This window comes from Drosophila elegans, unplaced genomic scaffold (genome assembly GCF_018152505.1).
Source record: "Drosophila elegans isolate 14027-0461.03 unplaced genomic scaffold, ASM1815250v1 contig_208, whole genome shotgun sequence".
Classification (NCBI taxonomy): Eukaryota; Metazoa; Arthropoda; class Insecta; order Diptera; family Drosophilidae; genus Drosophila; species Drosophila elegans.
The window spans coordinates 24,051,725-24,158,721 of NW_024545578.1; the positions used below are offsets into that span (position 1 = coordinate 24,051,725).

The 106,997-nt window shown below is 40.2% G+C and overlaps 13 protein-coding genes and 1 pseudogene across 15 annotated transcripts; 6 read left to right on the forward strand and 8 right to left on the reverse strand.

Moving 5' to 3' along the window:
• Window positions 1–11,327: 11,327 nt before the first annotated feature.
• On the reverse strand, window positions 11,328–15,913 carry LOC108143263 (zinc finger protein OZF). Of its 2 annotated transcripts, XM_017267576.2 has the most exons (5): window positions 15,709–15,913; window positions 15,552–15,641; window positions 13,263–14,053; window positions 12,600–12,995; window positions 11,328–12,540 (listed from the first exon to the last, which is right to left on the reverse strand). In XM_017267576.2, the coding sequence occupies exons 3-5, from the start codon at window positions 13,836–13,838 to the stop codon at window positions 11,944–11,946; spliced, it is 1,569 nt and encodes a 522-aa protein (XP_017123065.1). In that variant the 5' UTR covers window positions 13,839–14,053; window positions 15,552–15,641; window positions 15,709–15,913; the 3' UTR covers window positions 11,328–11,943. The 2 variants fall into 2 exon arrangements, with proteins under 2 accessions (XP_017123065.1, XP_041564075.1); XM_041708141.1 differs by having other exon boundaries at window positions 15,552–15,913.
• A 418-nt stretch (window positions 15,914–16,331) lies between these two features.
• LOC108143278 (DNA-directed RNA polymerases I, II, and III subunit RPABC3) lies at window positions 16,332–17,103 on the forward strand. Its single transcript, XM_017267594.2, has 2 exons — window positions 16,332–16,518; window positions 16,585–17,103. The coding sequence occupies exon 2, from the start codon at window positions 16,590–16,592 to the stop codon at window positions 17,037–17,039; it is 450 nt and encodes a 149-aa protein (XP_017123083.1). The 5' UTR covers window positions 16,332–16,518; window positions 16,585–16,589; the 3' UTR covers window positions 17,040–17,103.
• LOC108143277 (extensin) lies at window positions 17,070–17,934 on the reverse strand. Its single transcript, XM_017267593.2, has one exon. The coding sequence runs from the start codon at window positions 17,893–17,895 to the stop codon at window positions 17,155–17,157; it is 741 nt and encodes a 246-aa protein (XP_017123082.1). The 5' UTR covers window positions 17,896–17,934; the 3' UTR covers window positions 17,070–17,154.
• A 617-nt stretch (window positions 17,935–18,551) lies between these two features.
• LOC108143161 (mucin-7) lies at window positions 18,552–19,440 on the reverse strand. Its single transcript, XM_017267408.2, has one exon. The coding sequence runs from the start codon at window positions 19,405–19,407 to the stop codon at window positions 18,799–18,801; it is 609 nt and encodes a 202-aa protein (XP_017122897.1). The 5' UTR covers window positions 19,408–19,440; the 3' UTR covers window positions 18,552–18,798.
• A 1,186-nt stretch (window positions 19,441–20,626) lies between these two features.
• On the reverse strand, window positions 20,627–21,511 carry LOC108143163 (fibrous sheath CABYR-binding protein). Its single transcript, XM_017267409.2, has one exon. The coding sequence runs from the start codon at window positions 21,467–21,469 to the stop codon at window positions 20,945–20,947; it is 525 nt and encodes a 174-aa protein (XP_017122898.1). The 5' UTR covers window positions 21,470–21,511; the 3' UTR covers window positions 20,627–20,944.
• A 736-nt stretch (window positions 21,512–22,247) lies between these two features.
• LOC108143157 (titin) lies at window positions 22,248–22,859 on the forward strand. The gene has a single exon (XM_017267404.2). The coding sequence runs from the start codon at window positions 22,284–22,286 to the stop codon at window positions 22,857–22,859; it is 576 nt and encodes a 191-aa protein (XP_017122893.1). The 5' UTR covers window positions 22,248–22,283.
• Window positions 22,860–25,914: 3,055 nt separating this feature from the next.
• LOC108143273 lies at window positions 25,915–26,670 on the reverse strand. The gene has a single exon (XM_017267588.2). The coding sequence runs from the start codon at window positions 26,602–26,604 to the stop codon at window positions 26,002–26,004; it is 603 nt and encodes a 200-aa protein (XP_017123077.1). The 5' UTR covers window positions 26,605–26,670; the 3' UTR covers window positions 25,915–26,001.
• A 1,147-nt stretch (window positions 26,671–27,817) lies between these two features.
• LOC108143147 lies at window positions 27,818–28,842 on the reverse strand. The gene is made up of 2 exons (XM_017267393.2): window positions 28,261–28,842; window positions 27,818–27,974 (listed from the first exon to the last, which is right to left on the reverse strand). Exon 1 carries the CDS (start codon window positions 28,774–28,776, stop codon window positions 28,273–28,275), a length of 504 nt encoding a protein of 167 aa, XP_017122882.1. The 5' UTR covers window positions 28,777–28,842; the 3' UTR covers window positions 27,818–27,974; window positions 28,261–28,272.
• Window positions 28,843–30,406: 1,564 nt separating this feature from the next.
• Window positions 30,407–31,317, forward strand: LOC108143148. Its single transcript, XM_017267395.2, has one exon. It carries the CDS (start codon window positions 30,487–30,489, stop codon window positions 31,237–31,239), a length of 753 nt encoding a protein of 250 aa, XP_017122884.1. The 5' UTR covers window positions 30,407–30,486; the 3' UTR covers window positions 31,240–31,317.
• Window positions 31,318–32,571: 1,254 nt separating this feature from the next.
• Window positions 32,572–33,591, reverse strand: LOC108143158 (nucleolin). Its single transcript, XM_017267405.2, has one exon. It carries the CDS (start codon window positions 33,552–33,554, stop codon window positions 32,739–32,741), a length of 816 nt encoding a protein of 271 aa, XP_017122894.1. The 5' UTR covers window positions 33,555–33,591; the 3' UTR covers window positions 32,572–32,738.
• Window positions 33,592–35,418: 1,827 nt separating this feature from the next.
• On the reverse strand, window positions 35,419–59,092 carry LOC108143247 (beta-1-syntrophin). 2 transcript variants are annotated; one of them, XM_017267553.2, is made up of 8 exons: window positions 58,680–59,092; window positions 48,755–49,062; window positions 47,661–48,145; window positions 39,384–39,593; window positions 38,243–38,541; window positions 37,183–37,377; window positions 36,754–37,122; window positions 35,419–36,682 (listed from the first exon to the last, which is right to left on the reverse strand). In XM_017267553.2, the coding sequence occupies exons 2-8, from the start codon at window positions 48,994–48,996 to the stop codon at window positions 36,599–36,601; spliced, it is 1,884 nt and encodes a 627-aa protein (XP_017123042.1). In that variant the 5' UTR covers window positions 48,997–49,062; window positions 58,680–59,092; the 3' UTR covers window positions 35,419–36,598. The 2 variants fall into 2 exon arrangements, with proteins under 2 accessions (XP_017123042.1, XP_017123041.1); XM_017267552.2 differs by having other exon boundaries at window positions 38,237–38,541.
• On the forward strand, window positions 43,384–44,943 carry LOC108143248 (fibrous sheath CABYR-binding protein). The gene has a single exon (XM_017267554.2). It carries the CDS (start codon window positions 44,071–44,073, stop codon window positions 44,941–44,943), a length of 873 nt encoding a protein of 290 aa, XP_017123043.1. The 5' UTR covers window positions 43,384–44,070.
• Window positions 50,426–59,257, forward strand: LOC108143129. The gene is given in 3 exon segments (XM_017267369.2): window positions 50,426–50,554; window positions 58,938–59,042; window positions 59,045–59,257. Coding segments are annotated over 3 exon segments (447 nt in total).
• Window positions 59,258–63,371: 4,114 nt separating this feature from the next.
• LOC108143128 lies at window positions 63,372–67,483 on the forward strand (annotated as a pseudogene).
• Window positions 67,484–106,997: the final 39,514 nt, after the last annotated feature.

The window sequence follows — 106,997 nt, forward strand, 5'->3', positions numbered from 1 at the left end:
AATCAAATAAAAAATAATAATAATATATAATGCCTCCCTTGTTTTTTGGCAAATGTAACGATTTGGATAATGTAGTTTGATCTTGAATCTCGATTTTTAAAACGAGCACTACTTTTAATGGGCAGAATATGCTGATCAGAATACTTCATAGTACATATTCTAAGCAAGGCCGATAAAGCTTACATATATTGTCAAGAAATAATTAATTTAGATTATTTTGATAACTTGCCGATGTTATTTCTGAATCCACTCTCGCTGGCAGTGCCTGCAGCACGTTGTTGTCGTCGTCTCGTTAGCGTGGCGCGATTGCTGGCCGCGATTGGAAATTGGCAACTGGCAACTGGCAACTGGCAACCGGCAACAGCCAATGGCCAAGAGCAGAAGCAGAAGCAGCAGCAGCAGCAGCAATATCCGAAGTCAACTTCTCTTTTGGTCTAGTCCTAAGGGCCGATCGATAAGAATCATAGTCAGGCTCGGGCTCTACGTCTCCGGCGTCCCATGGAACTGGCCCATCCCTCGGCTAGGAGTCCGGCTAAATTAGTGAACGCCGCTTTTAATTCCTATCAGCCTTATCGCCACGGCCGCATCTTAAATGAGGTCAATTATCAGCCAAAAGTGCAAGTTGTTGGCCAGCCGCAGTCTGCGAGGGGATTGGCTCCGAGGAACCCCTTCCTCCGCGGTCTTCTTCCCAGATGAGCTGTCTATCTGCCTCATAAAGTTGAGTTTCACTTTCGATCGCTGCGGCATGGCGAGAGTAATAGAAACTGCACATTAAACGCAACACGTGCCACGCTTCATGGGAGCAACAGCAGAAAATGCAACTACTGCAACTACTGCAACAACCTCCTCCTTGGCTGCACTTTGCAATAAATCACAAAAAAGGCCCGCTCTGTCCGTAATTAGCGCAGGGAAAAAGCGCAGCAACAACACCATCAAATATCGCACAATGAACACTGCTTACTGAAAAGCAAAGAAAGCATGACGAGGCACTGAGAATACACTGAGCATTAGGTGAAGGCAAATATAAGGGCGATAAGCAATCGATCCCCCCAGATTTAAAAAAAAAAAACATTTTATAATATTTCGGTTTAAACATACTGTGTTAGGACTATAAATTTTACATAATTTTTACTCTACTGTGATTTGGGATTCGAAAAAAAATCTCTTGCGAGTCACATTACTTAACAATTTTATTCACTGCGGTAATGTTTTTATATTTCGTTAGGCTATTACTTAATAATTGTTTTGATTTTGTTTTGTTAAATTTAAATTGTTCATCCTATATAACCAATTCTCCAATTTACTTTTATATTTCAGCTCAAGCTAATTGCAAACAAATAATTGGTATATATTCAAATTAACCTGTAAATCCAATGGCTCTATTTTCCGAGTGTAAAGTGGAAAAATGGTAGCCTTATATTCGCGCGCTTGCACTTGCCGCAGAATAGACTGCAATTTGTGCAAGCAATGGAGCAGCAACTCGGCCAGTTTCATTAAAAATATTTTGGGTTGAATAACAATAGTAATAATGCAAAGTGCAACGCAGAGTGCCGAGCTTAAAACCAAAACCATAACAGAAAAAGTGAAATTTTCCAGCAGCATCGAAGGCACCAGCATCAAAAGCTGCTGCAATCATCTTTGGAAAATTTTTGCTTTTGTCTAAATTGCAAATGAGCCGCAGCCCGAAGACAAAACCTAGGTTTCAGAGACCAGGTAAAAGTCTACTTCCTCTCGGGCGGATCTCATCGAATGCGGATCTCTATCGGAGCCAAATTCAAGCGACTAGGCTAGGAAGTTGGCATATTTCCATTATGCGATTTTTAACCAAGTACTGCAACAAATCAAAAATCCGACAGCCTCGACAGTAAGTTAAGTTAACTTTAGCTTAAAGTAAGAACCTTTTTGCCGGTATGGTAAAGTGTAACTACAAGAACAAAAAACCAATTAAGTTTTATGATCGTCTTCCTTTACGTGCCGTGGGCTTTTAACTCCGACCATCTCCCCCCACGTGGAACATCTCATTTGCGGGAATTATTTATGTGGTCCTGCTGCTCAGACCCTCTCAAGTCTCAGGTTCCTCCATCTGGGATCCACCCCTTGCATGGTCATGCCATTGACAACTTGCACAAATGTTGACCTTTAATTACGACAGCCAACAGCCAACAGCAGCCACAACTTGTTCTGGCTGGCCACTGTTTGCATAACTACGCACATAACAACGACGACTCGGGGTACGAAAAGCCTTTTTATATTGTACACTATATCCAGTATATCCACACACATGCATAAAAAAAAAGGAGGCAGCATCCACAAAACGGAGACGACGACAACTGCAATTTGTCCAGCTGCAGTGGATGACATGTCCCGGGATTGGACTCTGGCGGGGAGGAAGGAAGTCGCCAGAGACACACGCATGCCGGGTTGAAGATGAGCAGTCCTTGGGATCACTGTGAATGCCCCACAGTCACTGGCGTTGAATTGCGGATAACTTATGGATTAACGCGATTAATTCAATTCAATTCAAATTCAATTCGAAAACTAATACCATACTAACAAATTCTGAAAATGAGTAAACACGATCTTAATTCAAAGAAAACCAATTCGGATTTAAACATCTTTGGGATTAAGATTGAGATTCACTTAACTTAAAAATATGAATTTCAGACTTAAATAGAGATTTTATCTGGTTTCATCTGTTTTTTTTTCTTTAGCAATGTACAAGATTCGAAAGACGATTTACAGTCATTCAGAAATAAACAAAGTCAATTAAATTAAATTAATAATTCGATTAAGAGTATATAACAGATAAAAGGAAGCGTTTTCTACCCAACATATTATATTCTTGGTCAGAAATACTAGCCAAGCCTATAAAAGCCAGTAATTTTCGATTTAACATGCAACATTTTGTCAAGTCACTCTGAGACCTGGTGGAGTGGTGGTTATAATGTAACTCGGTCAATATCTATCAACTTACCAAAAATTATTCAAATCTAACCATTATTTTAAAAGTAACTGGCGATTCTTCTTTTTTTTCATTAAAACCAATTTATAATAACTTAAGGCACCTTTTCTCATTTTTAGGATAGATTAAAAATAGTTTTTCATTTTTTCTTTTGGCTTCGAGCCTGCCATGACAACAACAAAAAGTCCTGAAGTATTTTAATTTTTACTTTTATACCGTCGTTCTAGACAAAGTGTTGTCGGATTTCCGATAATTTTTCTTAATTTTGTACGTATTTTTGTCGTTGTTAACTAATAATTGGACGCATAGAAAATCCTTTAAAAATTCAAGATTTTAAACTAGACTACTGATCGCTTTTTTCCATTTAAGTTTATTGAAGCTGAAATTGGTTCTCAAGTCATTAATTCAATCATCTTTTCTTAACAAGCAAGTCTTAAATTATTAAGTATCAATAAATTTTGGCGGAACACAACGTTAATATAACTTAAGTAAACGCTTAATTAGGTCAAAAGAATCGCCGACTTCCGCCCAAGATATTGGGATCTGAGAGTTTTTAAGCGATGCGTGTGAAAACATACATTAAACATATATTTTACTAACTTTTCCTTTGCGAAATCACTTGAAACCTGTGCGCATCGACCGCCATCACTGGCATGCATATGTAGCATCGGACTTCTGCCTCTTGCTGCGGACTGGGTGACAAGTGCTTAGTGTCAGCACCTTGGTTAGCATGTGGTGCCCCAGCGCCTCGACTCCCCGACCGATGACAATTTTTGTTTTGGCAAGGGGCTTGGGGATCGGGGAGATCGGCTTACACATTAATTATCACTTTTGTTGCTGGTAGCTGCGACTGCTTTTGCCTCGAGTAGGATGAGTAGGAAATCCCAGCGCTGACATTAGAGGGCGACAGCACTTAGTTCGTTGCCAGAGTCTTTTGTTTTTGTTTTTATTTTTATTTGTATTTGCCACTTTTTCCTGCAGCTGTGCCCTCCGCTGTTTGCCCAAGTGATAAATGAGCTGATGAAAGCCCAGCAAGGGGGTGGGGATGCACTGATTTATGCTCTGCAGATCGGGCCTGCAGAATAATCGATAATAATCGATAGCAACACCCACTTGGAGTGGGAAGATAAACGAACCGGGCCCGACACTCGAGCCCTGCCACATATGAAAATTAAATTATAAAATGCCTTACAAGTGGGGCGGTGGCCCTGGAGTATCCTTCCATTCTCAACCCTCCAGTGTCCGGACGGCCATAAAATTGCCCAGGTCCGAGGCCCATGCACAGGCAAAAGGACAGCCAGCAGACGAGGGTGGACATGCGATTTCCTTGACATTTAATGCAATCCAACTGCAGATGCAGACGCCAAATGGGGCGGCGACCCAACTCCCCAGACCCCCCCGCCCCTCCTGTGGCCACCCCTCCTGCTGCTGCTGCTGCCACGCCCCACTCATGTTGCTCCGGCGTCCCGGCTGAACACCCCGTCCCCCGTAGCCGCCTTTCCAAGTCCCCCGTGCCCTCACCCCGGACCAAAGCAAATAGCCTGCGGGCAGATTTTGTCTTTGCGCGCAAGTGCAGCATGTATCAATTATAGTAGGCTACATGCTAACAACAATAACTACACCAGCCTCAGCAGGATCCAGCACAGCAGCACCACAACAGTTTCAGCATGAACAACGACACTAAAGTTTTAGAGGCGATTAAAGTTTGGATGCATCTTTGGTGTCGACAAGGCAGTTTACTCTTGTTCAGGGGAGTCCCAGAAACCTCTTGCAACAAGTTCTAGTTTAAATCTCGATCTCTCAGCAACCTCTTCAACTCTCAGTGAGCCAATTAAAAAATATAGAAATCTTGAAAAGCAGACAGACTTTTAAGGATTTATGTAAACTTTTGCCAAAAAACTTCAGTGATTTATGTAACACCCTTTATGTCTAGCAAGTGTGACAAAAAGGACTTTTGAGATAAAAATGGAAAAGGTAATGAGTGTGTTAAACAATTCTAAAGCTAAACTTTTTGAACGACCAACTTTTTTAACGATATTAATTGTCCTTTCTGCCATTAAAAACTATGGCTAACCATAATAATTTATACCTTTTCTTACACATTTAATATATGTAGGTGCCATGCAATTAGGCTGTTTTCAAGAGCGACCACGGGGCGTAAATGATATTAAAGACTATGGCTATCGCTGATTGAAAATTTAAGCACCCTTTTATACTCCTTCTCTCCTTTAAGCGTGTTCTTAAGTCAATAGATAATCCAAATAGAATGATATCGTGTTTTGAAAAATATTCAAAGTTGGCCCAAGCCTTTCAAGATCAAGAATCAAATTTAATCTCACTTACAACATGAACATTTGCTGCCTCTTGCAATTACCCAGGCAATACTCTGATATGGGCCAGGCGCCAAAACAGCATCCTGTGCTATTTCAACTCCAATCCCCGGGACAGAGACAAAAATTCGGACCGACTCCAAGTGCCCCTTAAGGCGGTCGAACCCAGATTCAGCCAGATCCACACCAGACCGGGCCAGAAAACTGAACCTAATGGGCAGGCAGCGAAACAAAAAAACAAAAAACAAAAAAGGCCTTGCTTACGTTGCTGTGGTTCTAGCCAGGCTTTGCCGCAGTCCTGCATAAAACATGATTAATTCCTGGCCGGGTAATTTATGTAGGCACATAATTCACAGCGGGACACATTTCGCTAGAGAGTTCAGGCCATGGCCCGGCCGAATGCGGTCGCCACTTAAATGCACCACTAAAAATAGCACATGCACACACTCAGGCGAGTGCGAGTGTCGATCATATGCTTACTATATGCTAAAAATAAAAGGCCATGGCCAGCCGAGTCGGGCCGAAACCAAAGCCGAAACCAAAGCCAAAACCAAAGCCAAAACCAAAGCCAAAACCAAAACCAAGCCTTGTGGCGACGACGGCATCGTTGCTCACATTTGATTTAAATTGAAGCCAAAGCCGGAGAATAGGTCCGGACCGAAGTCAAGATCTGGGCTATATGTATGGTCTCTGACCGCGGAGCTGACAATATCATTAAATATTTATGACGTCGCAGCTGAGCACGGCCAGAGCCTAATCCCTAATTAACTCTGTGCGCTCAGTCTGCGTACTTAGCTGGAAAAACTGTCAAGTTCGTTGCCTAAGTCTTTTGTTTTTGTCCCCTCCGAATGGTACGCCATAAGAAATTTCAAATATTCTACCTAATTCATATCGAGCTTATATCTTTTGAATTTCCTGGGAACAAGCTTAGCGTTCGATTTCGCATAGAGTAGCAGGCCCTAAGTGAGTCGTAAGTTGTGGCTCCCTTCCTGGAGCTGCCGGTATTGGCAGCTTGACATGATTACGATGCAACCCACTGCAATGCTATTTGTTATCTTTATGCGCTGCCTGCTGTCACTCGGGGCGCACTTCCTCCTCGATGGCGATGCAGAATTGAGCATGAATTGAGCCTTTGCATGCGCCAGTGACAAACGATGATGCTTCCGTGCTCATCTCTCCATCGGATCTGCCCAATCCCCCCGTCGAAGACCCATCCAGATTGGCATAAATTCTGGGCAACATGCGAGGAGGCTGAAGGGGGCGATTTGTGCCACAGCCCGCTGGCTTTCATTTCTAATTTTTGCATTTGGTCCATGGCTACCGATCGGCCTGGAGTCGCGATCCCTGGCCGGCGATGTTTTAGCGCATTTTATTGCTTTATTTGAGAGTTTGGCATTGCAACGCTTGTCAATTTTACAACTTTATAGAGGAGAGCTCTTATCGTTTGCATATTTATGCATGATCTCCGTTCGATAGCCGGCACATAGCCTCCCCGCACCACCAGCCCAATCCGATTCTTATGCCGATTCCCGATCCTATTCCCGGGGCCATTGGCCATGTCTCTTAATATTTTTGACATATTGGCCAGAACCGAGTCAGAGCCAGAGCCAGAGCTAGAGCCAGAGCCTTGGCCATAAGTCTGGGCCCTGGCCGAGAAGCCTCTTATTGTTGTCCGCTCCTTCCACAGAAATTTTCACAGAAAGGAAACGGCAACAACAACGAGAACAATCTCAAAGAAACCCAGCTCGAGTCGCCTTGAGTCCGCTTTCAGTGTCTGCGTTGCCTTTTCGCATTTGAATTGCAAATCCTATTATGACTTGTGAAATTATAATTTTTCTAGTTGCCTGACTGAGGTCCCCTGCCTCTCCCCGCTTCCCGCTCCCTGCTCCCCCATATCCGTGGGTAGGTTCAAGTCCAGGGCCCATGTCCATGTCCAGTCATAACCGCAGAAGGTTCAATAGCATGAATTATGCATATGCAGACGGTTTCTTTTGGTTTCGTTTCGTTTCGTTTCGGGAAAATCACAAGCACACGCATCCACATGCACTTAGTTATGATAACGTTGCACATTTCTGACTTCTCAGACTCCTAGACAGAAACAGAGACGCAGCCTCAGACTCGAGCTCTTCATATTTGTTTTGGCCAGCAATAACGCCCCAAAAGAACAGCATCCGCAGCAAACACTGAAAGAAATCTTCGACCGATTTACCTTAAGGTGAGCCAAATGTAGTTAAAATTTTACATTAGACACAATTTGAAATTTGTAAGAATATAACATACCAAATTATGAAATTTTGTATGAAAGTGATAATGTGAATTATGTCGACAATATCCACAAAGAAACTTAACGAAAATATGTAAAAAACTCCCGCAATTAAGTGGCTTTTAAGGGTCAGAGCTATATTTTTAAAGCTTACGAACCATTACGGATCCTCAATTCTGTCACACAGGTTTCTAAAAAGTTTTTTTTATTGCTCAATGAATTCCAGGAAAGTATCCTGCTGAGTAATCAATAAAACTTATTATGCAAAACTCTTTATTTTTCGTAGAAATAAAAATTTAATTTCTGTCTGAAAAATGTTTTGATTTATTAACGAATTGCGTTATGAACATTACATTAGTACTGAAAATTCTATAGAGTGGCCATATCGTTTATTATTTTATAATGCTATAAAGGTTTCCATTTAGCAAGTTTAATGTACATCTTAAAGTAAGAGGCTATAAATTTCAATAAAGAAAAAAATTATCATAACTATATTTTTATGTTCGGAAAAGTTTTTTCGCTTTAACGTTATAATAATAATAAAAATAAATATTCATGGCAATCGCCTTGTTAACTTACAAATTGGTGACCCTCATTTCTCCCAGTGCCGAGCGTATGCTTTATGCGTAGCAGCTGCTGGCAGCATAGATGGAGATGGAGTTGGAGATGGAGACGACTCTGACGACGCCCCCTCTTTTGGGCTGCTACCGCAAAACTCGGGCCGCAGCTCTTTTGGCCTTAACTCGGACTGAAGCTCGGACTGAAGATGCAACTGGTGCTGGTGCTGGTGGTGCTGTTGCTGGTGCTGATGCTGATTCTGGGCTGCTTTACTGCAGCAGGCTTTGCTGACAGAACAAAGAAGTCGTCCATTTGTAATTGTTGTTCCTGATGCTGTTTGGCTGTTTTCGTTGCTGTTGCAATAAGGGCAGCACAGACGTGGCCAAGGATTACCGAAGCAACGCACATCCCCGTACCTACACCCATACCCATACCCATACCCATAGCCGAACCCAAACCCGAACCCAAGCCCATACCCATACCCAAACCCAGAGCCAGGGCTATATACAACCATCTGTAGACTCGTACATTTGTTAAGGCAGTCAGACTGCACAGGCTTGCATATCTTTTATGACTTTTGACTTGACTTTGACTTTGCCTCCCCGGCCAGGTGAAGTTGAATGACCCCAATGACTTGGCTTCGTTCGGCTAGGGTCCAAAAAATCCGTGGTCAAGGCTGACCAGTTAAAGGTTACAGGGTCTGGAAAAAAAAACCCATCGCGTTTTCATAAATATGTAGAATATTTTTTTAAAACGCGCAACCATTAAAAGTTAATCTAATTTCGAAATGATGAGCATTCCCAGGCAATTATGGAAATCTACTCTGCAAGCCATTGGCTAGATGGCGTGGGCTAGCTACTGCAATTTAGTTGGGCAGTCCACGACTACAGTACAAATTAGATGTCAGTGAACAACTCAACTTGAACTTGTCTTGGGCATAGGTTCGTATTGAAGACTGTGCCTCGAACCGGCATGACATTACCCCAATGCCAGCGTAAATTTGCAAATTAGCCGCAGACAACAAAAGAATTATATATGCATTATATAATGCCAAACAAGCTAACGCAAGTGCCCAGAGTCGGAGCCTAGGCCAAAGTCGAATCAATTTGTTGCAGTCCAGGTCTCCAAGGTAAAACGGAAATGGGACCTGGTCCTCAGAGGCACTCGTAGCGGGCAAGCAGCCCTCTGTGTTCTCATCATTAACATTGTCCCGGTCAAATCCAGGTATGCAGATGAGGCTAAGCCCCCAACGAGACCCGGCCAACAGGCGAAACATGCGTACTTACGTCTCTGACTATTTGTTTCACGAATTCGCGGCGCATTTTACTCGGAAAATAAACAAGGGGCTTTAAATTAAGTTTGATGAATTTGAGATACCCTTTCGATAAACATGGGTTCTTAAGAAAAAATTAAAAAAAAAAGAAATATCTGACGTTCCTAAAAATAGTCTGATTTGTAAAATGTTGTTAGCCAAAATCAAAGGTTTTCTAATTATTAGAAATTATTTATCCACTTAAAACACTTTCACAAGCAACAGCATATTCCTCCTGTAGCCAAGTGAATAAGTTTTCATGCCTATCCAATGGCCTAGGTGTGCCTGGTCTCTAACCAGCAGAGGCATTCTGTCCGTCGGTCCAAACAAGGCAAAAGGCATGTCCATCCTTCCTATCGTAACAAGAGCAATTTGTTCTAATGCGCCATGGCAGCGGCAGCTGCTGGAGATGGCGAGGCTGAAGGAGCTGGAGTGCCTGACTTGCAGTTGCGCCGGGTGGCGTGGAGGAGCCAGAAGATGTGGATGTGGCAGTGGCAGTGGCAGTGGCAGTGGGAGCAGCAGTAACCGAGTTAGCTGAGATTGCAAAAAGGGCAGCCACTGAACACGCAATGGCCAGAACAAATGTAGACATTAAGCTGCTGCCCAGGCCAAGGGATCGCATAGGATCGGGAGGAATGGGATGCGATGGGATGGGAGATTGGCGGTGATTGCAACTGCAGCTTCAGGTGACAGACACGCAATGGCCGGGTCCAGAGAAAAATCCCAGCCTGGGCCTGGTTATCATAAAATCATAACTATATTTGATACATAAAATTTTACATACATCTGCCGGCCAAACAAATAGCACCCCCACAAACCGATTCATTTCGGTTGACACTAACGGTCGCGTCAATAAATTCGCTGGCGAAATTTCATTAATTGCCTGCGGTGGGTGGAAGGTGGTGGTGGTGGTGGTGGTCTGGAGGTAGGTGGCGCGGGCAGGTGCCACAACGCCTGCTGATGCCACCGCAGCCCGGGTTCGATGCTTAGTTCGCATGCAGCGCGCTGTTTGCCATAAAAAATATTTGCCGCCTTAATGTGAGTGGCTTATAAATTTGTGCACAAGCCCAGCCATTTATGGCCATCGGGCAGGGACCCATGGGGCACTTGCACCTAACTGTTTATGTGGTTAGATGCCTGCCTGTTTGGGTGTGTCTGGGTGTTTGTGTGTGGCTCGATGCTTTTTTGGCTGCATTCAAATATGGAATGCAGCATCCAGTCGGACATGGCTTGGAATTCTTCAGATGAGCCTCTAAGGTCAGGATCGCCCCAGCCCATTCATTGGCATCGAAAATGATTGACAAACATCACACAAGAGCTACAACTCCTCAAATGTATTTAAATCAGTTCAATTTACTATGCTTACTTACATAGCCAGGGTGCAAAGACAATAACATTTTCTTCTATTTTTTTCTAAAATTATTTATTATAAAATCTGAAAAGATTTGACACCCGCTGTTCAACGGTAACATAAACCTGGTTTTGTTTAATTATATTAGGTGAGAAATTTCATTGTCCATTTGTTTCTAAACAATTATAATCTAAAACTGTAGTCGAAAAGGTTCCTTCGTTAAATTATATAAAACTGACAATTGCAAAATTAACATCCGAAACTCCTAAAACGAATCTTAGCTACGAAATTCAAATGTTACAATAACAAACATTAATATTTTAATATTTGACACGACCCAGCAAAATATTCAAAATTCGTACACTAATTATCTCATTTCTTTGGGATTTCAGTAGTATCCACCGCCAAACACTCGGTAAGAATCGCCTTAAACAAGATTGCCTTTTTCAAGTTATACCACCAGAAATTAAAATTGCAACGAAAATCCTCATGGCGCATTAGAAAAATAAAACAAGTTTCCGCCTTCGGCAATGGAAATCAAATACAAAGCATAGTTGTTTATGGGTTTTAATTTATTCCATTACTTGAGGTGCGTATTTTGATTTACATTTCATTTATTTGGTTGTACACTTTGGATTTGCACTCTTTACACATTTTCTTGTACATTTTCGAGTAAGCCAAAGGAAAAAAGGTTAGGAAAGACAAACGGCAACTAAATGCATTAAGCTTATTCGTTAATATGCATGGCCACATTGATTTAAATTATACTTGAGCTGATAGATAATTCTTTTGCTCTGGCAAGACTTAATATAAATAACATATTTGTGGGGCTTAATCCGATCGTGTTAAACTTATTATTATATAAATTATTGCATCGAAATTCGTTCTTAAGTCTAAACTCCTTCAATAGGAAATTGAGATATACAAACTAACACATTCATTTTTTATATAACTTTCTTTTTGGTAGCAGCAAAATATGGACTAAAGTAAGGTAAGTCATCAAAATGATCAGTACTACAAAGTATGTTTCTTTGGGTTAAATTATTTGGTTGGGTTTCGTTCTGCAACTTTGGGTAACTAAACACTAAACTAAATGGCAAGAACTAGTTCTACAAATCCTCTTCTATGGCACAATTGCATTTTGCGTTGGCTAGCAACTCCTGAATTCTACTTCTGCTTCATATACATGGTGGCAATCTTGTCGAGAATCGTGTCGATGGACAGCAGTTCTTCGTTGAATTTCTTCATTGTAGGTGCAGGCACAATCCACTTGAGGAACTCCTCCACATTCAGCCGCAGTCTGGCCAAAGGCGTCAGCTTGGCGTCATCGTGCGTGGTTCGCTGAGCCAGCTTTAGGGATGCAATGATCACATTGTCGATCAGACGCTTCTCGTAACCCAACTGGCGCAGCTTCTGGGCCGAGCTAATCTTCTTCAGTACCACGGCCATGTTGAATCGAATGGTGGACAGGACGACAACATCTTCAGACTGACTTCCCGATGACTCGTCTCCTCCTGCAGGACACTTGGCACAATGCTCAGCATGCGCCTGCAGTTCAACCTTGACCTTGAAAAACTCGTGGCAGCCCTCGCACATGTACGGCTTCTGCTGTTTGTGTATCTTCTTCATGTGGTTCTTTAGATGCGCCAGCTGGGAGAAAGCCACCTCGTCCTCGCACAGCTGGCAGCGAAAGGGTTTTTCGCCCGTGTGCTTGCGGATGTGCAGCTTTAGTACGCTCGAATGGGCAAAGGTCTGGTGGCAAATCTATCGGGGAGAGAGTTATAAGCTATAGCTGCTCCCAAGCAAATCCCCATGCAACTCACTCTACACTGGTAGGGCCGTTCGCCCGTGTGCATCCGCATGTGGACATTGTACTGGCTCTTCTGGGTGAAATACGTGTTGCACACCTCGCACACGTGCGTCTTCACGGCTGCGTGTTTCTGCATGTGCGTGGCCAGATCCTCGTCTGGTTCGATCGTCTTGTGGCAGAACTCGCACTCGAACTGCGTCAGCTTGTGGTGCTCCTGGTTGATGTGGGCTCGCAGGGCCAGCTCGTTGGCAAACTGGCTCTCACAGATTCCGCACCGGTGCTCCATGCCCTGTTCGTGTCGCTCCATGTGCACCCGCAGATTGGCGTTGGTCGAGAAGCTGGCCGAGCACCTGGTGCAGTTGAACTGCTGGATGCTCGTCTTGTGGTGCGAAACCATGTGCTGCTGTAGCTGGAATTGGATTTTTTTTTTTAAATTACAAAGGGAGTAACTTGGTTCTTAATTAATATGTAAGAGGTTTTCTATAATTAAAAGAAAGAAATTTATTAATTTAATGTAAAAGGCGGAATATTTTTTATTTGTTTGTAACTAAATCAAACTCTTAAACAGCTTTTAAGATGACAATACTTTTATGGAAACAATCCAAAAAAAAAAAACAAAAGTTATAATCAAAATTATAAAAATGCCTACAAAATATATACCTTTTTTGATACTAACCTGACCACCCCGGGCAAATTTTTTGTCACATAGGGCGCACGGATACGGCTTCTCGCCCGAGTGCAGACGCATATGAAGGCGCAGGCGCTCCTTGAGGGCGAAAGTCTTGGGGCACTGCGAGCAGGAGAACTGCTTCCGGTGCTCATGGGCGGTGGTGATGTGGTTCTTGAGGTTCACCGCCTGGCGGTAGCTCTTGCCGCAATCCTTGCATTTGTGCGGCCGTTCGTCCGAGTGGATGAGCATGTGACGCTGCAGATCGGTCTTGCCGCCGAACTCCTTGGAGCAGTGGCTGCAGACATGGTGCTTCCGCTTCACTGACTCCCCCTTGCGGGCGGACTTCTTCGGCGGCGGTTGCACGTAGTCGGAATCCTTTGAGTCCTGCTCGGCACCGTCCTCCTCCTCCACCTCCGTACAGGCATCCCGCTGGCTGGCGAGGCTGCTCTTCCGCCGCTTGATCGTTAGGGCAGGGCCTGGAGAAGATTCCCTCGCCGCCGGCGGCGAGGATAGCGAGATGCCGCTGTCCGTGAGCAGGGAGACCGCATCCTCCTTGGACACACTGCGACGGCTGCGTACCATTGGTTTGTTTTTGTTGTTATTATTCACTTTGTGTGACTATGTATGTTTTTTGGGGACCTCTTCCTGGGGGACACCGGCACCAGCTGCGATTCGCTTTACTTCTAGGGTTAATGTTCTGTTCTACGTATTTTATGATTTTCTGATTTTTTGGTTTTTTGTTTTACTACTTTTAGGATAGTTCCCATACACCTTTGGTTTGGATTAGTTTAGATGGGCTGCAAAAGAGTTAAGAACTGTTTAATTGCTCCACTCGCAATGCGCCACGTTCCGTAGCAGGCGGAGAATCAAAAACACAGACAGAAATAGTAACAGTAGGTGAGGCCGAAACAGAAACAAAAAGAGAAACAGCAACGAAACAGAACAGAACCTCCAGCTGTGTCAATAGTGATAAGACCTATGCACAGAGAAAATATCACCAAAATTGTCTATTAAATTCGGATATTGCAAATCGAAAAATTCTCGACACAACACGTTATCAACACTGTGCTTTAAGTAAACTGCATATTTGCAATATGTGACCATATGATAAGTTTCTTGTTATTTTGGAAAAATGCGCATCTAAGCGTAAAAATAAATTAATGTATTAAAAGTGTAAAAGATTATCATATCACTTAAAAAACTTTACTAAAGAAAATAAAAAAAATACATAACATATGATTTTTATTTCATCACGTATTATTGTTATTGTTTTATATCAACAAGTTATCTGTAAGAGTGCGTGTGAAAGTGATCACCCGTTTTTTTACTGTGTAGAAGCTAGGAGCTGCCTTTGCTTTGAATTTGATCGCTTTATCATTTGGCATTTCCAGCGAACGCAAGCTTCCACAAATTTTCCCAGTTTGTTGTCTTAATCTTTTGTTTGAGCGGGAAGGAGATGGAGCTAGCGACTGATAAGATCCCATAAAGGCAACCACTGATAAGCAATCCGGCTGTACGATAAGGCAACACACTCACAAACACACAAGCACCTACCCGAGGAGCTATAGATAGATATATAGAGATATGTACAGCAGTGCAACCTGAGCGATCCGGAGTCGTCTGTTCTCCGAGGCAGCGGAGTTTCCAATGAAAAGCGAGCACAAAGAAAATGCAACTGGAAGAGAGCCGATGACCCTGGACTACGACGAACATCTGGCAAACAGATTGGGAACCCTCCGAGCCCTCCGAGCCCAGCCCACCCCCTCGGCCCTGAAGCAGGGTTAATGGTTCATTAGAGCCGCACCCGCAGAAGCTGAAAACTAAAACTCACTTAAACAACACAACAGCCGTCGACCAAACTGTTGAAAAAGCGAATTAAAGCTAGAATCCGGAGCTGGGAATCGAAACTGAAAGAGAACGGGGCAAAAAGCACGAACGGCAGCGAAAATCAGACACAAAAAGCGAAAATAAAGAAGTGAATACATAACAGCAGTTTTGTAATGCAAAATAGGCGGGGTAATGGCTGGCAGGGGGAGGGGGGGCTGGAGTGGGTGTGGGCGTTAAGGCGTTAGGGGGTTGAAGAGAGGGGAGGGGTCCGTTGAAGTCTTTCGTATTGGGTACACAAAACTCGACGAGTTCACAGTTTTCGGGGTCTTGCAACCGATTGTTAGTAATTAATGCCAGCACCGCAACAAAGTTACATACGATCTTAACAGTCTATACATACAGATGCTACACATTGGACATAGAAGTCCCACAATTCCATCACCGAAAACATTTAACGCGTGAACTTACCCTCGCAATCATCGGGAATCCCGTAAAGCCTTCGATCCGCGGGAACCACTCATCATCCCAAATTGGACACACCTTGATTTCCTCTACATTCTGCAGCCAGGAACGAATTGGGTTTATTTGTTTATAATTTCAACGCCCCCTCGTTATGGGTACATACTTTTTGCATACCGCTAGCATGCAGTTTGCCTAGGTTTTCTGGGGTGAATCCATCGTACTATTCAAGATTTATTCTGAGTACCCCATAGGTTTACCTATCCAAGTTCCTCGGTGTTTTATTTAACCAAATAAATAACAGTTTACGGTGGTTTTTTCGTTGTTGTTCTTAATCTTAGGGATGTGTATTCGCCCAGTGATGGTCACACCTATAACTCTTTTTCTGCACGGCTAGAGATGGGAGCGTGATGCGGAATCGCTAATTACAGGTGAGAACGGGAGTAAAACAACATATATAAACATTTTTTTAGTTTTCGAAGCATATTGACGAGCTTATTAGTAAGGAAAAATGTAAAGATGAGCTTATCTTCGTTATTCCTGAACCTTCAAAAAAAAAGAAGAACACAAGAACATTATATATAGTTTATAAATCTCTCATAACTTTTGGAGTCACACTCATGCACCGATGTCTTATTATTTTTCCACATTTTTAGTTTTTTTATTTTATAACGGTTTTAATTGTTAAGCTATGAATGAGTTTTAACGATATATTACACGTGCAATATTTTGCTGAACGGGACCACTTTTGTTGACACCTTTGCGACTGTGTGGCAACGCCAAGTGCCGCTATGTGGATCTGGCATCACTGATTCTGAAACACGCGCAAGCTAAATATTTAAGACATGGAAAATTGTAGTTAACAAAGGTTTATATTAAAATATTCTGCTTAAATAAACCTTACTAACTTACACGTTAACCCGCACTACCTCCATTGAAAGGATTTACCAAACATAGAGGACAAAACCGACACAAGGTAAAGTGTGCGTTTTTGGCACTCCTCTGAACGGATTCCACAACAATCACAATCTATTATTTGCAGCTAACATGGCTGGAGTACTCTTCGAGGACATATTTAACGTGAAGGACATGGATCCGGAGGGCAAGAAGTTCGACCGTGTGTCCCGCCTGCACTGCGAGTCCGAGTCCTTCAAGATGGACCTCATCCTGGACATCAACTCGTGGCTGTATCCCATGGAGCTGGGCGACAAGTTCCGCCTGGTTCTGGCCACCACGCTGCGCGAGGACGGCTGTCCGGATAGCGGCGAATACAACCCCATGGAGCACGAGGGTACGCGGGCGGACAGCTTCGAGTACGTGATGTATGGCAAGATCTACCGGATCGAAGGCGACGAGGCGCACAACGAGGCCTCCCGGCTCTCCGCCTATGTGTCCTTCGGCGGCCTGCTGATGCGACTGCAAGGAGACGCCAACAATCTGCACGGCTTCGAGGTAGACCAGCACATGTACCTGCTGATGAAGCGGCTGGCCTTCTGAGTTTCTTATCTACTTATTTCCGTTCGCAAATTAGACATAAACAACAAACTTTATTTACAACGTATGTATAACATTGGTGCACTCTGCTCTGGGTCAGAATGGTGAATGGTGTGCTCTAGTGCCTGGACGGGCGTCTCAATGGTGCATTCACTATCAGGCGAGATGGCTGCGGGCGGAAGGGAATGCGGCGATCCACGAAGGGCAAAGCCAGCGGAGTCGATTGAAACACGGGAGTTCCTTTGATCGCATTCACAATCTTGGCGGGAGTGGGACGTGGACGAGCCGTGAGCTTGGCAGGGCGACGCTGCGGAGTTTGTAGAACTGGACGCAGCGGCCGGAATGCAGACAGACGGTTCAGGAGCGGTAGAACATACTGGGCTTGTGGTGGCAGCGGCAGACTGGCCAAATTTATAATAGCTGCACTTTGTGGCAAGGAGTTCGAGCTATCATCATTGGCTGGCTGATCTGGGGGTCCGTAGGTCTGATCGGGAGGACCGTATGTCTGATCGGGAGGACCGTATGTCTGATCGGGAGGACCGTATGTCTGATCCGGTGGTCCGTAAACCTCGGCTGGCTCTTCCACCACCGCAGGCGGTCCGTAAGTTTCCGCTGGAGGTCCATAAGTTTCATCAGGTTGAGGGAATTCCACCGCCTCCTCCGTGGGCAGCTCGAATGGCGGATCCGGCACCAGTCCAGCTGGAGGATACGGTGCCAGCTCCTGCCTCTGCAGGATCAGGGGCAGGGATCTACCCCGCGCGGGTCCTGGGAACCTCAGATGATTCGCTTCAACTCCATTCAGGCAGAGAATGGAACAAAAAGCGAGGCCGACGAGAGAACCAATTGGATAACCAAACATTTTGATGTGCTAGCGTGAACTGCTGCATGGTGTGGCATAGTGGCGCCTATAAATACCCACTAGGGATGGCCTTGGGGACTGCCCAATGAATTGGCCCAAAGAAACCACGAGGCCGATGACTTTTAAGGCAGGTCCCCAATATTACGTGCCCATTGCGGTGATGACTAAAGCTGGTGTAAGCGCTGCATGTTATGAAAACGTAGTTAGATTTCGGTGTTATTTTATATTTAAATAACAAATTAATTATTTATAAATATACATTTTTTTCGTATTACCACTAACCATACAATATGTTGTATGGTTAGTGGTATTACTAAGATTAAGGTAAACGGTTTCCTTCTACAGCTGAAAACAGTAGATTTCGATCTCATCAAGTCTTCCAAAGCTTTTCTAAGTGAATAATTTCATATTTGTTATGCTATGAAAAACTACTATCAACACCTGAACAAAAAGTTTTCCATCAACAAACTTTGACTACATGTTTAACTACTATTGTTTAAATATTTAAGAACATTTTAAAATTTTTGTTCTCTCATATAATTTAATTTTTTTTATATTTCTTAAAAAAATATAAAATGTACTTTACAAAAATGGTTGTGTCAAAAATTTTTTTTCGAGGAAATACAATATTTTAATATTTCTTTAACAACAATTCATTTGCAGTCAATAAATATAAAACGGTAGATTTATTTGAGTATATGTATTTCTAGAATGTTATTGTAATGGAAAAAATGGGATTTTTAATTATTTCAATTTGTAGTCTCTAATAATTGATTAACAAAATGTATTATTTCGGTAACATTAAATAATTTGACAATGCTTGTCTTAACGATTTAATTGTGAGCTTTAAGTCGCCAAATAATAAATTCTAGTCTTTTGATTTCTAGAAACACTATTTGAAGTCTACCAACTTCTACGCAGGATCAGTCGCTGGGGAACGGGCTGTCGGTAACGCCGTCCTTGAGGGAATCGCTGGTAGAGGCGGGCGTTCTGGGCAGGCTGAGGCTGATCCAGACTGCTGGCCACGACGATCACTGTGCCATCCTCATCCACCACCAACTGGGGCACATCCTCCTCAGCGTCCGCATCTGCGGGCTGCAGCTTGGCACCATCCACTGACTCTTCCTCAGTTTCGGGAATATCATCGGTCTCGATGGGATTCTCGGGCTGTGGCTCCGGCTCGGATTCGGGCACTGGCACGGAATCGGCCTCAGGTGGTCCATAAGTGTTGTCTGGTGGTCCGTAGGTGTTATCCGGGGGTCCATAGGTGTTATCCGGGGGTCCATAGGTGTTATCCGGTGGCAGGTATGTGTTCTCCGGCTTGGCGGTCGAGCTGGGCAGATCGAAGGGAACACTGGGCGTGATACCCGCCTCTGGATAACCCGTGGGCGAAGGACTTGGTGGAGCCTCCTCCTGACGGGCTGAAAATCTCCGGCGGAGAGGTTCTGCTGAACTCAGAGCCAGCAGGCTCAGGACAAGAATAGCAATTGATGCAGAGCTGGGTTTGAACATTTTCGCGGTTGTAGGGCTTCTGTTCTGATTTCCCAATTCGACTTGGCTTATTTATAGTCCCAAGCAACCGGATCGAGTTTTGCTATAATTTATGCTCGTCACTTTCAGTTTTTAGGCTCTTGTTCCCGGTAAAGCTTTGATTATGTTGCGCTGATCGGCGCTGATGTGCCCGATACGTGACCTTTTTTCGAAATTAAATGGCCAATGCTATGATTTCGAATATGCTTCCCCTTCCCTTCCATGGGATCATTCATTAACACTCGATTTGGGCTTTGGGGTCGCTGTGAACATTTGAGATTGTTTGTTCTTGGATCTTGGGTTCTTGGCAGTTCATAATTTCGTTTGACAAGTTTTGTATTCATGTGAAACAAAATAGGCTATGAAAAATCAATTGAGCTTGCAGTTTAATAGACACGTTCCATCCATAAGCATATTCATAGCTAAATTCAGGGTCTTTGAAATTAAAGATGTGCCAAGTGCTAAAAATATTATTTAATAATTGTTCGTCTTTTGCTGTTTGACCATTTTTAACGTATATTAATATTAAAATACTTTAAGAAGAACCTCCTATCTATATGATTTAATTTACAAGTTATAATTGATGTCGATTTGAAACCTCATACACTGATATAAAAATGGAATAGTAGAAATAAATATCTGACTATTGAATTCAAAATTGTACACTTAATATTTAAATTAAATATTAAATCATAATAATGATTTAAAATTAAATACTTTTATTAATGCTGAAAATATAAGTTTTGAAATAGTTGCTATTTGATTTAAATACATTTTATTCAATCTAAATGTGGTTTAGATTTAAATACAATTTTCAGATATTAAAATCAATTCCAAAAATATTTAAATGAATTTTTTTTTTGAAAAATTTTATTTTTTTAAATAACTAAAAATCGCAATTAATGAAAATCAAAGGGGAAATATTTTAATTTAGTACAAAATATTTGGATTCACAAAGTTTTTTTTTCAGCAATATACTAAAAAAAAGGCTTAAACTAAATTAAATATTTTTACAAAATATAATATTATTGTCATAGATTTTGCGGAGTAATACCACTTATTTGGTTGGTATTCTTTTTTATTTGTTTCATTTACAAATTTTTTTACTGCACTAAACATGTAAACATTACATCCAGGGTCTTGTGGATGGGCAATGGTAGAGAAATAATGGCGTTGTGCAGAATCGTGAGACGGTACGGTCTTGATTTTAGTCTACATGATTTATTTCTTATTCTTGCATAGTGCAATAAGTTTCACGTGAATCGTAGTGCTATTTATTGTGACATTTTATAGTAAAAGTGTTTATTGAAAAAGTCAAATATTATTGTTATCAGCTTCAACTGCAAAGCCAGTTTACCAACTTTTACCAACCCTCCTCATTACTAGTTAGTCTCTACATAAAAACTGATCTTTTAATATATTTAACAACAAATCGATTATTTATTTAGCAACAGATTTAAATATGTGTATCCTAATGTTTCGATTCCATCCATATGTTAACAAAGGCGATGGACCCACTTTAGATGGTATAGACCAGCACTGGTCGGGAGCGAATGATCTGGGCGGATCGCAACTTCTCCGGAACGGGACGGCGGCTGCGGAGGCGTCCATTACGGGGCTGGATCAGACTTGCGGGAACGGGCTCGGCAGCATCCAGAGGGGCCTGCTCAACAGGGACATCGTCAGCTGGGGGTCCATAGGTGTTATCAGGCTCGGCAGGAGGTCCATAGGTGTTGTCCGGGGGTCCGTAGGTGTTGTCCGGCTCAGCTGGCGGTCCGTAGGTCAGGTCAGGCTGAGCTTCGGTCTCCGTGGGCAGGTCGAAGGGCACTTCCGGAGTCACTCCGGCCGGCGGATAGGGAGCCGAGGCCGGAGTGGGCGCAATATCCACAGCGGGATCGGCCGGAGCAGCCTGGTCCTCTGGAACTTGCTCTTGTCTAGCAAACTGCAGCCGAGAGGATCGGCCACGGAACCGTGCAGGTTCCGCCAGAGAAACGGCAGCAACGGCTGCGATCAGGAGCAGGGAGCTGGTGAACTTGTAGGCCATGTTGAGCTGGTGTGGAACTGTCTTAGAATGTTGTCAGCAACTGGAAGCCGCGGCACTTTTATACACCGAAGTTTTTTGGCCACTCATATTTGGCACACCGAGGGACACCCTTTCGATGGCCTATGGACGTGACAATATTTAGTCAAGGGCCCATGTCTTAGCCATAACCATAGGCCGTCAATTATAACCCAGGGGTACTTAACTTTGACACTTAACTTGGCCCCACAGCGCATAAGCAATGGGGTGGACATGTCGAAGCCAAGCGCTATCAATAAAATGTATGTATGCATATAAGAAACACCGAAATACTTATTAAGCTATCTGGTTTAGATATTAATCTCTAAAAATTGTATGTCATTTACAAAATTGTATCATGTTCTATTTTTGTATTCCCTTTTTAATACATTGAAAATGTGTTTTAGCTTAAAGAAATTTGGTCAGAGAAAGCAAGTGTGAAATGTTTTCTATTTAATTAAAAAAAAAAACTATATAAAATTGTGAGTTAATAATACAGTATATAAAACTAAATGTGCTTTTTGTCTAAGGTCCACCCAAATAGGCATATCGAAAACTAGTGCTAGAGTTTAGACAACACTTTAAATTCCACTCCACTGTGCGGCGCCTGCTTGACATACGCATTGATGGCTTTCAAATCGCGTCGCTCTGCTTAAAATGCACGGCGTCGTGGGGCAGGCTAGAATCGCTGACCACTGTCCGCCGATCGGCAGGGCCACCACCATCGGTGTTTTGTGGGTATAAAAGTTAAAGCTCCATATACGACAGCTAACATAACACCACTGCAAGTCCCACGATCATGGCACGTCATCAGCTTCTCAGTTCGCTCCCTCTTCTGCTGGCCATCTGGGCCGTGTCTTGTACGGCACAGGCTCCACTCCGGCGGACTCAGCGCCTGCGTCCGGTGGCATTCGCCCGGCAGGAGGTGGCTCCCACACCCTATCCCTCGGCTGCCGAACTGAAGCCTGCCGCCGAACAGCCCGCTCTGACCTACGGACCTCCCGAGGATGTGGATACGGACGCCTTGCCGTCGGAGCAGGAGCCGCCGGTAGACAACTTTGAGCCCAGCCCAGAGACCGAAGAGGTGGACACCGAGGAGGGCTCCCTGGAGGCTACCACGCCATCCTCCGCTCCCGCTCGCCTGCGCAGCCGCCAGAGATTGGCCAAGCTGCAGCTGGCCAAGCCCAAGCGCCTGCGCCAACGCATCGCTCGCCTGGAGGAGCTGCCCGTGGATGAAGTAGTGGCTCCAGTGTCTCCAGTGGCTCCTGTGGCCCAGATTCCCGCAGTTCCCACGCCCCAGTTCTACTACGTCGGAGCGGGACAGCAGCCCTACTACCTGGCCTACAACGCTGCTCCACAGCAATTTGGCTGGTAGACAATAGTTAAATGTTTTTCATTTGTCCACTTTTCTGTTTGAACTTGTTTTTGTCGTTGAAAATATATATTTGGTAATAGAAAATTGTATATTAATTTTTAAACCATTGCAAGGGGAATTGTAAATACACTTAAGTGAAGGAGACATTTCCGACCCAATACAGGGTTCTTAATCAGCAACATTATGGTCTATGAGAGTCGTTTTAGCCATGTCCGACTGTCCGTCTGTCTTTTTATACGCAAGCTTAAAACTGAGAGTTTAAAGCCATCTGGATAAAACATTCCCAAAACTCTTTATTTTACAGCAGGTAATATAAAAGTCGGAAACAGACCGATCGGAAGTCCGTAATTTTTAAAAATAAAACCTCGCTGTTAAGGTAACACTACTGCACTGTTCAAAATTCAACAACAAAATACGCGGTATCGTATGTTACAGTCAATAATGAATAAATAAATTTGAATTAATCTCCCAGAAAATATATTTGCTCATCTAAATGTGTCCGCTTTCAAGTGCTGTATTTTGCAAACCTCTAACCGCTTTGCTCATTTGAGGACAACGCTTAAAGTTTTCTACAAACCACCAACCTATTGCAACTCATTGGCCATAACAATAGCTTTGGCAATACCCATTGTGGGGCACCAACTCCTTTTCAGACTCCTTTGCATATCCGCCCTCACATGTGAACTGCTTTGGCAACGTTTGAAGGGTTTCTTGTTCTCGTCTTAGTGCATATTTTGCCAGGTCTTTTGTGAAACTTTCTTTCCTTTCAATGCATATGTAATGCCTTCCTTTTATTTTAAACTGAAGTGGCTGGCTCACGATTTTAATGATTTGCTAAGCCATTTTTAGAGAACTATTTTTAAAAGGACCATGCTGTTAAAATATCTAAATACCGCCAAAACATATCGACATATTTATTATGTTCATATATTTGGGCAACTATGAAGGACTATATTTATTTTATTATTATTATTTGAATATAGACAAAAGGGACAGTCAAATTTGTCCAATCTTTCTACATAAAAACAATTTTGTTTTTTTTTATGATTGGCCTTGGGTTTAACCTTAAACCTAAACCTTTACCTTTACCTAAACTTAACCTTTACCAAAATAGTGCAAAACGACTATATCCTAGAGCTTATTTTTTTCAAATTTGACAAAGCTGTTTACAGAATAATTTTAAGTTTTTCTTTCCAGAAATTGGTTTAAGTTTTTTTTTCAGTTGTGCCCTTTTGTTGTAAAGTCCATATAAACTATTGTTTGATCACCCTTAGAATCCACAGGATAGGGTGTTAAAACAGAATTTTCAGCTTCGATGGCTTATTTTAGAAGCCTAGACAAGATGAAAACTATTTTTGAGGAAGCCGTGGTATATTCAGTGTACACCATATTTATGTCAAGCATTGAAATTTAGTTATACCTTTATTAAACAAATCAGTTATTCTTAACAAACTGCTACTGCATAGTTTTCGGCTGCAAAAGTTTTGGAATTGATAACTGAGCTCAACTTAATCGAGTTGACTTTCTAACGCCCAACGCAATTTTTTTGAGTTACATCAGAAGGTTGTGAGCCTCAGAATAAAAACAAAAAAAACTAAGTTTATACCTATTTTAATTTATTAAAGCCGCAATTCTGATATAATAAATAAGTATTACATCTATAAGTATATATTTAAATACATAGTATTTAATATATTTTTCCGGCTGTCTCTAAGGAAGCTTTAAGTTGTAGTCGTCCGACTTTAATAATATTAAAACCGTATTTCTGTGGTAGTAAACCTCTACCACTGTGTCTCTTTCATTGCGATGCTAACTTTTGACTGAAATTATAACGCTATATGCAAACATTGCCGGTGGCATTTAAAAAATTACGATTATAATAATTGTTTTGATAAGCTCAAAAATTCCAATGACGCACAAAGAACTATTAAAAGTTGGACGCGACCAGTATTTCGGTGTCAAATTATGTCCGAATGGTCTCAAAAGTAGGGTAAACTCAAATTTTTTGAATTACGACAAAAAATATTCAAGTACGAATCATTCAATCCCAAAGTTCTACATTTAAGAATGAACGTTATCAGTCCAAGAAGGTACGAAAGTTATTGGTTTGACTACGAAAAATTCTTTATGCAAGTATAAAAGTTTCTTAATTTAAGTTGTTCAAGTGAACAAGTGTTTAAACATTACACACAAAACTCGTCTAAATCATTGCTTCTTGTTATTTGTGTACAGCTTGATAGACATCGGGCAAAGTCTCATTTGATTAATTGTAAAATGAGCTCTCAGTTTTTAATAGTGCGAAGTTATGATGTTTACTTTTTTTTCCTATGCAAGGTGATTAACTCTTAGAAAAAAGTGATTCCAGCGAAAATATATATAATTTTTTTTACCTTAAACAAATATGCCAAAACTCTGAAATAACATTATTTTAAAAGGCGGAAAGAAGGACGGATCGTCGTGATGCTGAATCCAAATATTTAAGAACCTCAAAAGACAAAATGTCCAAAATTACCAAAATGGTTAAAAAAATAGGAAGAAATTCAATTTCTACGAAATCGATTTATAACATTTTATTATGTACTAAAATTGACAAACCATTTCCAATGTGTCAATATTACCTTAAATGAAGGAATATTGATTAAATGTTAATAATTTGGTAGTCATAAACTATGATACCAAATCGACATTTTGGATCCATAATCCATAATTTAGAACTAAAATTGTAGTTAATTTGCTCATTTTTGGGCTTACTACATGGGAAATAGTCCCCTCTTATTCTGGGTATAGTTACTAAGTCTGAAACGCTTCCATTCGATTTCTCTAGAGTGCTCTGATCATGTCGCGATCATTTATAGCAAGTGCAGCTCGTTTTCAAATTATATTGCTTTAAATATCCCCTCTCAATTGATTAACTAAAACTGAAAGCTCTATAGGCATCGGACAAAGGCTAAGATTAATTTGATTATCATGTTTTCATTAAGTAAGTCAATAATAATAAATCAAGCTTATCAATACTGAGTTCATATTTCTTGTCAGGGTTATGTCAAGACATACACTCGTTAAAATATAATGTATTCTTTATAAAAACAAATAAATAATTTCACATTAATGTAAGGACTAATCTAAGCGAAGATTGATGTTTTTAACCGCGGAAGAAAGAACCCCGCGTCTCCAAAGCGCCCACATTAGGCCTGGAACTATTCCGATGGGCTTCTATGGCCTGGTAGTTTATGAACCAGAAGGGCTGGTTTTCGACGGGCAGCGTGCTCAAGTAGTTAACCCACTCCCGATCACCATGGGCATCGACGGGGAGCTCGCTGAGAACGGGGGCCACTGTGGTGGTGGAACTAGTGGTCGTGGAACCAATGGTCGTGGAACCAGTGGTCGTGGAACTAGCGGTTGGGTTTGTGGAATCAGGTGCACCAAATCGGTTGGCCACTGTTGGAGAACCCTCCAAATCGGTGGTACTAATGGGTAGCACCAGGGGAACTCCAACTGGCGGTTTCTGGGGTGTTCCGTAGGGTAGATTAATCAGAGCAGGCTTCTGTGAACTCTCCTCTCCGAATCTGGTAGCTATAGACACTCCGGTTATATTCTCCACAGCTGTGTTTTGAGTTGCGTGGTATTTGTCCTTCTGGCTCAGTCCACCTGGTGGTCTCAAACCCGCAAAAGAGGGTCTCTGGGCCTGGATGGTTTCCAAAAGAGTCATGGTGATGATAGCCGCAGCACAAATAAATTTGAACATTTTTGCAAAGCGAATTTCACTTTTTCTATACGAATTTCACTCGCGATGTTAACTGGTCTGATCTTCTGCGACAACTGAGAAGAGACAGCTTATAAGATTATTTAAATAAGTTTCTCTCTCTGCTCGATCATTGCTTTTCTTTGTGTCCGATGACAAAGTACACAGAAAAAAATGTGTAATATTTAATTATCAATTCAATGATTTACATATTATAAATTTCTGACTTGGTATTAAATTTAATTTGTCAAAGTGCTAAAATAATTATTTTGATTATTAAAATTGAAAAATTCTAATTAAGAAACATTTAAAATGTTATTTTTTTTTTTTTTGCCAATCAATTTTGATGAAATGCTTGATTAAATGCTTGGATCTTTCATATACCGCTTTTTAATTCGTGGGAACTTTGTGGTCATTGTTTTTATTCAAAGAACTGCAGTTCTCCCTTAACATTAGGCATTTTTAAACTTCCAAACCTTGTTAATACACTAACTTTCGAGCTGTAAAACTACTTGAATTTTAGTGACAATGGGAATATAAAATTGAGTTGTATTAGTAGCCCTCTAACAGTTTTACTTACCTTCGCACACTTTTAAACTTATTGTGTATTTACATATATTATTAATTTGAATAATTTGACAATTAATGAATAATGTAATTGGTTAATCATATGCATTGAAATTCTATGCATTCATAACCATATTATCTTAGAATAGAAATTTCCACTTAATTATTTATAAAACTTAGGAAATATGTTTTAAATTTCTACGCCGATTTGTCACTGCCAGTTTAATGTTAAGTATTGCGAGTACCAAAATGAACAAATTCGAGAAAAAGTTTATAGTTTCTTACAATATAAACTTCTCAGTTCTAAAAATAAACATTTTTTTTTTAAATTTATTAACAAAACTTATGAAATATGTTTTAAATTGCATTTTTTTTTACTTTGAGCCGAGGAGTAAGAGTATTTCATATTCGCAAGTATGATCCAGACAGGTTAATTTGCGGTTTGGGCAATCCCAGAAGCTTTTGCATCGTCATCGCATTGTGAAGCGTGCGTCCTAAAAACCGGTTTCTGGTATTCCCCTTTACCCACGCTCCCCATATAAGCCATCTTGATCGAATTCGCAAGAAACTTTGTTTTTGGGCGCGTCTAGTGAGTTTGTTTACGTTTCAAAGTGACTCACAGCCTGCCAGAAAAAGAACGTTCTCAATGTCTATCTCAAAACATGATTTATTTGCTTCAGAATTTAATCGGGAAAGGTTTTCGTGAGTGTGTCTGTGTGTTCAGGTGGGAAAAATGTGCGCGTGTGTATTTATGTCGACATCGTGACTCCGTTGAATCGTCATGGGTTTTTGTTTTGAGTCGGCTACTGAAATACGAAAACAAACAATTAGTAAATATTGCAAGTTTTTGTTTAATTTCCCTTTTAAAAAGTTGGTCTAGATTTCAAAGATCTGCAAATCATAATTATTTTAAAAATCTAAAGAGTTATACTAAATACAATAAAAAAAAAAAAAATTACAGCAGCCTTGCTTCACAAAAAATTGTTAATAAATTGTAAATTAATTTAATCTTTTATAATCTAATCAGTAAGACAGACATTTTTTCTTGACCTATCACTTTTCTCGGCGTGTTGATTTTATATAATCACTTACTTGGCATTTCGTCTAGAAACGTCGCACGGTGGAGCGGGCAGCGCTCAACTTGGCCGGACGGGCGGCAGCGGAAGCAGCTCGACGATAGGAAACTGGCTGGGCGATTCTCCGGTAATTGGCCGCCCGCCTGGCAGCCACCAAGCGAGCCTGCTGCTCGGCCGGAATGTCGGCGGCGGCGGGCAGATCGTTTCCGGTCACGTCCGGAGGGCCGTAGACCTCGTCGGGAACGCTGTTGGGCGCGGCATCGGGCGGTCCGTAAACGGCGTCTGGAGTGGGTTCGGCGGCCGAAGGAGCTGCCGCCTCATCGAAGGGCACTTCCGGCTTCAGCTCGTCCGCCGAGGGATAGGGCGTCACGGCATCCGGCGATGCTCCTCCGTCTGCGGGAGCCAGCTCCTGGCGAGCGGAATACCGCGAGCGTCCGCGGCTCAAACGCTGCGAATAGCGCTGCTGCTGGGCCTCGGAAAGGGCCAAAAAGGCTAGAGCCGCCACCACGAGGACAACTTGGATTTTGGCCATTTTGGAGTTGATGTGATGGAAGTGTAGCTGCGGGAAGACTGAACCAGCGACTGATGATTTGGGGAGGTTCCCTGGGCGCTTTTATAGGTAGGACTTGGATGGGCAGCTGTTTAGTGTGCGCTGCGTGGACCCAATGTAGGCATCCTTTTTTGGACCTATGCTCTGACGTCGGCACTCTGCTTTAGTCTCGGTGCCCACGATCGGCGGTGTCTGCGGCGTCTTTATGCGCCTCCGACGTGACCAGAAAGAACTAGCAGATGCAGAAGTCCGCGGTTCCGCCAGCAATCAGTCCAAAATCGGGGAGAGTGCTCCACCTCGATGGGTCCAATCGCTCAACATTTAAACGCTCTTAATGTGACAGCAGATGGAATTATTGGTTGGTCGTAAATTTATCGTGAAGTTAAAGGATATTGGGATCTTGGAATTTGAGAAATTTGGTTTCGAGAATAACTTAATTCAACCAATCCTATTTTATCAGCGGACATTGGATTATATTTAAACTTCTTTAATACCAACCTGCAACTGCCAACGTAAAATTTCCACTTACAAAGATTTCGAGTAGGAGAACATTGTTGTTCTTGAAATTCATTCAAATTTACGTTTGTTTTAAGTCGATTGCCATTTGCTAAGTTTTAGGAGATTTTGACCTTTTATGTAACATGAATAATAACATGTCCAAATCATTTTTAGGTAAAATCCATGTATCAACGGTTTTTAAAAAAGTGTACATATTTATGTTATTTATGTGAACAAAGACATACTTGGCTTCTAAGCTTCTTATAAATTATTTTATAAGCACACAAGTTTGCCAAAGCTAACATTTGATTTAAATTTGCTAGTTATTTTAGAAAAAAATTCAAAAGGAAGTACGTTAACATTTTGAATGCAAAGTATTTTCTTAAGTTTTAATTTTAATCAAATTTAAAAATATTTATTGTTAACAAATTTATTACACATTTTTTTAACAGCAGTTATTTTATATTCATTTTTGAAGTGTGTAAAGCTATTTGAACATTATAATTTTTGTAACTTGTAACAAAATACGTAAATAAGCTTGGAAATACATAAACTAATCCAAACGATTAAGCTCCCATTAATATAATCCATTATCTCGCACCTGTTAACTATATTAAATCACCATAAGTTCGTTTCATGTAATGACGTGACTCAAAACAATCGTTTGACGAATGGGCCTTTTGACCTTGGTGTTCACCTCAACGCCGAATCGTTGATCGCATAAATATCGATTATAAGCGTTTAATCAAAAATTCTAACACTCAAACTGACAATTCCAGCATAATGCAATTGACAATAGTGGTCGATGTCGACTTGGCTTCGTTTTCGCTTTCAATTGGTTGGGAATTGGGCTGCGTGTCACGTACGAAACGCATTTAATTTTCACAGAACATGGCGAATCGGACGTGGACATCGGACAGTGTGGCAGTTGGGAAGCGGCGGCAGTGTGGGCGATATGGCGGATGAGTCGCCGGCGGACGTGGTTTTGCGGGCGGAGACCAGAAACAAACAAAAACCTATGCAAAATAAATCATTAAGTGTGCGCCTAATCGATGTCGCGTCGATATAGAAGCTTCATGTCTATATTCCCGTCTATATTCCGACTCTCGCTTTCGAGAACTTTATATAAAAGTGTCGCCCCCAATCGAGGCTGGAATCAGTTGGGTCTAAATTCGGGCCGATCGAGAGTTCAGCATGCAGTGTGTTCTACCCATTATCCTGTGCCTGTGGGCCTTCAGTCCCGCCGAGATCGAAGCGCGTCAGATCAGGATTAATCGCTATGCACTCAGTGTGCAGGAGGATCAGGCGGTGGAGGTCAAGGCAGCTCCCTATCCGGCGGCGGGCTACAGGCCACAAGGTCGCTCCTTCTGGCTACCAGGCGAAGTGGAAGTCGAGGTCCAGGAGGTGCCCATTGAAGGATCTGGTTTGGAGGCCGATCAGCTGGCCTCCACAACCGAGCTGCCTCTGGAGGAGCTACCGACCAGCACTACGGATTCACCTGCGGACTGGAGCACCACCCCCAACTGGGATGTCGTGGACACCACCACCTCGGTTCCTCTGGCAGTGAACTCCCGTGCAAGTCGTGCCTTTGAGAAGGCTCCCTACCCGCCAGCCGGGTACCGACCAAGTCGCGCCTTCCGTTTGCCCACCGAGCAGAACCTGGAGGAGCAGCAGCAGATCCTGGCCAGCAATGCGACCGATAGCAATGCCGATCATCCGGTCTGTGGGGTCAGCACGGATCCCCTGAAGCCCACGCCGCAACCAGGATCCAAGGATGAGCCCGATGCGGAGAATGTCGTCTTCACCGCCAACGTGGGACCCGCCGTTTTCGTGGCCCGATCGCCGTCCTCCATTCCGGTGGCCATTCCCCTGCGATCGCAGCCTCTGGTGCAGGCTCCGAGATCCCGGGGATTCGCGTACTCAACGCATGTGGAGCAGAGGTGGTGAGGAGAACTTCTTGTTAACAGTTCAGTATTTTTAGTTACTTTGGAATGTAAACCAATAAATGTTTGTAATTGTTATTTACTTAAAGACAATTCATTTTTTCGGGATACTTAATGTTAAATGTGTAGCAGTTTAGAGTGAGAAACAAATAAATATATAGATAAGCCAATATTTCCCCTCTTAACGCAACTTTGGCGGTTTTCTATAACTTGACAGGTAAGATTTTAGAAGTTTTTATACTTGTACAAATTATAGCATCATCACTCGGTTTATTTTCATCGACCGGAAGTTCTGGCACGTTCCAAACTTTGTTTGTCTAACGTCATTGAATGTTTTGTTAAATGTTGTTTTTTTGTTCCCTATTGAATGAGGAGTAGCGTCAGGCAACAAACTGTTTTCTATCAAATTGTGACTGTTTCTGGCTTCTAGAGACAGCCGGAGAGTTCCTCTTCCAGGCATGCGAATTAAATTTGACGTGCGGATGTGCAAAGTTTTAACCGTGGAACGTGCGTGGCATGCGGAAAGGCGAGGAGGAGCTTAGACTTGCCACCAGCTTAGACTTCCCCATATTCGTGGGGATTCAATTTGAATAACGAGTATGCCATCTGGGTGGAGGAGGCGGATGGTAAGTCTGCCGGAGACCATTGAACCTGCCTTAAGCTGGGAAGGACTTGTTGAGCGGGTGGCGTTTAGAAGGGAGGGATGGATCAGAACGGCATTAAATTGAAGCGAATGTTAACACAAAGTAACATAATTATGAAACGATTTGTTTTTGTCAAAACCAATTTTAAATGGAAACAATTGAAACTGCTTTAAAAACCGAATGCCTAAAATATTCTTCCACCAAACTTTTATAATGAAATTCTAAGCCTGCTTTTTGTTTCTTTTTTGAGAAACAAATGAACAGTTTTTCTTAACAGATGCAAAATTAAACCTAATATAAAAAACATTTATTTGAGTTTAAAAAAAAATACCACATAAGTTTATTCTTAAGATATGAATTAACAAATTAATGTAACAATTAATGTATTAATTAAAACTCATAATTATTAATTCCATTAAGGAGTTTAATCAAACCACACAAATCTTGTTCCCTGAAAAAAAAAATTATAAGCTAATAATTCGTTCAACAAATATTACAAAAATCTTGGAACAATAAGGTTCCTTAAAATTGCGATCAAATAAGTCGAATATAAATTTTAAGATTTTACACAACTATTCTTTTCTATTACAAAAAATATTTATTCAATTTTCAGTTCAAAACGTAAAATTGTTAATATTAACTTTCGGGTATTAAATAATAGTTTTTCTTCCAAATAATTTCTTCCAGGTATATTTATGGTTTTATTCATTTATTCGTTAAAGGCTATTAAAAAGCCATTTGGGAAGTTAATTCAAGAAGTAACAAAGGTCGTAAAAAGAGTCAAGAAACAGCTTTAACAGAGTCCGAGGACAACCGCACCGGGTTAATTGATTCGTCCGGGCACGCCTCCTTGGCCGAGTCACCGCAAATTGTGCACGTAATTGACAATCAAAGGATCATCGAGGCTGGTGGGCACGATTTCCACGGAGTGCACCACGGGCTGCAAGTGGACGTCGCTGTCGATGTGCGTGAAGCTGGCCAGCTGCAGGTCCAAATCGTCGTGGCCGCCGTCCACATTCACATCCACATCCACCAGCACGTACTCGGCCTCCGGCTCCACAAGTGCCAGCTCCACGGCCGCATTGTTGTCGCCGGGCACCTGCGGCTGCTCGGCAATGGAGACCGTCTCGTTGGCATTGTCCTGCGAGAGGGATATGGCCACAGTCGGGGGCGGGGAGTCCGCTCCTGCCGGGGTGGCATCGACGGCAAACAGTTTGGTCGTGGCCGGAGTTGTGCTGCTCTCTGCGGTTGGACTTTCTGGGGAGAGCTCCTCCCGCTGCTCATCGCTTTCCTTTGGCTGTTCAGTTGTGGTTGGCTCGCCATCGGCCTTGCTGTCCTCCCCCTCGTCGTCCTGCTCCTCCAACTGCCGCTCCACTTCGTGGCTTCGCTTGGGCGGAGTACTAAGCAGCAGGAGCTTTCCGGACTTCTCTTGGACTGCGTCGCCATCCTCATATAGAGTTCCCGGGGCGGGATCAATCAGAATGCTGGCCTCCTCATCGCGACTCAAAGCCGGAGCCGCCAGAGTGGTGGACTCCTCGGTGGTGAACTCCCCCTCTCGATCCGCAATAACCACACTGGTGGTCATTTCCGGAATCTCGGGATCCGCTTCGGGACGGATAACAGCCGCCTGGACCAAAGCCAGGCAGAGCAGGGCGCAACCGAATCCTTTCCACATGTTCGCTGGTCAATTTGCTGACGATTTGATGGCTATTCGCTCCAGACGGGCGTATTTATACGAATGGTTTCCACCCATTCGGGAGCTGTCATAATTTCAGCCCTGAGCATTTAATTTGACGCGAAACTTCCGCAAACGGCCCAAACCGGAAATGTAATTCCCCCAGCCTGTGGGTGTGAGTGTCTGTTTGAGGGTGTTGTGTGAGTCTGTGGCGGCATTGAAGGAGGCCAGAAAGACCTGGGTCGTTACACCTTGGGCCCCACACAGCCCCACACAGCCCCACACTGCCCCCATTGACCGCAACGATGGCCAGAGTGCCAACCCCAAAAAGTCACTTTACATTTTCGCCTTTACCACCGCCACACATACTAGATCGCAATACAGTGATGCTCGAAATAATGGGGCTTGTTATTTGATAAGCAAAGAACAATATTTTTTTTAAATAATCAAGAAAGCACTTTAGAGTGTATTTAATCCCTTATTAAAAATCATTAAAAATCATTAAAAAAATGATGATTTGTAGCCATTGTTTGAAAATTTTAAATTTTATAAATCTGTTCAGAAGTGAACAAATTATATAGCCAATAACTTTAAGGGCTCCTGAATAGTTGAGTTAAATGAGACAGTAAATTAAAAACAGTTACAAAACCGTTGCAATCCAGCTGTTGGGATGGTGCCCAATTCCATAATAAACTTGTGCTGCGTGGGCATAGCTAGAATCTACATGTTAAGACCCAAATCTCTAGCTTCTATAGTTTCAAAAATATCGACGTCCATACGTCCATAGAGACGGACATGGATAGATCAACTTGGGAAGTGATCCTGATCAAGAATATTACTGTGTTTAGCATCTTTTATGCAATACAGTCGATTGTCCCAACTTAATGTACATGCCTGGCACCTCTGCTAGTATTATTAATTAAGCTGATTATTAGCCATATTACCTTCGCCAAATCGAGTAGAAAAGTAGTTAACAATAAAGCGGAGTGAAAACGAAATTGATAAATGACATTATAAGGAAGAGAATAATTTAATTTCAATTGTTTACTATTAAGTTCGGTGTTGTCACCATTTCACGCATTAGGTTTAAATTAATAGTCAACTTTCGTGCGAAATGGTGTTTATAAATACATGTATTTTCCCATTTCATGAAATGGCTATCGCATAAACACAGTATATACTTTCATAATTTTCAACGAATACAATATAAACTTTTCCTCAGCGTAAAGTGGGTGTAAAAACCAAGTCTTCTGTAAATGTCTTTCTTTTATTAAAAAAGTAGTAAATAATATTTTTAACGTCCGCCACTATTTTCTTGACCTCAACTATATGTGCGTTTAAGGTGTTGGTGCGTATCTGTGTGTGAGCTTGTATAGTTTTGTCGGTTTAACTTTGTGATGAGCAAAGTTAGTGGCTTGACCGTGCCAGCTGTTGGTCATGCTGGTCACGTTCTTCGGGTGACTTTGTTTTCGTCTTAAATGGGAAATGATAAAATTGAAAATAAATTCATATAAACACACATACTCACAGGAAATAAATGTGTCTTGGGGGCAACAACAATATCAACAGGCTACAAGTTCATTGATTGCTCGCTGACCCAGAGAATATTTGCAGGCACAAAATGCACAACAGTCGTTGAAAGGCTTAACTTGGAGTAAATGCATTTGTGCGAAGTTTAATTGGATTTTTGAGGTTTCTCTTTGGAAAAATAAGGTCAACATGACAATATCTTTGATTTTAAGCCATGCTGGATTTAAGGACCGCAATAATCCAACTAAAAACATCTTAAAGTAAGATAAATTTCTTCCCATTAAACACTTTTTTTCTCACCACATGCTTAATTTTAAATACAAAACGACTTCAATTGATGGTATAGTATTTATATGTATAAGTTTATTATCGAAGATTCAACACTACTTATGTTAAAAATATTGTACGTCTTATGCTTTGTTTTTTCTTATTGATTTTTGTCATTACTTGTGTTACTTTTGTTGTTCTTCTTTTTTGTCGATTTTGTCTATAACGAAATTTCTAATTTCATAAAATGAGTATGTGTCCTGTTATATGTAGATATAAATGTATAATAATTGCATATGATCGATGGCTTGTACATGAAGAGTGGGGAGAAATTGCGAAATGGCCTGGATATACTCGTATCTTTTAGGTAACTATATGTTTTAATATAGAGTTTTAGTTTGGGGCCTAGTCCCCGATCGATATCGATGCCACTGAGTGGGCATCCGAGATATGTGTGCTTCGTTTAGATACAAGATTCAAGATACAATTAGTTAAGTACAATTATGATAATTATTGTTCAACGTTTATGCAAATGTTGTTGAGTTCATAGAAATAGATTTCGTTTTTTCGATTTCGCTTTAGATGGTAACCTGTGTAAATTACTCGTATAAAATGAATTTACGTCTACTTACAAGTTAAATAAAGTTGTTCTGTTTTGTCTTACTTGTCTTTACTTTCTGTTTTTGGTTTGTGCTTCGTGGTTTTTTTGTTTTTTTTTTTCAAAAATCTACTTTTGTTTTTTGCCTTCATGTTCCAGCTAGACCTACCCAACTAATCCATTTCCATAGCCATCAGGAAGCGCGAAATGCTCACTCATCTACCACTATCTAATCCCTTCTTTGCTAAATTAACTAAGCCTTACTTTGGTAGGACTTGCATTTATAAATGCTAATATTTTAGGCAAAACAGAAGTTACAATTTCAAAACAACTCGAAGTATTTTGTGGTTAGCTTTTAGGCTGTTGTACAAATTAATTGTTAAATATATAAAAAAGCAATTAATTAAAAGTTCCTAATAAAATAGGCGTTAATTGACAGAGCTAGCAAATGGTTAAATGGTTATGAAGAAAACATTTCAGACTAAGAGTCTGAAAACCAAATAAATAATAATACTTTTTCGAGCAACCATTCGGATTGGAACAATCTTATAACAAATTAAATTGCACATTAGTTTTGAACAAATATCAACATCCATTATACCTAAAACATCAACAACTATTAGATTGTCCCCTCCGATCCAGCCTCGTCCTAGGCAATGTTATGAACTTTTGCCGACAGGCAGTTGTGCACCACAAAAACCACCGGCTTGGGACAGCACTCCATGTCAAGTTCCTGCAAGCAAGACAGCATAGTTCAGTTGAGTGAATCTCCCCTTCTGAGGGGGGTATTGCTTTTTGACTTACAATCTCTCCATCATCGCCAAAGTCCAGATACAACATCCTGGTGCCATCGTCCGCGGAGCCCTTCAGCTTGTCGAAGGCGAACTGCCAGAGCTGCGTTTTGGAGGTGGCCACCGTCGGAGTGGTCGGAGCGAATCCACCGCAGTCGTACAGAAAGAAGCCGCGATTTATGTGCACAACCAATTGACACTGCCGGCCTTGGAACAGGCAGCGGAAGGAGAACTCCCTCTGGTAGTTGACCGCCTGATGGGAGCCCTGGACGAGGAACCTGGCCCAGGCGGCCATGTCCCGGTGCGTCTCCGAGCGCAGCCAATAGACGAGAACGCCGCGGGCGGTACCGCAGCGGACGCAGAACACCGTGGTCTGCTGACCCTGCCAAAGGATACAATGCATTAAGTATTAGCTTAACTTCGAGCCCAGTGCTCAGCTCACGTTCAGCGAGGAATTGTTGCCGGCTCCCGCCAGACGCGTCGTGGCCAGGGCGTAGATCTCCAACGGACGACTCCAGGCCTCCACCGACCAGGGAGCACTCTCGTATATCCGGAACTCCCGCTCCGTCACCGCCACAAAAATGGGCAGCCACTTGTCGCTCTCGTCCGAGCTTTCCGAACTGGAACGTCCGCTGGGCTGTGGATCAGAGAAATACCAAATGTTCTTTAGAAATGCATTTTTTGCAAATTAATTCCAGGGATTTTAAATAAAGAAAATTTCTTTAATACTTTGAAAACAAATTAGTTCATCATACATTTTTTAAGATTTTTTTACATAACGGAGTTATCTAAGTTTATATAAAAAACTTAAATTCAAATCACATAAATCATCGATTTAATTAGAAACAAGTATATTAGCATAGGCCGCAAAGGAATGAAAGATACTTTTTAGTAGCATGACTTTTAAGAAAGGGCTCCCTACAAAAAAAGGCACAGATCGACAGACTTGGTTAGCTCCATTTAGTTATACTAAACTTTTTTAAGTGGCTGCATAAGTTCTGCTGTTAAGTAAAAAAAAGTTATTTGGTACTTGCAGCAAAAATTCGAAATCCTGGCTTGCAGATGCGTTTAACATTATTTGTTCTTATCACTTTTAAAAATGTACTTAGATTATTTAAGCGACAATGGGACGCTTCATTAGTTTGAATTTGCTACTGTACTTTTTTGATAATAATCCCACACGAGGATGTTCCTTGTTTTCGAGTATGATATGAAGGAGTGTTCCAAAGATCCCAAACAAAATCGGGTATAAGGAGCTTGTCAGTATTCAGGTGATTTTATAAGTAACTTTTTCGTTTTACAAGCTCCTAACATTCCTAAAATGGGAAACGATATTTAACGAAGCAAAAGAAGTGGATTTTTTTCGATTTTTCCTATAAATGTATTCAAAGTTTCATCCAGCATTGAAGTTATTAAAATTTAAGTTTCGATAATTGTTGTGGTTGAGAGTATTTAATAAACTAGTAATCATTGCTGGGGGTGTTGGGTCAACTTACACTTACCAGCTCGCCGGCCACGCCGCTGTTCGAAGTGCCGCTGCCGCCGCTGGCCGCTCCGCCACCGGCGCTGCCGGAGCTCCCGCCGCCGCCGCCGCTCATGCGCTTGCTCAGCCAGCCGATGTGCTTCAGTTCGCCGATGAGGTTGGTCAGCGCCCGATTGGCCTCGGCCAGCGCCCGCTGCGTGCTGCTGCCCATCGCCGAGTGGAGGGCATTGAACCAGACCAGGGCCTCCGCCGAGTCCGCCGCCCGCAGGATGCAGGAGTGCACTCCGTCCGGCGAGTGCAGCTCGAAGCACCGATTCTCTGGGGGCGCAAGACAGATTAGGAACTTTGGTTATTAATTAGCAGAGATTCACGAAGGGAGATTATTACAATCTCTACACGGTAAGTGGTACTTACAAACTAAGTACCATGATACCATTCCATAGTCAGTGATAAGTAATTGACTTACATCTCACATTCTTTGTGTACAAGTTTAACAATATATTTGAGTTTAAACTAGCTGTCGACAAAATGCTCAGCAGCAAAGACTAACAGAAATTAATATTTTGGAAAAAAAAACATTAATGATAAAAAAATTATCACTAAAGTCGGCTGTCGACTCGGACTTTTAAGCTGTGAGCAGGTGACTACTTATATATAGCCGCTATGATAGTTCGATCATACCGAGTAGCGTACCGATACATTTTTAAAATTATATTTTTCGACACGCTGCAATAGAAAATGCCTGTGTAGACAAAAGCTTAAATTCTTTGTTGAAGCGGGACAAAAGGAGAACATTTTAAAAAGTGTATTTCTCTGGTGTAATGCTTGAACATTTTTCGTTAATTACTAAAAAACAATTAAAGAAAATGAATCCTACACGCAGTTAAAAGTATTGCAAAAAAACTATAAAACATAACGTTAATTTTTTTGTTTAAGACATTTTCACAAGTAAAGGTTGTCAGTTACGTTTCATTGGTTATACCATTTAAGAAAATGCGATGCCAAATTACACCACAAGTGTAATATGAAGTCAAAAGCTTAGTGGCTTCCGCCAAATTAAAAACGTTTATTTTCTGAGTGCATTGATTTAATTTAAACGGCTTAATCAAGTGAAACTAATTATCGGGTTGATTCTAATTTTTCCGAATCGAATCACTTACCCGGGTCGATGTACTTAAGATTCCTGGCCAGATGCGTCAGCTGCAGCGGTATATATCGCGTATCCGCCCGGGGTGTCGTTTTCGGAGCGGGCGGCGAGGTGGGTACGCCCGGGCCCAGCGGACAGAGAAATGCCCGCTGGAGCTCCCAGCCCACCTCCGAGATGATGCTCGCCTTCCGAAAGTAGGGCGTCACTTCGCGTAGGAATTTAACTGCAAGAAACACGGGCAGAAACAAACCAGAGATAAAAACACCAGTGCAAATCAAACGATATCGCATGAATATGGATGCAGGTCGGGAAAGTGGGGTTGCTGGTATCGTCAGCATAACACTCGCAAATACAGCACATACAGCATTCAATCAGTTGGATTTTAAGCCTGCTTAGTTTAAACGTTTTTGCTGTTGCTTTTGCTGCTGCGGCAGTCTTGGCAAGCGCTGCGGCATAAATTCATTAGAGTTTCCGCTCCATTTTTATTCGATTTGCACACCCTAAGTCGCACGACTAGCGTCAAACTCCTAGGAACAGTGGGCATGTTTTTAAAACTAAGGGCTTAATACAATTTTTCGTTTCCCTAGAGCGTTTAACTATTATTATGGATTTATAAAGTGTATTTTAAATGGTAATCGATCGAAAGTTTTATTCAAGAATAAGGCTTTAAAAAAAAGGGAATCTGGAAATTAGATTAAACTTTTTGGTATTAATTTAATACCCAAACAACTTGTTGAAAACCCTAGGCTGATTAGACTCCTATTTACGTAAACCCATTGAAGTTGTAAGTCAATTTGGTATATGATTTTTGTATTAGCATAGATATCTCAGCAAACCACTGTGCCTGCCACTAGTATGCAAATGGAGCTGAGGATGCCAGTTGCCCTGCCTCCGAGGGAAAAGGAGTGTTTTCCAAGTCTCCCCACTCCGAGTCGTATATCTAACTGGCAAGTCCCACACCCTTTCAACCAAAGCTGGGCCCACTTGATATGCTCAGGATTCCGCCCACAACATTTGCACAATTTCCGTTTGCTGTTGTCGTTGTCGTTGCTGTTCCTGTTTGTGTTGTTGTTGTTGTTGTTACTACCGTCGTCGTCGCATGGCGTTCGAGTGATTTGGAAATTCAATTTTCACACTTAATGCCATCGGGCGACGCTTGCCGGCGGTTTGTCCGACTCAATTCGTGTGTTTAGCTCAACTAATTAGAGCGGACGGCCACACGGCGGATGGGTGATGCGATGGCAGGCGTCCACCCCCTTGCTAATTGCTTGCCATTTACGAGCTCTGGAAGGTGGAAGCCGCCAGGGCACTCCAGCCCAGCTCCCGGTCTTTAACTCCTCCGCCTCCTGAAGTTCTGCAAACATTTGCATTCACAAATATGCAACCGACGACAAACAAACTGGCAAACAAGCCGGGCAACTAAAAATAAAAAAATGTTGCATAGCGGCAGGCGCAAAGTGTGATGAAGCTTTCGAGGAAAAGGGGTTTGGACTGATGGAGGGGGAGGGGGTTGGTATTTTTCGGAGTGGACTGCAGAGCAAACTAAACCAGAATACGACAAACGAGAAACGAGAAACGCAACTGGCAGCGGCAAAAGTTTAGGTGCAACAGCAAAAACAACAATAACAACGGTAATAAGTTGTGCAAATTTTAGCATTTCAGTGTAAATAAAGTTGCCCGTTCCATGAGTGTTTGTGTGTGTGTGTTTGTGCTGAAAAACCATTCCAGAAAAACAAACAAGTTAGGGAAAAGTTGGCTGAAAAACCACCGCAGGCCACAATTGTTAGCTGCTTAAGTATGAATATTTTGCGCTTACATTTTTCAAATAAATATGGAATTACAAACAATCCACTGAAGATTAAAGTCAAGAATTTGCTTAGTGCTGCCAACATGTGGGTTAAATCAACAGACCACGAAATGTTGAGAAAAGCAATTTGTTAGACGCTTTTAAACACTTTTGTTTAGCAAAAACCTCCTGAAATGTATTTATTTGTTGAACTTGTTTGATCGTTGTAAGCTTTTAAGTAAAGTTCACTACTGTACTTTTTAGTTTGGCACCCAGAAAAATAAGTTTTATACATACAGAGCTAATACTTACTATAACATTCAATGCTTTCACATAAATAACGCAATTAAAATCACAAATAACGATTAATTAATTAATTAAATTTGCGTCGTGTGAACAAATACCCAGAAAAATTTCACAAATCCCCTTAACACGCCACTAAATGCATTGATTGCCCAAAGACCCTTGCTATTCTTCTCAAGCCCTAAAGTAAAGTTTAAGTGTTCTTTTTATTTAATTTAATTTAAGCCCCTTGCATTTTGTTTTACACAGCTCTATGAGATCATCCTTACGGTAGTAATATTGCTTAAAACGCATTCATTTGACTCCGCTCTCTGGCTTTTTGCACTTCCCACATTACCCCACCTATTTCAGAGTCGGGCCAAAAAACTTTTTTACACCTTTGCCGACAAAAGGAAATCCTGCAAATCCGGCAATCCTGCCACCCCAGAGCATAAATCAAGAAGGCAAGCCGTATAGTGGGCGTGGCCGGTCGGAATATGATATCAACAGCAGGCGGCATTCGGAATTCGGCAAATCGTGCGTTAAAACAAACTTTGCGCAAAACTTTTGCGAGCAGAATCTCACGCGCTCCTGGGAGGAAGTGGGCAGGTTGGTTAAGTAGGAGCCACTGGGGTGGTGCTGGGGGGCTGGAGGGTAAGTGGACCGTTCGGTGGGTCCACAAATGTGTGCCAAGCTGTAAAAACCAATGCTAATGGACTTCTGGGAGGCTTCTGCAAAGCCAACTGTCGTCGCCTCCGTCGCCTCCGTCGCCATCTCGGAAATCTGCCGCTGACATTTGGCAGTCGGAGCTGGGAATCCAGTTGCAGAGCCACCGCTCGCCCGCCCGCACTCTTGGCTTCTTGGCTTATTTAAATTACAATGAGACGGCTGCCTACGCGCAAATACTTTGGGCCAAAGTTGTGCGCACAGCGGCCAGCGGAGCTTGGCAAACAACTTGGCCAACTTGTAAATTGAAGTTCGAATCAAGAGGTGGGCCGAAGTCCGGAGTCCGGAGTCCGGAGTCATTGGGCAGAAATGGGGCAGGATAGTTGTGAGCCGTTAAGCATGTCGCCGCCCATTCATGGCTAAAGGCTTTTGAAATTGTGATTACATTTGCGCCACTTTGCGTGCCTATAGATCTGGGGCACTTTAATTTAATGAACACACCGCTGAAATTATGAAACGACCGCAAACCGAAAGCCGAAAATCGAAATGCTCCCTCAATAACATAGCGAGCAGTGAATGCGCAAATCTGGAGCTCACGGAGCGGGGTAAGTTGGCTAATTGATTGGATTGGTTTATTAAGAGGAATGTGGGACTTGTAATCAAATAAACATATAAATTCAAATGAGATTAAATATATAAGAATGTGGGAGGCTAACAACTTAATAATAAAGTTTAAAACGTATTTTTGCAGTGATTATTATCATTTTAAATATTTTTGGGAATTTCTTTTCACTTAGTGCTAGCAAAAACAATCGGTAGCACTATTGTTACTACTACTATTGGGCTCACTATCAATACTATCACTCTATAAAAATATATTAATATTTGCAGTATATTGCGGTGTATTTCTGGAAACTTGTTGCAATTTTCCACCCTCAGGTGACAATGCATTTCCAAAAAGTTCGAGCAGAATCAAGTTGGGCTAAGAAGTTACAAAAAACGTAGTGAGACAGTGACAGGCAAAGCGTCATATGACAATTTCATTTCTAAAGTAGATGTAAATATAAATTCGCAATTGTTAAGCAGCGTCAAGTAGAACAAACTAAGAGTTTGGATTTGTTCTTATTGATATTTCGTTCTTTTTCTTCTTTCCTGAAGCTCAACCATTTTCGATAATATCGATAGTTTCGATAGAAACACCATCGATAGCCAAAACTGTCGATAAAACAAATATTTTAAATATTTTTGATTGATTGATAAATTGATTTTGTTACTTGGTTAAATAAAACTCGTATTTAAAGGTGGCGAAACAAAATTTCAAAAGGTTGACAAATTGAATTTTCTGCAAATGCTAAGCAGAGTACAAAAGTCTCGCAGCTGTGCCGAAATTCTCCAAAAATAGTTTACCCGCTGTAATTGGCTCGCAATAATATATTTTGGCCCAGAAAAGGCGGCGAAATGGATCAGCAGCAACTCAACATGGACATGTGCTGGCCCAAAATTAAATGCGACTCAGACTCGCTGACTTGAGCTGGGATTGTGGAGCTCTGTGGCTGCGTGGCATGCGAGGCACGTTGACGACGATGACGTGAGTCTTGGAGGGCTTGGAGCCCGAGATGGAACTCAAGTTTTGCGGGATGGGGTGGGCCGGTCGTTGATATTAAAGCGCCATTAACATTGAGCTTGATGGCTGCTTTGATGGGCCACGATACGTTTTTAAATGCGCGAATATTGTCAGTTGTCCCATACATTCAGATTCGGATTCGGATTCGGATTCGAATTCGGATTCGCACTGTGCATCTGGGATCGAGTGAGTTATCATAACCCCCCAGCGCAGGCGACCTTGCGACCGTTACTGAATTCTGATGGGAGAATCGGCTGCATGGAGTCGCAAACTTGGCATAAATAGCGGAGCACCCACAGCAGCCGGGCACAAACCGTTAGCATTCGTCCAGCAACCAACAACATGAAGAGCCACCCCATCCTGATCCTGGCCACATGCCTCCTGGCCCTCTGCGCCGTCTCCGCCATGCCGCAGTGGCGCCATGTGAAGAGTCAGCGCCAGGTGGAGTACTCCTCCACGCCCTACCCGGCAGCCGGTTTCCGCCCCCGAGTGCCCTTCAACCTGCCCGGCGAGCTGCAGCCCAAACTCGAGACGGAGCCCCTGACCACCACCAGCACCAGCACCACGACTCCCAGCGAGGTGCAGCCCCTGGAGAGCACCGAACCCCTGAGCACTACCGAGCAGCAGGAGTCGGAAACGGAACCAGAAGCGGAAGTGGAAGCGGACTTGGAGCTGTCCGTCCGGACGCCCGCCAACACCTACGGAGCGCCCGAAGAGCAGAACCCGCTGGAGCCCGACACCGTGGAGGTGGTGGCCCAAGAGCCGGCCCGTGACTTTCAGCCACCCTCACTTGAGTCCGTCGAGGACTTTGCCGCCGCCGGCACTGTTGCTGCTGGCAGCGAGCAGCCTGTTGCTGATGTCCCTGCCCTGGGCCAAGCGGACTCCCAGGACTCCCAGGAGAGTGAGCCGGAGCTGATTGCGGAGGCGGAGGCGGAGGTCAAGGCCGTGACCCCGGCAGGAACCTACGGACCACCCGCCGCCACGTACGGAGTGCCCGAGCTGAGCGAGCCCGAGAACGAGCTGGATCTGGAGGAGTCGCAGGTGGAGCTGGTGGACGAGGAGGCGGCGGCGGAGGAGGCGCTGACCAACGAGCTGGCCAGCGGTCGGCTCATCCTGCTGCCCCTGGGCGCCAGGGGAGCTCGGTTCGGACGCCTCGTCCTGGCCGTGGAGCAACCACGTCAGCGCTTGAGGAGCGAACGCCTGAGAAGGATCTAAGTGTTCACCTGTCCAAAAGTGGAGATTATTTGACCCAAAATATACGTACTTAACGGAACATTTTATGCGTTTGTGGGCAGCTCTTTTTGCTATGAGAAAGAAGTGGGAATAGGTAAGCAAATGTATATCGACCCATAAACTCGGACTTTATGAAAGGTGTTTTACTCGAATTCCATTTGCACAAATCGAAATGTCGATTTTAATGTTTCTGTATCAAGCTGCCACAACCTTTTAGATGCACCCAGAAAAAAATATGGACTAAAAGCGCAAAAAATTGACTTAAAATAAGGTTATATGGACTAAAATTTGGCTCAAGGTAATGACAGATTTAAATTAAGCCCTAAAATTACTCCAAAACAATATCTGAATTTAATATAATGTACACTTTAAAGCAATGGACTTAAACTCTTAAAGCCACTTCAGCCCTTAAATCTAGCAGTTTGGATTCTCTGAGTGAAAACTTAAATTGTATTCATTTTAAAGGGAAACCAACAAATGGGATGCTTACATTAAGTAAATTAGTCACTGTGGACGGCAGTAAACGTAGTGATGACTTGTACTTTTAGAGTGTGAGGATGAAACTACTAATATGTAGTTGTTACTTGTTAAAAGTGAATTTATTTAGTCGAATGTGTTATCATTTTTCGACACAAATTTTTGATATCAGAAATTTCAGTCACGACTTTTTACTCACTAGAGTTTAGAAATATTTCAACATTAAGGCGTTGAAGATTTGTGAAATAGATTATAAATAAAAAACTAGTCTGCTTGTGAGTTAATTAAATGTGAGTTGAATAATCTCTATAGAGATCCTAAAGCGATTGCTAAGTTGTAGCAGCTGCTGTCCAGGAAACGTGTATGTCAAGGAAATGAAATTGGCTGCGTCAAAGGGGGATTGCCCGACCCATCCTTATTCCCATCATTTCGCAGAGGAAGTTGTTTCGGCACAATTGTCGGGCACGGTTCATTGCATTGTTTATGCCAAATGGCTTGGCTTGTGATTGGGTCACGCCCACAGGATGCACATGTGGGTGTGTCGGTGTCAGTGTGTGTGTGTGTGTGTGTGTGTGCGCAAGGACATCCACCCATACATCGCCTAATTGATGCTTACTATTGTTTATTGTGTTTTGTGCGAGGAGCCGGGCAAAGCAAAGCAAAGCAAAGTCAAGCAGAACTGAATGGAGAAGCACAGGAAACGAGACTCCAACTTTGCCCGACCATTCTGATTAGGCATTGTCCTGGCTGTGTGTCTGTGATTATGATTACGATGATGATGTGCTGGTGTGATTATGTACTTGGGTTCTTATTAGATCAGGCCTTGCACTCGTATACCAATTTTTAAAGTGCGTGCGAGAATATTTGCTTATGCAGTGTATTCTCGCAGACAACTATTGTTCACTGAACCGTTCACGAGTTGAGATTAAATGGAATGCAAATTATGGAAGAGCCTTTAATACAGGAATGCCTTTAAACGTTGTTGAACATGCTTCAAATGACATTGATGGTAGAATAATAATGATAAATATCTTATATATATTTAAGGTGGATTATTATTTTCGTTTACCAGTTTCATCACCTATAACCTTTTATTTATTTATGTCTTTCACCTTTTGCTTGTCAGCTAGTCAAGCAGTCCCAACATTCCGTCCTTCCTCAACCTGAATCATTTTCGCTTTTTGCCACTCAACGCCAGTGGGTGGGTGCACCACCCACAAGAGGCGACTGTGTATTTTTGGGCCATTTGATCAAATGGAAAGAAAACTTTTCTCATTACTCATTGCCAAGCCGGGGCAAACAAACCAGGCAACGAACCAACCAACCAACCATCCAGCCATCCAGCCATCCAACCAACCTGCCAACAAACCAGCGCAACTAACGGCAGTCAACAGCTAACAGTCAACATCAAGCGGCGGGCCAAAGGGGGGATTTCACCCCAAAAGGGGGGCTGGATGCTGGGGATTTGTAACAGGACCCAGCTGCAACTGTGGCAATAGCAGTCGCAGTGGCTGCGGCAGTAACTCGCATGTTTTGCTGAGTAATCCCACGTATGTATTTGCACTAAAACCCTCTGTTCCGCCTTTCCAGCTCGCTACTCCACCACCACCGTGGGACGGATGCCACAACAACGGGACAAAAAAGAATCCCCTCTGTCGGTCAATTAATCACGGTTGAACAAGTTTGCAAAAGATTATCTGTGCAGTTATGGGGATGTGCGAGGAGGAAGGAATCAAAGACACAATTTATCACAAAAACAAGCTGCAGATAAAAAATGTTTCAAATTTATAGTTGCCAGGAGGGGATCTGGAGTTTGAGATGGATATTATTGCTCACGATTGGGGACTGCGTTTAAAACTTTTATTTTATATCGATGTTTTCAAATCGAATTTTTCATGCAGTGAGCAGAGAGTAACTTGGAACGGACATTCATTCAAATCATTTTTTATATATATGCAACTTACGTTGCCCCTACTTTTAGCAGTGCTCACAGAACTGTTTTGCCTTTTTTTTTTTAAGCCGAAACTTCGCTAATCCATCCCACTGTGCCCAACTGTTCGCGATGGCACTCATAGTTTACTTGTTAGTTTGACTCGCGTTTTTTAAGCTCTTCCCTTTTTCAGCACTCCACCTTTCCCATTCCGTGTGGGCGAAATGTTTTACGCAAATAACAATTTGACATGCTGGCCAGAGAGTAACGAATGTATCGTCGGCGCACTTACCTTCCAGATCCACCACCCGACCGGACCGCTTGAGGGCCCGCACCGCCTCGTCGTGGGTGGCGTCCCGCAGCTCCTCCCCGTTGACCGTCAGGATGGCGTCGCCCACGTAGAGGCCCTTGGCCTGGTCGGCGGCCATGCCCCGGAAGATCTTCGAGATGAGGATGGGCATCCGGTTCTCGCGACCGCCCTTTATGGAGATGCCCAGGCCGTTGTTGTCCGACTTGATGATCCGCACGTGCCGCTTCTGGTTGGCCACATGGTCAGGTACGTCGCACATATCCATGCCGCCCCCGTCGCCGGCATTGTTGTTGTTGTTCAGGCAGAGGTCGCGGTCGCCGTTGTCGTTGCTAGTGGAGCCGTCCAGCTCCGTGTCCTGAATGTTCATCCCCTGGAGCGAAGCGGAAGTTGGCAGGGTGCCGTTCTGGCCAGTCCCACCAGAGCCACCTCCGCCGGCGCCACCGCCTCCTCCGCCACTGTGATTGCTCCTGTGGGAAAAATGAGTGTTTGAATAGCTACGAGTTTTTCTTCTTTGAAATTGGTAGGATTATCGGTCTATGTTAGTGCATTCAATGATACTATTTTTTTTACAAAAGTTATATATTCATTTAAAATCTGAATACTACAGTTTTTAAGACTTTTGTTTTACAGCCCACCCTCTAGCTAGTTATTAAACGAACTATAGTCTGTTATAAAATAGATGCTTGCATTCCCTTTGATAAATGCACAGCAACCTGGGATATACAGAATTTTCAATATAAATAACATGAACCAACAGGCTTGCACTTTTCAAATTTTAGTATGTAGGGAGTGGTATTTCTATTGACTCTGGGGGGGAAAGAAATCCCTTCCAACCAAATTCCAACCGTAAGCCATACAAATGCTGTAAGACCAAGCTCCATTCCAAAATTCATATAAGTTCGGTTGAAGTTTGGCTATTGTGACTGACTTGTTGTGCTGGGCTTGTTAAAATATATAAATAAATGTGATAAATTACCATGTAATAGGTCTACAAAAACACTAATTTTATAAGGTCTAAAAACTAAAGGAAGTCCATGGGAATTAAGTGTGCTTTCATAATTTTCCCCACAGCTTACCCCAAGGTTCCGTTCAGGGTGGTTGATTGGCCATCGTTGGATGGTTGTGACGCCTCGCAGGACTCGTCAAGACTGACGGCCAGAAAGTCCGTTTCCAGTGTGACTAGGACGCGGTACCAGGCGCCGCGCACCCGCGTCTCCATGTTCCCGCACCGCAATCCCGAGGGCGACGGGGAGTGCTGCTGCGGAATGGGCTGCTGGGCTGCCGGCGGGGTCCGCCCCAGACTTGAGGATTCCACCATGATTCTTCTCTGACTTCGATTGCACGATGCTGATATGTGGCTCTACATGGCATCCGCCAGAAAAGGCTGAAAAGATAAATGAAAAATTCGAATTTTAATTTCAATATTCATTGCGTGAGCTTAACTAGCAGCTTATAATATGTGAATTTTTGATTATGCCTGATATTTTAAATAACTGGTGATTTTTGTGGCATTCAAAAATAAACAAGAGACAACTCTGTAGTCAACTATTAGATACCCGTTTCTCCGCCAACAAACTTCAAAATATCAATATATTCCCCCTAAAAACAATCGAAGTTTAGGTGGCGCCATCTTTCAACTGCATAGCCAACACTAGAAGCTTAGAGCGCGCAGCACCCAGAGCGGCGGCAGAGCAGCGGCAGAGCAGCGGCAGAGTAGCGGTAGAGCAGCGGCAGAGTAGCGGTAGAGCAGCGGCAGCGCAGTGGCAGAGTAGCGGTAGAGCAGCGGCATAGCAGCGGCAGAGCAGCGGTAGAGGACTTAATATCCATAAAATTTCTAAAATAATAGCTCGATTTTGAACATTTTTGTGTCTACCGATAGATATAAGCGAAGCAGTCACACAGAGTCCAATAGCGACGGTCTAACATGTCTCAGAGTGAAACGTTTCCTTCTACCTGTAACATACTTTTCAACGAATACAATATACCCTTTTACTCTACAAGTAACGGGTATAAACGAGCAGCAAATCATTATTTGCTGGATGCAAAATTCATTAATTCTCTGTGTGCGATAAAATAAAAGCTCGGCCTAATTTATTGGTATTTGAGCAATAATTAACAATGTGACAGTAGAGCGGATGTTAGGTCTTATTGAACTAATTGCTTAGATAAGCGAATAAATTTTTACTGCAATCGAATGCATGGAAACGTTTTGCACAAGTGAATTACTTTTTCCGCAACCAGTTTGGTCATTAAGATAAAATCAAAGTGTGGCAGCCAACGATTTGCAATTGATTCTCAATAGTATCTCCAGTTAGACATGCAGATGACACAGACTGGAGGGAATTGCTGGCAATAAGCGGATATCAAATTAAATGTCCGGCATGCGGATGACACACAGAGACAGAAATGCGTAGCGGAAGGCAGGACATTTGTCATTGTTTTGCCAGGCCAGGATTTATTGCATTCTCCGACAAGCCAAGAAGCAGTGCTGTGGGGTCGCCTGGGCGGCAATGCCAAAAGCCGTGGCATTTGGGGCACACATCCCCCCACAGCCCACCACATCCGGCCACATCCTTCCACTCACATCCTTCCACATCCTTGGCAGCCGTAGTGCAACAGTTCTCCGCTCGGAGCTCTGCAATTACGCATCTTGTCGCCGCCGCGGGACTTTTTCTATGATTTTCTATTTGACAAGTTGCCACTCTCCGAGGAGCAGAACTCCTGACTCCGGGAACAGGGGTCTCCCAATGCCTCCCAGTTGCCGGGGCTTGGGCACGGGCATGGGCATCCAATTCGATTTCGTGCTCACGCTCTCAACCGGAAAAGGACTGCTTCAGTCAGACACATCCTGTTTCTGCGACTCTGATTGCGCCTGTGTGAGTGCCGTTTGTATGTACATTTCCGCTACGATTCAGCAGGAAGTAATTTTGCCGCTGCTGCTGCTTCTTTTCGCAACGTGGCTGCCGTCACCAAGTCTGTTTACTTTGCAATTTATTGTGCAACATTTGTAATTATTATTGCAATGCCGCAGCTCAAGGCCCCCTCCGAAGACTTGGCAAAAATTTATAAAAAACTTTTCCAAGTGTGTGACTGCTTGAGACGAAGGACGAATGCGCTGGCAACGTTGTCATCAACACGCTCATAATTGTATGTAAACACACCCAAACAAACACAAGGCATTCGCCTTCACATTTAAGGGCGAAGAACGAGGGCTGTCTCGTGACTCTGGGAACTTTTAAAAATGCATGAGAAAAATGGGTTTAAATAATGCATATCTAGAAAAGAGATTCAAAGTGTTATCAATCAATATCAAACAAAAATCGTAAGAATCTTTCGTAAATTCCTGTCATAAGAGACTAAGGCATTATCCTGCGCATTTATTAAGTTTATTTTCCTGCTAAACCCAACTTAACTAAATTTAACGTCTACGAATACAGACAAGGATATCTAAATCATTTAGCAGTGACTAATTTTTAGTTTTCCAGGTGTAGGTGGGTCATCAAAGAGTACTAATATTCTCTAAAAATACAATTATTTTATTATTGAATAAAAAATATAATATGCAGAAAGAATGTATATATTTTCGTGTCCGAACATTCAATTCAAATGATATGAAAACATGCGTTAAAAAAACAATGGCCAATTAAATCTTTATAAAATTAGAAAAAAAATTCCCCAAATTATTCCCATGACGCAGTAGCTTTTGTTTTCAAGTAAATATAGTATCTTTACATTGTTCTCTGGTTCCAATTGGAACAAAAACAAATCATATGAAAATGTTAGTCAAAGTCCAATTGTACTTCATTGTGCTTAACTTATTTGCATACTGCTAAAAAACTACATATATTTGTGGGTAAATGATAATAAATATTTGATAAATTGCGAAAAAGTTAGTTGTGAAAGCCTTTGCAAAATAGCCCCAATCAACGAAAACTCTCGTAAAATAAATGGGAAATGTTGCTGGCGTCTCGCTGACTTCGCCAAAAGAGATTTGGACGGTTTGTAGGGCTGTGTATGTGTATCACGCCCCCTTGGAACACCCCGGCAATTGCCGCCCCCTCCACCCCCCGCTCCGTCATCGCCTAATAAGCGCCGGACGTCGCTTGTCGTCAGCGTCTCTGCCGTTTTTCATGCTGCGCTTTGGCTAATTTAATGCCGGGCGGTCATAAATTATGAGCCCGAAAGTAGGCAGCGCGAAAATCGGAAAAACGGACAAAAAATGGCACACAAATGCTGGGAAGTGGCAGCAGCTGCTGCAACGAGTACATATACATTCGCATTCACATGGAAGTTGCATTCAGCTCGAACAAAATTTTTTCGCGCTTTCACGTAATAACTTTTTTTTGGCGCCGCTTTAAGGCCTTTCTTTTTTGCCCGATTTTTTTTCGCTTACTCTTTGTTTTTTGTGCCAATTTTTTTAATGCAAACTTGGTGATGGGTGAAAAGGAGGTCCTTTGTATCGATATATAAAGCAGCAGCGGCAGCAGCAGCAGCAGCAGCAGCAGCCCAATGCGGAATTGCTATAAATACGTAAAGCGTTTTTCCTAGGAGTCCTGCCTTTGCCAAGCGGAAATATATTACCCTGCGTGTGTCTGTGTGTGCGGAATTGCGTAAGTGTGGGGCTTGTGGCGGCGCCATCAAAAAGTCATAAAATCATAATTTGTAAACGAGAATTTATTTCGAAAAATATTTATGGCTGGCTCCGGCTCCGGCTTCGTTTTGCAGCCACAGCAGCTCCATGGAATTTGCGCTATTCGCTCCGACCTGCGGATGTGTGGGTGCGTATCTATGCGAGTGTGCAAATGTTGCTTCATTAGAGCGAGTGGCAACAACTGGTGCCCTCACCCTTGCCATCGCATTGTTTCCCCACATTAATTTAATCCGCAACCTTTTCCCACCTCGGCCCTGTATTTAATTCTCTTTATCTGAACCAGTTCAGGTTCCTGCATTTTAATGGAAATGTATGCAAAAATGCTGCGCCAGTTGATGGCGGTAAAGTCTCTTATACGTTTAATGGAATCTTGATCGTTATCGGCGAAATTGACAACGATATATTGCGGATGGATGGCGGTGAAAGAAGGCCAGGACAGGCTGAATCTGAATGGTCGTTTCAATTGCGGAACGCTCTTTTTATTGCATACTTTGGGGCTCTCGGGGAAATAGAGTGAGTAGGAGTCGTAAAAAGTGCCCAGGTGAAAATCGTTTAATGTTAATGGGAAAATCAATTTGAAGGAATTGAAAATAAAAAATAGAACGAATGTCTTTTTTTCTAAATAATATATTTAAGCGTTAGTTCAAGATGAGAAAGGTATAAATATAAAAAGTACATATATTTAATTTCCCTTTAAGCCTTATACTTCTGGAGAAGAAAAGTTCAACTTGAAAATATTGAAAAAAGGCTAGGCTATATATATTAAAAAAACGCGAAAACCTCACTGCTGGTTATTTAACTTTATTTAAGCCAATTCATCGTCGTCAGCAAGGTCCCATTTTTCCGCCAGTCTCGTTTTTTTTCTTATTTCGCCCCACATCCGGCTTAGCTTCGATTAAGGTAGAACCCCACTAGGGAACACATGTCTTGCCGCTTGGCCTTGACACCGCCTTGAGCTCTTGGCCCACTTGGTGCCCACCTCTCGACCTCCTCAACCTCCTGGCCTCTGATGCCATCGAAGCCTCTTAATCATTCTTAACAATGCCGCCACACGTTGGGCGGGCATTAAGCTCTCATCCCGCTCAACTGGTGGAAATCGATACGCATTTACGTACATATATTCCGGAATATCTACATATAAATTGCGCACTAATGATCTTTAAATACACATAATACCCAGGACATGCCGCACACACAAAGAGCAGCAGCCACTCGTTTTGTGGGCAGGGAAAAGGGAGGAGATTCCATCGATGCCCCCAGTTGGATTAGTCATTTGGTTACCAGAGTTTTGCCTGTTGTGTTAGCTATTTTTGTAATGTGAGAACTCAACTGAAAGTAAAATAACCTTATAAGCTTAGCAGAACCGCGTTGGCACTAGTCAGAGTTAGAGTTTTGTAAAACAAGTTAAACAAATTCAGAAAAACGATAATGAAAGGATTGACACCGAATTTCTTTAACAGTTTCCTTTTTAACGTACAGAATTTCAAGGACTTTTAATTAAAATATATATTAATATATGATTGATAGAAATTCGTAACTAAATAATTTTAATTTGTGTAAACATTTTAAAGTCTTACTCTCACCCGCTTTACTTAGCTTTTATCGTTTTAGTCTCTGTCCAAGGACTGTGATAAACCTTACTTACTTAGTTATTCTATTTACATCACGTGTCGTATGTGTTATTTTAACAAAATCTTGTAACCACCGCGCAACAATTAAAACTGAAAGGAAATCGACTTTAAAAAAAAAAGTAAACTAGCTACTGCAAACCGAACCCTTGCTTTTGCAAAAATTAAATATTCCTGAAAATAATTAATTTTCAATTTATATGCGTATATGTTTAAAAACATTGAATCTATGGTGATTTTCAGCTCAATTATTCGATCGTTTCTATGGCAGCTTTATGATATCGTTTTCCAATTTTAATAAAATTCGAAGCGTATATCTGAACTATCAAATTATTACTATGGTCAAAAGAATTTAAAAGAAAAATTCAAAAATACAGAAGTCAATTTTTTTTAAATTTATTATTTCCATATTTTTATTGTTTCCATGGTATGAAATAGTCGTCCGTTTTTAATGATACTTAACCGGTAGTTCTGAAATATTTAACCAATGCTATTTCTTAAAGTTATAATGTTTTTTCATTTATTTTTCCGACTGTTCCTATGGGACCTACATATATGCTATAGGAGTCCGATTCGGCTTATATACTACCTCAAATAGAAAGACATCTTTCATGCAGATAGCTTTAAAAGTGAGAGACTAGTTTGCGAAGAAACGGACGGTCAGACGGACATGGCTAGATCGACTGAAATTATAATACCCTCTGCAAGGGTTTAAAAAAGACATTACCAATATACTTAAGTGACATTTCCATTATTAGCTCACTAGCCGGTGAGTGTAAACTTAATTATCCCATACCATTTAAAGGATGGTATTTAGTGTTAACCACACAGAAAAATTCTGACGTTCAGTAATTAAAAGAAAATGTTAGTTACTTTTTGGCCGATTTATTTTGGTAGATTCTCATTTTAAGAAAATATACTTGAAAAAATCACTTAAGTACTCAATTTGAGTTTTTTCGTTCTTGAAAATTTATACTCAAACTGAGTAAATTGAACTCAAACTGAGTGCAATATACTTGTTTATTTTCTCTGTGCAGTGACCCTCAAACCTACATCTATTTATATCATTTTACTATCGCTTATTTGTGCCCCAGTGTAAACGCGGCTTTCACAGTTGGCTTGGCCTCCTGCTGTTGGTATGCCAATTCATGTGTGTCGCCGTGTGTGTGGGATTTGGATAGATATTTCACGTGCTCACCGCAAAGCCGCCGCAGCGACCGATAAAAGCCAAAACAAACCTCTGAGATTTGCTTATTAGCACACCCGCCCACACGGCCAAAAGCACTCCTGACCCTCCCCTCTCACCGCGCCCAGTGTCACAACATAGCCTGACTCTGTCTGACAAATTATTCAGCATTGATTAATTATGAAAATGCGTTTATATTGATTGTCGTGTGTGGGTTCGAGAGGCTTATGTGAAGGGTTGCGTGTGTATCGGCTCTCGGGGTGTGGGAGTTATGGTCACAGTTCTGGTGTTTGCCCAATTTCAATCCCAAAAACCACTTGCATGCCTGCTCATGTATATTAGTTGACATTCTGTGGCGGTCTATGGCAAAACAATTGACAAGAGCTGGTCGGCCTCATTTGCTTGATTTTGCACTTGAGCTAAGCTTTATACAATCTGTATTTCTAAGTGCAGAAAGACGACAAGTTTATTAATTATTATTTATTAGGTATTGCAGTGCCTGCAAAAACAAAGTGATTCGAATGTTAAGAATGTTAAATCTGTAATCAACATCTTAAACTGTATTTTCGAATTTGGGGTTAATCAAAATAGAAATCAAAATAGCGTGTCTGTTACAATTGTCTTTTCAACAATCATATTTATTTTAATTAACCGATTGATGGAACTGACAAGTTAACATTCCTTGAATTATGGGATTTTTATATGTCCCAGTTTTAGGAATTTTTTAAAGTATTTATTGAATTGATTTTTGTTGACCATCGTTAAAAATGGCAAAAAAAACTTAAATTATAGTTATTTGCATAGAATTAAATTAGGAAAGATTAATATTATGTAGTCAATTATATAAAATAATAATAATTCCACCACTAGAAATGCGTTAAAATTAGTTGAGGGAACTTTGTAGATAGACAATAAAATAATACAAAATTAGCATAGGCTGATAGTCCTACATAATGTTTAGCACATTCCGGGAAAGGTTATATGCAAATGTGTTTTACTATCAATTCTCGGATAAACAACAACCAATTATTAAATCAACCAAAGCTATCGTTGTCAAACGCCATTAAAATCAAATCAAGATACGAGACCCAATTATTTTTGTCACTGCCCCAGGCAAGCTGTCAAGAATCCAGGGGCTAATGAGGCCCACAGATTTCGAGCAGTGCAGACCGACTTGGGGATTATTATGTATTGCCGTTGGCAAACACTCAACGCCGCAGTGCAAGCATGTAAATGAGACGTTCGGCTTGAAGGGGGTTGCAGGTGATGTGGGATGGAATGGGATGGGATGGGATGGGTGGGAGATGAAAGGTGTGCGGAGTGTCTGTAATCACCGAAGGCGGCTAACAGCAGGTGGCCGGAGACAAAAGTCAAACGACTGGCTGAGGGGGTCGGAAAACGGAAGGGGCAGGGGGAGGGCTTACGATGCTTTTCTCCACTTATTAATTGCCAGTGTCTTGGCATAATTTCCACTCATTTGTCTGTTGAATGCAAGTGGCTGAAGCATTGTTCTCCGAGCATGGAATCTCCTCACTTACGGAAAGAAACGGCAACGGAGTGAGCCCTTTCGACAGGCATATATCCACAGAGAGAAAAGGTGTTAATGAAACTTATAAAAATGTATATACGGTGAACAGGAAATTAAAAAAATCACGATTGAATCAGTTTTTTTCACAAAAATACACACTAGATAAACATGCTGTTTAATTAAACAATAATAAAAAGTGCCTACATGTGTTTTGGTTGTGCATATTATGGATTGAAAATTACCGAAATACATTGATAGTTGTAGTTAAAAAACAAAAATGAAAGGTTTTCGAGGGATCGAGTAAATTTTATCTTAACTAAAATTTATATTAGGGTCAAAACATATGTATATCTGAAAGGAACATTCTTCTACATTTGTAACCGTGTATTGTCATGTCTTTGCATGAAATGCAAAATGTGATGATGCAGCTTCATTAAGTGCAATTTAAGTGCGATATTTTCTCGACGTCATCGTCGCCTCTCAGTCGCTTCGGTGAGCTGTTGAAAGGCGCGATGGATGACAAAAGGTAGCGGAAACAAATGGAACAAGAGCCGGGCCAAGAAAGGAACTGAGCAGCCGAGGAGCAAAGGAGCCGTTGAGCAGGAGTACGAAGTGGAAATACTCTAATGCAAGTAATTGCACGTCGCTCTGATTAAGTAAGCGCAATTTGGTTTCTTTCCCTTTTAGAGCTGGCAGCAGAATGTTAAGCCAGAAAGCGGATTACGCTTTTCTAAAAACGTAATTTGTACGCTAAATATGAAAGTGATATGGGAAAGAGGGTAAACTTTGGAGTGGCACCGGGCATAATTAGGTCGAGATTTATGAGAGGCAACCTTTTAAATACACATGCACGTGTGAGGTGTTTGGACAGTTTATTTGTAGTTCAATTTGTTAAAGGACACTTTTCAACAAACAAATTAGTAACCAATCCTTAATGGCTTCAAAACTAACTTAAATATTATTTTGTTGTTTTTTTTGTTTCTCATTTATTTTAATAAATATATATTAAATAAAAATCTTTGGCTGACACTATCGTCAACTTACAATATTGTTAGCAAAGGGTTGACCTTATGTCTTTATCACATTTGCTGTGTATGCTTGGGAATGCAAGTTCTAGTCAAAAACGTGCTTAACACATAATAAGTTAATGCGACTTTTAAGGTTTCCCTTAGTGGTTTTATTATTATGGGTTTTATAAGTGGAGAGAGCAAGAAAACTTTCAAGACTTGCATCTAGTCATCAACCCAGCAGTAAAACTAATCTTTCAATAAAGACTTTTGTCTATATACATACTTGAAACTTAATTAATTGAAATTTAGAACACAAATATGGGCATGGAAATGAAACCAAAACCCGAAAACTTTGAACTTGTTTTAATTTCGGTCTGCGCCCCCGCATGCAATGGTAACACTTTAAGCCGCACTCAAGATGATGAAAATTGGGCTTCGTGGCAGGCACTACCCTAATCCCGTCGTAATAATAATCCCCCTAAGTCCACCCACACTTTCGAAGGAAAAGCGAAAGGGAAAGGGCCAATGGCAAATGGTAAATGGTAAATGGCAACAAAAAATGTTAGTAGTGGTTATCTGTCAACACATATCGGCGAATGCATGTCAATTACTGCTTAAATGCTTAGCACAAAAAGCCGGCAAAAGGTGCGGAGTGTGGTTGGGGTTGGGGGGTGGGGGGTGATGATGATGATGATGTTGATGAATGCCGATAGTAAACGGAATTAACTTTCACGCAGCATAACGGCAAACGACTGCAGCAGCGACTTGAATGAAAGAAAAAGCTTACGCCGTCGCAGAGACGAAGCTTTTCGGCAAAGCGCGCGTAGTAAAAGTAACTGTGCGGGTGTTGGCACGGGGAGGGGGAGGGGGTTTTGGCCACCGTGCGTGGGTGGGCGCTCTTCGTAGACAAAGAAATGAGCATCAACAAATAAAGCAAATAAATACATATATTGCAAAAAGAAACGAATTAAAAGCGGACAAAACCAGTTAGCACCTACCTTTCGATCGTATTGCAGAATAATTCGCAAAAAGCAATTAATGCACAGAAACGTGAATTGGCGCCTGCGCATAAACACACACCTACACTCACTCACACACACTCCCACCAGACGTCTGCCCGTGTGTGCGTGTGTATTAAGGATTTTTTGCTTTCAATTTATTTTGATTTTATTCCACTACTTGGCAGCTCCGACTTGTTCAGTAGCATGAAAACTTGGTCGATTGATATTCAAACATTTAGGCGGTGTCAGCCGTAATTAACAAAATTCGATATAATACTGGTTGGCCAATTAGCTCTTCGGTTTTTGTCTGGCGCTTTTCATTATTATTGTTTGTTCGGCGGCGGCGACGGCGGCTCTGCTGTGAAAAGCCTTTGAAAAAGCGCGCAGCTGAGTTTGGGGGTCGTTAGAAAGTTGGTTGGCGAAAAACATACAAAAACACCGAATTATCCATAATCTTTCACTGCAAATTAGACACTATTTGTGCCGTTTTATCCCGGCGATTAATCGGTTATAGAGTGCGTTTTGTTATATTTTCATTAATATTTTCTAACGGGAACCGAAAGAAGCGCGGGTGAGAGTCAGAATTAAAACACTGTATGGTTGCGGGCTGCTTAAATAGGCTCGGTTCTCACTGAAAGCTCGCTCTGCTTAACTTCTCTCTGGAAAATCTCCCCCGCTGTTGAATTCCTGTTAACCGATTGGGGATGTTTAATTAGCAAAAAGGTTATTGCACGAGCGGTTTGAGTCGCAGGTAAGCAAGCAACTCAGTCTTGCACAAAAACCGTAGCTCAGACACAAACCGTAATAAGGGAACTGGATTTTGTTTTTGCGGCTAGCAATCGGTTTTAAAGAAGCGGCACGCTGTTATGGTAGCCACTGTTATATTCTGTGAGTCTAACATACATCCATTAGCACACTTTAAAATTATAATATACAGTGGTGGAAAAAATAATGGAAACGTATAATAAATATATTATATTATTATTCTATTAAGGAACAAAAATATTTAATTACATTTTTTCATTAACAGAAAAAATATAACAAGTATTTTCTTAAAAACACAGTACTTTTACAATTGTTTGAACTGTTAGTGATTTCTTTATATTAAGTGATATATTAATCAGTTTTTAAGCCTCCAGAGCACTAACGAGGCAACTTAATGTTCAGATTGGTAAAAAATTAATGATTACTGGCGCACCTCTCTATTTTTTGTAATTTCTCCAACAATTGTTTCTTGTATTCGAATTAAAGGATAAAGAATTCTTTTTTAAGGACCCATTGAATGCTCTAAATAAAATTTGGAAGCATGGGCTTAACCGGCCACTCTAAAATATTACTTATTTTTTCTTGGGAAAACTATTTGAATAGGGCTTACACGCGTTTAGGGTGATTATCCTGCCTATATTCCTACTTTAGATCCCTGCTTTACTCATAATATGACGTCAATAAACTCTTATGTATGTTAAATAAGCCTGGAACCTACATGTTCTTAGATTCGATATCCGAAGCTAAAAAAATGTCGACATGATTTTGCCTATGGCATTTTAAAAGGAGTTCTTGTGTGCTTCCAATGGAAAGAAGTAGTTTTTTTGGGATTAGTTAACATTTTACCACCATATTAAAACAAATTATTTTCAGTTTTGTTAGATTGCCACACATTTTTCCAATTTAGGCCAGCTTGGCATTAGACAGAAGCTTTTCCGTATTATTTTTAAACCCTTGCAGAGGGTATTATAATTTCAGTCAGAAGTTTGCAACGCAGTGAAGGAGACGTTTCCGAACCTATAAAGTATATATATTCTTGATCAGCATCACTAGTAGAGTCGATCTAGCCATGTCCGTCTGTCCGTCAGTCTGTCCGTCCGTTTATATGCAAACTAGTCTCTCAGTTTTAAAGCTATCTGCATGAAACTTTCCCAAAAGTTGTCTTTCTATTGCAGGTAGTATATAAGTCGGAACGAGCCGGATCGGACGACTATAGCATATAGCTCCCATAGGAACAATCGGAATAATAATTAAAAAAAAATTATAACTTTGCTGTTTTTCAATTTTTTGTTTAGTTCTTCGACTTATAGCAATGGTTAAATATTTCAGAATTATGTTTTAAGTTTTATCAAAATCGGACGACTATATCATATAGCTCCCATACAAATAATAAAAAAATATATAAAAGAACTATCAAATAATTAAGCTGCAAATCGTCATAGCTTCAATGTTTTTAAACATATACGCAAGTAAATCATAATTTTAATGTTTTCAAAAATGTTTAATTCTTCCGATAGCTGCAAGGGTATATGAACTGCTTTGCTTTCTTTTTTGTTTTTATTTATATTTATATTAGATAGAAATATAACTTACATTGCCGAGGGTTTCTTTAATCCTACTTCAAACAGCCTAGTTTTTAAGAAAACTGATGACACCAATGATTTAAGATCATTACTAAAAATTATTATGTTATAATTGATAGAAATACTAATTTATCCTATGACGTAAGTCGTTAGTCAATTTTCTGGTCTAGAAATTTAAAAAAAATCAATTGAAAGTTTAGACTTTCAAAAACGTGATCCTAAAAGGATTTTTCAAAATTCGAATTATTGTCGGGGACACTGCCAATTCTGTGGCGTGGAGTCCGAGCCATTAAAATCGGTTTCTAATCTTGAAATGCGTTTTCACGTTATAATAAACCGATACTCGAAAAGGTCGAAAAAATTGGTTAAAATACATTTTTTCTTTTCAAGTCTTTGTTGTTTTTGTTGTTTTAAATTATTTTATTTTGAATGTGGTCAACCCGATAACGGCATCTTTACTTATGAAGAATTCGTAAGATTTTTTTCCGATCTTTACAAGCGCTAAAATCATGTCAACCGTTTTTTTTGTGACCAAAAAACATATAAAAAATTGTCTAATGAAATGTTTTTCTTTTCTTCTTTATCTTATTTGAAAAAATGCTTCTAGACCAGAATGCCCACTTAAAATTTTAATCGCAGACTACACTATGCTTGACTAAAATATTTTATTCTTTATGCGGTAATTGAAGGAATTCTGTATAATGCAATAAGGTCAAGTGCTTTGGCAGTCGATTGCAGTTTTCATTTGAAACAACGCAAAGTATTGTGTTTAGCATTAATTAAGGGCAATAGTTTAACAATACAACTTTTTGGAACACGTCAACTGAAAGTCAACCAAAGGGTATTTAAACTTAAGAATGAACCTTGCCTACTAAAAGGCACACCAAACCAACGACTTTATTGCAGCAGTTAAAATTTGTAAATAAAAGTGGCTTGAAAATATAAGTGGCTTTAAGCAGTAAAATACTATTTAAATGTTTAAAAAATGTATTAAAAATATGAATTTATAAAATTTTATTTTATTTCTAAAAACAAAACAAAAGTGATTCAAGGAAAAACTTTTTGTAAATCGTTAGTCAAGGCGAACCTTATTCCGTAAAAAAAATTGTAACTGTTCCAATTCAACAAACCAAATAAAATGTGCACAATGCAAACGGCATAGCATAAATATGGCAATCAAACATTCTAAAAATATTGCAAAGGACCCTTAGATGCTTTAATTAATTAGAACTCCGGAAAATTAATTTTAATCATGCTTCTAAAATACCTTAGGTATTTCAAAGTTTCTTTTTTTTTTGCATCGAGATCCACCCATTTGCAGGAGGAATGGAGGGAATTTTCCCCGCCAAGAGATTTTTTGGTGGATGAAGAAAACAGAAAACTTTTCCACGCATCCAACGCATTTTTCACTGGCTGCAATATCGGTAATCATCAGCGGTGAGGAAAAACGTGCCGTTGCTTTGACTCTGCCTTGCTCCCAATACACATAGAAAAATTAAAAGGATTTGTTATGTCTGACCGTATAATAACAGAAGCCAATGTTTATATACCCACGCAGCTATTGCAAAAATTAAATATATATATGCATGTATGTTTAAAAACATTGCAGTTGTGATGATTTTCAGCTCAATTATCAAATCGTTTAATAAAATAAACATAATTAATGAATGAACGACAGACATACAGACAAACGTTTTTTAAGTATTTCTGAATGTGTTTTTTTTAATTAGCAAACTAAATACAAGTTATAGAAATGAGTTAATTAAAATCTCTTTTAATGCCTTTTTATGCAGTCTGATTTTCATATGAGCTTTTGAAAATCAAACAGGAGTTAACATAATTTTAGAAAAATCACTCAAGAAGGCAGAACTATAACTTAATTTATACAACCGATCTCAATGAAATTTAGCACAGGACTTCGATATATAATTTACAAGGTCTTGAATAAACGATTTGATTTTTTAATTACTACAATTTTAAAAAATTAAAAATGTCGAGAAATTTTCAATGTCTGTCAATAACAAAATTTGCACTTTTTTATTTTCCTTCGTCCAATACCAATACCTCCGCAGGTCAACGCGGAGTGACCTTTTCACAAATGAATAATGAATATTTTTTTTTGAAAACTTCACAAAATCTTTCAGAAAAAATTAACAAATTTGCATAATACATACAATTTTTTTTTTGAAATATAATCCAATGGGTTCCCTATATATATATATATATAAATATATACATGCATGCCGAAATTGTTTTATGTGCATCGGTGGGGGTTTGGGCCCGTCTTCGTCGGTCGTGGCCTGGCCTGGCCTGGTCTGGCCAATTATGCACCGCGCGCCAAATGGTGAAATCGATGAAGATGCACAAAATGCAAAACGCACTCTCGGCCCGCCTAATGGTCAATATGGTGATGGGGATGGTGATGGCCAGCGAGCTGGCGAGCCGGCTATCCTCATGTACGTACGATATGCTGGTTCCCGACAATTATGGCCAAGCAGGCTGTGTGGAGGAGCTGCACTACAGGTGGGTTGTGGCTCAAATTCGGGTTTTTCGGTAATTTTATTTGTATTCGCATTCGCATTCGGCTAACGAGCTGTGAACGTGATTATAACTGCCAGAGCGACATATGAAAATGATGTTCGAAAAGCAGTTTGGCCAAGGAGCAGCGGCCAAAACAATGGCCAAATCGACCGGGAGCTGTTGCTCTCGGATTAGGCAACGCGGAGTGAAAATATTTGCTTTTCCATTGATCTTCTTGTTCGCCGTGGCCGTTGTTGCTGCTGCTGCTGCTGCTGCTGTGGCATTGTTTGCTAATGCCTTTGGCCCCGGCCACGGTCCGCGGCAATAAAATATGAATTTGTCTGGCACAGCACAGATGCTTTAAGAAGTGAGGCGACTCCATTTGGCCCGTCCCATCTAACGGCAATTGATAAGGCCCCGGAGCAGGTGGGTTCACCTGGCGGGGTCAACAGAAGTCCCTCTGATATTGTTCCGTCGTGTTGTTGTACGGCTGCTGTACTGTTATGGTGCATTTCGGCGGGACTTTATAGGGGATTGGATCGCGGAGGGGAGCCACATACTCGTATATGGCGAGGAATGAGTTAGATTCGGGTGGATCCCATAAGGAATTCGACAGGGAAATGTGGCTTGCAGAACGACTGCTGGCATCTCGCGTTGTCGAGCTACGGGCCATTAATTTGTGTTGAGTCAAATATTGGAATTACCTGTTCTAAATTAAGCACCAGCCATATCGAATTAAATTAACGGGCAATTTTTATGATATATATCCATTTTAACCGCAAATCGAGTTCTTTTCCGCGGAATATTTCTTGAATGTAAAATAAAGCAATTGCTAAAGTATCTAAAGTCTTCAAATTGGACATGTTATATTTGGACTTTGTTATACTACTTGGTTAAGTCGGAGACGTTTCACAATATATTGGAATAATATATTAAACATATTCTTAACGGTTGTGTGTATATAATGTTAAAAATTTATTGAAAACACCATTGTAATTTCACTATCGCACTAAATAGTGGTAGTGAATCAACTCCGCGTTGCTGTAATCAATACTCGGCAATTGGAACAAAGGCCATCACGCTTTTTCTTTGCATAGACCCCACCATTTGTCAACTAATTTACGCCAGGCAGCGGGCCACCACCCCCCGCAGGTGCAACCTCGACTGACAGCCCCTGGGCTAGCCGCAGTCGCAGTGTTGGCCAATATGTTAAATCTTCGGCGGATCACAATGCTCATGTGACTTGTCAACGCTTTTAGCTCGGGCAGGCACGAATCTCCTTCACAGCTACCAGGCCAAAAAAAAAAAGGGAAGCAGATCAAAGCGGGTGTGCCGCCAGTTGTGGGAATCTGTTGCAGAGGCAGGCGCTAAACGGCGGCTACCAAATGGCGAAAATTTCATTGCCCATACGCCCCGTTGTCTTGGCCAAGTCTTTGGCTTCTTCTCTTATACTCTGCCCATGATACACAGGAAAAGAAAATTAATTCTTGGGTTTTTCTAATGGTTAATTTATAATTTATAATTTAAATACTTATACTAATGGATGTAATAAATCCCTTAATAAGATAAATATTAAATGAATACCACGAAAGTATCAAAATAAAACTTATGTAGCCCAAAAATAAGGTCTAAGACTACAGTTTTAAAGTCTTTCGTTTAGAAATGCCAGAACTTATCATAATTTAGGCTTCATTTTTTGTTTTGATTATTTTTATAAATTCAGACATGTGAAGCGCAAAATCTGTGGACTTTATAGAAACCATTAAATCAAATACATATTTTAATAATTTCGGAATTTAAAACTATTTTATATTATATATTATTATTAAATATTATATGTCATAATACTGTTTGTATTTGTACAGAGAACGAAATCATTTCAGTAGTAACATAGAAAGGAAATAAACATGGCACCTAAATAATTTATATAAGGATACTTATAGCTTGTATAACTTAATAGCTTTTATTGATTATGAATCATAAATTAAGACATTATATTGCCTTTATTGTTTTTAGATACTATTAAATATCGAATTGATAGCGGATTTCGGTGGTATTTTTCCTGAGTGTATCTCCCTCTGCCCAACGCGAAGACGATCAATCTATGGCCCTGGTCGCCGGTTGCTTGGCTCACTTGTTAAGCGCCTCGGAGCGTTTTGTAAGAACATAAATCCTTCAGCTTCAGTTGCCGCCGCTCGTCGCCCGCTGCGGACGGCATTTGAATGCAGCCAGCTAGCTAGCTTTCCAGCAGGCTTCGAATCGGGCCTTGAGCCTCGAGATGGGGCTCGAGTTTCTTTCCTGTCGCGCTCGTCTGCGTTGGTTTTTTTTATTGCCATAAGTGGCAGGTAATTATGTCGCTTGCCTGATAAATTACATTGTTGACAACGCCAGGCGAGATGAGATGGCAATGGCTTGGGCTCCGACGAGTGGGGAGAGTTTGGCCCGGGGGAATCATTTTTGGCAAAGCGGCGGTGGAGCGGGATATTGAATGAAAAGCTTTGGTGTCACTGCAATACCACTTTGATGGGCCCGGTCGTCAGAGATCGTTGCAAACGATGGGAAGTTTTGGCCAACTTAATGGTTGGTTTAAGTATTTGTATAGATTCGATTGGAGTGAAACAAACTTTACCTCTTTACTTTTATCATTTTGAGATATTTTTGCTTACACAGTAGTGCGTTATTGTTAATCACTTCATAAATAGTGGGAATTTTAACGATAGTCCGATGACGTTTTAAAGGACAGGGGTCTAAAAATAATTCCCATAATATTGAAGCTAAAACCTGCTCTGTTCGACATGCAAACATCAAAACTGCACACAAAAAATTTTTAACCTAAGAGGTAAGTGTATGATGATATGTTTACGGGCTCACATCTTGGACAAAGGTAATCTTGTAAGTGATTTTTTTTTTTTTTATTAATTTCTATTAAGTATAGTTTATTTCATTTGGTTGCAAACGTTTCAATTTGAATTCTCATACGGGTTTAGAACATAGTTGAATGTCTGTGTGGCGCCACAAATCCGAAGTCAAAGGTATTTCTCTTTGCTTTGTTTATCAGTTTATCAATTCATAATTTCAGAAATTAAATCAAATTAAATCAACGAGAAAAGAAAAAAAGGGAAGAAGAAAAACATCAATATTTTTTTGTTGTTGTAAACTAATTAGTTCAATGCCAAAATGTTCCTAAATTGAACCTGTTCGCTCAAAATCCAACCCCTAAAAAGATAGTACTTGATTTTTTACCATTTTAACCAAATTTTTTTGTGTACATACATACTGCATGCGATTAAATTATTATTACTTATATATTTATAGCTCTCCAGAATTTGTAGACCTAAGGGACCTAATTTAAATACATTTCAACAGCGAAATAAACGAATTTCAGGAGAGGGTGCTAGCTACTGTAAGCCGAATCTGTTAAATCCCAATCTTATCGAGTTCAGGCAAATGAAGTTGCTCCCGATGCGCAATCTTCGACTGCTCCGGCTGACCCAACACCTCCGTGTGGTGCGAGGAGGGCAGAGCGGGCAGGGCAGGGGCATGTGGTGGCGGGCGGCGGGTGGCATGCCACACAAACCACAACGATTGCGTGCCGACGATAAGGCGTGTGCCGCAGCCAGGGATTCGATGGATGCCGCCCCCAGCGGCCAGTTGAAAGATGCTGGATCTGGCGGATCGGGATCCTGGCCTCGGAGCGCCTTATATCTTGAAACACGGTAGCTAACATGCTTGGCTTTAATTAATGATAAGAAATCTGTATCTTAGGCCATTGCCGCCGGCAGGCAGCTCAGCTTCAGCTCCATTGGCAGCTCCAGCTCCAGCTCCCGGCCATAATGAGGCCGGCATTCAGGTGTGCAAACCGGACCGCGGAGCATGGAGCATTGTGGGGCTCATCTTCTGCGGCTCACCTTGTGGCATCTCAATATCATGTAGATTTTTGCTAATGTGCGGTTCGCACTGCTCTGCACCACACCACACCACACTACGCCACTCCACTCCACAGCCGTGGCTCAATCTCATGCTCTCATACTCGCCATTAATTAGCTGAATTTATTAGATGGACATCTCGCGATGTGCGGCGGTGCAGCAGCAAACGCCTGGGAATTTTTTGAATCCCTTGCATTGCTCTTCGCACTATGAAGAGCAGGAGACTATGCAAAGGAGCTCAGCTGCCGGCCTGCGTTTTTGTATTCCTTCCTCAGACTTTTTTAGGAAAACGCCGGAGATGTGTACGTGATAGGTCTTGGATTTCTATAAACAAATTTAAGAAAGTGTTTTTAATAAAAAGCATTATTTATTGTTATTGCTATTAATCTCGAAGTGAAAGTATACATATTATTGTAAATCAATCGATTAGCATTGTCTTTTTGGTGAGTTTTACTGTAAAGTATTTTTAGTCAAAGTACTACAGAAGTCTCTTTTAACCATGTTCCAATCAAAAGTAAATACACCACCACCAAGATTGATATGTATTTCAGTCTTTTTCTGTGCGTTTACATTGCTGAGTTTGAAATACATCTTTTGCAATCGTGTTGTTCTTATAGACCGATTGATAAAGTTGCTATATCTGTAGGATATTACAGCTTAGTAAAAAATCTTAAAACAGAAATAAAGCGGAATATAACTAATTCTTTTCTTTTTTAGAATTTGAGCCCAAAAAAATATTATTGTTATTAATAGGTTTTAGTTAACCACTGTCGTTTTTATCGCATGGCTCTTTCTATAGGTAACATTTGTGTTCGTGGCTATAGAATCAGAATCACAACCTTTCCTTCGACACGGTGTCACCTCCAATACACGCACCCGATGTGTGTGACTAAGGATTGCGAAGTCAAGTCAGTTTACGATGTGGCTTTGTTCATGTCGACGGACATTGGCGAGCGAATGGCACCAAATATTTTATCCGACCAATCGTCGTTTGTCGCTGGAGAGGAGGGTAAGAAGTCAGGGGAAACCGCGCCGGATTAGTCCAACTTAAGTGTGACTATTTGGAGTAATAAATGGTTCTGTATTGTTCCATCACCAGATCAGCGAACTTTATGTTCAATGTATTGACATTTGATTGGCCTACAGATTGGCTTATTAGCAAATGGTAAGCAAAAACGGAGAAGTCCCATGGGAAAACCAAACAGTTTTATTAAATGGTTTGCATACATAGTGGAAATGTATAAGATGGAGTTGCAATTTGTGTAGTCCATTAATTAATTAATGAAAACTTTTTACACACATGTTATAGTTTTCGTTCTGTTACTATTTATCAATCATCTTACTCATTGTTTTTAAATTTTAATACATTCTGTTTCCTATATAAATAATTATTTTACAAAGCAACTTTTACAATATCGATTAAATTGCACTTAATTAACACTATAATTACTGCACTGTCTGATTGAATAAATCGCTTTTAATAAAATGAAAATATTTATGGTTGATTCGGCCATCTTGAGCGTTTTAATTCATTAAAATGTTTCTGTACATTTGTCTCGCTGGCAGTTCGCATCCCGATCGGATCCCCATTCCCATTCCCATCCCATACCAGCATCGTTCGGCTGTCCAGAGGCCGAGCAATCCTTGCCGCAATTCAATGCGGAACTCCGCCATGCCACTCTGGGCCACTGAACACGATTTTGTCAACCTCTAAGGCCGCCGACGCCGCCAAGGCCCAATGAGGTTCACTCTGTGGCTTTGTGATTTCAAATATTTGTGCCAAACGTTGACTCACAGATTCGCTTAGGGCGATCGGATAGATTCGGTGGGTATTAGATTATATATTATAAAACCTTACAAGCTGGGTACATAGAAAATATAGTCTTAATCTGTTTCCCATACTCATCAATGGCTCATTAGTGACCTTAAATAAATCGAGTTAAGCTCCATCACATTGCAGGCCCAAATGAAACGTTTGGCAATTACTTGGGAAGCCAAGCATAAATCATTTTTTTGCTAATAAGCCAGACAAGGCGACGACGTCGATGGATGCTTGGATACGGATGCCAATGTTGCTTTTTGGAGGGTTGGATGGCAAACCTGTTGCCATACTTTGGCATATGGAATCCGAGTGCATTTCAACTCCTCCCACCGGGTTCAGCTGCAAAAGTAGGGAGCAGATATAGAGTTCCATCAACAATGTATGCTAAAATGGCACTTCGTGGATGATTAGCAACTGGTGGGTGACCCGAAACGGGCCGAAATCCGTGGAATTACAGTTGAGCACAATAAGAAGTCGAGGGAGGAAATGGAAAATCTGGGTAGTAAGCTGAAAGAGGCAGTCTGAGCGAATGGTAATTACTACAAAGTGGCTTCAATTTTAATTTGCAGTTTCAATACCCTTCAAATACTGAGGCATACAAGTGGAGTGATGCGAATCATATTAATGTTCTTATAAATATTTATGTACAAAATATAAATGATTTTAATTATCTTTAAATGAAAATACAGTTTCCTTGGATTTACGTCCTCCCGATGTTAATTGAGCTTAGTAAATCCAAATATTTTGTACTCATTTTAAAATGTTTTTTGCTTTGTTTCTCATTCATTGCGGATTTTGTTTATTTTATATATGAACAAAAACAAATTTTTCATTTAATTATTTTCGGAATTGTTTTTAATGTCTGCAAATTTAATTTTAATTTAAAACTTAACTTAAAACTTAACTTAAGTAAAATGCATTACGGGGGCACGATGTTTTCCGAGTCTAGAAAAAAACCGTTTTTGCCGATTTTTTTATTATTTCTGAATGAATATAATTATTCAAGTTTTGTACATAATAAACATCTGTATTTGGAGAGTATCTAGAAACTTTTTTGTCCAAAAATAAATATAAATTTTGAGGCGGTCGTTCGAAGTCGCTTAAAAAAAAGTTGTCTTGCTATGCATAAAACCAGACCGCACAGTGTTATGTGAAATAAAAAATTTATTTCATTTATTTAATATATTTGTTGTTTGTAAACAAAATTATTATTGCCTGTAAAAATGGTAAAAAAAAATTGGTATACATATAAAAGTGTGATTATCCGTAAGTATTTATTATATAAGAGATGTGTGGAAAGTTTCTTTAAGATCAGAGAACTATTTTTTGAGTTACATTACGCGCCGACTACAAATAATTTTTTTGAGAAAACGTGCCTAAAGTTTTAAAAGCAATTGAAAGTATGATACAGCGGTAAGAGGTAATCGGTATTTCAGTTTACACAGATAATTCCAAGTTGTACATTTATATAAAAAATAATCGAAAAAATGTTTGTGAGGTTACATACCACCCTTACCTTTAAATAAAATATACAATTATTTTATATGTAATGTTTTCCACATAAATAAAAATATTTAAAGATTTAATCATGAATTGAATATGAATTGTAATTAATCTGATTAAATTTTTAACAAAAATATTTTATATAAAATTTTGACTTAATAGTCAGATATTTATTTTTACTTTTCCATTTTTAAACCCGTTACTCGTTATTCTAATAAGTTTAATATTAAATAACGAAAGTTTAAATGATTATAAATACCAAACTTGAATCAAAATTGTTTTTTTAGTTGATGATCTTTTAAAAACTCATTATTCCGAATATATCTTTGCAGGTGCACATCACAGTCGAGCTTAGATCTCTGCAGCATTCCAATTAGGTTTTGTATATGTCTATATGTCTACTCTTTTTTGAAGTCGGCCCAGCCTCTGCCGCCGCAGACTATTTAACAATTTTTACTACTACTAAAAATTCCGGCAAGAAATGTGTCTGTCTCTGTCTGCGAGTCGGTCTCGCTCTGCTCGCATCTCTTTTTGCTGGTTAGTTGTAATGCGGGCGTTGCGAAAAAGAATCGCAAGTTGTAAAATCTGGCTAATGGCAAGTTTGTTGCGAAAGCGTTAATTAAAAACCAACCAGAAACCAACAACCAACCGACAAACCGACAAACCGACGGAACAAAGCAACAACATATTTGAAAAGTGCATTAACTTTGTTGCCGCAAAGATCTCCGGGTCTGTCTGGGCTCCACTTTGACATTCAGCCAGGCTAATGCCCGCATCGAACCCGTTGTTACACTAATTCGGATCTCGACTGGGCTCCGTTCCAAGGCCCATCCGCCGATTGACAGTTTAGCCTATCGGCGGGCCGTAATCAGGGCCAATTGTCTGCCGCTTTTGGCTTTCGGGGAAATGAAATGAATAATAATCCTTAATATGGAGCACAAATGCGACTGCTACAATTCTCATAAATGGCCTAGCATATTGACATTTAATGCCAGTTTCTGCAAGGAATAATACTCGTTTATGTATGTAGTGATCGTCTTGGCAACTGGTTATGATCTGCATGGGAAAACTGTTATGACCAAATTAAAGTTTAATAGGCATTCGTTCTACAAGCATTTTGAAATGAACACATTGAAGCATTAAAGCAAATAATTAATATATAGGCCTAAAATAAAATGATTTTTTTTGCAACAAAATTTACTTTCATTTTCCAAATATGTTAATAAAAAATTGTAGTTACAAGTTGCTTATTGGCCATTATATTTAAAATCTTATTCGATCTTATTGCTAATCGCCAAGTTGATGGCAGAGTTAAAGAAAAGGGATTGATTCTTAATATCTTTTAATACCATTAACAATAATTTCTTTTAATTAGCTTTTCTAGCAGTGTCACCTCAAATCGCTTAAATTGCGCATCCATTACAACTGCTTTCGCTTAATAGCGAAAAAATTGACCACTGGCCAATAAACACTTACCGCATTTGAGGCGGAGATTCTGCTGCTGGTCGAAACGCGGGCTCCCACATGCCAAATTCTACTGCACTCAGCCTGCACTCCGTTGGGAACCCCACGGAGTGTAAAATGTCTCACGTTCTGGTTTTTAATCTTGACCAGGCAATTGTTACCTTTCTAATGCTGGTTTTTATTGGCCGCCACGTTCGCAGGCTCTTCTTTGGCCCGGCTTTTGGTGTATGTGGCGTGTCAATTGGAAGCCACCATAATTTGCTTGCCACTGCACATGTGGCGATGTGGGGATTCCCCCGCTCCGTTTCTCGCTGCCATTTTTTGTGTGCGCTAATTTCGTTTGTGCAACATTTTGCCGACCCGCACTTAATTTGCGCTCATTTAAACGGCGGCTCGTGGAGTGAGGGGAGAGCCGGGGGTCTTAGCCAGTTCACTGCCAAATGCAAAACCCATGTTGTGCATTGTGCCAATGCACGCACTTTAGCCTGCAATTCGGACAGGGGCATTAGCGGCTTGTTTACATCGGCCGCACCGGTAGCCGCGTAAATCTGCTATTCCAACTCCACAACCGTTTTAGCTTTACAATCTTGATACAGTTTTGGTGTTAAAAGCTGCTTTTTCTAAGGGGTATGAATTGGGGCCTAAGTAGATTAGTGCAAGCAACATTTTTTTGAAAACTGATTTAATGAAATGAAGATAAACCTTTTGAAACACTTTTATACCCTTTTATTCTATCTTATGATGCGTTTTGGTTGGCAAACAGTTAACCGAGAGGAGACCTCAAAATTTATTTAGTACCCACAGACTTTTTATGGGTAATGGATAAAATCTAAAATTTTTTAATAACGTCCCAAAACGTATATGAGAGACAGGTCCAATGAAAGTAAAGATACTGTGTGAAATTGTTTCGTAATAGATGCTTAACTAGTTTTATTATTATTATAACGATATTCTCATCATTCTCAATTACACAAATAATATTAATATTTCTGTGTATAAGAAATTGGTTTAAAAATAAAGAAATTCTTTATTTGAGCAACACTTTTGGACGAAATTGTAAATACAATTTTTGTTAAACATTTATATTCCAAGCTATCGAATACATATAATTTCAAAAGGTTTAAAACAGTTCAACCGCACCTTATTCATAAAAATCATTCGTACAACTGATTAAAAAATTGCCTAATATTGCAGGGCAATCGTTTTTAATGTTTTTATTTCTAGCGGTATTTGAATTTACAGTTTTAACAGTGTATGAACACAGTCGAACTTTTATAACTCGAACTTCCCCAACTCGAATTTTGTATGCCTCGAAAAAAATTATTGAATGATTCAATTTTATCTCCATAAGCCAGACATCCAAAGCTCGAGTTTCTCTAAAACTCAAACGCCCAGCCAAATCTTGAGAATCGTCCCATTGGGTATAATCGCTTGTGCCTTCTTCACACTTCCCTTAACCAATCAAATGGTAATTGACTTATGCAAATCTTAACATGGATATTTATCCATGTGTATTCCTATCCTATGTGTATTTTAAAATACTTGTATACTCTGTACCATAATTTTTCGTTGGAGGTTCAAGCTAGGAAAGTTGGACTGTAATTATTATACAGTCAATACAATCTCTCAAATGGTAAAGAAAGAGGTTTACTTATTTATGTATGTACAAGTGAAATTAAGTGTGCTTAAATAAAAGAACACCAAAATGTACAAATTTAATACCTTATGAGTTTGGCCACATGTGATGCCTAATAAGCAATCACGGTATACATTCCGCAATAGCTTGATGCGATGCCCAACGGTATCTGAAAGCTTTCTCACACATTATACCCCAGAAGATACTCGTAATTTTATGGCACTGATTTCATTTCCCACCGACCGACCAGAGATCGAAAATCGAAGATCGGGGGACCCAACCCAAACCCAAATAGAATCTTGTGAGCGATGCCGACGCAGAGAACTGGGGGAATCAATAACAGAGCGAAGGAAGAGCGAATGAGCGGAGGACTTGGCTAAGAGGCAGCCACAATTGTCATTGAACGGCCATTCAAATGTCACAAATTGTTTGCCAAATCGCGCATTGGACATGAAATAGTTTCGACAGTTTAATTTGCCTCCCGAGCGGCAGCGACGGCGGCGACGCCAACAGCAACTGGCGACTAGAAACCAGCAACAGCAATGTGCAACCCAAACAAACGGCAATTGTTGATCGCCAACTTGGTTTGGTTTGGTTTGGTTTGGATTGGCTTGACTTGGTTTGGGAATTGGTAGTCGGGTGACTGTTGGCTAACCATGAAACACCTACCAAATGGCTGGCCATTGATCGTCAGCTCCGTCCATGCAAAATGCCATCTCTGGTTGGCCGGGACAGGCGCTGCCTCCACTGATGCCCCCCAATAGATATGAGCCCGGCGATAACGTTGACATTCCACCTAAATTTATAATTTTTCGCCGGGTTTTTCCCTTGTTCGCCTCGGAAAGGCTTTTAATATTTGCCGCCATGTGTGAGGAACAAGGCACTGGAAAAAATGGCCATCTATCTAACTGCAAACCTATTGGTAATCGTAAGATAAATATAATTGTGAAATCTTAAAGCAACCGATTAAACATAACATTTCATCCTCCAGTTTCATACGAAGTTTTATACAATCTAAAAGCATTCTTACACCAAAAAAAAAAAACGTTACAATATGCCCCTATTTGGGTGCCAATGTGACCCTTTGAGTGGTTAAAATCATTTACAGGAAGATTATCTTCAAATTGACACCTATTGTAGTGGCCGATTATTATTTTTGCAATTATCTGTATGCACTTTTGCATGTCATAATGCCATTATCCATAACCATATTCTGGAGTTTGACACTATTTAGTGTTAACATAGTATTGACTTAGGGAATTTCTAGGACCATTTTAGGATCATAATGTTACATTTATCAAATAAATTTTAGTAATATCTGGTGCCATGTGGGAGGAACAAGGCACTGAGCAAAATGGCTAACGATCCAATTCCAAACCTATAAATAAGTTTAAAGTTAAATATTATTATTTAATAGCATTGAGTTCCTCTTTAAATGACCGAGAAACATAACAACAAATTTGTTTTGCATATTCTTGTTATAAGTGGTGTTTTTATTTTAAGTCTTAAATAAATAAAACTTAGTTCAATCTTAGGTGAATAAAAAAATTTGATAATTATATCATATATATATGATCGGAAATGTTTCCAGTAAAGTGTTGAAATTTGATAGCCAAATAAATAATATAAAATATACTTTTGGTTACTTTGCAGTGTAAGTGTTCGCCTCACGGGAAGCTTTTCGCTTTTGAATAGGTTTCGGCATGGATCGGTTTGGTTTTGGATCCTTAGAGGATTTGTCATCCGATGTCGGCAATTCGGGCATATGACAAGTGGCCCCCGGCTTGTCCACGTCGATGAGAACGAACTTACCATAACTGATCTTGTTTCAGCCGTGGCCATGGCGCCTGCACTCCCCTTCTCACGCTCCTTCCTGCTCTTTGAAGCTTCTGTATTTTCGCTTAGTTTTTGTTTGCCAAATGATTTTCTGCGGTTCATTTGAGTCACGAACTGCCCCGAAATGCGCTTCCACTGGCTCACAGCACTACTTCGACTCTCGGACTCGGGTCCGACTGGCATGTTCTTTTGTCCGTGATTTCATTTTGATTTGCACGACAAATCCAAAACGTAGGTGCTCTGCCGCAAGTCTCTGCCCCATCCTGCACCCATCCCTCTGCCACCCACTCCTCCCCTTCCCCTTCCTCTTCCTCTTCCTCAGCCACTGTCATTGAATTTTAATTTAATTCAATGCAAGCCAAATGCAAACAAAAAATTGCATCTGACTCTATTACAATGCAAAGACAAGATCGCCCGGCGATAATAAAAAGCTGGGAAAATTTTTTTATAGCCTGCCTCTGGTGCTCTGATTCCCATTATTGGTCATGCCGATGATCATGATGATGATGATGCCTGTCGATACTGTTCTTGTTTTGTTGTTTCACTGTGTTTGCATCGCTGCTGACCGAAAAATGTCTTCATTTATGCTACGTTTATGCTAATGGATCAGAGATGGGAATACCGAATGGGTAATGAACGGGAGCCCGTTTCAAGATCTTCAACGGCTACCGTTGGCCAACGGGGGAGTGCCTTAATAGTGGAGAAATAGGGACAAGACTTTTAGGAACAAAAACTCTCTTATACATTGGAGTATTGGAGTACCGTAATTGAGCATGAATATATTTTATTGATTAATCTAGTCTATCAAATAATTTAATTTTAAGTTATTGGCCATGAGTTTACAGAAGGCAATGTTTTTTTTCTTTTTTAATTAAAATGTTATATAATACAAAACAAGTTTTTTTTTTAAATATTATTCAAAAAGTTATTAAGAAAAGAAAAAATTGAAAAGAAAAAATTGAAAAAATTGAAATTTATAAAATCTGTTTACCTGTGTTTAAGGCTATATTTAAAGGGATTTTATGTTATGAAAGTTAGTGCTGGGGAAATGCAACTGTAGCTATAAAATGAATACACATATATTGAAATTTCCTATAATAGCTTTAGGGTAAAGACGATTGGTTCTTACAAAATTATACTCTTAGGGACAGTTTTCTTTACTTCATGGTAAGCTAATAGTTTATTTTTAAAAGGAATATCTGAGACTGGGTAAAAAATTAAATTCAACTCAATGTTTGAATTTTCATATATTTGGTTTGAAATAATATTAAATTTGTTTAAACCAACAAATATTTTCTAGCTTGGACAAAACTGTCCTTCTTATAAGGTTTACAAGGACGAATATACAGAGATCATATCCTATATGGACAAACAAACATATGAAGAAAACATATGTTTATTAATATGCAAAGAATAATAATATTTTCGAGTTATCCTTATTTTCGACACTGATTTAAGCTATTACTTAATTTTCAATACGCCTTTAGAAATACAGTATATCTATATTGTGCAAACAAGATGGGTTACTAATCTAAATATACATTTCCCTCCTAGTATCCACTTAAATGAAAATTAAGAAACCCATGGAAAGCCAAAGAAAGCCGCGCTATTTTTAGCCACACGCAAGACTTTTTAATAATAAAAATTTAATTTGTGGCGAACAAATTAATTTCTGAAGCGCATTTACACCTCCTAATCGCAATCACTAAATTGTCGAATGGCGCAAGGCGAGCCCAGACCCAGACCCAAACCCATTCCCAAACCAAAACCCAAATCGATGCATTTGGAACCCACCGAGAAGTGGGCGTCACCCGAAGAGCCGAAGGCAAACTCTGGCCAAGACCCACGGAGAGCCATTAGGCGCACCTAAGCGGCGGGATTAATGGGTGAGGGGGGCAGGGGAGCCTTTGCCTTTGCCAATGCCAATGCCAATTTTCCCAGAGTCTGGATGCAGTCTGAATCCGGTGGAGTCGCTCGTCTGGAGCCGTGCAATTACTGCTTCGAGCACAACGCCGGCTATCACTTGCACCAACAATATCAATATTTATGCAGACGATAACACCTTCTGATTTACACCAGCATCGCATGCAGATCCCCGCCGCCTACGGACAGATGAAGTCGGACTGCAGCCAGATCTCGTCTTGGTTCGTGGCTTATTTTTCTATTAAGAGCTCAACACTTGTGCTACCGCCAGCCGGCGAACGGCAACCCGCAATTTCCAAGTTAACACCCCAAAAAGGAGCAGAGAGTGGTACACATATATCGGCGCATATATATGAAACGAGGGAAGAAACTATAACATGTTCGACATAATGGATATTAGCATAAATTCTGCGCCGGCAACAGACGGCCACAGATGTTGCTGCAGCTCCATTGATTGCCCATTGCCAGAAAATGTTGCAAGCAACAAATCGCAAGTCGATGCCACAGTGGAACTTTTATACCCGCCACTCGTAGAGTAAAAGGGCATATTGTGTTCGTTAATTAAGTATGTATTAGGTAAAAATAGGCGTATCCGTGTCTATTAGGTATAAGTATTTTTGATCATGATCCGCATGTCCGTCTGTCCGTATATCAGCCTGGTAATCTGTCCGTCAGTGTGTCCGTGTGAAGATCAAGAAATAAAAGCAAGAGTTTTGGATTTTTTGATGTTGATTCCAGTAATTTTTTGGCCATGTTTAACGAATTATATGGCAAACTCAACTTTAATTTTTCGTAAAATCAAGACAAACTTTTTTCTGAGTGAATAAGTCATTTTTCGAAGTTTTTTAAATCTGCTCACTACTAAAACCATTTCCTTCTGCTCCGCACAACGATTCACAACATTTCTCAACATAAACTCTATCCACGCTATATATTAGATATAACTCTTAAATGATGCTCACAATCCAGAAAAATCTCAAATTACCTACAAAATGTAAACTAAATAATATGTGTTAAAGTAAACCAGAAAATATATAATATATGTATAAAATAAGTAGCTTTAAATACCTAAATTAGTCATACTTAAGTACTTTATGGGCTGAAGCCTTCTAGCAGCTAAAGCTCTAACCATTTTTGGTTAGCTCTTAGTTTTAACTTTAAGTTAGCATTATATAAATAAATAAAAGACTGGTATATATATTAGTTTTTTAATTAAAATGAACCCGAATGTCACCTCAGACTTCTCAGCTATTTCTGGGGATTGGTTGAAGAAATTAGAAATATTATAACCAACCATGTCCTCTAGCTAAGCAAGCAAATAAACTTTTGGTTTAATTTATAGATGACACTAATCCATAAAAAAATATATTTTTTTATACAAACTAAGCTTAGTAGAAAATATAGCAGCTTCTAGCATTAGTACTTAAATTAGCAAAGCTATGAATTTAAGAATATTTTTTTTAAAAGATATGCATTTCCTTACCGCATTGAATCTTTGAATAACTCGGAGAGCACAGAAATCTTTTCTCACCAAATTCGTTTGAAAATTTATTAATTTACGGTTCCATAGCGAAAAATAGAACAACAGATAAAACGTTCTCAACAAACAAAACTTGAATTACTTTTATTGGAATATGTTAAATTAACTCAGAGGAACGAAATAACAACAAATTTTAATTTGGTAAATCTAACATCGTATCATGCGTTGACAAAAATGGTAAAAAACCCACTAAAAAGTCACCATGCAACGCTTTTAGAATCTTTAATCCAATGTTTAAATATAACAATTTTAAATTTTTTAAACAATTGATAATGCTACCTCTTGTGCCTCCACTGTACTGACGATTCTGTCCCACTGTGGATCAGGGCGGAATGGTGGGAAAGGAAACGGGATCGTTGGCTTAGCTTCTGATGGCGGCTGCTGTGGGAAGCTGGAAAACTGGGGAAAGATGGAAATAATGAAAATTTGCTCAGGCAAATAAGGCGTAAAAAGTAAGTAAAATAAAGATGCGCATGTTTATTGTTGCTGGCCGTAGTCGTTTTGCGGCCGTTGCCGATTGGGAATGTTGCTTTTATTATTTATTGAGTTGTTATTAGTGCAAACTACGCTTGTTGCAATTGCGCAGCTTGTTTATCTGATTTGGTTGCAAGTTGCAGATCCCAGTTGCAAGTTGCATGTTCAGGTAGCCGCTACATCGCGTACGGATACGGATGCAGATATATATTGGCCGCATGTTGCCAAAGGTGAATGTAGCTGCTGCTGTGCATGTCTTGTGTTGCTGCCGAACACGCTGAGTTATTGCCCCAACGCCGAGCGGCAACTTAATTAATGCATGCAACCGAATTATCGCCTATCACTTGGCCACAAGGTCAGCGGCAATTACGACAAGCACTCATCAAAAAGCGAGCAATTATAAACATAAACATCGTTGAAATAAGTTTCATATCAACGATTAAACAGACTAAGTCGTTAAAAATTTTACCGTAAATTCTGCACAAATTCTTGTTAACGCCACTCATACTTTTTGTTTATTTTTAAAATAAATAAATAAATAAATAAATTAAATAAAAGTCACAAAGGACTGTGCTCGAATATCGTCTTTGATTTAAGTACCAGAAATTACGAACACAAACTGCTCTTAACGAGGTATAAAAGTATTGATGAGCGCACCTTTAACATACAATGTTCTGATATTACAATTTACAGCGAAATATGATCTTAGTTTCGAGTAAAGAAATACAAGATTTTCTATATTTTTTAGTTCAGACCGCAGCGGTAAACTATTTCGCTACAGACAAGACGATATTTAAGTCTTTATTTGAAAATGACTTTAAATTATAAAACTGTAATAGCTTTTATATGGAGCACCGGCTAAATTTATTACGACATTTCGGTAAAGATGAACACATGTGCTCTGCTCCACTTCAGCTTCAATTAAATAAGTTAAATGTTTGTTTTTCTACCGCAATTTTTCAAGAAACAATAAGCATTTGAAAAGTTGAAGTATAAAATAAAGAAGAGCATTTCAATACTTTTAGATTTTTAAAATACTAAGCAAATTGAAAAATATTTAATAAATATAATTATGGGCTATTTAAGCTAGTTATATACGTTCCATTATTTTTGAAAGAACAGATACACAAATATCACCGTTTTCGGTGGCATTCCCTCTGTGCAAACACTTTTTGTCAAAGACAATTCAAGCAGTATTTGAGGTAGAAAAACCAGCCAATCGACCTGGCATTGGCAGCTCCATATGTCGTGTCCTCCCCCGCAGCCCGCTGCTTGCACCATGACTATTTCCAGCTGAAAATTACTTTATAGTGTTGGCGCGCATAAATTGATGTAAACGTTTGTTACCATTTCTGAAACTGAACTGGACTGCCACTCAATTGCCTTTGTCTTTGGTCAAGAGCAGCCACAAAGACCCACTCTCTTATCGAACATTTGCGCATGTGCCTCACACTTACTCGCCTTACTGCTCCTATAGGCGATGAATCGCCCCCTACTTCCCCGCCCCGCACTGCCGGCATCCGAGCTATCTTTGGCATGCGCTTGCGTACGATCCGGCATGGCCACGGGAATTTGTTTTTTACTTTCTTCTGGTCTTGCTTCAGCTGTTTACTCCACTTCAGTCGCAGTCGATGATTGCCGGCAGGAGTGGGAGAAGCATTTAGAAGTGGACATTGTCAGGACAAAATTGAGTCGAATCCAGAGTAGAGTATCAATAGTATATTTAATATTTTCTATAATCATTAATTTTAGAACTGCTGATAAAAAGCTTTTTTGAAAGTAAAGGCAAGCCGAAGTTTATATACCCTTGCAGCCTTTTGTCGGTTTTTAAATTAGTTGTATCGTTCCTATGTCAGCTGTACAATATTTTTGTCCGATTTAAAAACAAAAATTAAAATCAAATTTTTAAAGCTTTAAATTGTCATTATATCTCGGACGACATTTCCGGTTCCGACTTATATACTTCCTGCAATAAACGTAGTTTTATCCAGATAGCTTTAAAGTTTAAACGGCAGACGGCCACACAGAAATGGCTAAATCAACTCTTTTATTGATGCTGATGAAGAATATATATACACTTTTGACTGAAATTGTAAAAATCTTTGGAAATTATTAATTGTTTAAAGCATAAGTAATTATTTAGAAATAAATGTGAGTTAGTATAATTATAATTTATTTTTTGTTAAATTAAAAATAAAGTGCAACTATTTAAAAATCCGTTGTTTTATTTACCTTTATCTGTAGGCAGGATCCTATCAATAAAAACTGCTTTCGATACAATGGAATACTTAAGTAGGTGTTTCCAAACATTTACGGGACGATGCTTCATTTGGGACCATTAACGCGGCGGTTAGTTGCGAAATCATTGCACAGTTTTGAGTGCTGTTCAATGGGGCATGAATTGGGGAGTAACTGCCGGAGATGTGATTAAAGGGAACGGCAACACCTATTAACATCACTAGCGGCACAAAGGACACTTGAACAGCTGCCCGATCAAGGGAGTCGGTTCGAACGCGAAAAGAACACCCGCTCCATTGAATCCCCTGTGAAGTTGTCACAACAATGAGGGCGCTAAAATGAGCACGATCTGCCGTTGAGCAACAATATTTATCGAGAAACATTGTCCCTTTGTTGAACGGGTCTGCTGACAATGCTCGAGCGACCCCGACATCGAGGGTTGACTGTGCGGTATGTCATCGCTTGGCAGCCAAACAAATTTATTGATTAATGCTTCTTCGGGTTCGCAACTGAATGACTTCGATCTCGATCATAATAGACCTTCTGTGTTGGCTGAAGAAAAAATAAACTCATAAATTACCAACAAGAGCGACAATTTTACCCTCTGATTTCGTTTCTGACTTTTGCTGAATGTTGTTTTCAACAATTGGCAATCACCAAACGATTGGCTTCGCTCATTCCCTCTATATAGATAGATTATCGTTCGTTTGCAAACAGTTTGAAAATCGGAACTCATTGCCAACAATATAAAGTTCATTATTTAGCAATAAATTTGTTATGACATGTTTTGCTAGGCGTTGGGCTTTCGATTGGCCATGCTTCTTTATAAGTACGCGATCGCAGTGATCGGTTTAGCTTTTGGCATTTGCCAAATGATCTTTTAAATGGGATACGTTGCTGAAAAACCAAAATTAAAAATGCTACAGTTGAAGGCTAAACTCGGTAGCTTTGCATACATCAAGCTTAATATTTCAATTTGCAAAACAGGCCAAATATCCGTTAGCTAATCTAATAACTAAAGGTCACAGTACCAACTTTGATCAATGTGCACTTACTGAGCTATACTAAGTTATGTGAGAAATGTAATTCTGACTAAAAAAACTTTTTTAGTCCAAATATTTTGTTCTCAATTTAAACATCTATCGTTTCGATTTATATCTATTGTTTTCTTAAGTTATTTTAAATATAAAAGTATTACAATTTTGTATTCGTCTTTTAAATTGATTTAAAATGTTATTTAAAATAAAATAGGAACTATTTTAATTCTTATATTTCCAACATTAATTAAAATATTTTAATGCTGTTTAATTTGCATTGTATTTAATATTGTGATTTTATATTTAGTTTAAATATAGTACATACAATTTTGAATTCCATAGTAAGAAATTTATGACTACTGTTAAATGTTTTGATAAGTTTAACCTTTTCAGGGGATATTAAAATTATTTCAGAATTAAAGTAATCAATAGCAAGGAAATCAAAACCATGACATCTATAGAGAACTGGTCTGACCAAATCAGTATAGCAAATAATCACTTGTTTTGTGTATTTAAATTTTTTTAATTTTCAATTAAGTACAATAAAGAATTGAATTTAAAATCAGGTTCCTCAAAATACGTAAATTTTATCCAAATGAAAATCCTTCGATATAACTATTGCAACTACAACAACAATCAAGTGTGAGACATTTATCTCAAAATTAAAGATAAGGGGATCGGCAATGCAAGTAAAGACCTATATCACAATTAAGTAAACTAACGAATATTATATTTATCCCCTCTTGAAACAGTTCAATTTGAATGATATCAGATTAACCAATCACCAAAGCAATGTCCATTAAATGGCCCCAAAGCAGGTGTTAAGCTTTCTTCGCCTCCACCATGTGCCACCAATGAAGACAAATGACCAGCTCGGTGGCCATTACTTATCCACACTTTGCGCAGTCGCCATCCGCCGCCCACTGCCCGATCGCTCCATCTCACCAGCTCGCCATCTCGTCGTCTCACTCTGGCTCAGTGTGTGTGAGATGTGTGGCTCAAGCATCGAGTTTGTCGCCTAAGTCATTTGTTATTTGCTCGATACCGAGTGGTGTTCAGGTGAGTAATTGGCGAGTTGATTTGTTGTGATTTGATTTGATTAGCATGTAGATCATCGTGATCAGCGCGGCCGAACAAAACGGATAAATTGTTTTCTAGCAGGAGCAGCAGCAGCAGCAGCAGCAGCAGCAGCAGCAGCAGTGGCATTAGCAGCATCAAATTAAAGACACATGACTACAATTTTGCGCTCCACGGCAGTTTGTCGCCATTAGCGTCGAGGTGAAATCTCAGCCAGGAGCTGCCCAAGCCGCCGGGAGATCGGCCGGCGAGCGAATCTGATTGCCTGTGACGGCATTAGAAATACAAGCCAAGCGAGATGCCGGCCAGCGAAACAAAAAGAAACGTCGACCGAGGCATTTGTGTCATTTGTATGCAAGAGTAACAAGCCAGCGAGACGATCGAATGCATTGAGTCCCAACAGATTAGCTGGACGCGGCCCGATGGACCGCCCCAGTGCTTGGACAGCTGGAGATTCATGTGCACAATGAATGGACAGAGCGGCAATCGCAATCGCAGCCGAAGCTAAAGCAAAGGCTATAGCCACAGCCAACTGCCGATCAAATCGATGCCGTGTATCGTGTACCTCTCCATCCTGAGACGGCATTGCCATCGATTTAATTACAACAAACGCGTCAGCAAATTGCCTGACGCGAACATTTGCACACTTTGAAAGCAAAGCAAACAGTTGAACCATCAGAAAGCTGATCGAAAAACAGGAAAGAAGCCAGAGTCTGTGATTTTCGACTGTGGAATACCTGGTGCTCACTGCAAGGCTGAAGAAATCATTGCCTACTTTATGGTACAGAACTATTAGGTATATGTAGATGATGGGCGTGACACTATTAAAACTTAAAGCAAAGACGAATTACTCTTCTGTTTAATGTATTTACTGCAACAACTGTTACATAAGTCCCAGCGAACCCAACAACTCTACAAAGTACCAGGTATAAGAACAGAAAGATCAGCAAAAATAAATGGAATCAAATAAGAATTGCCAGAGCCTCTGGGATGGCCTAGACAGAGGTCCAAAATGTATCCATCCCCAAGCTCGTGTACCTTGGAGCGCCATCGAGTTAACAGCAAGTGGCGGTGCATTTGGCTTTGATCTAAGGCTCAAATCTTTGCTGCCCTCTCTCCCAACCTGGGCCTATCCCCCATCCGCCACAACCTCCTCCTGCGTCATTGTTGGCTCTTGTTCGAAGTCACTGTGCCGCATTGTGCGATGGTAACTGTGCGGCAGCAGTTGCCTCCGGTCTTGGTCTCGGCCCGATTCTCGTTTGGCCATTAAATGCCACCGAAGTTCACTTGTGCTCACCGATCGTGATTGCGACTGAGTGATATTGAATGTCTGACGTTGAGGATGCGAATGAGCCGCTGGCGCAGACTGCGAGTGTGCATCTGTGTGCTGGCGAGGTGTGAAAGGTGTTTAGTTGTTGACTAATTGTTGACTTTAAGTTGGGCATACCAAATCGAACGGCAGCGATCGGCAGCAAATCAAATTGTTACTGAAAGCTTAGGCAACAACAAGGCTTTGAAATTTTAGCAAATTAAGTTTTATGTTTTTAAGCCTGTTCTGGAAATAGCCATAATTTGATTTTTGCCATGTACATTGCTCGATAACGTTAGGGGAACTTTTTGCTGGATATAACTACGTTTTTACTTACATTGTGTTTGTGTTTTTGTTTTATTTAAAAAATTGGAATTCTTCTACCCTGCTCTAAAAAATTCATATACTTATCAAAAGTATCCCAATATAAACAAGAATAATCGTTGAATCAAAACACACTTTTTTTTTACTTTTTTGGAAATACGTAAAGTATTCAGCGTTCAAAAAAAAATTAAATATTACAAAATAAATTTGCAAACGAGGAGGGCTTTTAAATGTAGATATGGCCACATTTTACTTCCAATATATTTTAAGGCTTAAGCGCTAATAATTTATTAATAATAAAATACCATATGAAAGACTCTTATAAAGGTTATTCATTGTTAATGAATTATTAATGACAATAAAATTCAGGTTTTTAATTTGCAACTTCTGCATTGCATTTGCAAATGCTTGTTTAATTTGATGAAGATTATTAGAGTTTATTTAATTAGTGTCTCACAAAAACTAAAAATTTGCCAAATAAACTATGGATAATTTCCTTAGCAAATTTAAGCGCCAGGAGTTTAAAGTATTTGGGGCGGGAAAATGCTTGGCAATAAGCGTCTAAGAAACGTAAAGTCAATTTACGGACAATTTATCTTTCAATATATCAACAGACTGTGACTAATACCAATTATCAAAATCTTGTGAATATAGACTTGTTTTAATCAATACAATATTTAATGCTTCGCTGTGAAAAAAACACAAATTGCTTAGAACTTCTACCGAGTTTTATAGTTATTTGCTATGTTATTTATATAAATAATTGTAGCAAAAAAAGTTATTAAAAAAGGGCAATAGTCGTACAAAAGTATATCCTTATAATTTAGTATTTACAACAAAATTACAAAATCTCTTTCGGATTGCACTTTCATTCGTACTTATGTTGGCATTCAGTTCCGTGTAGTAATTCTTACATCTTTGAACGAAATCTTCCTTATTTTGTTTTGGCATGCACAGCTGATGATCGGCCACAAAATGTGACCAGAAAATCTTGGATGAAGAAAAATGCCCAAGAGTGTTTAGCCTGGGACAAAGTCTGGGCATGAAACCGAGTCTGCTGAGCGTGCTGCCCCCGTGACACATTGCACATGCTGGGAGCGAGGCACCAACTCCACCATCTCCACCAGCTCCACCAATTCCACCGGCAACCCCTTCCAGAGCCGCCTCGTTGTCAGGTGAGTGAGAATTGTGTCACATAGTCAGGCGCTGACACTCTGCGACTTCAGTCGAGTAGGAGCTGTAGTCCGACTAGCGGTATATTTGCCTGTGCCAAAAGTTTTTCCTGGAAACAATCGCCGGGCAGCAGCATTTCCCTCTGCCGCTGCTACTACTGCGGCCGAACCGCTGCCTCCGACTCCACTCCACTCCATAAATCTCGCCACACAATGACAAAATATTTGCAAATCGCAAGGCGCGCTTCAGAGGAGCCGCCACTCGATACAAATCTATTTTCGTTCCCCGACTCTGTTCAGTTTCGTTCGGCATTATTATATTGTTTACCTGGAACAGTGGTACCCAGATTGGCAATAGCCCGATCCTTTTTGGAAGAAATATAGTGATAAATATAGACTTGGAAAAGGAACTTAACCATATACTAATCATATAGCCACTGTTTCTCACAAATGTACAAAATTTATTTGCTGATTAGTTACGACTCATTAACCAGACAATACCAAATAGAAAACCATTTTTATATCTTTTGCGTTTATTTTTTATTGATTACTAATAAATTGCTAATGAACCATTGAAAAACTTTCCATTTCTTACAACACTGTTTGTTGCATTAAATAAACTAATAATAATATAATAAAACTACATTGTTGTAACCAAAAAAAAAAAACAGCGAAATTACTTAAGATCTAATGAAGCTTTACCAACTACTATACTTTCATGGCATGACAACTTTAAATATATTAAACATAAAACATAAAAAGGGATAATTTAACCACTGTCCTAGGTGTCCCCATCTCAGCCCAGTTTGGGAGCCTGGCCAGCATGCGAGAGCGTCTTCTGCTTTATCTTCTCCAGGCTGTTTGCCTTCGCCTTCAACTTGTTATGCGGCCCAAACAATTGTCTATTCTTTTTCAAATGCAACTGCCGCCTGGTAGCAGCCACATGGCCACAAAGTCGGGGCACAGACGACGACTTCGACGACGACTCCCCTGGGGGCAGTCGAGGAGTCTCCGGCTGAGATCCGCTTTCCTGCAGCCTTGTGGGACCCCATCCGATCCTCGTCCACTCCTGGGGCTACAGCTCCATGCTCTTTTGTTTTGCTTCTCGCTGGGCGCGTTTAACATACAAATTGTTACACTTACAAGGTGAAATTTATTATTGCCCGCGACGGGGCAGCTGAGCCATCTACATGCGACTCATCTGGGGGCATTATTCACGGCGGGATTATTTGGCCCAACTTGTTTTCTGCTAGTCTTTACTTAACTTTCAATTAATGCCTAGTCATTTATCCGCTTTGTTTAGATTTGGCCACTTTTTCCTACTTCACAGTTGAGTGGCTTCTGTTGCCGTTGACTTGTCAAGGAGCTTATGGTCCATTCCACCTACTCGGCAATAAATCATGCCTTAATTTATGTCGCCACTCAATAACGAAACCCTGACAACCGAATATGGCGGCACGGTGCCATAATTTCATAGCCAAGTTAACCGTATAAAGAAGCCACGATGAAGATCGCCGAGTGTGCAGTTCACTTCCAAAGCGAATTGTTAGGTGTTCCAGTTCCTAAAGTTCAGTTTACACGCTCAATCGCTCTTTGAATTGTTCGATAATAAATACTTTACAGAATCTTTAGATGTATTTATACAAAATCTTAACCATAAAGTGACCAGGTGATATTTTTCATAAGCAAAAATTTTAGTTGTGTTAATTTACAAAGGGTAACTCCATTTTTTTGATTTGAATGTTTTTTTTTTGATATTGTTAAATTACAGATATTAATTCCTTGAGTTTGCATTCGGCATTTACTACTATTTATTTATTTATTCTATTAAACCCTACCCAAAAACAAAGAATTATTTTCAATTTGAGTCGCATAATTTGTAGGCCTATAGCAGAGCTCTAATAAATAAATTGGTAAATAATTTTGTTGGTGGATCGGTGCATGCGTTGGCACGTCTACAAATCTGCAACATTGCGTTTGCCGCCTGCATTTGTCACTGTCGCTGCTTTCAATGAGAGGGTCCTCCGCCCCAACCTGCCCCTTGCAACATGCCACTCCTCCTCGTGCTCCTCCTCCTCCTGCTGCTGCAAAATGTAACGAAAAAACTTTCGCCTGCAATCCGCATGGGTCCATTTCCATTGTAACTAACTCGTGGAGACGCTGCGGGCAACCCGTCATAGGTTGATACTCCGTTTCCTGCTGCCTTCAACTGCAACGCGTGACTTGGTTTTGGTGCAGCTAAAATATATGAAAACACCTATATGAAAACTGCAAATTTGCAGCGTTTTTGTGGTTCAGTTCGCACGTTCAGGGCAGCAAACAATAAATGCCTTTTTAGGCAGCCGTTTAAAGCCAAATGAGTTATGACTGTTGGCACTTTGGCTCGACACATTAGCACCACAAATACGAACGAGAAAACTTTGACGAATGACGGCCAACCTCGTGGAAAACGAGACCCTTTTTAGGCGATCACGATGGGAAAGAAAAGTGCTCAGGAGGGGTCAAAGGGAGATGATTGAGTTCATATTATACATATGTCATTAGTTTAAGTTAGGTAGCCATTAAAAAAGGATTAAAATAATATAATAAATTATAGAAAATTGAGTTGCAAATATCTAATACACTCCTTATTTAGAAGAAATATACGGTCATATCATATGATATAAAGAAGTTAAGTATTTGGAAAAGATTTATAATTTGGATCAACATGTGCATTCTTTTATTTATTTTATTTTCGCATCGGAGTCCTCTAGATTTTGATCGCCCAGCACTCTCTTCATCTACACCTATTTGGGTTGACAAGTCGAGTTCACTGCTCCAGAGCTCTGGAGATCCACAGCAATTACTCAGGTGTGCCTGGACACATGTTAGAAGAGCGTCTCGGGCTGGGTATTTGTAATTGCATGTGCATTACGCACTTGTCGCTCTAAGCTGATCCAGCTCTGCCAGGCCTGATTGCCATCACTCCGGGAAAGGAGTCGGCAGGGAGCCGAAGGAGATGCTCCGTAATTAAAATGAAATCAGCATACGGCTTAATTTCGGACTCGGACTTGGAGTCGGACTCGGATTTGGATTTGGTTCGGAGTGACTAGCTGCAGACTTGCCCGACTGCTTGTTGTTTGTCTAATGCGTAACATCGTTTGGATGCCCCACCTCACTGCTCCAAATCTGTCCGTTCTCATAAATCCGTCTGGCATTTTGCATGCCACTCATCATCTGCTAACTTGGTAAAGATTAATTTCATTTTTTTCTCTCTCATTTCGCTTCGTATTTTTAGCATTTTCCCGTCGACGTTGGCATTCAGCTTTGGAGTGAGCTTATCCCCTGGCAGACCGTTAGCCCTGGCTACTCAACGGATTGTTAAATTTCCTAAAATCTTAATAAAGCTTAATTTATATCTAATTTTTGCATTTCATTCTGTTTGGAGAACTCGGACGTATTCGCCTGAATAAGCAACATGGCGGATGAGTAATAGTTTTTAATATATTTTATTTTCATTTTCAGATTTGTTTTATGTTATCATTTTATTTACAGAAAAAAAAGAAAATGTACGTACTTACGTACTTAAATAGTCCAACAATATCTCAACTTAGTTTAAAATACAGCAAGATAACGCCAATTAAGGATATCCCAAAACTGTTTAAGTCGGAGACACAGCTTTACAAATTTTACCAACGTCAGGAATACCCACTCTAACTTTTTTTCTTATTTAATTATGTTTATTTAGTCTACTTAAATCAATGAATTGTCCAATCGACAATTATTTTCTCTTTTTAAACTTCAAAGCTAAAATGTCTCGTTGCCTTCAGCTATAACCATCTATTTTGGATCACATCGCGATTAATTATAATCCCTAATGTACGTGCCTTCGCTGGCCAACAATATCGTTATACTCATGTTTGGCCAACAAATTCCTTTTCCAGCTGACAGTTCTTGTAATTGATAACACTAACGGGGGCCTAAACGTGTCATAAAACTGTCGTAAACTGTTGTGCTGATCTAGATTGTCGAATACAGACATCACCTTGAGACACTAGAGCCAGAGTAATTTACCAAAAACGAAATGAACTTGTTGCCTCTCTGTTCGACGCGATATCTTCCCAGATCCCAGATACGAGCTGGCTGGCTGCTCCTGGCTGATCTGTTGGCCAGAGCTACTGGGGCTCTGTGGCTCTGTGGCTACTGCTACTGGTAAGGCGATAACCAAAACTAAAAACGATGCCCCAAGGCGCTGGCGGGTCGGGCTGAATCCATTTCAAAAGGCAGGCCGCTCTTGGCCAAGTGGAGGCGACCTGGGTATCATCGATCATCGATCATCTGGCGGGCTCTCGCTAAAAATGGCTTCCAGCTGCGTAGGAAAACACCATCGCATGACCAAATCGCACTGGCGAACTCCTACTTTCTTCTGCACTCTGCTCGAGTTGTGATTGCGGGAATTGCTTCTTTTCAGGCACCAAGCACCAGGCATTTGCTTCTGCTTCTGCTCCTCGAACGAGGATAGTGGCCGATGGCCACTTTTTCTAGCCTCCTCCAGCGGCAGCTGCCTGTCTTGTTTTGGCACATTTATTATTATTATTATTAAATATCAGCGTTGTTTGTCGTTAGCAATTTTTGTTATTTATGAGCTCAAGTTATGCCTTTTGGGTGTTTCGAGAATTTGGGCATGACACACACACTTTGGAGCTGTGTTGGTTGCCCCCTAGACGATAGCAGTTAAATAGTGATTATGTCGCAGTGATAAAACCTCATTTTTACACAATTTATTTTTAATTCTGAAGCAAGCAAGCGTCAGACAAAATCTGTAGTTAAGCAAAACTTTATATTTAAGAACATTTTTCTTAAATATTTAAATTAAACTTAATTTATTAGCTTTAAATACTAATCTTTACCTATAAAAAAAACTTTAGAAACGAAACTATTGTTACATGAGTTCTTTTAGAAAAATTTCTAAGATTATAAGATTAGTTTAAATTAATAGCACGAAAGTATCAAAATAAAACTTACCTGGTTAAATCTAAGACCGTAGATTACAGTTTTATATTCTTCAGTATAGAAATTAAACCGTAGATTACAGTTTTGGATTCTTCAGTATAGAAATTAAACTAAAAAGTATTGGGGTTATCTTTAAAAGTCCTAAAATAATACTTATAATTTTATTGTCTGTAGTTTATTTCCAATACACACTTATTAAAACTAAACTTTAATTTTTTTGTTGGGTGAAGTGTACATTAAGGTAGCTAAAAGTAGGTAAAATATATATTATAATATATATTTACAAAAAATTTAATTAGATAAGACAAATAGTTTTCACATAATATATAAAGATTTAAAGTTAAATAAAAATAATGTAAGTAACCAGTAGTTTGGATGCGAAAGTAATAGTTAATTTACTAAAAATTTAAAGATCAAAAAAGTAATAATATATTAAGAATGTGTTTAAATTTTAAAACATTTATATAAATGTTTTTATAAATATCTACCAAAAGGGGTGCTTTAATTTAATTTCCTAATTTAAATTAGGAAATTATTGTTTTCCAACAGTGACTGCCAAATAATTTTGATCATCACTGGCGCCCCCAGTAGTGAAATATACATACGTATCGACGCATTTGTGTGTCTGAATGTGGAGCCCATCCATACAGCCAATGCCAATTAATGACCAAATTAGTGAGGCACTCATAGACAAACACTTTGCCTATTATGGCACGGGATTTTCTACTGATTTGGTTCGAATTGTGATTTATTTCTGCAGACTGTCTTTGATTTCTTTGTTAGTCTCCGTCGAAACTGGACTCGAACTGAACTCGTCGTCGCCGCTGCGATGCGATGCGATGCGATGCGATGCACTGCACTGCACTGCACTGGGGGAAAGTCGGTGGGAGAACAAAGTGAAATGCATACTCCGCATATAAGTAGGCAATCAAATCATCGCTGAAACATCAAAGTGCCAAGGCCTTTCATTTCGATTCCAGCCGAACCGAAGGACGCCAAATCGAGCTATCAACCTCGAAGCGCATCTGTGGCACGTAGTAAAAGCCAACTGGCCATAAAAAGGTTCCAACTATTGCTGTGAAATACGATGCGCAGTCCTCAAATACTAATTAGCTCTGGCACTGGTATTGGTATTGGCCCCCCTCTCCAAATCAAACCTGATGTGGTGGCGATGACTTCTCCACCTGTCCCATAGATACAAAAATATCTGTACCATCCTATGTATATCCGCGTGTGCAGTGGAGTGGCTTACAAATTGTGGAAACAAATTACTGTCATAAATGTCAGCATTACAAACTGACAACAATCAATACATCAATCTCTGCCCCTTGTCAGCTCAAACAAAACACAGGAACAACCACAACAACAATAAATTATGACAGTTTTCAGTGCTGTAAAAAGTGGAATATATATAGAAAAAGTGTCGCTCCTGGACATCCCCATCGTTGCAATTATCAGATAGTCTGTATGTCTTGTTCGATCCCCGACCAACTCAACATCTAACAGCAATGCGAATATGACAAAAACTCATGCATTTAATGATATCAAAGCCCAGGGAGCCATTCCACTGAGTCCGCTATGCAATGAAATCCAAACAAAAAACCGTACAACTAAATGATTGCAAAAATCTAAATTGAATTTCGCCATAAATCGAATCGCTGGCCAACTCTCCGGACTCGCCGACTGCTGCTAATCCAAACATGAAATATGCCGGAATAGCCCAGTCCCGACGCGCGGCAGCTCAACTATATAAATTCTAAGGTAAACGCATAATCTATAAAATGAAAGCAAGAAATGCGAATTAACTGGGTTTGTTATAAGCGACTGGCGTGATGATCTACAATATTTTTAAACACAACGTTGTTTATGTTAAAGAAAGCTGTAGTATAGGTTATTCTCATATGTTCGTTATTAGGAAACCAATAAGTTTTCATAATTTAAATATATTTTACACATAAAAATTTATTTCCAGATGCCGTATTAACATTTATACATACAGATAAGATTTACAATATTTAGATAAATACCTCTTAAAAATAATTAAATCCTTTATAAAATAGCAAAAATGATATTTATTCAGATAACATATTATTATTTGATAAAAATAAACAATTAGATATTGTTAAAATATGTTTTTTTTGGCCAATAAAAAATAATCAATTTAGCACACAATTTACATTGAAAATGTCATCTAAAAAGAAATTATCTGATCACAAACTCGCTTCTTATAAAGCTAAACTTATATTTATAAGGAATTATAGGTCGTCGATAACCTTCACCACCTACCTAACATGCCCTTTCGACACATTTACCTTAGAATAGGGCAGAAAAACAAAGTAACATTGGGTGCTGCCTGTAACGGTGCCGTGCCGAGATTATCTAAGTGTTCCAGGAGTCAGGGCGAGAGGACCAGGCCTACAATGGAGGGGAGAGAAGGGAAGCCAGGCAATCAATAACTTAAATTACAAAGTAATTGCACAGGCATTCACAGCACGCTGAAGCAGCTCGCTGCGCTTTCGGCCTGCCACCAACATCAGTAGCAGTTGAATCAACAAGGGGCAGTGGCATGGCAAGGGGCAACAGGGGGAACAGTCATCGTCATCGTCATCAGTATCAAATTCAGCATCGGCATCGGCATCAGACTCGGATTCAGCATCATCCGCAGCACCTGAGGTTCTCGGTTCGCCGCTGGCTGTCGTCACAAATGTTACACTTGATGGTAATGATGATGGACAGATTGGTACCAAAGTCACTCAAAAAGCGTTGCCGTTGCCAGCTCCGATTCTGATACCCAGACAGCGGATAAAGCCGAGCCCCAGCCGCAGGCTCTGGATCTGCAGTTGCAGTTGCATTGGAGGCTCTTCTGGCTGAGTTTGAGTCTGAATCTGAGACTGAAACTAAGACTGGGACTGAGACTGAGGCCAGGCCAATCCGGTAGCCGGTCTGTCAGTAAGTTGAAAATTGTTTTAAAATTGCTGTTACATGTCTGAATGCAAGCAGATTGAATTACAAGCTGGCCGAGCAAATGCTTTCTGATCAACATCACAGTCACTGACTGTGGATAGCAACTGCTACCGACTACCGACTACCGACTACCGACTACCGACTACCGACTTGGGAGTGCAGACTGCGGACGGCGGACTGACAATTGCCGACTGCGACCCAGTCGCTGCTGGAGTCTAAAATTAAATATTGCAGCACCCGATGGTAAAATCAGTCAACGCATACATATATGGTATAATCTAAATTTAAGTGTTGACACATTCGACTCCTGGTTAACTCATTCCGATGTGAGAACTGTTAACAACACTTTGGATTTTGGCTTTCTTCGGAAATGGAAAAGGGTTACTGGTGCAAATGTGTTTTGGTAGTTTAAAATTCAAATTTACTGCACAGAAACATTCTTAAACAAGAAGGGACGATATAGTGATCACTATTAGATGCCAGTTTCTCAGCCAATTTCAAATTAAATGTCCCTGGAAAATAATCGTGTTTTGGGTGGCGCCATCTACCGAAAATTTTCAGTTATGCTAATAACTTCTTAAATATTAGTTCGATTTGAAAGATTTTTAAATAAACTTGCACTGCGTGGGCAAAACAAGAATCTGCATGCTAACTCCCAAATATGTAGCTTTTATAGCTTCAGATATCTTAACGTTCATATGGACAACCGGACAGACGGACAGGCAAAACGGACATGGCTAGATCGACTAGACTGTTCATCCTAATTTATATCAAACGATTTTAAGTTTTTAAGATCACTGAGTAACATTTCCGGCAACAAAAAGTGCTTTCTCATAAGGTCTGATGGTTTTTATGTTTTGTTTAGATTATATCAGAATAGTATGTAATTGTATCACCTGAAATATTAAATTTCCTCGCTAGCTTTGCCACATTAGCATAACTTCTTCTACCATAGAATCAAACATGGCAAAGCCAGCTTTTCCCTTGCAAATTCCTTGCAAAGATCCAAAGAAGCCGTCGCAGCATTTCCCTAATGACGGCAGTTTTAGTTTATGTGATTAGACTTGCAGAATGATGCGACACCCGGAGAAAGAGCCAAACTGCATATGGAAATTGCAGCCACCGAGGAGTCGTCCCAAGTGGAGGAGGGTAAATGGGATCCAGGAGGTGGATCGGTGTAAAGGAGCGCGTGACACTCGCCGCTCGGGCCGCTTATCTTTTATTTAACATGCTCGCTCTGTATAAATATGGAGGAGCCGCAGTTTGCGGCGTCCACGGGACTGGCCCACTCCGTGGAATAGCTTCATTTGCGGCATCCCGGCCGCCGCCACTCGCTGCCATTCCTGCACTTCATTAATTATGCGAACTGCTCTCGAAGCAGATCGGACCACAATTGATGGCCGTGGCATGGGAACGGGTCCGCAGAATGGTGACTGCAGCCGCAGCGTTGCAGACGTCGTTTGCGGCATGATAAAGTTGTAATTTGTTGGCAGTTAAAGGTGTTGCTTATAGTGCAACTAATCGACATCATAAACTAAACTATGCGTGGCTAAACGAGATCGGTTAATGTGTGTCCGCCAAATGATGATGACAATGTGGAATGAACGAATGCCTGCCTCCAATACGAGTTCAATTACACGATCTGCGATGGTTATGCTCGCCTGGGTAATAAAATGTGGTATGGGTTTTAGTTATGTAAGGCCTAATTGAAAATTCTTAAGAGGTGATTACTTTCCAATCAATTCATTTATGGCAGTGATCACGTCCTTTCAATTGTTCCTTTGAATAATTGCAAAATACTTAATTAAAACTGATTTGTTAAGTTTGCACATTGCTGTTCCTTTGAAGTAATTACTGTGGGTAAGACAACTAACATGTTTACTCTTTATTAAATAAACTTAATAAGCCCGACGATGGAAACAATAGGCCCGCAGAGAAGGCGGTGTAATATATGGATAGAAATGACGAAACTGTTAGTATATTATTGTACGAAATATTAAGTTTTAAAACCTAGAGCAAACTCATATATATGTATTTCTTTTTTCAAAATAAATCAGGCTTACCTAAAGAAGACAAAAACGTTGTCAAAACGCGTAGGAGAAAATACTTAATAATATGTTTTTTTATTAACAGAGAATAAAAAGGTCAAATTAACCCAAATAAAACACAACAATAACAACACATTGGACCAATACACAAACAACGACAACTATATGTGTTATACAAAGTATTTTTATTTATTTTATTTTAAGTGCTAAGAGCTATTACGTAATCATAAGCAAATGGCAAAATGTGCAAATGGAGAAAGGGTTAAAAATCGACAAAACTATCATATATAATTTATATCTATAATTATGTGGAATAAAAGAGGTCTTTTCACTTACACAGTTTTTTTAAATGTAAAAGTAATTTACATTCTCTTAATAAATATTCATTAGGACCTTCATTCATTTATTCATTTACCTTTTCTTAAATATTTTAATGCCCTCAAATGTGCTGATCTTAGCTTTGAAATTCTATGTTGTATGAAACTGGTTTGTCGATGTCAAGAGAATTAAAATAAAAAATAAAATATTTTTGTATTTCATATTCCTATGCTTTTGGCTTTGATTTAAATTAAGTAACATAGTTGAGAAAAACAGTCTTAGCAAGAAAAAAAGGTGTTATAGGCTTATTTTCCATCATTGTCTTTTAATTGAGTTTGAAACATGAAAGCAATGCTAACTAAAATCACAAAGAATCTCTGTGCTAACTCAAACCATTTATAATTTTTCCAGTTTCCATCAATCTTGTTGGCCAGTAATTAAGCCTCTTTTCAGCAGCGACAAAAACTTTCTCTGCTGTTGCCAGGCTGAGAATTCGGCACACAAAAAAAAAAACGCCAACAGTTGAGGATTCGGATTTGGATTCGGATTTGCTAAGCCTAATTCTGGTTACCGTCTGGTCAAGGGGTCGGGGTCGTTGGCGTCTATATACAATATTTCTTAAATTAAATTATCAAAAAGAATTTCACTAGTTGGCATGCCGAACCCAGGCTCCCGCTATGCCACGCCCCCCCCATCCGCCCCTCTCCCCATATGCCTTGCGGAAAGAAAAGCCAAAACGAGCAAAAGAAATTCCGAAAATTTTCCCACACTTCTTGAAGGAGGCGCACGCACACACACACACACACACACACAAGGCAGCAACTGCAAAAAGAGAGAGAGCGAGGCGCATGCGCAGCCACTCATATTTGTTTATGGCTGTAGAAGAAGCCCGGCAGAAGAGGCAGAAGAAGCAGAAGAAGCAGGAGAAGCAGGGCACTTGCCGCATGGAGCACATGTTGCATTTGCCTCCGCTGCCGTTTTGTTGTTGATGAGCTGCATTATATGGCTGGCATGCATATACGAGCCGGCAACTGGAATGGTCGGTGGAGGACCGGGGGGCGCGGGGGGGCTGCGGAGGTGGGACCGGGGGGCAGAAGTCGGACAACGACTCACGGGAGAGATGACGACGTTGCCATCGACATGGACAGCGCTGGAGACGCGGGCACAGACAGAGACACTGGCTTAGACAGCGAGGCCGCGGCGAATGGCGGCACTGGCAAAAACTCTGCCACATGGATCCACACCTTACTTACTAACTAATGCGAAGGTCTAATCAATTTAATTCGAAAAAGTTTCCCCTAAGTGAACCAAATTCTACAAAAATTTAACAGAAGTTATAGTATGACAGAGGCCACCGGAAAAATATTTAGTCAAAAAATAAATGAGAAGAAAATAATTCTTAGTTTTCAGATAAACAAAACAGAAACAAATTGTGAAAGCGATAAAATTTCTATTAATAAAATAATACAAATCTTTGATCATCTAAATTGATTCAATAACAAATCCAATACATTTAAATAAAATTAGATAAATAACATTAAAATGTTTAGGCTAGGAAAAAAATTTGTTCTAAAGTCTGATTCCAGCCTTCGCAATAAAAACTTTTTTACACAGCCTTGCTAGTAAAAATATTCGCTAGTAATTTTTCAGGTCTTCAGACGAACTTATTGTATAAATATGGATTAAAAAGAGCTATTGAAATTATAAAAATGTTTCTATATCTTTACATAGAGTATTATAATTTCATTCAGAAGTTTGCAACGTAGTTAGACATTTTTGAACCTTATAACGTATATGTATTCTTGATCAGCATCACTTGGAGAGTAGATCTAGCCATGTTCTTCTATCCGTCCGTTAAACTAGTCTCTGAGTTTCAAAGCTTTGCCAAAAGTTGTCTTTCTGTTGTAGGTATTATATAAATCGAAACAAGCCGGATCGAAGGCATATAGCACATAGCTCTAATAGGAACAATCGGAAAAACAAATAAAAAAACATTATAATTCTGCTGTTTTTTTTTTTACTCTTTTTTTTTGTTCTTTGAGATTTAGTATTAGTTTAACATTTCAGAACTATTAATTTTGGCAATAGCTGCAAGGCTATATAAATTTGCTTCCTTTCTTGTTTTTTTTTTTTAATTTGACTTTTTGGTGGCATACTTTTTTCGAGTGTAGAGGCTGTTTAGACCGGGGCCAACTGAGCAGTGCATGGGGCATCGGGCATCGGGCATCGGACATGGGCATCGGGTATCCACTTGTTGCCTGGTTGCCGCTATTTACCTTTTGGTTCTGCTTGTTGTCTTTTGTCTCGTCGGGTTTTCACTTTAGCGGTTCTTCCTTGGCTTTTCCTCTCATATTTGAGTTGCTATTTTATCTTTGCGCATTGACACCAAATTCTATTTTGCACGTGAACGCCCTTAGCTTTTGGTAGTATTTTTTCTGTTGTTGGTTGTCGAGCAGGAAAAACTCATGGGAATGGGAATGGAAATGACTGAGCAATATGAATAAAATGTAGTGAGCAGGTTATATAGATATATATTAGTCATTTTTAACTACCAAGATTTGAAAAAAATATTAGAGAAGAAGAAAGAAACCTTATATACACAATTATGAAAAAAATCGGTGACATCGTGAACAGAACATTAGGTTTAGCGTAGACCACATCGATCCCTGTTGTACTTTTCTTTCACCTTTCTCGATAGATCAATCGGGATGAAAGTTGTTCGGGCGGAAAAGTGATGGTTTATCCGAAGAAAGTCACTAATTCTATCGATCAGCTCCGATTATCGCCGCGCCATATTTGGCCGACGAAATCCTATGGCGATGGATGTTTGCGTGACGGGAATACGATATTGCGAAATGGCTCGAAACTGTTTAACTCTTGCTTTCTATACCATTCCACGGGAGCCCCCTTAACCCCCAATAACCCATCCAGCTGGCGACAAACAGCTGCCCCAATGTTGTTGTTGTTGGCTTTTGGTTTACCGCACGACAAATTGCTTTGCTTTTGGCATCTCTAAAGCAGCCCCAGCCTCAGGATACGCCATATATGGCCAGAAGCCGTAGACACTTTGCGTGGCCGTGTATTGGTGCATGTCTGCACTAAACAAATTGTTAAATTTATTACCTCTCGTAAAGAATGGTCCCAGTTACAGTCAGAGAAGCAGAGCAGCAGAGCAGCAGATCAGCAGACCAACAAAGCAGCAAGCATTTCTGCCGTAATGCACTCAACTTGCGAGTGGCTGGAGTGCTGGGAAACCCAACTGAACACCCATTTACCAATTACTACTTACCATTTAACATATAACATAGGCAACCAAATGGAAAGCTCTGACGGCAGCCCTCTGACCAACTTTAAGCCCATCAACCTGGCCATATTCGCCTTGATCTGGCTATGACAGCCTTGGCATTTCGGCATTTAATTAATTAGCGAACGTGAACTACCCAAGTTAGAAATGATCGGCCTCTCATTGGCGCCGTTGTCAATCACTCAATCAATCGATCAATCAGCGCAAATCAGCGGCATTCCTGCGACTTGCTTTCGTAGCATGCGGAGTGAAAAATTACTCCAAGATGGAAAAACACAAAGAGGGGAAAAGCGTTTCGAATATGCAGGATAGAATGCCTAATGACCGCAATATGGTACTGCTTTTCCAATTGAAAACTGAGAAACATTCAGGATATAAATACTGGCAAGTAGGTATCAAAACTTTTTAAGAAGTTCATTGGCAAACATATATTTCAATTTCATTTATTAATATGCTAACGCTACAAGTACAGACTTAGTCACAATGGGTTTCAAGCATATTTAAGATACTAATTTTTAAATTTAAGGGGAATAACTAAATATTAACCAATATAAGAAATAAAGAAATATATAAAAAATTATAGTTTTAATAGTAGTCTACAATTCTACAAAGATTGTCAAGAAATTTACTTTGATTTAGGCTCGCAGAAATTCTTTTACTTTAGAAATTAACTCAGGGGTGCTTTTATTTTATAATTTGACATCCGAACGTCCGCAACGAAGAATAAAGGAATAGCTAGAACGGTAGTTTACATTATAATTTACTCTAAGAGTAGTGAAAAAAATTAAATATGAAAATCAAATTAAGTTAGCTTGAGCTCTCGGCTCCCAATTCGGAAATCCTCTAAAGAACCAAAATCCTATTCTTCTTGAGGAACCACAAATTGTCCTCCCGCTAAAATCATAAACAAAGTAAGCCATAAAAAGTATATTCCCCCTTACTTTACCGCCCACAAATAGAAACATTTATGTCCCTGTGGAAATGACAGAAAGCCCCCTCCGCAGATAGCCAAAGAAAATGTAACAAATTTCGCTGTGCTCCTCATAAAATTCCATTTTATCCAGATCTCGGAGGCACAAACAATTGCCGAGGATCGAGCGGCATCGAGAGGGATCCCAAGCAAATTAGGAGGCTAATGAAGAATTTACATTGTTTGCCAAAACGAATTATTATTAAGCATGCGCAGGCCAGAGGTTTGGGTTTGGGTTTGGGATTGGGATTGGGATGTGGATGTGGATCTCTGCGGTCAACGAGCGGCAGCGACCAATTATATCGCCGAGCTTTGATCTTGCGACTGGTTCTAGGAGAGATCCGTGGGCTCTAGTCTGTAGCCTTCGTGGCCCAGACTATTAAGCATACCGAAAGAAAGTTGCAAAAATGTGAAGCAATTGTTTCTGGCATTTCGGTTGCACTTTGTTCTCGAGCCGACAAATCTACACACACCGACACCAAAAAGGGGAGAGGCCGCATCCTCGGCCTCTAATTCCCACCGCGAACTGTCGTGGCAAGTTCACCGAATATTTGGATGGTCGCGAAGATTACGCATTGCGAATAAATCAAATGAAGCGTGTGCTATGCCCAAAGGAAAGTTCCCCCAATTTCAGACGCATTCAATTAATGTCAGTCGTAAAACGTGCAGAAAGAGGCAAACCGAAAAGAAAACCAAGTCAACACCCCGAAGATTTATAGGGCAAACCGTTTTTTTTTTTTTTTGTTTCGCCTCTCGCAGAATGCTCCGAAATCCATTTAAGTGTGGCTCGCTGGGGCCAAGCCCCGAATCTCGTCGTTCCACATGTGTGAAGAGGTGTCTGGGCCCCAGCCGGACCCTGCACCCAGATCCAGGCCTTAACTTTAAGCACTGGGGCCCCGAAAACGCTCCAATTTGTCACTTTAGCTTAGGCCTGAGCGGGCGAGATGCAAAAGCCTGGGCGATACTCTTTCAAAGGGGTAATATGCAACCAGTTAATAACAAGAATCTAAAAATATTTCGACGTTAAAACAAAATAGGTATCACTTAAAATATTATAATTGTTGTAAAATTTTTTCTTCAGATTGAAATCAAACATTGTCTATAATAGAAACGAATTTGGAAAACAATATTATTATTTTTAATTTTAGATTCTTTCAACTAACAATAGTTTTAAAAACTTCTTCCCGTTGAATTGACCTTCCTTGTTATCTTTAAGTGAGCCTTTAATAGTAATTCTTGCTATCTTGGATGTGTTTTAAGACGCTAGTAAAGCTGTTCTTAAGTGAAACTTATAAGTAGATAATTTAAACAAACCTACGTCAAAATAAGAAATCAATGTAAAAAGAAAGTTTAGATGAATTTAACAATTTTTTAAAATTTTTCAGTATGTTTAATATATTACTTTATAATTTTTTGCCTACAATATATAGAAAGTAGATGTAGAGTATCCAGCAGGCGTTTAGGTCGGAACGTCGCCTTGTTAGCCCCAAAGATGAACGAAAGAGGGCCAGGCGGTTCGCCCAATTGTTATTAGTATCTTTTTGAGCCAAGCCGCCGACTCGGGCGAAAACTGAAGCACGCGCTCTTAACAAATTAGGCTGCGAATTTATGCGAGTCGCTGCGGCGAGGGAAATGTGCGCCCGGTGACATCACAGGCCAAAAATGTGGCCCAAAAGGCGCGGCTCCAAATGGAGTGCAAAGCAGATGAGCGATGGAATGCAGCCGGCAGATGGATGAAAGAAAATCTAGATCGAAATCCGCATCGCAGCGACACACACTTGGGAGCCTTTCGTTTGGACATGCCTTCATCAGCGAACCGGTGGCCAAAAAAAAAAAAGGATTTTAAGTGTATCCGTATCCCATGACAGGACGCAAACTAGTTCCCTCTTGAGCAGAACAAATTACTTGAGAGATCTGCACCGGGAGTTATGCAAATTCATCGCCGTGTGATTTATGCGACCCGAGAATGTCTTGGGAGACGAGGCCTGGCCCTGCATAAAGTGAAGCAAATGAAATTAGCGTCCGGTTATTGTCCTTAGCGATTCCGACTCCTTCTTCCCGCGCGTCGACACCTTTATGAAGTGTCAAAGTCAAGAGCCAGGAGCGAGTTCATTAATTTGACATGATCCGTGATCCTGAAACGCTCAAGAGCCAAATTCATACGGGACAGGAACACTCACTCCGATTCGTATTCGCATTCAATGCTCAGTGTTTATACACATAATTGTTGCATAATAAACTCATTAATCAACGCTGCTTGGCTGCTTCTCTGTGGCAGATGAAACAGTCCTGTTTTGCAGGGGATGCTAAATGCGTCTGACATTGCTAATGGTTCAAGATGATGTTTTGATGCATTCCATTTCAGTGTGAACCCTAAGAAGTAGTTTAAAAATCAAAGCATCTGCCTTCATTTCATAGCCCTTTGAAGTGCTTTAAATATGGAAGGTATTTAAATTTCTCAACTTGAGTGAATAGTATAAAAAAATTAATCGGCTATGGGTAAGTTCTTTAATTTATTACGATGATTTATTGAGTTGTTTAATCGGATATGGATTTGTTCTTAATTCTTATGTTTTTTTGGTCCTTTATATACTATTTTAAGTACACATCAGTCTTAGAAAGAAAACATAAAAAAAATCTTTTAAATGATTTCAAACCTTATCTAACTTCATGGCTTATAAGGTGGTTTATAAGATTTCATTATAATAAATGTAACATATATTTATTTATACTAAATATTTTCCCAGATCACTTCTTGGAAATCCAAAACGTAGTAAATCCAAATATTTTATACTCAAATTAAGTGTTCTTCGCTTTAAATTAGAAAATATAAAAATGTTTCATAATGTTGCATTTGACTATTTTCGGAATTTATATAATAATATCTGAAAATTTTATTCAACATTAAAAAGCATATTTTACGTAAATCAAATTAATATAAAACAAATATAAACTATTTGTTTGGATATAATATTTTTCACATTAATTTAAATATTTAAAGATTAAATCATGTAATTTTAAATACAACATTTTGAATTTCAATAGCTAGGTAATTATTTATACTATTCATGGTCAGTCAATACAAGAATTAAATAAGTATGTAAATACCTTAGGGAGTTAACATTTTACTTGTTAAAATAAAAAATTATTATTTATACAGTAATATAAAACAGTAATATGCAAACTTGGACCAATTTTTGGTAATAACATTTATAAAAAACATATAGATCTTCTTTAATGCCTTATATCGCCAATAACATTGACAGCGACTTGGGGGTCGGGTATGAAGAAGAAGAAGAAGAGGAAAAAGAAAAAGAAGAAGAAGAGGAAGGGGGACAGAATGACTGCAAGTTACAGCTACAACAACAGACACAGTGGCAAAAATATGTCCATGTTCCGTATTCCTCACTCCCTCCCTCTTTCACCCTCGCCGATCGCCTGTCCAGCAGCTATCTCTATCTGACTTCATGCAATGCAATTCTAAAAACTGAATTATTCATGGCGATTGTACGACAATCAATTGAAATTGAAATAAAATGCTGCCTGCCAGTTGTTGCTGATGTTGTTGTTGCTATTGCCAATGTTGTTGCGTCTACGCGCGTTGTTGCTGGAGAGTTTGCTACCGCCTTTGACATGTGCGCAGATCGATTTTGTAGATTTTGTTGGCTCTGTTTGGTCTGCGTTTGCTCAATTGAAATTGTGATTTAAAGTATCTGTATCTGGATCGATTTGGCATCGATCGTATGTCGCCAAATGTCTTCAATTCTGTGGCATGACGGCTTCAAGTCTGCTGACTCGGCGAGATTTGTCGCCTATTTTGTTTGTGCCTTGCTGTGACTTCTTCATATTTTCGTTTTTTTTTTTTGGCCATGGACAATTTGTATTTGGCCATGTTAGTGCTCAAAACAGACCTGTTTAAGTGTTTGGCAATCTCGGTTTGGCTTGATTGAAATTTTCTCTAAAACGTAAAAAAGCGACATGGTAGCGAAGAAGGTGCAAACTGTAGACTTTGATCCGTAGCATAGTCACAATGTTCCAGGATATGGTTATACTCTTCCTGGAACTCTATAATTTTAGTGGCAGTAACATTGGCCCTTCCCTCAGAAGTTAAGCTGTTTTTTGCAATTTACAACATAAAAATTCCCAATCTTATCTTTTAATGGAAAGTTTTAGTAGTCCGGACTGCTAATAAAGTACAAATATTTAAAACAAATAAGGTTTATTTAAATATATTTCCAAACACTTTAAAAGAAATTAATAAAAGTCAACTAGAATTCGCCAGAAAACTTTTCCTATCTAATTTCATGATTTAGAAGAAATTAATATAAAGCACTTTTTCTTAATTCATATAACTTTTCCTTAGCATCATGTTACGTTAACTTTTAAAAATATTTTCATTTTAATTAGATTAAGAATCTTTAAAAGCAATATTATAAACAAATTTATTAGGTTGATTTTGTTATTAAAAAAGTTTTCTGGTTCAGTGCCTTAGTAAACTAAAAGATAGTTGCAAAAATATAGTCTTTTTATTAAAATGTGTTTTAAATTTTTTATGAAATTAAAATCATATTCTGTTCTGCCTTGCCAAAGTAAATGTTTTGTTTACTTATATATTTTTTAACACGTTGTTAAAGTTGTAAAAAAACAACTTAAGTAGACAACTTTAAAATGTAGACATTTTTTTGTAACATGTGCAAAACATTTACGTCAATCGATAGGGAATTTAAATATTTTCCAAATGAACACAGAAACAATATCTTAATTGTATAGTGTTTACGAGTGATTAAATTACATATTAATACAGGTTCCTTAAAAATCCGTTTTAAATGTACTATAGCCAGCCTTTTTACTTTTAAATGAGATTAAAGTTCCTTGCTCTCTACAACGCTTCAAGTGGCCACAATTTGAGGCAGATTGCGCTCTAATAAATATGAGCAGCCATCAAAGCTAATGCCCCAACTCATCACCGGGAGATGAGCACGCGAACAGGCGCGATATGCGCCCGTTGCCAAGGCCCAAACTTAATTAAAAATTTGGACTGAGCAGAGGGAAGATGAGAGATTTGCCCACGAACAGAAGAAATGTTAATATGACGACAAAAATTGCAGCGCAGCAGCTCCAGGAGCCGCATCACCACCAGTCGCCAGATTATGACGACAACTATGCTGACAGGCAGAGCCGGAGTAAACTACTGCAAGAAACTGGCCAGATTCAGCTGCAGAGGTAGTCCGACTTGGAGTCTCCGTTCCAGTTCATGGCTAAATGCTTTTGGCTGTGATAAATTACACGTCGTTTTAGAGTGTTGCGCTTCCTTGTTACTCCGTCAAGTGGTGTTGACACGGCCGCAGCGAATGCAGAGTATTAAACGATCTCCACCGTGCTAGACTTTTCTCCGTCCAGTGGTGTTATTAAAATGAAATCATCATCATCACCAAGTGACAGAAGCTGAGAGCTTGAGTTGGAGATAGAGATAGAGACAAAGACTAGCCAAATGCCCGAGGATCACTTGAGTGGGCACCTGAGTGCACGGAGGCAGTCATCTGATCATGCTTATGACAAGAGAATTCAA

Excerpts from the sequence above, each read along its gene's own strand:
- LOC108143263 (XM_017267576.2), bottom strand. The coding sequence starts at position 13,838 with ATGGTACGCAGCCGTCGCAGTGTGTCCAAGGAGGATGCGGTCTCCCTG. Across the intron at positions 12,996-13,262 it reads AATTTGCCCGGGGTGGTCAG|CTACAGCAGCACATGGTTTC; the intron begins GTTAGTATCAAA and ends ATCCAATTCCAG. Across the intron at positions 12,541-12,599 it reads AACGGCCCTACCAGTGTAGA|ATTTGCCACCAGACCTTTGC; the intron begins GTGAGTTGCATG and ends TCTCCCCGATAG.
- LOC108143278 (XM_017267594.2), top strand. The coding sequence starts at position 16,590 with ATGGCTGGAGTACTCTTCGAGGACATATTTAACGTGAAGGACATGGAT.
- LOC108143277 (XM_017267593.2), bottom strand. The coding sequence starts at position 17,895 with ATGTTTGGTTATCCAATTGGTTCTCTCGTCGGCCTCGCTTTTTGTTCC.
- LOC108143161 (XM_017267408.2), bottom strand. The coding sequence starts at position 19,407 with ATGTTCAAACCCAGCTCTGCATCAATTGCTATTCTTGTCCTGAGCCTG.
- LOC108143163 (XM_017267409.2), bottom strand. The coding sequence starts at position 21,469 with ATGGCCTACAAGTTCACCAGCTCCCTGCTCCTGATCGCAGCCGTTGCT.
- LOC108143157 (XM_017267404.2), top strand. The coding sequence starts at position 22,284 with ATGGCACGTCATCAGCTTCTCAGTTCGCTCCCTCTTCTGCTGGCCATC.
- LOC108143273 (XM_017267588.2), bottom strand. The coding sequence starts at position 26,604 with ATGTTCAAATTTATTTGTGCTGCGGCTATCATCACCATGACTCTTTTG.
- LOC108143147 (XM_017267393.2), bottom strand. The coding sequence starts at position 28,776 with ATGGCCAAAATCCAAGTTGTCCTCGTGGTGGCGGCTCTAGCCTTTTTG.
- LOC108143148 (XM_017267395.2), top strand. The coding sequence starts at position 30,487 with ATGCAGTGTGTTCTACCCATTATCCTGTGCCTGTGGGCCTTCAGTCCC.
- LOC108143158 (XM_017267405.2), bottom strand. The coding sequence starts at position 33,554 with ATGTGGAAAGGATTCGGTTGCGCCCTGCTCTGCCTGGCTTTGGTCCAG.
- LOC108143248 (XM_017267554.2), top strand. The coding sequence starts at position 44,071 with ATGAAGAGCCACCCCATCCTGATCCTGGCCACATGCCTCCTGGCCCTC.
- LOC108143247 (XM_017267552.2), bottom strand. The coding sequence starts at position 48,996 with ATGGTGGAATCCTCAAGTCTGGGGCGGACCCCGCCGGCAGCCCAGCAG. Across the intron at positions 39,594-47,660 it reads TCGGGTGGTGGATCTGGAAG|TTAAATTCCTACGCGAAGTG; the intron begins GTAAGTGCGCCG and ends TGTTTCTTGCAG. Across the intron at positions 38,542-39,383 it reads TCTTAAGTACATCGACCCGG|AGAATCGGTGCTTCGAGCTG; the intron begins GTAAGTGATTCG and ends TTGCGCCCCCAG.